General features: G+C 50.1%; 7 protein-coding genes across 10 annotated transcripts in view; 5 read left to right on the top strand and 2 right to left on the bottom strand.

Annotated features, from left to right (window-relative positions):
• LOC105700783 (5-hydroxytryptamine receptor 2A) overlaps positions 1-21,145 on the top strand; it is a 21,159-nt gene extending 14 nt beyond the window's left edge. The window contains exons 1-7 of the mRNA XM_012426939.1: positions 1-137; positions 5,437-5,781; positions 6,126-6,259; positions 16,383-16,526; positions 18,210-18,365; positions 19,400-19,560; positions 19,711-21,145. The exon at positions 1-137 is cut by the window's left edge and continues 14 nt beyond it. Of these exons, the coding sequence (XP_012282362.1) occupies positions 5,661-5,781; positions 6,126-6,259; positions 16,383-16,526; positions 18,210-18,365; positions 19,400-19,560; positions 19,711-20,191 (1,197 nt within the window). The 5' untranslated portion in view covers positions 1-137; positions 5,437-5,660 and the 3' untranslated portion in view covers positions 20,192-21,145. The remainder of the gene's footprint in view (positions 138-5,436; positions 5,782-6,125; positions 6,260-16,382; positions 16,527-18,209; positions 18,366-19,399; positions 19,561-19,710) is intronic.
• Positions 21,146-52,082: 30,937 nt separating this feature from the next.
• Positions 52,083-100,338, top strand: LOC105700766 (5-hydroxytryptamine receptor). The gene is made up of 8 exons (XM_023434338.1): positions 52,083-52,323; positions 84,216-84,335; positions 84,549-84,672; positions 95,077-95,269; positions 96,771-96,894; positions 97,333-97,470; positions 99,762-100,053; positions 100,206-100,338. The coding sequence occupies exons 1-8, from the start codon at positions 52,083-52,085 to the stop codon at positions 100,336-100,338; spliced, it is 1,365 nt and encodes a 454-aa protein (XP_023290106.1).
• A 7,034-nt stretch (positions 100,339-107,372) lies between these two features.
• On the bottom strand, positions 107,373-109,573 carry LOC105701032 (26S proteasome non-ATPase regulatory subunit 11). Of its 2 annotated transcripts, XM_012427429.2 has the most exons (5): positions 109,010-109,573; positions 108,334-108,728; positions 107,935-108,259; positions 107,597-107,854; positions 107,373-107,527 (listed from the first exon to the last, which is right to left on the bottom strand). In XM_012427429.2, the coding sequence occupies exons 1-4, from the start codon at positions 109,328-109,330 to the stop codon at positions 107,624-107,626; spliced, it is 1,272 nt and encodes a 423-aa protein (XP_012282852.1). In that variant the 5' UTR covers positions 109,331-109,573; the 3' UTR covers positions 107,373-107,527; positions 107,597-107,623. The 2 variants fall into 2 exon arrangements, with proteins under 2 accessions (XP_012282852.1, XP_012282850.1); XM_012427427.2 differs by having other exon boundaries at positions 107,373-107,854.
• Positions 109,574-110,024: 451 nt separating this feature from the next.
• LOC105700859 (dihydrolipoyllysine-residue acetyltransferase component of pyruvate dehydrogenase complex, mitochondrial) lies at positions 110,025-113,368 on the top strand. Of its 2 annotated transcripts, XR_001104156.2 has the most exons (7): positions 110,025-110,400; positions 110,867-111,021; positions 111,086-111,516; positions 111,604-111,977; positions 112,056-112,355; positions 112,473-112,665; positions 112,912-113,368. XR_001104156.2 is itself a non-coding variant. In XM_012427085.2 (6 exons), exons 1-6 carry the CDS (start codon positions 110,279-110,281, stop codon positions 112,600-112,602), a joined length of 1,512 nt encoding a protein of 503 aa, XP_012282508.1. In that variant the 5' UTR covers positions 110,026-110,278; the 3' UTR covers positions 112,603-113,368. The 2 variants fall into 2 exon arrangements, 1 of the variants encoding a protein (XP_012282508.1); XM_012427085.2 differs by having other exon boundaries at positions 110,026-110,400; positions 112,473-113,368.
• A 53-nt stretch (positions 113,369-113,421) lies between these two features.
• On the top strand, positions 113,422-115,129 carry LOC105700860 (U5 small nuclear ribonucleoprotein 40 kDa protein). The gene is made up of 6 exons (XM_012427087.1): positions 113,422-113,691; positions 113,798-113,927; positions 114,021-114,334; positions 114,417-114,689; positions 114,759-114,924; positions 115,016-115,129. Exons 1-6 carry the CDS (start codon positions 113,578-113,580, stop codon positions 115,063-115,065), a joined length of 1,047 nt encoding a protein of 348 aa, XP_012282510.1. The 5' UTR covers positions 113,422-113,577; the 3' UTR covers positions 115,066-115,129.
• Positions 115,130-115,619: 490 nt separating this feature from the next.
• On the top strand, positions 115,620-118,495 carry LOC105700765 (heparan sulfate 2-O-sulfotransferase 1). The gene is made up of 6 exons (XM_012426919.1): positions 115,620-115,745; positions 116,125-116,334; positions 116,560-116,720; positions 116,935-117,009; positions 117,611-117,771; positions 118,005-118,495. The coding sequence occupies exons 1-6, from the start codon at positions 115,620-115,622 to the stop codon at positions 118,151-118,153; spliced, it is 882 nt and encodes a 293-aa protein (XP_012282342.1). The 3' UTR covers positions 118,154-118,495.
• A 419-nt stretch (positions 118,496-118,914) lies between these two features.
• Positions 118,915-137,986, bottom strand: LOC105700858 (obg-like ATPase 1). Of its 2 annotated transcripts, none has more exons than XM_012427084.1 (11): positions 137,879-137,986; positions 135,288-135,476; positions 128,838-128,898; positions 126,611-126,738; positions 124,045-124,220; positions 122,002-122,079; positions 121,847-121,944; positions 121,411-121,551; positions 119,907-120,003; positions 119,716-119,838; positions 118,915-119,458 (listed from the first exon to the last, which is right to left on the bottom strand). In XM_012427084.1, the coding sequence occupies exons 2-11, from the start codon at positions 135,466-135,468 to the stop codon at positions 119,348-119,350; spliced, it is 1,194 nt and encodes a 397-aa protein (XP_012282507.1). In that variant the 5' UTR covers positions 135,469-135,476; positions 137,879-137,986; the 3' UTR covers positions 118,915-119,347. The 2 variants fall into 2 exon arrangements, with proteins under 2 accessions (XP_012282507.1, XP_023290127.1); XM_023434359.1 differs by having other exon boundaries at positions 135,288-135,469.
• Positions 137,987-140,072: the final 2,086 nt, after the last annotated feature.

Here is a 140,072-nt window from a genome sequence, read left to right as displayed (position 1 = left end):
GGTCTGCCTCTCGACCGCGCCGAATCGCTCGCGAGCGGGATCGTTCGATCGATCGATCGATCCTGGACAATCCGCTCCCGAAGTTTCTCGACTAGCCGACTGTGGGACCCGCTCTCGTTGACATGATCCCCGCCTAGGTACTGACGCTCTGATAATGACTCTCTTATCACTCGTATCGCGAATCTCCACCTCGTAACGGAATTTCAAAAGTTGAAAATTCAGTACTTTGACGTCCCTTAAAGAACTTCATTTTTTAATATTTTTTTTATTTAGTATAGACAGTGCTGGGGAAAGGGTTGGTTCCTTTGGGGGGTTGGAAAATCCCGGATTTTTTAATTTCTTTCGGGTGGGGGCGCGATTGCGACGATACTTTCGAATTCTTCGGGGTAGATTATCCTACTTGAAGATTTCCTCGATTGAGTGGTAATATCGGACGGTATGGTGATAACAGGGAGCGCCGGGACTGGCGTGCGTGATTTCCGAGACATCGCATGGAAATAAATCCCGCGGAGGATTGCCAATCCTGGTACCACCCTTTGGATATTTATTTCTTATTGCCTTATTTCTTTCGTCCTTGCTCAGGCATACCGGGGAGTCGGTAATAACTTAATAATCGATATAACCCGAAGCTAAAAATAAAAGAGAGAAAGAGAGAAATGAAAATCATAGAAAATGCAACCTGCAGGGAAATTGCCCTCGGGGAACTCGGGGGAGCGTAGAATCGTTGAGAATAATTGTTCATAATCGTAAATATAACAATCGACGTGATTCCTAACGTGGAATCAGATTTGAGATAATCTGGTCGAGGGGATTTAATTTTCTCATCGTTTTTCTTTCTCTCAAGAATTTTGAGGAACGCTCGATCACTTGGTTGTTTTATTACGCAAATCGCGGCTGGTTAATCTCTCGTTTGGAGTTAAAAATCTCGTTAACTCTGTCCGATTCATTTGTCAGCCAATTTCGGGAGCCTCGTTCTAATCCTTTGGGGACGAGCCGCCCAGCTCGGCCCATGAAACCGATTGAAAATGCAAAGTGCAGTTCGGATGCAAATCGGGCCGGTGTAATTGCGGTCGGTGAAATAATTGGCAGAAGGAGATTTTCCATCCGGGTAGAAATAAATTCGAAATTTCGGATAATCGAAAGCCGCGTCCCAATCGCTCCCACGTAGAACTTGATCGCTGATCCGAATCCGCAATGGGAGAGATTTAGCGAGTGCGACATTGTTTTTTATTTTTTTTTTAATTTTTTGATTATTTTTTTAATCCCGGTTCCGCTTAAATTATTGCAATCCGCGGCGACAAGTTGTCGACTGAGAATCAATGAAATCGAGAGGCATTGGTGTAAAAAGAATTCTATACACGGAATTAAATGAAACATTTGTTATGTGGGGATTTTCAAAGTGCAGCTAATTTCGATGTCGTTAATATTCCCGGGTGGCGGAGAACCGTGTGGCCGCAAAGTGGACGGATTTCGGGGGAGTGCTCCATCCCGTCCGATTTCCCGTAGATTTTCCGTGTTCCCCGAAGCGGCGAAGTCCTAATGGCTGAAGAAAGGGGCATAGACAAAAAGTTCGACGGAGAGCTCTCGGTCGAATTCACTTTTCCGAGTGAGAAAATGCCCGAACTTCCTCCTACGGGATCCCCGGACATTTATTCCCCCTCCGTTTCGTCACTCCTTCGAGTCGGGGGTTAAAAGCCTCCGACCCTCGGCTTTCCGCCTTCGCCTTTAATTCTACTAAAGTTCGGCTCTTTCTTATTCCCTTAACAAGATCCAGGAATTATTCCCCCCAGTGGGCGGCGCTAGGAAAGGCGAGGGAATGCCGCGGCCAATTTTTCCGACAGTTTTCCGACCACCGCGTCCCCCTGGAATGTCTTAATGCTGGATTAACGACTCCCGGTTTCTTATTCGATTTTCTTCATCGAGTCGTTACGTTTTCTCGCGGGGGCGAAAATTCCCGGATTCACCCGCCGGGAAACTGAGGAAAACCCCCCAGGGTGGCTTCCTCGTGGGAAGTCGTCGCTGAAGAAAATCCCCGATGCTCTCCTCCCGGGTCCTCCGGTTCTCGTTTTCTTTACCCTGGAGCCCAGTCGTTAAAGTGTAATTTGGCGACGATAAGCGCGGCCGCGCTTCCCCGCGCCGTTTGTACGTTCTTGCGGAGCCTCGATAAGGGCCGCGTGCCGCCATTCCGCGGCGGAAAGCCCGTCTCCTCGAGACCAGGGAGAGACCTTCCTCCGGAGATTTTCCAGGTTTTCGGAAGGTTCATCAGCCCCGAGCGGTGCTCTCTTCCCTCCCCGGGAAAGCTCGTTAAAGAGTTAGAACATTTTTCGTTACATCCTCCGGATAAAGAGATTACGCTAAATTATATGCCGGGTAAAAGTGTTATCTACAAAGTCTTCGGCGGGATAATATCCCGGGTAATATTCATGGAATAAAATGAGGTGATAAAAGTTCATCGGATCATGGGGCTGATAAGGAGGATATGTGAACCGTGGACCTTGACAGAGCTTCGAGTGATATCATTCGAGGAATGACATCGTCTGATAAATATTAATCCTGCCCTGTGTCTCATTTTATCGTTTAATCGTTCGATGGTCCAGGGGACCCGGTAAGTGAACAGGTGACGTACCGGGACCATTTTTAACGAGTACCGATTCGTGGGACGCGGACATGGTTCGTGACGTAACCATGGACGCCATGGTGCTACTCCTCGGACCAGACGTACATTTCAAGACCCAACGAGTGACGGGCTCATGGAATGAACGTCCATCGTCGCCCTGACCGCGACGTCCGATGGACATCCGGATGGTTCCCCGAAGACATCCGACCAGCACGCGAATTAGAGTAGTCGTCGGTCCGAATGTGGGTTACGCTAACGAGGGCCGTTAATTGGACACTCGCTAGGAATAAATGGACGCTAATGGGATTTCCGGTTAGCGGTGGCCGCGCCGATAATTCGGATTAAAGTCGGATAAAACCGCTGTAACGAAACCGCGAGATCGGGTGGCGGGGACCTCCACGAGGCCTGGAGATGAGCATGGAGCAAGTCGCTCGCGAGGTGACGATAAGAGCCCTCGTTATCGATAAAGACACCCTGGGGGGGATGGAATTAAGATACAAATAAAGATATTAATTAATGAACCCGCGTTCAGCTGCACTTCCGATTCGTATCCGGCGGTCGCCGTAGGGACGGAATATCCGAAATATCTTTTCATCGACTTTCGATAGACGAGAGGCTCGTTCACTCGTTCTAATTAGATACCAGGTTAGGTGCTCGGTCACCGTGTTACTCCTTTGTGGTGTTCACCCGACGCCGGCGTCGGCGTCGTTCGACGGAGCTCGAAAACCCTAAGTGACGTCACTCGTCGCCTCGTCCTTTTTCACGTTTCCCGCCCTCTTTTCCCCCCTTTTTTTACTTCTTTCCGGGGCCGGCTCAACACGGAAACGCAATTAATTCCTGCTGTTCGGCCGCTCGGCCGTTGCGCCGCGGCCATTTCCCCTGTACGTACCTCTTGTTAATACCGGAAAAAGGGTTATCGAGACGGTACGTCGTACCTTTAACTCGGGGAAAATTTGGAAAAGGGGAGAACCCGCTTTCCGGAGCCCAAGGCAGAGCTTTCAAGTTCCCTCCCCTCTCTTGGTGAAACAACAAGCGGGATGGGAAAGCAAAGTGCAAAGCGAATCGCTCGGAAAAGAAACTCTGCAGTTCCTTCCTTTTCCTTACGTTTCCCTCCCGCTTCGATTTTTCCTTAGGAATATTTTCCGCGTTATTTCCTTTCGGCGTAAAGAAAGGCCCGGAAACGCGGCGGCCCTGTTGGGTTATCGCTCCTCCTTTGCGATATTTCCTCCCACCCCGCCCTACCGAGATTCTCTTTTTATGTTTTTTTCTCTCTCTCGCGCTTCTTTTTTTTTCTCCCCTCCCCCCTTTATCGCCCCCTGCCCGTCACTGTACTCGGGTTCCCTTCGCGCTTGTTATCCAGGATTTTACGACTTCGGAAATACGTTTCTGGCGAGTACTCGCTTGTCGTTCGTACAATGTGTGACATGGGGCCACTTCGACCCTCGCACTTTCTTTTTTTTTTCCACCCTTTTTTTACCACCCACCTCTTTCTTTGGCTTTGCTTTTCCCCTGCCCACTCTCACCACTGCACCCTCGTTCCTGACCTACTCCAAGAAATATCGCGCATTCTCCTTAAACCAGACCGAATTAAATTTCATTAGGCTACCTTACTCGATTCCCTATGATTACAATAAACCTAGGTAACCCTCCCAGGATTTTCCCCCGGTATACCCTCAGATGAGAGATTACTCGGCCGAAATAAATATACATTATCGCCCGAGTCTTACATAATGACAAGAAATAATTTTTTTTTTTCTCCGTCAATCAAATCTTCTACCCTCAATCCGATATTTCTCCGGAGGTATTCCAACAGGATTTTCTTCTTGCAGAGTCGATCCATTTTCTTTTTCTCCTTAGAAATTATAATTAGAAATCTCTCTCGTTAGAAATCGGTGAAACGAAAGTCTTATATGAGTGACGACGTTTCGTTCGAAATTTTAATCATTTGCCAAATCCATTGGAATAAATTCCGGAAAAATGTCATATGTTAATAATTGACTCGTCGAAACGGGGGAGGGAATTCGGAATTTCGGCCAGAGGGGTTGGACTTTCCGCACCCCCCGAGGATCGCCTCGACTGGGTGAGACGGGTTGAAATTCGCCGGCGATTTGTCGGAGTTTCGCCAGAAAGAGGCCGGCTGCAGGTTAGGGGGTGCTCGAGGGCGGTTCGGGGCTTGCGGAAGGGTTTGGAATTCCCTGGAAGCGCGCCAAAGCCAACAAGTGTTTCAACCCCTCTGCGGCCGCGCCACCCCCTCCTCGTCGGCGGGATCGAAGCGACCGATTTTCCTCGTTAGGGGATGGAAATCTAATGCCGCCGACGCGCGACCCCGTCGATGCACTCGGCATAAATAATTCCCCCTATTTAGGCTATCTTTTCCACCCCCCAACCTTTCGGGTTAACCTAACGCCATCCCGCAGTGCGGATGCGTACCCAATCCGAAGCCCCTGATTATGATATCATAAAGAGGGCCGATGAGTGGCGGAATCGAAAGGGGATGAAATCGATAAGGTCAGGTTCGTTAACGTGCGAGAGGGGAGACCCTCGACCTTTGCAGCTTAACGGAGTCCCTAATCTCGATTCCTTTTCGCGAGGAGATCCAGGCCGCCCTCCTGGATTGTCCCTCGATCTAGAAAGCGTGATAAGGCGATTTGATAACAAGAAGACGAGAAGATCGGTCCTTCCCACCCCCGGGAGTTTCGCTCTGGAAATCATGCAATCCCTTGGAAATATTTCGAAATGCGAATATATATGTATATATGTGTGTGTGTGTGTTTTAGAAATGGGCAGACGTTTTTACAGGTACTTCTCTTTTTTTTCAGATTTTTTAAAGCCCATGCAGGGTGGAGGGTGGAGGGCTTCGCGGATCGGACGATCGGTCGCCGGTGATCGATCGATCGATTGGCGTTCGATTATGCAAAGGGCGCGGTGAGGGGCCGGCCGATCGCGGCGTGTCGATTGGTCCAGGCTCGGGTGTCAAGATGACTTTTCTGGCCAGGGCGATCAGCTGATGAAGAGGGCCGCCTAAGTCCTCCACGTGGCGGCCATGTTGGAGAACGCCACCCTTCTTGGCAATGACTCGTCTATGGACGATGTCTCGTTCGGGGGTGTCACGGCTATCGCCACCGCCGTCACCCTCGGATTGCTCATCCTCGCCACCGTCATAGGTACGTGGTGATATTAAAAATACTTCCCAATTGCTCGTTTAATTCTAATCCCTCTGAAAAGTACGAGCGAAGTGAAGGCGTCGAGCCACGCGGCGGCCATGTTGGATGCCTAGTAAAAAATTAATTCCTCCGCCGTCGGTATTTATTACACTACGGTTTTTATTTTATTCTGGAAGAAGACTCTCTTGGGCTGGTTTTAAAAATAGTCTTGACGCCGGTTGTTGGTACTTAGGGGTGAAATGAATTTTTTCTTCCGCGCTGGTTTATGCTTCCGGGGTTAACGCTCGAATCGGGAAGCTTGGGAACCTCTTGAGATGACTTAGCTTATGGTTCTCTGATTTCAGGCAACGTGTTCGTGATAGCGGCGATATTGCTCGAGAGAAATCTCCAATCAGTGGCGAATTACTTGATCGTGAGCCTGGCTGTAGCCGACCTTATGGTCGCGTGTCTCGTGATGCCTCTGGGTGCTGTTTACGAGGTTCGTAATTTGCTATGTTTATTAAACAGCGCCGGTTACGAGGGCAATCAGGATTTCGTAGGTGCATAGGTTAAAACGTTCATCAAGTGTCAACGTACGAGAGGAACCTCCCGAGCTCGTAAAGTCTGGGGGTTCATCCCCTAAAACGCGACCTCCACCCGACACCTGAAATTACAAACCACCCCGTTGTTCTCACAATTCCACGATCTTTCTTTATTTTTTTTTCATTTTTCCCCTCCACTCGTAACGGCTGAAAAATTAAAATCGAGTTACTATTCACCGTCCCGAAAACAGCCCCTTCGAAATTCATCGCAAATTCGGGGGATTTCATTCGGAAGGTGGACGGGTAAAATTCAGAGGGTGGATAAACGTTGGGATTTTTGCACTTCGTGTTTCGCCACAGAATCTCCTGTCCAGAGGGTATGGTTGGCACTTTTTACGGAATTTTAACAATGTGCCACTGACACCCGGAATACTCCCCTGCAACGATGGGAATTTCGCGCCCTCGGCAATAGTCACTTCCGGAGATAAACTCGGCCGATTTAAGCAGGGAGTGGTTACTTTTCGCAAAATAGAGCCGCAGTCCTCGCGAGGGCCGGCTAAAAGGATTGAATTGCGGGGAATAGAAATAAACCGGCGATCCGAGCCGACGAAAACTGGGGCGGTCTCGACTGGTGAGCGAAACCCACCCCCGCATTAATGCAGCCCCGGCGGGCTGTTAAAAGGGAAGAAATAAATAAATAAACAAGTGGGAAAGGACCCTGGCGAGGGAAAATTTCCCGAAACCACGAACCCCGATTCGCGTTCAGCGCGAAGCCAAGGGGAGAAAATTTTCCCTCCCCTCGACAGGCTCCCGATTTTTCCGAATTACCACGGAGCGTTCGAACATCCTCGAAAGGGATGAGAAAGGTAAAAGGAAAGGCCTGAGAAAAAAATCGACGTTAATTTCGGGGGTTACATGACCGTGATGCGGATGTCGCTCGTCGAAGCGAAGGGTTGGTCCTTTCTTTCCTTTTCCACCCCCGAAAAGCAAGGGTTGTGTAACGCGGCGTGTAATGCGCACGCTGGGGTATGTACCCAGGTACATAAGTGCGTGGTTAAATAGGTACATGTAAGTACATTTCGTCCTTGTATCCCCGAAGGGTGTGTGCCCAGGTCGGGGGTGAGTCGGACCACGTAGCGTTAATTATTCAACGACTGCACCCCATAGGGGGAATATCCGAGTACAGGCGTTAATTCCGCTTAGGCCAGGGAAACATGTTAACTGAGCGTCCAGGAATTTCGGAAAACTGCGGAAATACTTGGATGGAATTTTTCGGGATATTAGTCTCCGGGTACAAGGGCGACATCGCGGGGGAAGGGGGTGGTATTTTCAGGGGGCAGGAAGTTGAAAAGGCCTAATACCGATCGGCTTCGATCGCACTTGACTAGGTAGCAATTTCCGAATTTCGGGAGCGCAGCTCTTTTCGAGTAAAGGAATGCCGGGGATTTCTGCCCGGGGACGTAAAAGCGGCACCGACATCAAAGGGGATTTTTCTCCCGTGGGAACCGATCGGAGGGGATCGATAATCGATAAGGGGGTGCCTATCGAAGTACTCGGGGCGCCGACTCCAAAGTGGCGAGGTGAAACCCAAAATGTGTTACGAAAATAGAGAAGGAGAAGGAAAAAGGAAAAAGGGAAGAAATTCTGCCACCTCGTCGACCCGACCGATTTTCCGCGTTCCCTTTTATCGCGCGAGCTTATCCGCGTAATTGGGGTAAAACGGGCGTAACGAGACGAGATGGGGTCGAAAGTCTCGATATAAGTCGGACAGCGGAATATATCCGCCCTTTCGATTCGAACGGGCTCGTTCACTTCCGGAATGTCGGTTTAATGCTTCCGTGACCGTTTAATGGGCAAATCGATCCTCCCTTTAATCGATGTCCCCTTAATTGGGCCGTATCACCCCCGCCGAGGGGGTGCCCCCTTTCGCGCGCTGAATCGGCCGGCAGTTCGATGATTATCGATCGGATATCGATCCCCGGGATTTCCTTCGATTTCCTTTTTCCCTCGTAAAACCTGAGCGAGAAACTATAAATCGAGACGTTAAACCGGGCAGAGTTCCGCGCCAAGAGCACGCCACCTCCCGCGTTTTCCGGATTTTCATTTTCATTTGTCCGGTAACGAGGGTGGGATCGGTTTTCAGAAAAAGTCGGAATTCACACCCCGACGCATCTTATTAATGCAAAGAATAATTCTCAACCCGATTCATATATATATCTCCGCCGAATCGATTTATTCCAATTTATTGGGCGCCTCGTTACGACGACATTATCCAGCTTTTCCGGAAGAGTGTCCAGGAGGACAAGAAATGAGAAATCGCCAATCTCGGCGGAATTCCAGGATTATCCGAGCCTTGGAAAGAGACGAGGCAAAAAGAGCCGATGAAATAATCGCTCGATACCTCGGGATTAATTAATTGGTTATCGAACTGCACGTAAGTATCGGTGTGTCGACTTTCGCGCTGGATTTCGGCTGCTCATTTTTTTTTTCGCTTTTCCTAACTTTTTCGGACCATGTCAGGATGAAGCAACGGGAGGCAGAGAATGGGGAGGTAAAACCAATTGGAAAGAGATCAAGTGGCATCGAGAAGTGATGAGGCGTTGGATTCGCAGACCAAGACCGTAAGGGAAGAGTCCCAATTAGAAGGCCATCGATTGGTGGGGGAGGGGATCGATTAAACTACTGAACCTTAGAGGAGGGATTGACTCGTAGTCCTCGCCCGTCCACAATTACACCTCACATAGAAACCTAAACAATATTTTCTTCCGACCCTCTGTATCAATAAATTGTACCGAGATATTTTCCCGAAGAAGGGCTTAGCGAGTCGAAAGAGGTCGTAATAACTGAACAAGACAGCCAGTTAGGCAATTTTTAACTACGATCCTTTCCATCCTCCTTTAACGACGAACCAAGGAGAAGGAGGAAAATGGCGTACGGCAAATAATTGGGCTACTTCTTAGCGGGTAAGTCCCGAGCCCAGCCCCCGTTGTTTACAATAAATGCGAGTTTCTCGTTTAACAAGTCGCGACAGCGAAAAGTGTCCCGGACAAAACTTGTAGCGCCGACTCCCCGGGAGAACTTTTGTATAAAGTAATTCTTCGGATCGCGCACCGCTGAGCCAGAAAATTGAAGTCACCCAGTCCAGACGAGAAGAGGTCCGTCCGTCTAGACGCGGCGAGGTCCCACCGGCGTCGAAGAATTTCCCTGGGCTTCCCAGCCCCCGGATTTCGCCGCGACGCTCAACGTCGGATTTATCGAGCCTACAATCCCTTATCAACGTCCCTAGCGCCCAGGAAGCGACCCTCGCAATCTCTACAAATTCTTATTTCCGAAAAGCCGCGTCGCCTCGGACTGGTCCATCGAGTCACGCGCGGCCATCTTGGAAGGCGCTTAAGCAACCAGCTCGGCTTTCCAAAACGAGGTAAATCGCGGATCGCTGGTCGAGCCTGAGGTCGGTTTTAATAAAACATAAGTTCCCCAGGGATCGACCTCGTTCATCCCGGAAAGCCGGGCATAGAAAGGGGGCTCTGAGGGGAGGGCCTCGAAAAGAAAGCGACGTCCCCGGCAGAGCGGCCATTGTGATAACTAAATTGATCCGTTCTCCATATCTGCCGAGGCTCGGATAAAACACGCTGGTAATATGGCCGGAGTTATATTTCACGTTAATCGATCTCCGATAGGGCCCACTATCCGGCTTATCCGTTATTTACGGCTTCGATTCTCTTTTTTTCTCGTGCCTTCCCCCACCGCGCCGACCCCCTCCGATGTACCCGCTTCAATTATCAACCGACGCCGCTTTTAATCCCAGCCTCGATTCCGATAAACCGCCGAGCGATACTTCCCCCCCTTCAACTTCCACCCTTCTACTTGTCGCGCATACTAATTGCAGCGAAATTATCGATGGAGCGTCCGACGAAATAACCTCTCCGGCGATTACCGCGTCGCGCTTCGATTTGTACTCGTCGGCGACGCCCCTGATAAGATCGAGCTCGCCCTGGGGGTGATAAATCGATCTGGTTCTCTGGCACAGTAATCGCGTACACTGTTTTATAAACAAATGGATCCTTTGTCTCGAAACGGCATGCTCGATAAGGGGGTGGAGGTGTTATCAGCGGGAGTCCCGAGATAGGTGCAATCCCACCCCTTGGCCTCCCCCTTCTTCCCCCTTTCTGGCGTACCCACCACCTTCTATTTCTTCCCTCGCCTGTAAAAAGAGGTGCGGGGTGGTATCCGTTTTATACGGATCGCGGTAATTATTTAACAAAGCCCCCAGGAGCCGTCCAATCGGGCCCCCGGTGGGGAGCCACCCCATTGGCCGTTCACCAGCCGGGAAATGGCGGCGATGAAAGCCCACGCACAATGGGGCGACTTCATTGCCCCTGGCCGGCGAAGCGTTAACGGCTTCGCCAATTGGCGCACGCGTCCGCGAAGTGCAAGCAACGCCCTGGCTAATTGCGCCTCGCGAGGATGTGCATACGGCTTAAACGGGGACGGGGATGTCCAGGGTGGGGCGTGGGGCTTATCGGGACTTCCGGGACCTCTAGGCATGCGAGCCTTAAGTCATTGTTGGATCCAACGCGCAATTAGACCGGAGCAAAATGATCCAAGGGGTAAAAAACAGAAATGAGTGGACCGCAGGGCGACATGCACCACTTGATAATTCATTTTGATCGAATTGCTCGATCTAACCTAGGATAATGTATAGGGTCAGGTTAATTTACCCGTGATGATTTACGGGAAAAAAATTCGGGATACGGGGGGGAACAAGGGAAACTGAAAAAAAGAAATGAGGGAAGGGGGAGGAAAAAAACGGAGGACCCCCGAGCGGCGGTACTTAGGTCACGTATTACCATTATAAATGGTACTCGTATAAACGGCGACAAGATACCCCGTGAAAAATGGAGGACCCTCGGGATGCTGCGAGGCCTCTCGAATTCGGCCTCCCCAGGGGCCCCCTTCGGGGGTGGGTGGAGGCGCCGAAAAAGGGAGCGAGAGACAGGGCCTCCCTCGGTTTCTTTGTCTCTCCTTCATTGTTTTTCCGACCGACGACTCTCGTAAGGCTTTTCCTTAAGTTCTCCCTTAAATGCCCCACGGGCCTGGGGGATGGAACCCCGGCGGGGTTTCCACCCCCTGTCGACCTTACGTTCCTGGCGTTACCCTCTCGCCCGGGGGCGGCGAAAAGATGAACGATCGCCTGCTTTCTCCTTTTCCCCGGTTCTTCGGCGTATAACGCGGGTTTCCCTCCACCTGACACCTTTTCCATACATCGCCGGAGATCGGGACGGACCGGAAGAGGAATCTCTCGTCGGAGTATCGGCCTCCCTTAATCTTCTGGATTTTCCCGCGGTTGGGAAATTTGGTAACTCGAAAATGGAGCCCCACTTTATTATCGGCGATCGAACGGAAGTATATACAATGTAGATTGGAAAATCGGGAGAGACGCGGGGGGAGGGGGCGGTCAGCCGGGGGTGGAAAGAGAGAGAAAGATGGACGAAGTAGGTTGATATATGCCTGCTTGAAAGTCCATCCACGGTATTGAAGTCTCCCTTTCTCCCTTTCCCACCTTTCCACCACCCCTTCGGCCGCTACCCCTGCGTCCTAACTACCCCCTTTCTTCGCCAATCCCGACTTCAATTTTGTTTCCGTTTCGTGCCGGAAATATCCGGGGACGCAGTCGATGAAAATGCAACGCAGGGGGCGGGAAATTGAACGGGGGAATTGAAAAAGGCCAGATACAGGGTGGCTTCGTTTTTTGATTCCCCCGATTTGTCGGGAGGAACGTCATTATTTCCCTCCTGCCTCGGTGGTCCTCCATCCCTCTCGGCGGGAGAGCGATCCGGTCGAATAAATCCCGAGAAAGACACCCCATTATTTTGGACCACTCCTCTTTTTTCGATTCCGGGATTTCCGTGAATTACAGCCCCCCCGACATATCTCCGACGATTCTTCCTATGATCGCGATGGAAAATTATGTCGCGCTGGGAATTAAAAAAATGACCTTGCGGAGGATGGAAAATCGACGCCCGGAGGGTCTCTCCGTCATGTCGGGATTTTCCTTTCGAATTACCAGGAGGACGTCGAATCCATTCGGCTCGATCGCTTCTCCCTATCCAGGAAGAGAGAGAGAAACGAGTAATCCAGTCAATCGAGCCTTAGGCGGATATCTAGGGATTTTCTAGATCCGCGACGTCTGGGGAAAACTCCGAGCGGGAGGTCAACGTATCTCCCTCGAATTTCCCCGTTTCTCCCCGAGTCTGGGCAGTAATCGAATCAAGTAACCCCGAGGGTTGATACATCCCCTGTTAGCGTGAGGAAATTTCCCGGTAACTCCTCGGCCCACCCCGTCTAATGTTAGCAGACTCCTCGCAAGTTCGGGCGCCGCCGCCATCTTGGAGAACGCGGCCGGAAGTGGAGTTGTCGGCACTTCTTGGGAATCCTCCTAAAGGGACGCGTCTTTTTTTCCCCCGAAAAATGGGGTAAACCTCCATTCTATTTATTCTTCTACTTCTTGCTCTTCAATTTCTACGGTTTTACTTTCACGGGGTGGCATGCATATAAATTGATATTCCGCATTACGTGACCCAAAGTGCGTGCAATCGTGCGAAATGTTTGACGGCGGATATGCCAAGTTTCACGGAGGCAATTCCCTGATAACTAGTAAGCAACCCCCGTCTAGCTTTCCCACCCCTTCGGCCACTTCGAGGTGCATCCGAGCGGAAGCGCCCGCTCGCCTTCGCCGCCATTTTGGAGAACCCAACCGGAAGTCGAGTTCTCCTCTATTCAGTTCGAGTCTAGGCCAAAGTAGCAAGTAGTTTCCCTCCCCCGACGCGTCCGCATCCCTCGCCCCTTATCCGGGGTTTCCTCCGGAATTTAGCCGCCCCCAACCCCCACGTTGCGGAAATAATGGACTGCGACTTAACCCCTCCTCTTTCGAATTTTCCGCGCGAGTGCAACTGGTCTCCGTGAATTTTCAGCGTCTTCAACACTTCCCGTATTCTGGGGAGAAAATTCGGAAAAAACAAAAGAAAGTAATATTTCATCGAAACGCGTCGACAATTATTATTTCTTATTCGCTAATTACGGGGACACGATTTGGGGTGCGGAAAATTAGGGATCCTATTTTACATGATTTTGGGAAACTTGGAACGTACGGGGGAGAAATTCGAATTCGGGGGGATTATTCGTTGGGGATTATTTAGGGATATCTAAGGGAGAGAGATTTTCAGTTGTTACTACCGGGGGCTTGTTAATTAATCCCAGCTCGGTTAAATGATTAAGCAATATCCGCCGAAAGGCTGGGCGAGGCAGTTTCGGGCCGGAAGTCGTAGTCCGAAAACCGAGGGACAGAGCCACCCTCATTCGAATACACGCGGCACGTTCCACGAGGAAATGACATTTCCCTTCGAATATTCTCTCTATTTCCGAGGTTATGTTTCTACGCGCCCTCCGTGCGGGGGTTAACCCCGTTCTCGCCGGCCGACACACCCCCGCCACGTCCGTTCTCATTTACCCTTCTCGTTTCATCCGCCATTCCTAAACAACCGTATCAGAGGGTCGATTCTACTCCGATTATCAGCTGCAGGTCTTATACAAATTCCCGTCGACCACCCTTTCCCCAAAATGTGGATATTCCACCCCAGAGGCTTTTTTTTCCCGAGCCGAACCACCCCAAACGTGACAAGATGCAACAATATCCCCTCTCAAAAATTCATTTCCATTTCCAACCCCTTTCCCGAAATATAGATTTTTCATACCGGGGTATTTTCGTCATACCTGGACCACCCTAAAAATGAGAAGAATCATCCCCCTCGGACATTCGACCTCACCGAAAACGGGAAGAACAACCCCTACGAGAGGTCCGGCACTTCAGTCGGGACGTGTCTGAAACGGAAACGCGACGGCGGGAATCCGTTTAACGGGAGGGGGTGAGACCCACCCCCGACTGCCTCTCGTTGTCACATAGCTCCCCTTTTCGGGGGTTGCAGGCACCGGGCTGGACGCGATTACTCTCTCGGTTTCGCACCCTGAGAGCGAGCCTGCTTCAGGAGGACTCCGGAGGTATTATCCCGGGTTTCATCCCTCTTTGCCGGGGGTGCACCCACCCCGCGACCTCGGAGATTTATCGCGCGATCGGCCCGAAGGAGACGGAGAAGAAGGAGGATTTCCCGAGCAGGGGTTGCAATTTCGTTCCCCGGTATCTCTTTCTCCACCCCCTTGATCAATTAATCGCTAGGTACAATCGTTATGCGACAGCCGATCGCGGAATGTCGGGTGGTGAGATTTCGAAGGCCACCCCCTGGAAGGAACGCACCCCGGGGGTGGGATCGCGATCTTCCAGCTGTTTCAATTATTCCCGTTCTCGGCCCTAAGCCTGCTCCGCAAATACCATCGGCAACGTTCCGAGCTCTGGGGAAGATTCATCACGCGATCATCCCCTCCCAACCCCCCGAGGGGGTGGCTCGTTCCTTCGTTCTTTCTCTCGGAATTGTTCGTTCATCCCCTGAGAAGGTCCCGCCTGGAAGAGGCCTTTTTAGGGCGGTCCGGCTCCGGACCTGCGTTTATGGGGCTGCAAGGGGGGTGGTCCACCCACCCACCCCCAATCATTAATTCATCTCCTCTCGGGGTGCTTCCTTCGGATCGCCGCGGGGATTTTCCAGCTGGTCACGGCCGGAATTCGCCCGTTTCTTTTTTCAAGACTCCATTTTGCTTCTTATTAAATTCCTGCCCCTCGTCCGCTTTGCTTTCGATCGTAAAGCTGAATTATTGCGAGGATACGCAGCCCGGATATCGAATCGTATTCCTTCGGCAGTTAGGACCACCCCCCGGCCGTTTTTATCGCCGCTGATTTCTCGGAGAATACTGCCGAGGGGGATGGTTTATACAGCAATCATACCTTATGGGAAAATGAGGGAACTTCCCTTGCTCGTCTCCCTGTTTCCCTCTTTGTGAGAGCCCGGCCATTTTCCTGAGGATCCCAACTCGCAACATCCGTCTCGAATCGAAAATTAAGAAAACGGACGCCATTTGCAATGGAATCCATCAACGTGCTTTTTCAAATTATTTTATATATACGAATGTTATAATATGAATTTTATTAGGTCGCTTTGGTTTCCCACAAAGTATGGCGACTCAAGGGGTTTTCTTATCGGGCAGTCGGCTGGGCAAGTTTGGATAAGCTCAAATTTAAGATTGCTTTGGACCACCGGCAGGGCCGCCATTTCCGGCCCTTGGTGACATTATTACAAAGTTTTATACTTTCCCAAACAAGTTTCGTCCCTCTGCCATTTTGCAGCTGCAACCTCCCATCGACCGGCCGAACTTGCGCCAACTTTATGTACAGGAAACTAACCGGGGACTAACGTTAATATTTAAATTCATAATAGGCGGTGCAGCACCTTCGCCGGGCCGGCGTCATGTATAACTTGGTGATTTCGAGTAAACGTAATTAGACTTACAATATTCGACTCCGGGGGGCGCCTCCGTCAGCGGGGATTACCCTCGGATTACCAATTCAGATGACCTTAATCATACTTCAATTAAGTTATTTCCAAGTTTCTTAATTTCCTCAAATCGCGAGAAGTTAAGCGGCCGCACTTCACAGTAGCAACTTTAATTGACCCCTGGGATTACTAGCCCCCTGGCCCTGGCGTTATTAGAATATCTGCGAATTAGGTACTGAAGCTGATATCACGTAACGAGAATGATCGAAATCGAACCATAAGACGGATCATTAAATACCACGGCGAAAAGTCTCGAACGACTTTTCGAAATGATCAGCTGTTCTCGAGCTATCGGCGATCGAAAGCGACCAATCAGAAGCGCGGATTCCCCGCGATGCGCGCGCATCTGGCTCGTCACTTTCACTCTCGATAACTCGAGAACTAATCATCGTATAAAAAAATCGAAAAGGAGTGTTCGTCGGCGTTTTGTCTCGTCTATCCATTGGTGTAGCGGGAACCATGATATTTAATTATCCCGTGTACTTACAACGGAAGATTCCATGATAGTCCGTAGAGTAGCGGTAAGTCCTTGTCGAAAGGCGGATTTTTGACGTAGTTTCCCATATTCTGGTGGTTGCAGATTAACTCGGGATGGTCCCTGGGGCCAGAGCTCTGCGACATGTGGACCAGCAGTGACGTCCTCTGCTGTACAGCCTCCATATTGCATCTGGTGGCCATCGCGGTCGACAGATTCTGGGCCGTCACCGATCTCAACTACATACAGGTTAATCAGAGGTGCCAACCGTATGCACAGACGGGAAAAATTGCTCCATCAGAAAGAGATTAAACTGCACTTCCATCGCGGCCGGCTGCGACCGCTCTCTGGGGGAAAACGGAGGCCATCCGAGTCAATTTCAAATTTCGATTCGAACTCTCGTTCGACGAAACGCGTACACGTGGCCCGCCTGTATGTAACCACATAGGGAATTTTTCTAAACGAAACAGTTAAATCCCTGTCACGCGGAAACACGATTTCGAGGCGATTCCATTCCCGAGCGAAGTGCCGACTCCGAAGTCGGGGAACTGGAGCTTTTCCAATTCGAAGTTCGGCGCGATAAAAACGTCCCGCGGAATTTCGGCCACATTTGAGGGTTAATCAGACCTGCCAACTGTACACGCGGAGGGGAAAAACTACTCGATCAAAAAGAGATTAAACTGCACTTTCGGCTCGAGTGGCCGCGACCACTCCCGGGGGAAACGGAGTCAATTTCAAATTTTAAACCAATTCCGACTGATTGAAACATTTGGCGGGACAGATATGCAGAATTAATAGGGGATTTCATCAAGTGGACCGGGTCGGTCCTAGTTCCTTTTTAAAATGAACCCCGATAAATACCTCCACCCGTTGGGCGATGTCAACCGGTGGGATTAAAATCATGAAAAATCATTACTCTTCCCGTGGAAAATCCCAGTTTAATGTCCCTAGAGCCTTTAAACGTACTCGATGTCATAGTTCGCCCGCGAAATATGAATCTTGGGATTTCTGATAAACATTGGACTTAAAAATTGAAAATAATTCCCTTCCTTGAGAAAATCCCTCCTTACGGCGTCGCTGATATCTCAGACGTCTCCTGCTCGTGATTGTCGATATTTATGGGGAGGTATGCTCGGTGTATATTGTTATTAACACATCTAGGATTACTCCTACGCCGAACCGGTCTAACATTCCAATTGAAGGGCGCATTCTCTTCGGCTTGGAATATCCGGCGCTATGCCGCGAATGTAATTCCGATCCGGCTTTATTGCGCACCATCGCGATGTAGTAATACCTGTCCATTATACGTTCCTTCCCTTTTCCCCTCTTTCAGCCGGTTTATTTATAACGCGGCCATCCCCATAACGCGATTTTATGCCGAGGCCGGTCCTCCGGCGATCCGACCACGGGGCTTTATCACGGTCCGGCCACTTCGGCTGATAATTAAGATCCATCCCGAAGTTTCATATTTAACGTCCCCCCACTGTCGAGACGACTAAAAAATGCCAACTAATATCTCACGGTAGCAAAAAAGTAATTAATAACCGGCCACTAAAACCCGGAATTTTCATGAATTCTCCAGAGACTGCGTCGATGTAGCTCGAGAATTCCCCCCGGAGAAATAGATCCTGGACGAAGGATAATTTCATCATGACCGAGAATTAAATAATTAAATAATTTAAAACATACAGCCAGTGCTTCTGCCTTTTTTTATTTTTATTTTTATTTTTTTTTAAGGCTTGGTCACTCTCAATGATTTCTGAATGAGGATCAACCGTGGGGAGGGGCTTTCGATGGTTTCGAAATGACTTTAACCGACTCGAAAATGACTCTGGAGTGGTTGGGGCTTTCGATTTGTCATTTCGGTCGATGCATCGACGTCATTTCGTCGAGGTCGTCGACGAGGATGTACAGTAACGTTTCTGCTTTTAGGCAAGAAATCCGAGACGGATCGGCATCCTGGTGGTGGCGGTGTGGGTGGTGTCCCTAGGGGTGTCCCTAGCGCCCCAGCTGGGGTGGAAGGACCCCGGATATTTGGATCGCATCGCCGAGGGAAAGTGTCTGGTGTCCCAGGACCCGACTTACCAGGTCGGCCATTTTCCTGCGCAATGTTTCCACCTCCACCCCCCTAAAAATTCCCTCCACCCCCGCAACCCTCACCGCCGTCTTCCCCATACAAATCCGCAATTTTCTGCCTCCCCGGTTCCGCCGAATGATTCTCGCGATCTCTCGGCTTTTATTTTTACAATACCTCCGGTTTCTCGCCGGGGGTGGAGTCAATTTGGCGTAATTCTGTCGGGGGCTGATCGCGCGGGAAAGCGAGGATGAATAATACAGGCCTGGTGACAATTTCCAGGGGGATGAATCCAATATCACCCCCGAGTGGTTTAAACGCCCGGCGTCGTTTCCAAAGACGTCAATTTAGGTTCCGGGTGTACGCCCGGGGGTGGAAGTGCCATTTTACCCACTTCCGTCGGGGGAAGTTTCGCGCAATCAAGACAAAGAGTTTCAACTTCTTGGCACTCCGGGCCGAGGCTTTCCCTTTCCCGGGGGTTTCCTCGACGCGGTTCGAGTTTAGTGGATTAGCACGACGTCGGGTCTGATAATCCAAAGTATTGAATGTTAGCAGAGACCGATCGAATTATCGCCACCCTCCGTCTGCTTCCATCTTCTCTTCCGGTCCCTTTATTCCTCCACCCGTGTGTGCTCAAACCCCTCCCGAGTGGGTAAACCCCCCCTCGGACTGAAATTTGCATTTCTAGGTATACGTGTTTGTATGCGCATGTATAGGTATATACACAGGCATATGTACATATATTTATACACAACGCCGCGTATGGTGTGCATCCCCCATATACGCGAACGCGAATTCGTCCCCGTCTACACAGTTTGGAGATCTCCCTAGGAAATTCAATTCTTCCCCGACTTCCGGGGAATTGACTTCGAATTGACTGATTGTAAAGTGGCTTTTAGGGGAATTCCGTCCGAGGAGCCACTATTTACCCTGACGAGGGGAAAAGATTTCATTCCGAGATGAGACCAGGTCGACCGGGAACTTGGGCTAGGTCAGGCTCGCCGATTCTCCCCAGACGAGTTTACCCTAGGAATTGTCTGTTTGCCAGATATTCGCGACGTGCGCGACGTTTTACGTCCCCCTCCTGGCGATCCTGTTCCTCTACTGGAGGATATTCCAGGCAGCCAGGAGACGCATCAGGAAGAGGCCCGGCACCATCGTGCAGCCTCCACGGGAGAGGAGGAGGATCCTCAGGCTGGTCACCAGAAGGTTGCCATTTTCATTTTCTTGGTTGCCCCAAGAAAAAATTATTTCTAGTCATTTTATAGGGTATTTGTTTGAAAAAAAAAAAAGAAAAGAAACGAAGAAGTGGAAGATTCGAACCCGACCTTGAATGCCTTGTCGAATGTGTGTAACCAGGCCAAGGGAGGAGTCCACGGCGTTCACCATAACCAGATCAACCCCAGACCACTCATCCGTGTCACCAGAGAAGTCCTCGTCCTACAATGGCGCAAACGCCCCGTCGACGACCTCGGTCCTGTCGACGACGACGACGACGACGACCACCACCACCACGACGACGACCATCAGCAGCGCGACTACAACGACGGTGACGAAGAAAACGCGCGAGACGATCGAGGCGAAGCGGGAACGGAAGGCCAGGAAAACATTGGCCATCATCACCGGTGCCTTCGTGGTCTGTTGGCTGCCCTTCTTCCTGGCGGCCCTTCTTCAGGCCCTGTATCCACCCCTCGAGCCTCCCGACTTCGTGGCCAGCCTGTTCCTGTGGCTGGGGTATTTCAACAGCACCCTGAACCCGGTCATCTACACGATCTTCTCCCCAGAGTTCAGGCAGGCCTTCAAGAGGATGCTCTGTGGAGGTGGACGCGCCGCCCGCTGACGATGGGTTTAAAAGACGTCTAGGTCCAGGGGATTTCCCTCAGGGAGGTCATAGGCGGGGATTCCCCCACCAGGGACTGGGGAAAACGAGATCGTGCCGATGGATCTCGGGAAAAGTGGAGGAAAGTCGAAGATTCTCCCGGTGGTCGAAGGAGAGAGGCAATAGGGATTCTTGGGGTGGAGCTAGGGATTTTTGGTTTTCACAGGGATTTCCCATCGCCTGGTTTTCGAGTGGATTTCCAGGTTCGGCGTGGCCGGAAATGGAGACTAGGGAATCTAGGAAAGGGTTTCAACTGATTTTCGGACTTCTCGTGTGTCGTCGGCGACGGTGGCTAGGGACCCTAGGGCTGTTCAAGGGGCCCGGGCAAATTGAAGCCCGACGCGTTCCTTAGCGGAATAAAATTTTATTAAGTAATATTGCTTCGGGGCGGTAAAGCCGGGGTATTAAAAAGCGAGGTACGCCGAGTTACGGGCCTTTTTACGGGCCCATTATGGACCTCCGCTGGACGTATGCAGAGGGTCTGGGGGAAACGGTGACGCGCCACGTCCCACGGTAAAATAAAACTTTATTAACAAGTGCCATTTTAGTACCGAAGATGAATACGAAGGGGAGAATTCTGCGACGACTTAATGTCCCCTCACGGACGTCTTATGGGCCTCTAATGGACGCGAGAAGACACCCCACGGACTCCTAGGGGGCCTAGGGGAAATTCGAATACTGTGTTCCACCGTGAAGTAACCTTTTAATGACTACACCCCATCCCGGGGAGAATGACGAATTCCAGCCTACTCCGTTCCCACGGGCGTCCACTTCGCGTCCACTCTAGGGATATCGAAGGACCTAGGGGAAACGAGCCAGGGATGCCAATCGCGGCGCTGCCTTACGAGACACCGTAACCTCTCGCGCGTCGCGAAAGGAGCGGTTTCGAAAAGCCTAGGGGAAATTGGCATACGATATTCCGCCGTAAAACGACGCCCCATCTCGCGCCTCATCTTCGGGACCGTAAAAATCGAAAACTCTAGGGAATTACGCTCCTTCGGGTGGGCCTTCACGATGCCTCTCCCTCGCATTCTAGGGACATTCGGGGAGGTCGAACTTTACGCGTTACCGGGACATCCTTTCACATCCCTGCTCGTGGACGTCCTGCGGACCTAGGGGAATTTCGGCTCTGGCGCTGCATCCACAATAGGCTCCCCGGTTCACACACAACAGAAATTACTTGCCATAAGTTGCTTTACACCGCGTTTCCGAAATTACATAGGGACGTACAGACGTCCTAGAGGCATCCGAAGTTCTGGGGGAAATTGAGACTCCCCGGCGCCTTGTAATTGGGACTTGAGCCGCAGCCAGGGTGGCCAAACATTGGGGGATGCTTGCGATATTACTAGGGGCTGCATTCCGAGGATAGGATGTGCAAATATGTGCACTAGGCCACTCACTTCGGAGCGATAGAGCATTAAGGTTTATTTTCCCTTAAACATCCCTTCTGGTACCACGTCCTGACGTCGTAGGACCATCCTAACCTCCACCCGATTTGACCCTCGGCCGATTTTTCCTGTTTTTCCTCGATTTTACAAAAAATCACCCTCGAATTCGGATCGCGTCCGACAGGTTCTGGATGAAAATTCACTAGGGCGTCGAAAAGCCAGATTAGGTGCCGCTCGAAATGTTTCCTCGCACCTTTTGGACGTCGTTTTGGGTCCTCGGGCCGAGGTCCAGCTAACAGCTCGCCGAAAGGCCCGTTTCGAGGACTCGAAACGCGGGGAATCAAAAGATATGCAAATTGGCGGACTAAAAGGGCCCCTCGAATCCGAAATTCGTTTTTTTACCCCGTGTTTCGAGTCTCGCGACGAGCTTCGCAATCGCGGAAGTATAGTCAACGCTAGTCGGCACCGTAACCAATGTGATAAGTGATCCTGTGACGTCACGGCTCCTGCGAGCGGCCATTTTGAATCCCGTGGCCCTTTCCGCGGGTCCGAAGAAAAAATGAAAGAAACTCGAATAAAAAATCCCGAACGGGGCCACACAAACTTCCAACGCGCTTAAAAAATGCCCTCTCGCCGGCGTGACGTCACGTTGATTTATTATAACTTCGTATCCGGGGTGCGCGTATTAAATGTACGGATGAGGAATTGCGAGAAACGTGGCACGCGGTATGCCGAGACGGTGGAAGGGAAAAAGAAAAAATCGAAATGGCGGCCCGCACGCGCGTTTTAATTATACATATGAATATATTTATATATGGACTTAGGTAGAATCAAGGGACTTTGTAAATAAACAATTGCGCGCGCTCATCTCACAGGTTCGGCTAGCGACTTTTCCGGGCGACTTTAAGGCGTCTCGGATTTTCATTTTCGGCGCAATTTCCCCGCGACTTCCTCGCGGGGCGAGCAGTGCTTTACTTGCGGACATATATATATATACATAGGCATATATCCACATACATATAAACGCATATAAACGTTAATAAAAATCCTTCCCGGGGGTACTGTGTGTAATCCCGGCAAGACTCCGCGGGATTTTTGCAAAAGTCTATCTCTCGTTGAATAAGTATTTTGCTAAGGCTTGGAATTCGGATTTCGCGTATTGAGACATTACAGAAACGTTGCATATCTTGGTGGAATGATTAGAAAGAAACGGGCGCACTGTTATCATTTCTGTAATTCGTGTGGTAATACGCCTCCACTCGGCGGCCAAAAATTCCCATCCTCTCGGGAGGAACTTTTATTTTTTTTTCCCCGGTTTTTCGAAATTTCCCCTCACAGGGTTGTTATTATTCCTCTGGTTTTCAATACGCCAGCGGTAATTATTATAATTACGGCGAGGTGTGGTTTTCCCGTTGGGAGTGCATATCTTCCGCTAAAGACTCGAGAGAAGAAAAAACGAAAAAAGGAAGAGAAAAAATATAGTAGTGCTCTCGGTTCGACTTTCATTGTTTGTAAAAAGGAAAAGGACCTTCGAAGGATTACCCGCGACTTTTGCAAGGAAAGTCTCGACACTCCACGTCCTCGTTGTAACTTCTACGTAATATGCCTAATATTTTGGAAATATTAAGCGATCATGCAATATATCACATACGTCGGTCGTACCGACTTGCGATTGTAATCGATCCGCCGTTGAATTTGAACGAATAATAAAGAAGAAATAAAAAAAAAAACCGAACGAAAAAGAAGAAAGCAGTGGAAAGTTGCGCCACCCTCCTGGAGACCCCAGAAAATCCCTAATTTCCACTAAACAACGACGACCGGGAGGAAACCCGCGGCATTCCCACCTCTTCCCGTTTCTCTTTTTCTTTCCTCCTCCTTTTCATAACTTTCCCTCTACACTTCGACTTGAATAATAAATATCCAACTCCGTGCGTTTCCTCGGGGGCGATTAGCCTCACTTTTCGAGAGCACGTCGACGTTATGAAACTAGGGGGGCAACTTCTCGATCGTTTCCAACTTTTCAAGTTTTAAGGACCCCCCACGACCACCATTCCGTGACCGCCATTTTCCGATACCCTCGATATATATACGTACATCTTTTTTCCTACATACCACATACGCTTTAAGCGCTAGGAACATGCGTAGAATAATTCCCTTTCTTCCCGACTTCGAACAAAATTCGTGGGAAAAAAAAAAGGAATTGATCCAAACCGCGGATAAAAAATATAAAAATCCCGGTCGACTATTTCCGTGGGCCCCGAAAAAATAGGACGGGCGTGTCGAGCCATGAGCACTAACGAATCGACCGGTGTACACGTTTTTTGAAACTGCCGGTCGCGAGAAAAAATGGGAAAAAAGGGGGGAAAAAAGAGAAGGATAAATCCGAAAGCCGGGTTTCTGTCGTGTTATCAAAAATGAGAGGGACACGTCGAGCGATAAACATTAATGAACCGGCCTGTAGAGTACAGGCGTGTATACGGCCGTATATCGAGGACTAACCGAGCCGGATGGAAAGCCATAAAGGCCATGAAAGCCGAAAATAATTGGTCGACATGGCCGCCAAACGACGCGTCGTAGAATCCGCGATTAACCGCGAAACACACAGCTACTCGGCTATGCGGTTGACATAAAAATGGGACACTGGCTATTCGTTATCAATCGACTCGAGGCCAGGTCCCCTTTCGAAAAACACCGTGCTGGATTTTCGAATCGCCGCCACTTGTCACCAATCGGCATATTGGGGGGCGATCGATCGGCTCTCATCACCGCCAGCCGGCGCGTCCACCGAAAGCGCTAAAAAACGCAAACGCGACATCTTCCGAATAGCTTTTTTTTATATATATATTTTTTTTACTCCTCTTCCCCCTATCGGGGGAGATTACGCGAAATGGATTGTTAAACAATTGCAAGAGGTGGCGCCGAGAAGTCGAGGCTGTAGGTGGAAGGAAAAAGATAATTCCAGGGGATGAAGAATCGAGGGAAGGCCGCGACGAGGGGTTGGGGTGGAAGCCGGGGGATGAATGAAATTTCCCTGACAAGTGGGATTCCCGAAGTTCGGGGGTAAAAATCCCACCCTTCCCTATCCGCGGGTAAACTCGTGTTTTACCATGAAGAGCCCTCCTCCAGGGGGACTTGCAGGGTGCCCGAAAGTTCCCAGGGGGTAAGTTTCGCGGCCGAATGAGAAATAGAGGGAGGGTGCCTCGAGGGTTGGGGTAGGTCGTGGGAGTCGGGGGTGGTACCGAGAGCAAAGGTGAAGCTGTCGGTGGCATTAAACCGGGATGAGCTCGTCCGCCAACTTTCCTTCTTCCTCCTCCACTTCTGGCAGACCAGTTCGCTTTAACTTTCCAGTTCTCGGGGCTTTACTTTCAATTACCTGTATCAAACGAGGCCGGGCTAAAAGCGAGATGGCCGAGACCGCGCGAGACTTCCTCGGCGTATTTTTATTTCTCTGCCCTCTCTTCCTCCCCAAAAAGAGGACCTCGGGACCCGGGATAAGATCCGAAGTGACAAACTTGGGACAAGCCTGACACAATTTCCCGAAAAAGTGGAGCTTCGCCGAGAGCCGCTTGGATCCCTCCACCCCTGTCGGGAAAATTCGAGGTTATCGGTAATTTGATAAGATTCCTGAATTCGCCCAGTGATTTAATGAAGATCTCGCGATAGTTAGCTGAAGGGTCCAAATGGAGCCCCTCGGAGAGAAGTTCGGAGGGGTAGTTCACCCCTGGAAACGTATATCTCGGCCGGCAAGGCAGGATACCGCCTCGCGGACGGTCCCTCCCTTACCGACTTCATCCCTCTAGGTGGAGGGCGAAAGCTGGAAGCTCTCAGCGATTGGTCTGCTGGTTGGTAAGTAACTGCAAACGACTCAACCCCCGAAATGTCGACGCAGCCCTCTAAATCTCGCTTCAAAAGTCACCGGGTACTATTAAACCCCACCACACAATTAATTAACAATCCACCCCCTATCCCCGAATTAACGTCATTACATTTACACTTACTAATCATTCCGACAGATTTGAAAATCACTTCTCGAGAGTTACTTGCCCCTCCAATGGACTTCCGGGCCGTCGAGGAGACTTCGATTAAATCTGCAGTTTATATCGGAGGACTATCCGACGTTATGGGGGATGAAGAAGAGCCGCCATTGTTCCGAATTTCGATAAGGACGAGGAGAGGAAATTAATGAGTGGTCATTGTGCGCTTCGCAGATCCCGGAAAACCACCCCATTGTGCAACTCTCGTCCTCGACTAAACGAGCCACCCTGTATATCCACGTGATTTTCTCCTCCCCCAAAAAACCCACCCTAAGAAATCCCCGTTTAATAAATCCTTACCGCTAATCCATTAAAATAATGTTTAAAAATCAATTCCACCGTCCTCTCTCGATAGTCCGCCGTTAAGAATTGCGACGTTCCCTGGAAATGGTAGGGAAGGTACGAAAAATGGGCAAATCGGTATAAAGGAGCTGTCAGGAGGGGTGGGAAAGGGTTAATTAATTAACGTCGGCCTGTGCGGCGATTTCCACGGGAGGCGTCCTCCCCGTCATTAGCAGGGCGTCTCGTATCGTTATTAAACCACGGTTGTACCACTGATATCGTATATCACCGTTACGACCTCGTAAAATTAGCGAGATAGTTCATTATACCGGGAGAACACTCGCGCGAGGACACTCGCCTAATTCCCCATGACACCGGCAGGACCTCCAGAGGACACGATTAGAGCCTCCAGGACCTTTTTTCCAATTAAATCCACCGTTCCAAATTTTACCAAAAAATTCATTAAGTACCGAACGCGTTCGAAATTAACATCGGCTAGCCAGAAAATAATAAAAATTCAGGCGTTGTGTCGAAAAAAGGAGAAAAATATAGGAGGGCGCCATAATCGGCTCTTTTATCGGGTCCAAGGATCTGTCAGAGCCTCGAAGTTCGCTCCTTCGGATCGGTTTCCGGTGTTCCATTATTTATTCCTGGGGGGAGAAGCAACCCTTAAAAGTCCGGGCCGATCCGATCAGAATTCCGTCTCCCTCGGCGGGTCCGGATGCTGGAGCCCAGCCAAGGCGCAGCATCCTGGGGAAAGATACACCACCGGGTCGATCTTTCCCCGTCACCAGGAACGCGAGAATTCGCTCGTTGGACGGAGGCCAGAGAGTTCCGGTTTTCCCGAGGAAATTAGCAATTTCCCGGGGTGGAAAATGAGGTACAGGGTGTCCATGGCGAGGCGCGGATCGATCTCGCGCTATCGATCTCGGGATATCGGCGGCCATCGATAGCGTCCCTGATTGGGGGAGAAGGGGAACTCGAGGAAGAGATCCGAGGCGAAGAATACCGAAGTTAGGACCTGGAGAAAGGGGTGAAAGAGGGTCCCCTAGGTCCGAACCCCCTGGCACCCCCTAGAGGAACTTCCGTCTTACTAATGGGATTTTTACAAACAGAGGAAAGATCTAGATTGAACTCCCCGATAAGGGAGGAAGACTTTCGACCTCGAGCTTAAGGTTCAACTTAGATTGGAAGCCTAAGAACGAATTAGTCCTTTTCGGCCGAGTTTCCCACCGTCGGTGTGCACGTCCCGAGGGACTCGATATCCGCCCCCTGAAAATCATTATTTCCCGAGGGTTAATTATTAAAACGACCAGCGTAGTCCCAAAAAAATTCTGGACGAGCGTTTCCCGTTTTCGGCGGGAATACTCGGCCCTTCGGGAATTTAAACGAGGAACGGGCTCGCTCCCTCGGGACACGCCATTATTCAATTTCCCGGCCGTCCAGGAGCCATTGTCTTTCGCGTCCCGGGACGCGGATCGAGGGAAGCGACGCTGTCGCCGCCTCTCGGCGGCCCTGCCAACTGCGACATCCCAACGAAGGACGATAATTCCGAACAAATTACGAGTTACTCCACCTGCCCGTCTCCCAATCGAACGCTCGTTAAACGCAACTTGCAGCGCCCCGATATTCCATTTTCCTCCCCCTCGGAGGAAGGCGAAGTTCCGAAAAGAGCGTGAAACATTTAAAAAAGATCCACCCTTAAACATCGGGATTTAAAATGAAGGAAAAAAGGATCATCCTTTAAAGTCCCGCGTCCTGAGCTTAAAAAATCCTGCCCGGAGACATTTTTCAATGAAAGGAAGGAGGTAGATAATTATCGGCGAATTGTCTGTCGGTCGCGATTGATAAAAATGCAACGATGCAACCGTGCGGCAAGGTAGTCGACGCTTCCACCGCCGACCGGGCGCATCGGGCTGCACCTGGTGACGTCGGCTAGGTGCATCGCATTGTCCGCTGCAACGCGATGCAACTCGATATCGTTGCAGCGCACTGCAGCGAGGTGCGGAGCGGTGCGGAGCGGTGCAGCGCGATGCAGCGCGATGCAGCGCGATGCAACGCGCTCGGGGCGCGCACTGCACCGCGTAAGAGCGTCCGTCACTGCCAGGTTGCAGTTTGAAATTAATCCGGCGTTTGCTGGAAACCTCGGCCGGGAAACCAGGAGACGGTGGGAGAGGGAAAGCGCGGCTTTTCATCGGACGTATTCGGGCCCGAGGTTTGGAGTCCCTCGGGAGAGAGTCAGGGATTCCCGACGGAGCGAAAGGACGCGACTTGCGATAATCCCATTTTTAGCGCGTTCCCTGGAGAAGGGGAGAAAGAGAGAAAAAAAAGTAGAAAAATGCAACGGGTGCGTTTAAATAGATTTCACGTTTTAATTTCGGGAGGAAATCCTCCCGCGAGAGGGAATCGCGACGTCCCGCCCGTGATTTCCGGGAGTTTCAACTTTTCCGAGGTTTTCCCAGAGAAGAGGTGGACTCCCTTTCAGCGGGAATTTTCCACAGGTGTCCCGCGGCCGCGGCTTATCAATTCCCGGATTTACGGCAGCGAGTACTCGCACGGTGCCCTCCCTCGGGATGATATCTCGATCCTCCAGACAGGACCAGGCTTTACGATGCTTCGAGCCAGGACCCCCGAGCAAATTTTGCCTTTTATCGCGTTTACGTGACGCGAATCGTCGGATTCAGTATAAGAAACGGCGTCGAGGTCCTGCTTACGAAACGTCCCAGGACCTCTATCTGCATCCCAGATCCTGCTCCAGGTCCTGATGAAAAATCCTCCGATATTCGGCAATAAACCCGCGTACAACAGGGGTCCACCCGTGTCCGGCATGGATCCTCCCAGTGTCCTGAAAAAGTCCTCGCCATGTCCGACAGAAATCCTCCCCGTGTCCTGGAAAAATCCCAAATTTCAGGAATTTTCTTTGGTGATAGAGAAGAGTCCTTTCCGCGTTAAAAAAAAAGTCCTTGGGGCCAGGACCTCCATTTGCAGCTCTAGACCGACTCTCTATCTCGAGAAGATGGCCTAAATATCTTCGGGGGAACTCCTCCCCCGAGTCCAAAAAAATCATCCCCTTATCCGGAAAGTATAATCCCTTCATCCCCCACCCACGTGACCGCCGCCAAGTAACTCAATCCTCCGAAAAATAATCAGATCGGAAAAATATCCTCCCACCGGACGACAGATATGGGATCTTGATTCCCTCCCCCTAATCCCGGTATCGAGTTCCCGGGGGTGGAAAAGTCGACCGGGGACACATCGATGCATTATTAATTCTAATCCAGATTCCAACGAAGCGGAGGTAAATGTAGCAGGACAAGTCGGGAAGGGAGGACATTTCGGGAGACGTGACCCCACGAGAAGGGATGATATATACTTAAAGTCCCTCGGAAAAATCCTTCGACCTTTTAATTTTCACCACTTCTCCCCATCTCACCCCAAAATCCGGAAAAACTGAATTTTAATTTCCTTCTCCGCCGGAAACCACCCCCAAATATCGAGGAGTCCTCGAAAACGCATCTACTAGGAATCGAAGAAAAATGCGGGAAAATGGCTGAGGGAAATGAAGAATTCGAGGAAAATTCCCGGCGTCGCTTTCCGGCGATTCTGAAAAATCCCAGGGGATTCTGACACATTTCCCGACAAATTCGACCGTGCACTCGCGAGCTCAGAAATTCAAGGGCTAAGCCGTTCATCCCTGATGTTAGCATCCATTGCGTTTGTTCAATGCACCGCAAATGAACCTCGTTTTGCGCGGCCCTCGTTGCCTTCGGGATATTTTCCCCCGGCTGGAGCGACGGCTTCGAGTCCTTGTTCATTTCGGGCCGAAAGCTAACTGCCTTGTAATTTACAGCCATCTCTCGGCTAACCCGAAGATCGTTAATATCGCGGGCACCCGTTGCGATTGTTCAAAGCAGCGCAAACGAACCTCGTTTGCAGTTACGAGACGCCTCGGGGATATTCCGACTAGCGATGGGTTCGAGCGCTTCTTTGCCCTCGTTCGAAAGAGGTCGAATTCCCCTGCAATTCTAACCACTGCAGGTAAAATCTCAAAAATCGACATAACAATTGCAATTACCTTCCAAGGTACCTTCAAAGTAGTGACGGATTCGAGCGCTTGTTCGTTCGCGTTGCGCGCAAAAGAAGACAAAGAAAATCGGCAAATAATTGTACGGCCCAGTTCTTTGTTTGATAGCACGTTGATTCGTTATCGGGCGACGGGGAGGCTTGGCAAGAAGTGGGATTAATTTCGAGAGGGGGATTAAAAATGATTATGCTAATTTCTCGCCGGATGCTGGGCTCGTCTTAGAGTCGGGAAGGGCCGCGCGTGTACGCGCGATTGTCATGTAAACGAAGACATCTACCAATCCGGGGCAGAATGGAATTACAGAAGCACCAGTCCCGGAGCGAGGGACCAAGAATTGCGCTTCTCATTTGCATACGTAGAGACGCAATGGACCGCCCAGTTTGCAACTCGGGGGAGTCGGATTAATGGCTCTTATGGGCGAGCTGAAACGGTAGACAGGTGTTTCTCATCTTTAAGGGGTATCTCTCGGTGCTCCCCGACGTGTAATTACGGCAACTACCCTAAAGTCGGTACCGTTTCTGATACTCGCCGAGGATTAAATCCTCCCCCGGTGGCCCTAATAATTAAAGATTTCCATCTAACCGCGAGAACGGGGCGCCCACGTTGAAATCAATTCCGATCCTCAAGAAGGATTAAATCCTTCCTTGGCGGCGCTAATAATTAAGGATTAGCATTTGACCGGGAAAGAAAAATGAGGTTAGGTAACGTCGGTTCGGCTTCCTGAAATTAAATCGCGAATTAAATCCCCCCCTCGCGACTGACAATTGAACATTTGCAGATAACCTCCATAAAGTCCCCCAGAAGCTCGGTTAATTTTTTCCCGAAGCTCCCCTTGATTCACTCCACCCTTAAGACACGATCAATAATTCCCAAATAATTCTGGAAAAATTCCCGTTCTGTGCAATTGTCGAAAGTCTCCCGTCAAAGAGGAGGGATAAAAATTCCAGAAGCCAGGGGTATGATCGGTACACCTGTTAATTAACAATTACACGGTCATGGCGCACATGCCGTAAATTCGTTCCCCGCAACAATAACCGAATCGATTAACGGCGCCGAGTCGAACCCGTAGAAGGGAATATTCGAATTAGCCGGCGAAACCTCCTCGGTGAATTAATATTACAAATTAATACGCGAACCCGGGAGCCAAGCAGCCAATAAACCCACCTAGATGCAACAATTACGCGACTCGCGCTCCGCGATTTTATACAGGTAAACAAGCCACGTAATAACGGATTTACACGGCCGAGTTAAGCCGAGATCCCTCCCTCCCCGCCTTTCCGAAAAAGTCCGCGAAAAGTCCAGCGTGAAAATACTTCCGGCACCCCCTTATCCTTTTTTCCCATTTTTTTTTTCCCCTCCATCCTTTCCCATTTATCCATTTCTTTTTTACGCCGCGCATCTTTCACTGCGGGCAGTAAAAGTCCCCTAAGCGGCCCGGGGAGATTTCATCTTGCATTACAGTTAAAGTTATAAAGTTAGTGGGCAGCCGGCATAAAATTAACCCCCGGCGCCCTTACGTCCGGCATTTTCGTTCCAGCGGTGGAATAAAAAATTCAGGGGTTCCAGTAAAACCGCTCGCCCCCCGGCGTCCACCTAGAGTCCCGGAGAATCTGCGGAGATCGACTCGGTCCGGCCAATTTGTTAATGATAATATTGACGGTATCGAGGAGGCGTCGATCGCTGATAGGGTGGAGGCGAAACAAGGGAGGGGGTGGAGAGATACCAGAGAATCGATGCCCCCTCGATTTTTCATTGTTTTTCATTTTTGCCCATTTTCGACGTATTTCTTTTCTTTTTTCCCTTTTCCATCGCTAGGTAAAGAGCGAGGCCGAGGTAAGGAGGGCAATTTCCTCCCCTCTCGTTACCCGATAACGAGGGAATTTTCGAGGGGATCGAACGGCTCGACTAGCCATCAATCGTCGGTTCGAAAATCAATTAACCGACCGGCGGGACCTTTTTTATATCACTTGGAAGACTTCGAGCCGGAAAGGGGCGATTTTCCACCCCCTCGTTACCGGCTAACGAGGGCCCGAATTTTCGGGCGGATTCGGGGATCCCCCAAACCGTGATCGGGTGATTCGACGAGCCGACGATCGGCCGATTTCTCGGCCGTGGGATCAGCTATCGGACGGTTCAATTAGTCGGCCGTAAGGACGGCTAAATTGCAGCCCCACTTGCAGTCCCGGCGCAATTCGGTCGCCCTCGCAGCAAGTCGGTCCAAAGAGAAGTACGTGCCGAGGAGACCGGAAATCCGCCCCCAAGAGGGAGGAATTCTGCAACGAGACACACAAAATGGCCCCCGAGCCCCCTCGACCCCCGCGAGTCAATAAAGCCGCGGAGGAGGACTCACAAATCGCGCCCCCCGAGGAGACCGAACCCCCTCGATCCAAAGGGATCGAATCCCGAGCCTTGTCGAACCTACCCCCGCAGGCCTCCACATATGAATAATACTAAAAAAAAAATTTTAACAAAACCTCTTCCCAGAAATTCTCTTTTTATTTTTCCAATGAAATTCCAATTATTTATCTCACACATTTCCGGGAGGGAAATGTGTAGAGGGAGAATTCTTCGGGGGGCGAGGGGGAAATCGACTTTTTAATCACCCAAGCTCTAAAAATTGACATGAATCTTGGAACGCGGAATTTCTTTTTCGATTTAACTTGGATTATTTCACTCATTTCTTGGAGGGGGATGAGGTATAGGGGTGGATATTCCGATACGGTCGATTTCAAGGGGACGATTCACTTTCCAAGGAATTGAACTGCGCCCGAAGTGTATCTCTTCCCGTGAAACGGGACTCGGAGGGTAACTTTTGCATCGGTCCGCATGCTAATTAATTGCAAATCTGGCGTCGCAAATTAAACGTTGCCAGGCTCTGGATGGAAATTCGGCCGCGCTTTTAATCGGCCCCGGATGTGCGGCCGTTCATTAAATTCCTTTCCGAGCCGAGCGACAGGTTTGATGGAATGATTAAACTTCTCCCGAGGGATGCTAATGTCGGGCGAGAGCGCGAATCGAGGGGTGAGTTATCGATAATCGCCGGCGAGACTCACCCCGAAATTCCGTGGCCTACATTATTTTCTTAATTTTTTTTTTCTTATCCCCCTCCCCAAACGGCGCAAAAATCCGAAGACTCCCCTTTTCCTCGGGGGTAACTCCCCCAAGAGAAATTCCCTCCTGCCGGGAAAAATTCCCTGAGAATATCCCCCCCCAGGCAGATTAAAAAACGCGGGTCCAGCGGTTATAGTTAACGGGGTAAACCCGCGTTTAACTATACACGCGAGGAGGCCATACGCGCGTACGGTAATTTATGAGAAGTGGAGACTGTAAACTTTTACGTCCAGGAGGAGATAACTGCATCGACTTAACCCCTCACCTTTAGAAATTAACGACCACCCCCGACGGATTCCCGCCAGGATAGGGGAAGAAAGATTCCCCCTCGAGGAGAAGAATCCCCCAAAAATGCAAATCCTCGGATTCCTAAAATCCAATCTCGATCGATTGCCACAAATATCGCCCTCCCTCGTTAAACCGCCCCCCGAAAAAAAATGTACTCCCACCCTCGCGCATTTTCCAAAAAATTTCCCTAACTCCGGATGAATTTTCTCCCACAATTTTCAAGCTCCTGCAACAACGGTGAAAACCCAGTAAATTCGCAGAACACCGAAGTACTACCACGTCGAGCGATCGACCAGCAGGTGGAGGCGCGTCCCGCATGCGGCGGTCCATGGGGTGCGTTTTCCGCAGGCCGCGTTGCAGATATATGCAGCCGCACATGCACCATACAAGCAGGTGGAGATGCATCGTCACACGGATGCGAGTATCCCGGCGTATCGCGACGCGGTGATAAAGGGACACCGGGAGGGGGGCGGATGCGCCGACGAGGTGGAGGGTGTTCGTCGATACGACCCCCGTACTGATACGTGACATCGGATTCCCATCAACCCCAGTTCCAGGGAGTAACCTAATTTTTGAGACGGCCGGTAGAAAAGAGCCGACTACGAAAATTGAAATCTGATTCCATTAGAGGGATGGGGGGGATGAAAAATCTCCAGAAGGTGAAGTACCGCCAAGCCGGCCACCCTCTCGGCCGAGGTGAGGGGTGAGTCCTACCCCTTCGGAAGCTCGGCATACGCGTCAGCGCGACGTCCTTTCAGCCCCGGGGGTGTAGGGGTGGACAGGGTGGGTGGATGGGTGGAAAGGGTCTAGCTGGGGCGAGGGGGAAGCACCCCGTCAGGTGCGGGACCAGGGGACGCGGCCCAAACCAAAGACTTCCGTCACCCGGGGGGTGGCAGGGGGTGACCGCCCTCCTGGACCCCCTGAGGGCAGCGGGCATCGAGGGGGGCGGTGACGTAAGGATCCATAGTGGAGTTCGGAAAATCCGTGGAAAGCCGCCGGCCCTCTCGTCCCCCCGGGGGGTGGTGGGTGGCGCGTGTAGAGGCGCGGGCGGCGGGGGGTGCGCCGGCGCGGAGGCGTCCCGACGCCGCGCGGTGCGCTCAGTTCACCGCGATACACCGTGAAACGCGCGCCCCCGTGTCCGGTCCGCACGCGATTTCCGCAGGTCCCTGGTCTCGGAAGGCATAGAGGAAGGCTGTGCGGGTGATGGCGCCGCAAGTAGTCGCCTAGGCGCGGATCCGGGAGCGGAACTCGAGACCCTCTTGCCGCCGCGACTGCCGCGGGCCTACTGACCTACCCCTCTACCGGCGCGAGTCCATGCCGGGGCCTGCGGGCCCGCGGGCTTCCCCCACCAGCTGCCGCCTCGGCGTCCCAGCATCGCCCTCGGCCCACGGGGGGCCCCCCCTGCGAGGGGCCCCTGGGCCCCTGGGCCCAGGTGCGGGAAGGATCCACCGGAAAGATCGCGGAGAAATCGTCCCCGGCGAGCCTGTGGACTCCTCCTAAGGGTGCGTTCCCCCTTATTTAAGGCTATCGCAATCCTTCCGCGTCCGTTAATCAATTCCGCGGATGCCATTTCCTGCTCCCACTCGAGAGGCCTTGGGCTTGGAGGTTAGGAGGTCACGGGGTTCGCCAGCGAGCCCGCGTTTTCACGCATGCTTTTGCGGGGACGCAGGTGACGTCCTCCGTGACGTCACGCCCAGCGGAATCCTGGACGCCGATTGGCCGACGCCTTCGCTTTTCCGGCAGCCGGGCCACGCGTGCGCGGGACGCTTCTCGATGTTTTCGTTTATTTCGGAGGAGACCGCGTATTGGCGTTATTTCAGGCTCTCCTGGAAGGGGGGCACCCCCGGGGGCCGATGCACCCCGAAGAGCCTCTCCTGCATTGTTGCATTTTGCCTTTCATTTATTCCCTTGAACCCATCGGCTCGAGGGAACTCAAGAGGGTCGCGAGTTCCTCCGGTTTTGCATCCGCAGGGTGGAGGAGGAACGATGCCCCGGATCGTTAGCTGGAAATTCTGGAAAATCTCCGTTTCTCCTTTTTTCTTCCAGCTTTTCGATTGCCCCTCCTGCACCCCACATGGCGGAGTATTTTCCTAGGTGGCTCCAGAGGGACGCATGTGCAATGCACGTGTACTCCCTCGCACATGCGGCTATTTTCGGATCCCAGGAAACGTGGGCACAATTCGGCGAACCTTGTGGCGAACCGGAAGCAACCGAAAATGAAATAAATCCGTCCCTTAGCATCCAAATTAAAATTAAAGCCTCCGTACGTTGAATCGATTCGGGGGGTGCCGCCCCATCCCCCGTCAGGATCCGCCGAACTTTTTGAATCAAATTAAATCGAGCGAAATTCTCGTGAAAAATTCCTTTGAACTCGCCGACTTCGACGTCCACGCTCGAACCATCCACCTCGCCGATAGGCGCCGCTCTCACCCCGAAACTTGATAAACCCGGTCATAAAATAACGATGCAACCCCCGGGGTTATTCCACAAGTTGCTGCGGGATATTCCCCAGTCGGTCCCGACGCACTTCCCGGGGGCTAATAAAGCGAGCGAAAATCGTCTGCAAATTAAAGGGCGGCCTCTTCTCAGGAAACGAAAACCACGAGAAAGGAACCAGAGGGCTGGAAAATGGGAAAACGGTACCACGGGGTTTCCCACGAGAGTACATGTCGCGTATTACCTCGTTTCACCGACCCGGAGCGAGCGAAACCGGAGAGAAATGAGTTTTTACGACGGTACCAAAATGGCGGCCAACGAAGAGACACACGCGAGCGTGACCTAAACGCACCCTTTCTCGCCCCGAATCGCGAGAGCCCATTAATCCGATTGATCCCCATAATTTCATTAACCCCCTTAGCGTCCTTTCCCTCGGGGGGTGTCTCGTGATTTTCCGAAATCTTTCCGAAGGGTCGCCAACGCCCCCGCCGTAATCTCGTCCATTATCATCACGTCGTCCTCGTGGAGGGACTCGAAGCTTTCCCGAATTTGCCGAAGAATTACATTTTTACGGCTAGTAATAATTATACGGGAATACTAGGGAGGTGTTTCGATACGATCTTGAGTCTTAGAAGTTGGTTCAGGGTGGTCTTAGATAGTCTCGAATAGTTTTAGTCGGTTTTATCATCTCTTCTGCCATTTACAACCCCCGGGGTCGAACTCCAGATTGGAATTCATCGGATTCGAAGCAACGTTAAACGAAACGTTTGCGTATACAGTCGCCCTCGGTTTAGCTAAACCGTAAAAGCTTTTACCTTGAGGCCGTTCAGTTTGCCGGATGCGAAACGTCGAGAGGTGAGGGGGTGGAATCGCATTAACGGGGGCATGTGCCCCCCGCGAGCAAACTTTTCCTCCGTCTGATGTGTTTACGCCGTCCGGGGGAATTATACAGATATTTAATTTCTTCCGGGCGGAATTAAAATGATTTCCAAATTCGAGGTGCAACCACTCGGCTCCACTTTTAAGCGCCGCCGGAAGCTCGTAATTAAGCACTTCCGGAGCCGCGGAAGAAGTGCGACGAGGGACTCTGGGGTGTAGAAAAAAAAGAAAAAACAGGAAAAAAGGAGAACTAAAAATGGTAAACCGCGGCTTTCACTCGAGAACCGAGGAAAAAGAAAAATGTCGAGCGAGCTGTCCGAGAGTCCCGATCAGGGGGGCGATCCGATCTCGAAGTTGGAAGCTCGAAGCTTAAAGTTCGAGGGGTGTATCGACACGCCCGATCGGCAGGTCTTCTCCGGAAATAAACAGGAGATCCGAAGCACCCCTTTGAGCGGGGCTTAATGTGTCTTCGTAAAGGCAAGTTCTAAAAGAACGAATCTCCGGAGACAGCTCGGGGGGTGGAAGAGCAGGCCGAGAGCTTTCGAGCTCGGAGCTTCGTCCCTTGTCGGCCATTAAATTGGCGGAGGGGAAAAACAGCGACAGGAATTTTCCCTCCGCCCCGGGACGCATCGACCGGTTTTACGTCCCCCCTGAGAAAAGTGAGAAAATTGGAAAAATCACCAAAAATTCGACCCCTGATTTAGTTACCCTCCCCGCGATAATAAGGGGACCGTCCCGAGCGGCCGATAACAGATAAGAAACGGGCCGGCCATTACTTTAATCATTTCCGGGGGGTCCTTCGACCCCCCTCGAATTTCTGGACGCCTGAAAGGATCCCCCATCTGGGGCAAAACGAAAAATATACATCCGCCGGGGTCTGAAAGGGTTGAAAGGGGTTTAGGAAGATATATCCTGGAGGGCGGAGACGCAACAGGCCCCCTGTGGAGCAACCCCCGACGGGCCGAACGTCGCTCCCCCGCCGGCAATGAGTGCGAGAGAGACCGAGCCATGCCGAACCGCGCGGGTGCGAGAGAGACGGAACGCGCCGACCGAAGAATCCCGTCAGTCCGCCTCTGGGCTCGCGAACTCGAGAAAGGACTTTTTTACTCTTTCGAGCGCCGATAGGGAAAGAAAAACTCCCGATCCCCACCTCTCCCCCCCCCCCCCCGGCAGGGAGTGTTCGTAAATTTCTTTTAAACTGCTGCACTTAACCCGTGGAGATTTTTAAACGCTCGTTCCTTCCATCCTTGCGATTGTTCGACACGGCTCCTCCCGTTAGAGGGATTGATTTTTGCGCGTCTCGAAATAGGAAAAGATATTGTACAGGAGTTTTTCCTGCAATTTTTCTACGGGGAATTTCTTGAATTTTTCCCGGATTTTCGCCGCGTCGGTTTCACCCTCCATTTACCCCTTGTAATCCCTCGGGACATAACGTTCGCAAGTCCTTCAGGATTAATTATCCCTGTCACGCGGAACCGAGCACCCTCGACATTACTCAACATGGCGGATAACATCCTGCCGAGTTCTCGAGTTATTTACTCGTTTCTACCCTCTCCCTCCGGAGCTCGTGTAATGCAGATTCGTATAAGTCATGTAACCGCGCGTGCCTCGTCACTTATTGTTAGCTCCGGTAGCCGTGACTCATATTTTTCCGCCATTTCAGGCCGGAAATATAAAGTTTATTGAAATCCCGCCACCCCTTTCACGGAGTGGTACCTGCGCCCTCGTAAACGTCGACCCTGTAACCATTGATAGCAATGAAGAAGGTTGATCTGCTTATTCCTGGTTTTTAAAGAGGAACGACGGATTCAATTTCATTACCTTCAATTTCAATGAGATCGGGTAACTTCCCGCCAGATTTTCCAATTTACGGGGACCTTCTTGAATGTATGATAACGGAAATGGACGTCAATTCTGGTGCGTCCCCTTTAAAGAAAAAAAAAGCGATAAATCGAAACACCCCTTCCTCTTTAAGGGCGGTCCCTTTTCCGACCGAGGTTTTAAACTTTCAAAAGTGCCGGGTAATTTCGAACGTACACCTCGGGTTACTTGGATTTTTTAATTTTTAGCAAGAAATTGCTCCGCTCCATTTGCTCCCCTTCCCTTTAAGCGGTCCCTTAAGCCGAAACTCCCTTTCCTCTTTAAAGGGCGATATCCCCTCCGAGGGTCTTCAGGAATTAAAAAAGAAGTGACGGATAATCTTGTCCACGGCCTTAAGAATCCCTCGAATCGCGTTTCTACCCCCTTAATTCGAGATGAGAAACGACTCCCATCGACTCGCCCCCGTCCCCTTTAAGGGATTACCTTAAACCGAAACTCTTTTTCCTCTTTAAAGGGCGGCATCTCTTTCGCCCTGGCACCTAAACCTTTAAAAAAACTGCAGACAGCCGCGTGCCGGGTCCTGGGGGTTATTTAGTCGTTTCCACCCTCGTTCGCATAACGAACAACCCTGGGACGCGTTTCGTGACTTAACCCTGGCCCTCGTGACCGTGACTGTATTTCCTCCCCCAGCCCTCTAGGAAAAATAAACCGCCCTAAGCGTGACCCGCTTTTTCTCGATGCCTTCCCTCCGCAACAAGGTTGCAATACCGGAAGTTACCGGAACATGCACTTTCGCGCTTAACGACGTTCTCCTCCATAAACATTTCTTATCTACCCCTAACGTCGAATCCTGGAAATCGAATCGGTTAATGAAGCGCCCTCCACCTTATGGGGTGCACTTTCGAGTGCACGACTTCCAGGTGGAAATTAATTCCCAGGGGATGTTTCCCGATGCGCTTTCCGCCGTGTAATTATCAGGGGAAAGAAAAATAATCCCCGAGGAATTTCCCCGGGAAACGAGGGAAAAGCCAAGGGGTGGAAAAAGGTAGCTCGTTAAAGGGAGCTTACGTAGTTAAATTATACGACCAACGTCTTCGGCGACGTCGGATCGTCCATCGGGGTGTGTGCACGTCTTCCTCCCCAAACACCTGCACCCGCAACCCCCCCTGCACTCGAATTCCTGCGTGCACTTCATCCCGAGTGCATGTGCGCACCCTGCTCCTCCCTTCCGAGGCTCTGCCTCTATCGATTGCGCCTCCCTATATTGTTGCACTCGCAACGAGATATTCCGGGGTAATTTGTGTGCAATAAACCTCCCCCCCCCCGTGTTGGTGCAAGTACTTGTAAGTGCCGGCGTTTACTGCGAGTCACGTGCAGAATTGCACACGTGGGACATGCACCGCGTTACCCTTTGCGAGACTTCCTCCCCATAGTCGAAGACACCCCCCGTGAAAAAGTGCCCCATAAAATCGCACCCCATCGCCCGACCTACCCCAAGAGTCCCCGGATTCCCATGAGACCCCCCTGGAAATCATTCTTTTTCCCCCACCTAAATTCCCACCTCCTCTTCTCGTCCCCGAATTTCCCCAACATCAATCCCCGAAGTCGCCAAAAATCGGGTCATCGAATTTTTCTTTTCCCAAATTTAAGAATGAAAATTATGAAAGCTCCGATTTTCTTTTTTCCGGGTTATTGCAGAGTTAAGGGCTCGCCGTGGAAGCATCCCTTTCATCGCCACTCTTGGCCCAGATTATCCGCTGAATTTTCAAGCAACCCCCACTTGGGAGGGGGGTCTGATCGATCCTTCGCGCTTCCCTATTTTTTCTTTCCCTTCTTTCTCTCTTTTTCCTTTCCACTCCCCACTTCTCCATTTCTCCTTTCCCCGGTGAAAGCATTCCGCATTCCGTGCCGGGGCGCCTAATTGGATGATTCACGGAGGGGTTTTAACCCGCAGGTGCGGCGTTCCCGAAGCACCTGACAATTTTCCTGGTTCCTTTTTCCCTGCCAAGGAGAACACCCCCTGTCTCCCGTGTCGAAGGTCAGGGAAAATTGCCGGGGTTTAAGGGAAATTGAAAACTACCCTTCCTCTCCCCTTGCACCTCCCACGTGCACCTGGGGCACACGCAACGCGGTAATATCCTCGTAATACCCCGATAATAATTTTTAGAGGATCCCGGAAGTCACCCCCCGAAGGGTCGCACCCCTCCACCTGAAGGGGTGTTCACCGCAGGGAGGCGCAGGTACACCTCGGGGAAGCAAGTCGGCAATCTTGCAGCCGATAATGCAAGTCGACACGACGCGTCCTGCATTTCTAGGATGCACCTCCACCCCTGCCTCCCCCTGCGAGCTTCGACCCCTCACCTCCGCCCTACTTTGCCATAGACCTACAACCTCCCAACGGACTTTAATTCTAACAGAACCCCCAAAAACGAGTACCTAAATAAAAATAAACACTCCCGCTAGAAAATAAATTAATGTGTCGTATTCAATTATTCTTAATAATAAATAAATACTTCCCTCGTTCGGACGAGGGCGATCGTTCTAAATAATGCTTCCGCGTTTAGTTTCTCGATTTGGGGTATTTTGCCCCTCTTGTTAGACCGGGGAGGGATCCAGGATCCCTGGGGAATAATTCTAACCCTTTCTTCCGACCATTGTCGCGGCCATTGTCGGCCGGAGAGGTTAGGAAACGGAACCGATGGAGGGCGGCCGCAAGACCCGCGATTCGTCATGTCCGCGACAAGAAACGGGACGTTTGCGAGTGACGGATAACAGCGGTAATGGAAGACGACTCCACGGGGGAGAATTATGGCCTCGGTGCGCAATGGCGGTCGCATTAATTCTAATAATCGGCCGCAGGTGCGGCACAGCCGAGCCGGAAGGCGAGCTCGTCACGCGCGGCCGAAAATCCTCAGACTTACAGCCAGGGCTTAAAGTGTCGGACATTGTTACTTACTTTTCTCACCCCCGAGTCTCCTTCCGTACAAAATATCGCCCAAAATTAATTCCCACGCGTACCAACCCCTATATATCGAATTTCCCTACAGGAACCTCGATCGAGCACCAAGACGCGGTGGCGGCCATTTTGGTACCGCTCTTGGGCGCAGAGAAATCTTAAAAATGGATACTTAATTAAAATTTACGGACTTCAAAGAGATACCGCTGGTTGGTTATTATTCGGGGAAGAATCGATTCGAGGGTGGAATGGAAATGAAATGGAAATTAAACGGGGTAAGGGTGGAAAATCGAGAAAGGCGGTGTGGTCGCACGATTACCGAGCTCCGAATGTCCTCGCACACGTGTACCTACATCCGAATCCCGCGGTTATGCGGCGGGTTTTTGGGGGTAGATGGGGGGGTTGGTCGGGGGTGGATTCGGGGGTTGGTGGGGGTCGAAGGCCGCCTGTTGCTCTCCATCCCTCGGCAGCTCTCCCGGCCAATTTCCCTCGGCATCTTTCGCGAAGAGCCGGCCTCGGGGAGTCCGAAGAGGTGGGTCGGGGGTTGGGGATCCTGGGGGCCCAGGGTCGGCCCCGACGATCCGAGAACATCCTCGGGAGCGTCGTTCACCCTCGAGATAACGGGAGAATTACTCGGTCCCGGGAAACGCTCTGGAAGAGCCCTGGAAAGTGTCGGGGGGGAGGGGGTGAGCACCGAGAATCGGAAATCGCCTGATAAGGCGGGGTCGCACCCCCCTCGAGGAAAGCTGCACCCTCTTCTTCCGATACGCTATCAGTGGAGGAGAAAAATCGACCGCTATCAATCGAGCCGGGTTTCACGTCTCGGGGGATAATTAAAAAGAAATTCCCTTCTGAAGGGGTTCCCGGAAATTCCTGGAATTCCCGAACTTTTTGAGCGCTTTTCAAGCTTTGTACGCCGAACCTTGGATTTCTGCTTTCTCAGCCTGATTATAGGAAATTCTGGAACACGGGAAACCGGAGGTAACGACTTATCTTCCCCGGAAGGAAAAACTCGAAAACGCATCAAAGAGCGTTTTCCCTTGCGGAGACGTTTCTCTAATTCCTCGCTTATTGCTTCTGCGTATAATGCTTCGAGGATCGCGCAATAATGCGGCATTAAAGTCGGCGCTGTCGAGAAATTGCTTTCGCGGAATAACTGGGAACGGGAATTTCGTTTACCGGAAGTGACGTCGCCGATAACGAGGAAATCGCTACGGTGGTGGAAAAGTGCAACCCCTGAAATTTCACCGCAATACCTGCAATCTCGTTAAGAGCGATCCCGCAATTACAATAGGGGGAGAACCATCCGCAGGCTTTCTTCCTTCTTTCTTCTTATCAACGAGTAAAAAATGTAATTCTCATTAATTTAAAAGGAAAAACCCTGGAAATTAATTCTCGACCTGCAGCCCTCGAAAATTTAACCCCGAGACTCGCCCTTTAATCGGCCGGAAATTAAAATCGGTGTTGTCGAAGGTCAGTCCTCGGAATTCCGAAAATTCGACCGACCGAGCAATCAACTATTGACCAACCCCCAATTCGAGGGTGGAGGGATGAAGTGGCCCTCTTCCAATTTTCGAAAAACGCATCGACTCCCTCGTTAACTCGTCGAAAGGGGTCAGGAGGTTTTTGTTTCGAGTCGTTTCATCCCTCCCACCTGTTTCCACCCCCTTTCGAAGTGAGCAAATATTTCCCGAATTCTCGAACGCGAAGAAATTTCCCGAGATGAAAAGCGCCACCCCCCACCCTCCCAGGGGGACTTTCCAATTTTCCAATTCCTGGATAAGGGCGAAGAGGGTTTTCCTCTTTTCCGCGCGGCCCGTACATACGGTAGGAATTTTTGCCATCGCGCTTTTTATAGCTATTTGTCGGGGGGTATCTTTTTTTTTTCCTCTTCGCGAGATAAAAAACGACAATCTGCCCCGCCGTTTATTCGGGACTCGGGATTAATGCCGTCCAACACGGGGGTGCGTTTCCGTTCATCCGCACCCGCGATGCATCATCATTCCGCAGCTAACGCGTTAATCGGCCCGACTTCTGGCGCGCTCTTTATCACCTTTTATCACTAGGCGCGGTTATCGCCCAGCCGCATCTCCAGGCTGGAAGCGCAGCTGCATCTGCATCGGCGAGATCGATTGCACTTTCCATTACCCCGCTTTCCTCCGTGCCTCTCGATTATCGCACCCCTCTCCCTCTCTTTCCCTCCGCCGTTCGCGAATTACGCACGCGGAATTCGACCAGGAATTATTTATTCGGCTATTTCGCGTTTTCCCCGCTTATAGAGGTGCCGGAAGGTGGACTATTTCGGGGGAAAGGGGGAAAAATCGAGGAAATAGGAAGGGTCGAAATTTAACGACCGGCCTTGAAAACCCGCAGGACATTTTGCGGGAAGCCGTTTTTTCTCCCTTTTCCTCCCAAAATTCAGAGATAAAACGTCCTCCCAGCTTTTCCTCCCTCGTGCGCCTCGTAAAAAATGCTATCGATGTCCTCGAAGCCCCGCTAATCCGCGGGCGGCGGAAATATTTCCGCGACGTTTCATCCGCTTGCCACGTAATTCGTTGTTCTCGCCGAAGTAATGGTAATCGAATGGAATTAATATTGCGGAAAAATTGGAAAATATTTTCCGAAGTCTAACTAATCGAACGAGGGAATTATTTCCACCCACTCGCCGCGCACATGGGAATTCCAGGGAGTGAATTCGATGTTTCCCCGGAATTCCATCCGCTCTTGGAGTCCCGAATAAAAAATAATCGAATTGAATTAATATCACGAAAAAAAAAAGCGGCAAAATAAAACATCCTCATATTCCACCTAATCCGCAAACGATGGAATTATTTCCACCCACTCGCCGCGCACATGGGAATTCCAGGGAGTGAATTCGCTGTTTCCCTGGAATTCCATCCGCTCCTGGAGTCCCGAATCAAAGGGAACCGAGTGCAGTTAACATCTCGATTCCGAAATCTCCCACCCCGACGAATATTCGCGGAACAATTGGTGCGATCGATTGCGTCGGGTTAATCGTTCCCTCCCGATAAGTACGCGCGAGCAACTCGGGAATCGTTTCCCTCTGACTCCCCGTGGCATTTCGGCGACCCGAAGCCCGTGAAATAATCACGGGGAATAAAGAAAAAAAAGGAAGAGGAAAAAGAGGTATCGGAGGCCGCAGAAAAATCCGTCAACCCCCGGCCGGGAATTATTTGCGGAGTTCCTTCGAGCGGGGAATTCTCATTGATTTATTCCCGCCGTGGGGGGCGACGAGTCGATGCGCTTTCGCGTTTTGGGCCTCGGTGAAATTCCTTTTTTTTTTTCTTTTTTTTTTCTGCCTATCACGCGGATTCTATCAGGATGAGAAACCGGGGACAAAAAATCCGAGAGAAGCCCCGCCATAATCCCGACTAGCGGGAAATATTTTTCCGAGTTCCTAGGTCCCTTTCGAAAGGGTTTCCCGAGAGCAAATCGACGCTTTCGCAGAGGGCCGCGGTGCATTTCCGTTTTGCCTCGTCGGCCACGAAGCGAATGCATACGCGTTCGCCGCCACCGGGGACGTACAATGGGCACTCGTGTTTTGCATACGTCGTTGCGATCCCGCGATGCACGCCAAATGCAACAGGCGAGAGCCGGCGTTATACGATCCCGTTTTCGCGAGGCTGCGTCCTCTCCGGCCGAAAATGTCGGAATTTTGTCAGACGGCGTGTGTGGGGGAAAAAAGAATAATGAGAACGAAGGAAATCTCCCCTGCGAAAAAACCAAGCCCGCGTGTAAACACAAGGTATTAACATAAAATAGGAGCCGAATATGGGGAAAAAATAAAAAATAAAAAAAGAATTGGAAAGACATTCCGAATAGAGCAGGGGACTAATAAGGGAAGTGCCGGAATGGGGGCGGAAACATGGAAACTCCGGGAGAAATTCTGAAAATTCTCAAAAGTTCGGGTGAAGCTTCCCCGGAGAGATTCTCTAAGACGAGACAATATGCAGGGGGTGGTGGGGCAACCCACCCCCGGGCCAATCGGTTTTGCATCCCTAGTAACTGAGGAATCCGCGGGATGAATTCGATTCGACTGCATTTCGCGAGGTGGACACGAGGGGGTGGAAAAGTTGGAATTTTTGCAGAGGTGGAGCTCTTTTGTCACGAAGGGGCGTCCAGGTTTTCCGGGGGGAGGATATCGCCCCGGAGAAGCGCATTTCTTTTCCGGAGGCGTCAGAGGGTGCCTTCTCCGGGATCGCCGGGAAGGGGGTAGTATGGGGATTATCGAGATAGAAATTCCACCCCAAACCACCCCCGAGATCATCAAGGGTGGTTTCGCAGGACCTTTCGGCGTTTCCGGCCTATCAGGGGTGGCGAACGATCTCTCCTCATCCCTCAGGATGCCCCGGATATCCCGATCCAGGAGCGATTCTCCGAACTCACCCCTAGTAGGGGTGCATCGACCTTATATAGGACCCGGTGCCATCTTCCTCTCGTGTCGTATCTCTCTATTACCCACTTTCTTCGGGCATCCTGCAGGATAGATCCCCTGAATTTCCTGCCTTTTTCCCCCGGGTCACGGTTTCACCCTTAGGGTCGATTCCAAAACCAGAGGAAAATTCTGGTTTCCCTGTATCCGGGGGAGGAAAAGTGCCTTCCCGATCAGGGGTTTCGTGGGGAGCAAAGACGAAGCTTTTCGTCTCTTCCTAGCCTTCTTTTTCCCATTCTTCCCAGAAACGTGTCGACAAGGAACGACTAACGACAATGTACCTCCCCCTTGTCTCCCCTTTTTCCAGCATCCTCCCTCGGAGGAGAATCGCGAGTCGAGTTATCTCCCTTTCACCTCCTTTCTTCATTTCCGCCGGTTCTCCAGAAAGCGAGAGGTTTTCCAAAAAACGCAGCCGCGTGTTTTCCACCGGGGAGAAACTCACCCCTTGGAGAGCTTTCACCACTGGAGCAAAACTTGATACTGGGCGATCTTCTCTTGGCCACGGGGTACAATTACGGTCCCCTGTTCCACCCCCTGCACCCTCTTGCACCCCTCCCCTCTTTCATGGTACTCCGTCCCGTAGTTGGCGCACTTCGTAATAATGGCGTCGGCTCGGCCGTTTCATTAATACGCCCTCTTTTTAATTTTTAATTACATCTCGTTTCGTCTCGTTACACAATCTGGAAACGAGTGTCGTTACGCCCGCGCCATCCGATTTCGGAAATGGCCCCCGAGCTGTTCCGACCGAGAAATTCAATAAAAATGAAAAGATACAGGGAAAAGGGATGAGATAATTCTCTTAGCTCTGTCTCGATTATTCCACGTTAATTCTCCCTTCTTCCTCTGTTTCTCTTCTAAGAGACGTCGTCGCCGTTTCTAGCGTCCTTCGCCTCCACTTTTTGGTCCACCGGAGGAGATAAAGCATCCTCGGCTTTTATCAGCGTCCGGCCAGCTGCAACTTTTCATTTGTTTCTTACACCTTTCGCGATATTTCATCCTTCTCCTCCTCCTTACCTTCTTAGAGGAGGAGGAGGCGACACGTGTGCCAGTTTATCGGCGAGCCGGTCGAAGGGGATGAAAAAGGGAGGAAGAAGGGGCCACTCGGCCCGATTCCTCTATTTTCTCTATTTTCTTCTTTTTCTACATTTTCCCCATTTTTCTCTGCTTCCCCTACAGGACAGAAAGGGTCCACCGGGTGCAAAGTGGCCTCTCGAGTTAGGCTCGAGGTCCTCGAAATTCGGGAGATGAGGGAGGCGGGGAGGGCCAATCGTCGATTTTTTCGGTCCTCGAAACGTAAATGTAAACGTAACCGTAGAAATGTAAAAAGAGTAAACCAAGAAATAGAGACGTATCTCTAATAGATTTCAATATTCTCGCCACAAGGAAAGCGATCGTCCTTCCTTTCCTCCTTGTATCTTGGCAGTCGTCCTTCATCCCCCTGTATCCTGTCTCGAGGGGCTCCGATTTTCCTCACGTTCCTCACTTTTGTTTACCTTATTCTCTTCTTACTTTTGAAAGAGACGGAGCGAGGGACGTTACGTCGGCCCGGAGGGACGAAAGGGTGGAATGGAATAAAGCCGGAGGAACTTTTATGGAGGCCGATCCCTCGGGAGAGCTGCCGAAAGAGCTCGGTGTATACAGACAGGGATGTAAATAGCGGAGGGATCGATCGGAGGAGGAATAAAAGAGGGGCGATTTGTTAACTCCGGAGAGCCGATCGATCCTTAACAACAATGCGTAAACCTAAGATGAAACGGATCCCCTCCCTGCTCTTTCCCTCCCTCCTGGAGTCCTTTAAAAGAGGGAGGAATTCCTCCTCCCCCAGAGGGCCGAACTTTTCCTGCGTTAATTTTCCCGCTTTCCCAGGACGGATGGCATGTTCCTCGCGATTTTCGGATTGTTAATTAAGACGCGTCGGACGTGAATTCCGAGGAGGGAGGAAAAAGAAATATATAAATGGAATAAACGCCGGAGTTTCCGCTTCCTCGCCTCCACCTTTTGTCTCCGTTCTAAACCTTCCCCTCGGTTTTCCGGGAGGTGGGAAAAATCCTCCACCCTCTTCAAGAGATCCTTGATTAAGGGCAGTTAATTACTCCCTGCTCGACCAGAATTTCTGGAGAAAAGGGATGAGGTAATTTTTTCTTTCTCGAGGGGAAACTCGATTTTGGGGGTGTGGAAAATTTCGGAAAAATTCTTCCCCTCGCCCGGAGGAAGGGGGAGGGCCCCGACATTGGAAATTGTCAATAACCAAGGAGACGATCGATCGGCGGAATAAAAGACAGGCAACTCCTTCAGCAGGGGGAAGTCGGTCGTTTCTCGAGAACAATGGCCCTCGGCGACTCCTTAAAACCGCCCTCGAATAAAACTGCTCTAACAACCAATCGGAAGCAGTAGTTCCACCCCTCCCTCCCCTCACAAGCAAAGCGACTGAGAAACTTATTCCTTCTCCCCCTCCCTCGTACCCTCGTCACTCTTTCGCAAACCTCCCCTCAGACTAAAAAGAAAGGAAAGAATAAATCCCTCCCAAAAGAAATCCCCTCCCCCTCCGATTAATTCAACCCCCACTTTGCCACCCCCTGAATTCATGTTTGATAAGGGAAAAAAAAAATTGCAGAAAATTGCAAGAACGTCCCCCGATAAAGAGATTCAGGAAATACGAGGGAGGGTGTTTTTCCTTTTTGTCTCCACGTTTCCCGAATTCGGATGGAGTTTTCCTGCTTCCTGGTCCCCGGGGGAATCGGGAAGCCAGATGGTCCAGGAGAGCCTCGATGAGCGATGTCGAGGGGAGGCAGGGGATCCCGAAGGAAAGCCAGGACCCCGATCACGTGACCCGCCAACTAATAACCCCGTCACAACACACTTTTCGCTTTTTCCACGCCGACCCCCCGCGATCCTGGTCCCGGAAAAAAGTGGGCTTGGGGGGAGTCCCCCTACACGTGGATAATCCAGACGTGTTATGTTTTATCCCGGCCATACGTCGCGTACCGCTTTCCTGCATCGCCCTGGGAAATTTCCCTGAGACAGGTAAAATGCAGCTAATTTATCTGGAAGGATTTCCAGACCTCCCACGCGCGGCAGGAATTTTTGTATTCGAGGGAAAGCGCGAATTTCCCGGGGATCATTCGTCGTGGGGAGTGCTTTCTTCCTGGAGGAACCCCACCTGGATAATCCACATCGGGATAATATACCGAATTCCGATCCCGAAGGAAATTTGATTTCCCATCCGGTGTTCCTCGACGTCGACGCGTTGTTTCGCGGGATAGTTCGGGAAATTCGATTTCCCTCCGCGAATGGCGATGAGAATAATTTTTTTTTCCTCTTCCTTCTGCTCTCTATATGGATGTCTCTCTCCTGCTTCCCGGCGCCTAAAGTTCCGTCTCGTAATTTCCATCCCGGGGAGCATTCAGAAACTCCCGATCGAGCTCCCAGGCGTCACCGGCTCTCCCGGATATCCCAGCTTTCCTTCGCGCTTCCTTTCTTTACGATAATCGAATCGTGACGCGACGTGGATTCCCAATGGCATGTCACATCCGGGGCCATTGAAAAAAGTAATCCGGATATCGGGAGGATAAACGAAATTGGGAGCTTCTCGGCCGGCTCGGCAGGAGCGCTCCCGAGAATCCCCGAAATAATGGCTCGCCCTTCCCGAGGGCACGGATCGAAAATGGGAATAATTCGAGGATCCCTCACAATTTCGCTGCTTTTCCTCCCCCACTTCCTTCTTCCGGCAATTAAAAAGACGCCGCGCTTAATTAAAATCCCGCCGGGACGTCCCGAATCCCTAGGGACCCTCCATAATCCCGCAATATCGCGGGATTATTTGCGAAAAAATATTCCGGAGTCCTGCTAGTAAATCCTGCATATCCGCCATGTCATAGACTGTTATAAAATGAGATCGTTAACGACGGGCGAGGAATTTTTTTTTTTCCTGATCCTTTTTTGTAATTCCCTTTTTTTTCATCCCTAAGGACTCTAAGGGTAACTAGGGATTTTCGGCCGAGTTCGGTCCTTTTTCTCGGGACACCCTCGAAGCGACTTCTCGGGTCAGCCTAAATCAAGATGATCTTTTCCCGCTTTTCCCCGTTCTTCCCTCCTATGTTTATCTTTCGGGGTGGTCCTTTAAGTGAATCTTCCCAGGGAACGTCTAATAGAATTGGCACGTCCCTTTCTGTTGGGAGGGGGACATTTTTAAGGGGGTGACTTTTCTCCTTACATATCTATCCCGGTTTTCGGCTTTCCACCCCTGTCTGCGGTCTCGGGAATAAACAGGGAAATAAAAGGAACCCGAAAACGCGGAAGGGTTCGCGCCACCCCTGCCGACGAAATACCTACACCTCGTATAGGGGAGGTTTACTCTGAATAAAGTTCCCATTCGTAAGGGTCGTAAGTGCGAGGGGTGGTTCGCCTTTCGCGCGACGCAGCTCATAAAGCAGCCCCGGGAAACGGAACGATAGAATTTATGAGAAGGCGCGTAAAGCCACCCCCGACCGGGGGTGCGACTCTCGTGGTCGGAGAACCACGTCGAGACGAGAGCCAATCGCCCCTTCCCGAGGGACCCCCCAAGGAAGACTCCACCCTGCGTCCCCCGATCGAAGAATATCGACTCTCGAAACAAATTCCAAGTCTTCCCTCAAGGGACTCGATCCCACCCCTCTTGCCCCCTTGACAGGACCCACCCCTTCTTCTACAAATCTTTATTCTGAACTTCCTCCAAATTGATCTGGAATTTCGGGAATTTCATTTCAGCTTGCAATATTTCTTAAGGAGGCACTGACATTTATAGGGGATGATTTTCTGCGAAACTTCGGGGGTGGGATTTCTTTTTTTAGGGGCGAGCCGGAGGTACGTTTTGGTACTTCGAGGTATACCGTCGATCGGAGATCCAGGACTGCCCCCAGGACTAAGGGCACCATTTCGTGCGGAACTACCCCTACGTTCCCGGAACGCACCCCATTCTGGGCACGGCCGTGCTGGCGCTGCAATTTAATAGTTAGAATCCTTCCCCGGCTCGTCTTCGCCTCGCCAAGGGCGGGTCGGCGAGCTGCGTCAGACGTTTTCGATTTTCGAGCAGGGTGCTCGCTTTTATGCGCTTTTATGCGCCCCGTAACCGCAATAAATGCAAACGACACTCGCCCTGGGCCACCCCTGTGCGGAGGGTACTCGACCAGAAAGGCCATCTTTGCGTCCTTCCGCCCAGACGGCGCAGCTTCCGGGTCCAGGTGTCCCCGAAAATCCTGCTCTTCCCCACCATTTCAAAGAAACTAAGTACTTCCGATTGTCTTATCAGAATGGGTGATAAAAAAAATATACCGCGAGGAAATGACATCGCAATGATCATCCAAGATTTTACCCCACATACGTCATTTTTAATAAAATAAATACCCTTGAAAATATACCGCGAGGAAATAAATATAGAGATGTTCATCCCCAGTGAAGCGCTTCGAGGGTGGAAAGTTCTCGGGAAACCTAGTGTGTCCTACCGTCATTTTGTATTAAAATAAATATTATGGCAATTCTTTTTCTCGGCAGAGGTCGTAATAAAATAAACATCCTTGAAAATATACCGCGAGGAAATAAATATAGAGATGGCCGTTTCCAGTCGGGCGCTTCGATATTCCCTCTTCGGGGATGGAGAGGACCCTGAAGAGGCGTCTCTCTCTCGAGGGTCGGAATTTTCCGGGACGACACTAAAGCCCCGCCGTTTCCGATTTTCGAGAGGGCTCGCCAGATCGCTTTTATACCCCTCGCGGCCGCGATAAATGCAAACTACCCCCTGCGTGCGTTCGGTCTTCCGGTGAGCAGGGGGTGTGTCATGCGAGGGGACGTTCTTCCGTCTTGCAGATACGAGGCCGGGGCTTCCGGTTTCCCGGGGCTCGATCCAGGTCGAACGACCTCGCAACCTCGACCTGACCTTATAAATGCCCAGAGTGTCCTGCACATCCTGGCCGTCCAGGACTTCCGACCGCCCGATTCGAATCCCCAGGAAATTCCCCTATTCCGAAGTTCGGTTTATCGAATCGTCACGTGACTCCCGGTAAATTCTGAAAAATTGCCCCGAATTCCCCAATTTCACCCCGGTGACGAGTTCCCCTCTGTTCCAGGGATGAACGAGGACGAGCGATGGACATGGGATGGCCAATGGCGGAAACCTCGGCGAACTTTGGCCTCTCCTTCCACGGAGAGACGTGGAACGAGACCGCTGCGGAAACGTGGAACGGAACCGCGGAACGGTTCGCCTTCAACGCCACCGGAAACAACGGATCCTGGCCTCTCGACGGAAACGCAAGAATCGAGAGAGATTTCGTCCTCACCGTCGTCACGGCCGCGTCTCTGAGTCTCCTGATCCTCGTGACGGTCGTCGGTGAGTCCTGAACTTTTCTTCTTTAAATATTAAAAAATCATATAAGTAACATTCGATAACATAACGCTTAAGAAGCGATACTAAAACAACATTCAATGAAATTTTCAAGGGTGCGCAGGGGATGGCCAAAAATTATGGGAACGTCTTAGAGCTCCAAACCAAGATCCTGGGAAGTTCGGAAACGTCCCCAAGAAGGGGTTGCGGAGAGAATGGCCGGAAAAGGCACTTCCTGGCGCAAATATGGCTAAACCTGGCGCAATATCTCATTCTCCGACTCCACCCTCCGTTCCTGGGAAGGGGGCGGCAAGGATCAAAGGGGTGCGCCTTTGAAAGGACCGCGATACCGCGCGTGAATGCAATTTCGGGTTACGCCTCGGCGAATATTGCGGGCTTCCTTTTTCTCCCCGAAGATCGGGCTTCGGTCCCCTTCAGGACCACTTCCCGAATTCTCCATTTGAAATAGAAGAGAAATTAGAGCTCCGCCCCAGACTCCGATGTCGGGCCTGTGGTTTCGAGTTTTCTTTGTGGACTCCTCGCCGAGATGGCGCCAAATTCGAAATAAGCGTCGACACGGGAACTAGGATCAAGCTACTAGACGAGGATCGTCGAGTCCACTTGTGTCTATGTCCATTATCCGATTTGTTCCCCGCGATTCGGATGAAACACTGGATCTCATTTTTCTTTTTAAACTTCCACCGATGCATTCGAGTGCGCGAAGCTCTCGTCTAGTTTCCCCGGGAATCGAGACTCGCGTTTAACGCTCGCTTTGGCTCAAAATTCCGGCTCGTCTGAAATCCGAAAACGGCATCGGCCACAACTTCCCCCGATATTCCGGCTCGCCGGGGATCCGGAATGATTGCAACTTCCGAATTTCGAAATGTCCGACCGAACGACCCCTCATCGCGCTTCCGGGCTCCAATTTGAATCGGCCAATTTTCTTTCTCCGGCCCGATTCACGGTATACCCAAGCGAGAAAAATCCCTCTATTTCGATTTCCCGCTCGGCGGTTCGAGAGACGAGGTACGGAACTTAATAAAGTGCGGAACGAGTTGCGGAGAGATCCTTCGAGCGTTGCAGGTGGACGAGGAAGAAGTCCCAGGGGGGTTAGGAATTTTTCACGAGGGACTTCCGGATGCCCTTTGAGGGAGGAAAACATCCTGGAAGTTTCATGCCGTTTTCGGACTCTGCCCGATTTCCAAATCCCACAGGTGTCTCAAAGGATGTCCTCGGAAAGTTCCAAAATGTCGACCTTGCACCACTGGGGGTGGAATTTCTCCCCTTTTACGGATTTCCGGACGGAATAACTGACGGAGGATCGTTCTTGGGAAATTACGATATCACCCCCCCGGAAGGGTGGCCACCCCTTTTTTTTACGACATTAGTCGGAGTTACGCGTCCATCCCTGGTGCTTAAAGGTGTCGCTCAGAAGTCTCCGGGGTGTGCTCCTACCCGATTGAATATCCGCTCGGGTAAGTGCTCGTAAGCTTACCCCTGGCCAGGGGGGTGGTGGGGCGGTTTTTCGAATTCAACCCCTCTAACTTCCGGTCCGCCGACGTTTACTTCCCCTTCATTCGGATGCACGACTCGTAAATCCGTTTACCCCCGGATCAAAAATACCTGCCGAAAAGTGGAGGGAAGGGAGGAGTGAGAGCTCACGTTTCCACCCCATTTCGGGGTGGGACTCTTAATTCTATTTTCTTCTTTGAGGGTGAAGCGAGAAAAAATTTGCCCTGAAGAGCTGGAAATTCGGGATCGCCGAAAAGGGAGGAAATGGGAAAAACGAGACGTCACGTTTCCACCCCATTTCGGGGTGAGACTCTTAATTCTATTTTTTTTTTTTTTTAGGGTAAAGCGAGAAAAGATTTTCCCTAAGAAACCGGATATTCCGAGTCGAGGGAAAACCGAGGATCGGGATTACTCGATTAGGTAATCACTCGAGCGGGTGTTCATTATCCGCAACGCCGGCGGAGCGGCCGAGGGGTAACTTAGGAACTTCAACCCCCCCGAACTTCCGGCCCGACGACATCTATTTTCCCCCTTGGAGGCGCACTTCCACCCCCTGTCCGCGAGACGCACCTGGAATTAACTCGCCCCCGGAAGTCCTCGGGCAAGTTAAAGGTGATCGAGTGCTCAGGTAAATCAGGGAGAATAAATAAGGAGGGTTGGCCACCCCCAAACGGAGAACCCCGACAAATCACCCCCCTATCACTCAGCCAGGCAGAAAACTTCACTCTACTCGAAGAAAAATCTGAAATTCCCCCCGAAGAAATAGAAAAGAAATTGAAATGAATTTTGAAATGAAATACAAGAAATGCCAGGAATGTCTGGAAAATTATCGAATATACGAGGGGAGTGAACGGACCGTCATTTTTCTTTGTTCTTTTTCCTTCTTTCTTGTCCGGCTCGTCTCTCCCCAGTTACGACTGATTGGGCAAATGAAATCCTACGATGGAGCTACAAATCGAGAGTCGAGCTCCCGGGGCGTTTTTAATTAGCACGCAGAGATAACGAAGGGGAAAGAGGGGGAGGAATTATCTTCCGGAATCGTGGGACCCGGGAGGGACCTTTATAAGGGGGATTCTCTCCGGGAAGTACGACATCCAATTAGGGCTCGTTGCAGTTGAAGCGAACTTCGCGAAGCGTCGAAGTATCGCGCCTAACCTACTTAAACAGCGACGCTCCTCCAAATAACAGGATATGCAATTACTGTCGGTCAGTAATTGCGTTTCGCCTCGGTTTCGGGTTAAATGCACTAGTTTACGTGGGTTACAGCCCTCGCTCGCACTTTCCGGAAGCCGGGAATTTTCGAAATCCGAAGATCCGATCGGATCTTCGGATTCCGTCGTCGAACTTCCCGAGTTGAGGAAAAAAATGTTTATGAATGAAGGAAAGAAAAAAAATCCTAAAAATTGTCATTGAATGAGAAAAAAGACGGAAAAAAAATGAGAAAAAAAAAGACATGTCCACGCACAAGAATGAAATTCACTGAGAAGTGCCACGTCGGCCAATCGGTTAGATAATCGATTTCCCATGGGCATTTTTCAAAACATCCCCATCGGAGATCCCATAACTCGTGGAACGACGTTTCCCTCCCGAAATCCGACATCGGTCCGAATTTCATCCGGCGATATTGACGGAGCCTTGCGACACAAGCCCAGTAGTAAATTATCGAAATTGCGGCGTATTTCAACGATCGCAATAACGACGGCCCTCGGAAATTTTCCGAGGAACGTTATTCAAACGAGAGCGGACGTTTCGAGTGACTTGCTTGGCCCTGGGCTAAAATTCCCCGGAAAAAGATGAAAGAGGATCCGCCACATTAATTATCCACAGTACGTAAAGATTTGTCAAATAGCATTTACTTCTCGAAGCAATCCTCCCTGGGCAAACTTCTAACCGAGGCCCGGTTGCATCTCTGCTTCCTCGAGGCCCTCCATTTCCTTTTTTCTGCATTTTCCCGATCGATAAAACTCGAGCCACGCTTGCTCAGCACCCTCCACCCCCGGCAGAGATACACAATGATCTCGGGGGAAGGAACCTTCTTAGGAAAGCGATAAAAAAATATTTTATGCCAGATTAGCAATTTCTCGGCCGACCCACCGGCAGTTTCCCCGGCCGCCATAAAATGGTTCCATTAACGCGTTAACGTCCCGAAAAAAATATGGAAACGGGGAGGAAAATCGGGAGATTTCCCCGGTTTTCGATGCCTCGTCAGTTTTTCCAACGGATGGAAATTTATTTTTCCCCGGTTGGTCTGTATATCAATATTCGATTTTTTTTTCACCCCCCTCTTTCTCCGGCTATTCCTTTTTCCTTTCCAGCTCCCAATCGATACCCCGGGACGTCCGGTCCTCTCGAATCCGTCGGATACAATATTCGCGGGGGGTCGGCCGTGCATCAGCTGATGTGACAAATGCACGCGTGACAGCTCGTCCACTCGACGATGCGGATGCATCTCGAGTGATGTCCCCGGGCGGTGCGCTGATTAAGCTTTAAGTGTCCCGATAACAGGGGGCCGAGATTTCTGAGTGTCCCGTTGGCAATATTCGTCAGAGAAAAATGTCGAGAATTTAATTTAATTTTTATTATTATTAAAATCGCGAAAATTAATTTTCATCCCCTCGCGATTATTCATTTTCGATTCATTTTCGAGCAAAACTCCATTTCCTGGGGGTGTTGGGAAGTACTTTAACCTAGTTACATTTTGGATCTGGTGGTTTGGTGATTTTTTCGGGGGAATCTTCAGACCTAATGGGAAGGTCCTATATCTTGGGCGTCGAGTAGATCGGCTTAAGCCGATCCCGGACGAGCCGCAATCTCCCCATTATCGCCTTTAATCCCGGTTTTAATCGCAGAATCGGCAGGATCCTTCGTTAAGGTACTTTCTATCGAGAGGCAATAAACCGACATCCCATCTCTTCCGATGGGTAATATCTCGGGTGGCAGAAGGGGGTATCCAGTCGCGAAGAGCGCAGCTCCGGAAATGAGAAAATCGAGATATACCTCGTTCGACTCGATTTTCGAGGTACTTTCTAAATCCGAGCCGGCCCGATAACGCGTCCGGGTCCTCGCGATCTCGAGGACCAATTTTCCCGCTTGTCGGCATTAAAAATCCCCCGTAAAATCAGGCCCTCGATGGCGCCCTCCTCAAACATCCTCAACATCCCCTACGAGGTCTAATTTCTCCGATAAATTCCCACGACGGCCGATTTCCATAATTTTTCATAACTAGCCCTTATCGCACCTGACTCTTATTTCACCCCCTCTACTTAAAAAGTCCCCGAATAATTGAAAGGTAAATTAATTCAGGGGAAATCGCTCGGTTACTCTTTATTCTTTCCGGGATACGAGGAGAATGGACGGCATTTTCCCCCTACTTTTTACTAACAGATTCGGATTTTTCCTTGGCGTTTAATTAAACGCGACAACGAGGCACGTTGCGGTGGGTCAGTACTCCCCCCGGGATAAACGGACGTGTAGCTGTGCATTGTTTCCCGAGGGAACAAGTGCCCCTCCCGTGTCGGTCCCGTAAATCAAGTCCCGGCTAATCCGAGGAGAGCGAGTCTAGATCTCGCGGGCCGCGATTAAAAATATCGGATCTATGCAAATTCGGGATATATTTTAACGAACCGGCCGGAAAGTAGGAGCATTAAATCTTCCCCGAGCTGCTTTCCGGCATTCTTTTTCCTCGTGGATGAGAATTCTGAGACTTTTCAAGGGGGCAACATGCCCTAAGAAGTCAATTTCCTATGACAAAACGGGCAATAAAATACGAGAGAATATAAATAAGGAGGAGAAAAGCCAAAGATAACGAGAGACGTCGATCGAAATTGCGGAATGAAAATTCCCTCACCCTTCAATTATTTTCACGGGGATTCATGAAGAAATCCCGTATACTCTTTCCAAGGCTCCTCGGATTTCCCACGGGTTCGTCAATTATTACCGACACGACCAGCCCTGATATCGCGGCAACGACTTTTTTCCTCCCCTTTACAATCTCCCCATGGACCCTTTGATTTCTATATATATTTTCACGGCGAACCGTTTAGTCGCAATTTCCCCGTAATCTGTTTTTTACGACTCGCACCGGGTTTACGTACAGCTCCCAGTTAATCCCGCCGGCCCTGGAAGTTTAATTGCTCGAAGCTCCAAGAAAGCGAGAAATGCCGCAGCCCGTTTAATTTGAAGGAACTGTATTATACTTCGAAGCCGGTGGGAGAGAGCACGAGGAAACAATAAGAGAAACCAGCCAAGGGGAGCGATAAAAGGCAGAGAGAAAGGAAATAATCGCGTAGGAAATGAAAGAGGACGAAAAACCTCGAGAAATGCCGAACAAAGTCGACTCGAAGAGGAGAGGAATTGCGAGAAAAAGAAGTTCTTGAAAATCCCCCTAATAAAAAGGAAAAAGAAAAGGGAGAGAGAGAGAGAAACAGGATTTTCTGCCCAAAACTCGCAGGACAGTTAGATTTGAAAGAAGCCAAAATTCCCTGCAAAGTGAAACAATTGCAACCCTGAAATTGGGATTTATAAAATATGTGAAAAATTGGAGATTAACGTGAAAACGCGGTTAAGAGAGAGAGAGATGAAATGTAAAATAAGTAGAGAGGACAGGAAGGTGACTGGCACTTAAGAGGGGTCGCTAATTGAAGAAGAAAGCGAGGGGAAAAAATAGAAGAAAGAAAAAAAACGATAAACGAGGGCAATGAAAAGGGGCACCGTTGCACCCCCAAACTGCACCGGTGCACCGGGCAAAGCCACCTGTTGATCCCGAGGACTTTTCCCATTTTGTCATGTCAATGCAACGGGTTGACAGCGAGACGAGATGCACATTTTCGCGCGTCCTCCTCGGAGGCCATGAAAAGGTGGCGAAGGAGAATCATTCCGAACGGATAAAAGTCCTGGTGAAGAAGTGCATCCATTATCCGGCCGCGGTGCATTATACCCCCGAGTTTCCTATTTCCCTCGCGGGGTTGCCCCGTGATTTAATCCTCCATTTTCCCATCGGTCCTTTTCGCCTCTCGTGCTCATTTCTCCCTCTTCCGGAGGATGCACTCGAGTGCATCGAGAGGGATCGACGTGGACGCATCGACTCCTTCACCGAACGAGGGAAAAAGTGCATCGTCCTAGAGAGAGAGGTTATATCGAAACCGAGCATACGGAATATAATCCTGTAACACTTTCAGGCGCATTTAGCAATTTCCCCCCGATTAGAGGGAAATAAGAAAGTAAGGAGGGAAGAAAACGCGAAAATGGGTACATCTTAACGACATCGCGCACGCGGTGCATTTCCAGAATATCGATTCCCCTCTTTTGCGAGCCTTCCCGCCCTGCGTTCCACTTTCCCACTGAAAGACTTTACCCCAACAATTAGTCAAAAGACGAGCGCAAGTATCGCATCGCGACAAAAGTACGGAAAAGGGGAAGAAAAGTGGAGCGAGCCTCGGAGTCGCGGAACGGCGGCCATCTTGCCGCGGTCGACGCTCCGCGGGTCACGTGACGGCAGTGACGTCACGCGTTTAATGGCGCGGATCCGCACTCGATACAGCGGCAATAACGTAAAAGCCAGCTGACGGACGGTTGGATTTACAGCAGGGACGAAAAAGAGAAACGCCGCCCTTTGAGGCCGGACGTCTTCCTCCGGGTCAATGGCGGCCACGCGAATTTAATATCCGGCGGGCCGGAGGTATCCGGAATCGATTTAAGAACGATAAAGCGGAGGCCAGCTGACACGTGTCGCCTCTCATATTAAAAAAATGGCCGGACACCTCCCTGCCGACGTGGTCACGAGCCAAGATGGCAGCCGAAAACTTCCCCGGCCTCTCCCTTAACCGGCGCACGTAGTCGCGATAAAGGCGGCCCGCCTTAAGGCTACTTTCCATAAAGAAAAGCGCGCGGCATTATCCTTCCGCCGGTTTAGTCCCGTTTACGGCCGCCGCGTGCGCCGCCACCATCTACGCGCCCACCTCGCAACTTTAGAACCCTTTAAAAGATTAACCCGACGTCGCCCACCCACCGCGCCTTTCCTATCGTCTAGAGAAACCGTGAACTTAGCGAAACCCCATAATCAAACAGGGTTAAGTAGAACAGGTGGGCCGAAAATCGGCTTTTCGTGGTCTCCGAGCTCGTCTCTCCCGCTTTACGGCTGTTTTCGAAAACGAGTCGCCTGGCCGTTTCGTCCGGCCATTATCGGCGATACGCTGGACGCCGTGCTCCGTCGAGGGGGCGCTGATTGATTTACAGACCTTATCTGTCCGATGCAGCTCACCTATTTCAGATTACACCGGGGTTGAGATATGATCCCTTAGCTCGTTCAACCAAGGGCCGGTGCGTTGCTGCCGGCAGCCATTATGCGGCCGCCCTGAAGCGCGCCCCGCTCTGGTAGGTGTTCCCAGCGATACAGGGAGAGGTTATGTTCGCGCGAGCCGAAGTGCCGCCATGAACGACGGATTTCATCTAGAGCGCGAACCACCAGATCCACTCGGATCCACTTCCCTCGAAATCATTCATTTCCCGTAGGAAAGCGAAATTCAGAAAAAAATCCCACCGCCCCCAAAAGTCAGCTCCTGGGAGCTGAAAATTGATACATGTCGTGAAATAACGAGCCAGAGACCAAGAAACCCGATCGGTTCCTTGCACATTCATCCAGGTTCGTTCGATCGAGGTATCGATGCTTAGCCCTCGACCAACCCCATACAAGCCGTCCATTCATGGAAGTCTAATTATTACAGCCATTGAAATTCTTGACAGGTTCCTGACCTACCCTATAACGCGGAGATTCGAGGAAAATACCGTCGTGAGATGGTGGAGAAAATTTCAGGTTTACCGTGGACCACCCTAATGGAGGTAGAAGGGGTCTCGGACCTCTAGGGGCTCTTTCTGGGGGATTTCTCGATTTTTTGGAGGAAACCCATCGATCCGCTCTCCGGATGTTGGCTCATCCTAGACGGGCTCCGGCTTTAACACTCGGTCGAGGGTGTCATTATCGTAATGGCGCCTCCTCTCCCAAAAACCCGCGCCTACGTACACAGACACGAATCCCCGGTAATGGCATCACGTCGTGCTCCCTTTTCCCCCCGAAACAGGTGACGAAAGCAAGCCCCGAGCCTTTTCTCCGGGACAAAGTTCCGCTTTTTTCCGGCCCCGGGAAACGGGCCATTTTCCGGGTAACGGGCGCACCCTTTCGGGGAAATGCACGAGACGTGCATGGCCGGCTTTCGCGAATTGCCGGCACTAAAAGGACGCCTACCGAGCGCGTCTTCTCCATGAAACTGGGGAAATGACCAAGGAGTAGTTACTTTTCCATTTTTGTTCATTTAAAGACCGGGCTGCGTATTTCAAATCCCCGGGCCACCTAGGAGTAGATGTCCTCGAGGTACCGGAGATCGATTTATACCGCGACATCCCCGAAACCGATTAATCGGTTAATCGGATCTAGTCGACTGGGGCGGCTTTATGCTTTCGAATAATCCACCCTGGTCACGGTCTCACCCCTTACCATGGGGTACAAAACCACTTCCCAAATCCCTGGCCGAACAAGTATACCGCATTATTATCTACCGCACGACCCTATAAACTCCAATTCGAAAATAAATCCTCGATGGACCGTAAACCCCTGAGCCGACAGGGCTCCTGTAAATCCCCGGCTGGCGTCGCGACGCTCCGAAGGTTTGTGGAAACCCTGAGATGGTCCAGGAGAATCCTGCGAGGCGATTGGTCGACCTTTGCTCGGAGGAAATCGAAAGGAATCTTGCTGGAAGTGGATCGCTAACTGTGGGTGGCGATGGGTGGTAGTGCTTGTGGGTGGTTTTGGGTGGTTTTAGGAGGTGATGGGTGGAGATGGGTGCCAGGACTCCCGTAAAGGCGAACAAATATCGCGATGAGAGGAGAGGTCAGGAGATAGGGGGAGAAAATGGGGTACCATCCAAAATAGGGTGGAGGGGCGCTCTGGATACCAGGAGCGAAACAATGGGTGGAGGAGTAGACGCTTATCGCCCGAAGAGGCTGGATCAACAAAACCGACTACTCATTATCGCAATGTATCCCCTCCGAAATGCCGACTGAAAAATTCCTCCGCCTTAGAAACAATTGTTATCAACGCTTTCCTCAAGATACTTGTTAATTTCACCTCTCGTTTTTGGAAGAGTGATAAGGGTAAGGGGAAAAGGGCGGAGAAAGGGGTAGGTGAGAAGTACCTCGAAATGTCCCTGCACCTGGAGGGGGTTTATGAAGATTAAGGTCACCGGCTCGGGAATACTCGTAAAAAGCGAAGGAGTGAAACATCGGAGAGAAACAAACGGCCGCGAAATGTCGTCTTTGAGGGAAACGCCGCCGGGGGGCAGCACCGCCGAGGGAAAATGGCGGACTGCCATTTGCCGCGGTACTTCCTTGCACTTTTCCGGGTTTAAGGGTACGCTTTTTATTTACCCTTTTCTCGGAGAACCCGGTCATCCCCTGCCCCTTGATGCAAATCGTCTTTTGAGTTACCCTAGCGGGACAAGAGGTGGTTAAAGGGCGAGGGCGTAAACGAAGCTTTATTAATCGAGCGTCGATAAGGGTGGGATTTTCCACCCTGTCCTTTCGGAAAATGAGGAAAAATGTTCTCCGGGAAAAATACTGGCCGACCTCGCGCGCCTCTGCGTGTAATCGCGAGTTACCCTGAATTAGCCATTAAACTCGGCCCGTGAAAAATCGGACATTACTATTCCGGATCCAGAGGTGGAAGGGAAATTCGGAAATTCAATCACGCCGACTCGATATTTCCATTTCGAAATCAGATTGGAATTCCGCTTAATCGGACGCCGGCCGTTTCGGCGATCGAAACCAGGACCTCGCTTAGACTTTTTTTTTCCCCTTTTTTTCCTCTTTTCGGGAAAACCAATCACTCCTGGTTTTCGCTTCTTGTACGACATTTTAGGGGCCGTGTTAAGACTCGTCAATGTAGTTTCCCTAAATTATGTCAATATCGGGGCATAAATTATGTCCCCGCGTGTTCCGCCAAGACCCGCAATGCCGCCTCGTTGCATTACTGCACGTCGCCGTTGCGCCAGTGATTTGCAATTACGCTCGCAATTACATTATGTAACCCGCTAAATATGCCGGGGAAAACGTCGATATCACGCTTCGCAACACCCATTGTGGTTTGACGGCATTTCGATAAATTCTAAGCCCCCCAACGGAGCAATGGCTGGACGTTTTGAAAATTCGACGAGGACTTCGAAAAAAGAAAGGAAAAAAAAAATGAAAATCGAACGAGCGGATTTAACTATAGGGCGCAGTCGAAACATCGCCTGCGGATGAATAAAATCGTTATGAGCGGGTGTCCGGTAACAATAAATTATTTGATCCGGCCCAAAGTATATCAGCGATGAATAAATTGAAATGGCTCCCCGAGTTTCCATATCAAGCTTGGAAATCATTTATTATCACCACTGCACCCCGGGCAGGTGTAATGGCGATTGCGCAGCATCCCCTGGACGATGAATAAATTAAAATACATTTCCTCTTCGATGTAAATACACGGGAGATAAATCCAATCGAAGGTCCACCCATGAACGTAAAAATGCTCATTTCCCGGAACCATGCATAAATTGAAACGCGCATTTCACCTCGCTAATCATTTTCCTGTTAATCACTTTTCGGTCAGTAATTCAATGAACGCGATTTACAGCCGCGGTGAAAAATTAATTTGAGAAGTTTGATAATCCTCGATTAGTCGGGAAATCATCCCAAGGGTCGAGCCGACTCGGAGAAATAAATTTAGTGTGATGTTCATTTAAGGGAGGGAAAATTTCTGGAAAAATCCCGAGTCTCTTTACGTGAGTCCTGCTCTCCTTCCCGTGTCTCTAAATATCTCAGCCCCGTTCAATCTCGAATTAAGTCCACTTCTTGGGAGAGGCAGAACAGTCGCGCGGTTGCAACTTTTAATCAGGGGGAAATTGATAAAGCTCTTTAAGTATTCCGAACTCAGAAACCGAGGAGCCGGCCGAAGTGGAAGTCTTAAGTAAAAATGAAGATCCTCGGCCATTGAAGTTTACGGTAACCAGGTAACTAGGGGCTGCCTTTTCTCCCTTAATTATCTAGTCCGAAGAGGGCCGAGCGATAAAGAAGAAATAAATGAATAAATTAAGGAACCCTCCATTTAGCCGTAATTCTGCTCAGGCTGCTGCCAACTAAAATTCTATTAGACAAGAGCGAGGAAAGAAAACCGAGAAAGGGAATTAATTCCTCCATTTTTTACCGCGAAATCTCCCGCCTGAGTCCCGCACCAAGTGCACACTGCGAGACTACAACACTTAATCTCGACTCGAAACACTCTACATTATCCAATTCGACGTCGAGGCGTTTCCTGACACGCGGGGCAATCTACCGAATTAACAACAAATTTCTCTAAATTCCTCAACATATTCGACGGTGCTTTAATTAAACCCCCGCGTACCCTGGCGAAGGTGGAGTACTCGCGGTAATGGACTTTAATTAGAGCGGAATTGGCGGAGCCCTCCTTTGAATATTCGAAAGTTTAAATTAGCATTTAAGGGCGCGAGATGGAGACGCCTCGTAAAAATTAAGGATGGGCCGAAGGACGATCCTGGAGGACTCTCCCACGGATTAAATCGGAGCCGGCCGGTATAAACGACGGCCGGCACTTTGTCGGGCTGCAAAGCGAATTTTGGTCAATTATGTAGTTTGCCAATTCCATTCCGCGACCAGAATCCAATCTATGGCGGAGTTTACCCAATGCAACCTAACCTGACATGGTGTAAGTAGACTTTTTAGGAGCCCTCCGTTCCGAATTTAATTCCCCAATTCACGGGATTCACTTTACCCCCTTTCGGCTTAATCCGACAACAAGGACTTAAAATAAATCCCATCGAGAATTGGAAATTGCCATTTCGCCCGCAAGCATGGTTACTTTAGAACAAGTACGCAAATTACATAATGGCGCGGAGATTCGACGATACGGGAGATCGAGCTTTCTTTTTGCCCCTTTATCCTTTTTTTTCACAAAAATCCGACAAATTCTCCTCTGAATCCCGTTCATTAGTCATCCGACGAGGTCCAGAGCAAATTGGCCAGCTGCGTAACGAGCGTTCAATGGCCAGTAAAGTTTAACAAGTGGCATTACACTGATTGGCGCCTGGCATTGGACGTCGGCGATAGGTGATTTGCGATTAATTGGGCCAATTCGATGAAATTTCCAGTTCCGATTTTCCCCCGCTCCCAAAGATCCTCCAGACCTCGAAAAGGAAAGAAAAAAAAAAACAAACAAACCAAAATGTTCGCAGCTTCCCAGGGCTCTGAGAAATTTTCCAACTCCTCACCTCCACCTTTCCGTGGGCTGAGTGTTCAAAAAAGGCGCAGAAATTATTTCCCCCAAAAAAATAAAAGAAACAAGTACCACCATGTTTCAGGGAGGACTTTAATCCTGGGATCGTTCCGCATAATTCCCGATTGTTCCCGCTTTTCTGGGGGCAAGGGGGGGAAAAAAGGAAAATTCTACCCTTTGCGAATGGCCTCGCTAAAATGGATTCCGCGAATGCGAAGCGAAATTGGATGGCAGCAAAAAACAATTTCGTCCGAGTTACGTGTTGCTGGAAATGGGGCGGAGAGGGGGGGGGGGACTGAAAATGAAAATCGGGAATATTGCTCCCGAAGTTCCTGGATGGAACGCCGGAACGGGAGTAGAATCGCGAGTAGACTCGGAGCGGGAATTTTTAAATTCTGAAACGAACTCCTAGGAATTAAGTTAATTAACTCGGGAATTCGAAGTCGGGGGAGTTTTCGGTACAACCCTTTTTGGCTTCCCTCGGATACGTTGCCGTTCGTGGGGCTGGAGTCCATATAAATTCCGAGGGCGGAAACTTCCTCTTCCTCCCCCTGAATCGGTCGATTTTTTAGTTCTTCCCGTTTTCCCCTTTTTTCTCCGATCGACCGATGCAAATTCGGGTCGGGGTGGCTTTTTAATAAGGGTGGGAGCGCTTTCGGGAATTTAATATCGAAGGCCAAAGTTCGGGAGGGGGTGGGCACCCCGAAGGAAAAGGACCCGTGATAAGGGAAGTTTTATCGCTCGGAAACAACGAACTAGTCCTGACATCGATCGATCGATGGACCGGAAGTGGTCGAGTGAACCGAAGAGGACAAAAGGATGGGATGCACTTCCGGTCACCATATTTCCTCGAGGACGGACCGGAAACGCAAAACCGTGGTCCCAGAAGAAAAAATTACCGACCCGAAATCTGCCTCTGTTATTTTTCGATTTTTTTTTCCTTTTTTCGAGAAGTGTTTGATATCTAATTGATTTCTCGATGAGCGAAGAGGAGGTGCGGAAAACTCGAGGTGGAAAAAGCCGGAAGTCAAGTTGACTTATCAGGCGATAAGAGCCCGCGTGCTTGTCAATAGGCCATCCAAAACTAGAGCAACCCCCTCGCGCGAGAACACGCGAAATCGTAATCTCGGCCGAGTGGGGGAGGATTTTCGAATCCGTTTTCTCGATTTTCCCTCTCGGTGGGTGAAAAGCGAGGCGTCGCATAAATTCGCGCCCCCTCCGAGGAGACCGCGAAAGGGCTGCGGAAAATTTCGCTGAGCTTGCCGAGCATTTCCCGCGGAATTTCCATACCGCAAATCCCCTGGAATATAAGAAGGAAAGAAAAAAAAAAAAAAGAGGCGCGGCAGGGAAATAATGAAATCCGAGGACTCAATAAACGAGGAAAACTGCGAAAAACCGAGATTTAAAGTGCCCGAGCTATTGGATTAATTTTTATTATTTATTAAATAGTGCTGGATTTTTCTACATCCCCCCAAAATGGCGATACCTTCCAGATATTCTATAATAAATCGGGCTCTAATATATTCCGCGTGTCGGAATATATTAAACCATAACTATTCTCACAACCTCGTGATTACGCGGAGAATGGCGGTGCATGTATGGCGTCTTTAGCTGCAATTAGGCTATAAAATGTAAACTATGCAAATGAGGTTTTTGCGGCCCAGGGTGTACATACGTTTATGTACGTGCCCATATACGCGTAAATATGTGCCGAAGAATACGTGCCCCTTACAAGCACCATGTGGACGTACCAACCCCCGTGTATGTAAATCGACATGTATGAATACATGTCCGTACACATTTTTCCCACTTGTCTTCGAGCATCCCTTGGACTGCTCCGGAATTCCGCCCCTGCCCGGCGTTTACCCAGAACTCCCCAAAGTCACCATGAATTATGCAACGCGATGGGGGGGGGGGAGGGGGGTAATAACCACCCCGACCTCTCCCGACCTCGCTACCGACGCTTCTTGATCGGTCCCCATCGATTTCCCAAATTTCCCGAGTTTAATCGAAATCCGAAATTTCTGGCCCAATTTTCGGGGGTGGGCCGTTTTTAAGGGTGGCACCCGCGACTCGTATAGCGCGATGATCAACGAGCTGGCTAACTATGCGATGGTTTCGAGGCCGAGGTTTACGGGCACCCATCCACCCCCTGCGGCCCCCTGCAACCCCTGGACCTCCCGCCACCCCCCGACCCCCAGTTAAAACCGGAGTTATCGCATTTCAGATCGCCGTTTACCCAATGTCCCGCGACCTACGGCTGTAAAGCCAATGTTAACGGCCGTTCTGTCACTGACGGCCATTACACCGGCCTGGATATCCAGACGCGATCGAACGTCGGATATCGGATGTGACGTCACGTCCGGAAACCACCCCCAGCCGCCCTAACCCTTCCTTAAACCCTCTGAAAGGGTTCCCGGGAGAGAATCACCGAGACGTCAAATGACAATATTTTCTTTTTAATTTCTTCGATAATCCACTCTCAGAATTTTCGCCTCGGCATTTGAATTTCTCGGGGGAGAGTTTATGGTGGATATCATAATTACAAGAAATCATAATCTTTTTCGGGTCAGGGTTCTTTTTGGGGAGGAAGGGTCCGCCTGAACCCTACCCATAATTAGGGGTGAAAATGGATGCCGCCAATTATTGATTGTTTATCAGTTCTTGTGTGGTTATGGGGGGTCCCGGGAAATATGTCATCGGGTGGATGTGTATTTCCACCACTGGGGGTGCGTCCTGGCCCCATCGATATCGTCGGGCGCAACAGCTGGTCCCGGGGGTGGCGATAAGTATAACCCCCTGTAAGATGGCCGCGATAAACCGGCGCCAGCCACGCTCGTAAAAACCATCCCCCGATTAACGGGGGCAGAGATTCAATTTTTGCCACCCCCGAGAGATTCGACGCGCATCAACCCTTGACGCGTCTACCCCGAATGAGCCACCCCTTGATCCCCTCCTCCGAATATTTCATCTTGTCTCGGGAATCCGTGCCTCACCACCCCTCTAATAAAGTGCTGGACTTTGTTCTTATAGCTGCAACTTTCTGAGCCATCCACCCCCCCCCCCCCCGAGTCTTCATCAACGAAGAAATTCTTCCCTCGCCCTTCGGACGTAAAACACGAAAAATTCCAGTAATCGAGAGGCAGCAAATTCGGTCTTGCCAGGAATCGAGACGGAAAGGGAGGTATTACGCTTCCTCTTTCCAGGACATTCAATTAACAGCCTCGAGTGCCATTTTGAAATTACAGGGCGTGGAAATCCTCTTCGGGGGAAATTATCAGTTGTCACGGGGAGGGGAATATCGAGTAATGGATTAGGGGACGCACTGAAACTAATGACTTTTGATAATGCACCGGGTACTTTTGCGGCTTCCAGGGATTGTGTCTTGCAATCGATGTGGAGATATTGCCGAGGGTTTAGACGGGGATCAACTGGAAATTGCATCGATCGGACCACCCCCTCTGGAAGGGGTTCCTCCTGGAAAGCAATGCTAAGGGATGTAGGCGCCTCCTAAATTCCTCCCCTAAATTGGCATTAAAGTCCCGCTTCGGCCGAAAATTTATTGAGACAAAAGAGAGAAAAGAGGATTTATTTCCGGAGGGGGTAAGCCACCCCGAGGGGCAGAATCACCCCGCAGAGCCGAAACCACCCCCGAGTCTCGCTCCGCGATTTCCGCGGCTGAAATTCGACCAGCCCTCGAAATTCAGGGGTATTAGGTATTCCATCAGCCCCAGCATCCCTCTGGAGCATCCCTCGGGTTCGAGTTCTGCGAGACCCGCGACATCCCCTTTTTCATGTTTATCGAATCACGATGTCGGAAGCGGTATACGGCACTCTGCGAAATTTCGGCTCAAAATATTCCTCGATACACAACGGGGTTTTGCGCTAAGCACCCTGCATACGATGTAACGATATTACATCCCCTTTGAGTTTGAGGGTGGGTTTCAGCTGAAACTATGCAGCGCATTTCTGACATCAAAGATGTCGGACGAAACCGCGGAATCAGCCCCAAAAGGATCGGCTCGGGGGTGAACTCTTCGTGTAGGAAACTACCCAAGATATGGAGAGCCACCCTTAGGATGCCCTCAGGCTCTAGGGGATGTTAAGGTGGCGCTTAACTAGAGCTTAATTTTGAAAGGCACATTTTTCGACGACGGGACATTTTGACAACAACCCTCTTCAAGTTCTGAGCTGTCTTCGTGTAAATTACGACGAAGTAAACCGCGAAATCAACCCCCGAAGGATCGGCATTGGGGGTAAACTCTTCAAGTATTTCGTCGCGTCGGAAACTACCCCAAGATGTGGCTCGCCACCCCAGAAACGCTCCCGGGTCCCGAGGGAAGTTTCCCGCGGCGAGCGGGAAATTCTTCCAGAAGTGCATCCACTTCCGGGCCGACAGACCGTCACTTCCGGCACTTCGATAAATCCGAGCAGCCCAGGACTCTCCTCGGGACTTTTCCCCGGGACTTTCTCACCGGGGGAGAAGGGTTTGATTTCCCGGGAAAATCATTTACCTCGTCCTTGCCCCTCGGGGAGGAAAAAAGGAGCAGGATCTCTCCGGGACTGGCCGAGAAGGAGGCAGGGCTTAATTTTCCCCAGGTTTTCGGGCTAATCCCGAAGGAGCCCCAGGACTTGGATAACCGCGAAGGTCGGATATCGACTTCCGGCCAATAAAACACGGCGCACTCATAACCCGGAATTTACGATGACACTTCCTCTACTTCTCTCGGCTCCATTTCGGTGAAGTGTAGGTGCTCCGATGTGTATCTCGGCTTGTCATCTCAGATGGCGAGGCCGAACGTGCCCGGAAAGGGAGAAAACCACCCCAAGAGCGCCGGAAGAAATTCCGAGTATTATTCCTCTATGAGAAATAATTAACCCCCCGGCACGGCAAGGAAGAGCCCACCCTTGGGCGCGATAAGGGATGTCAGGGATTAGAGACTGCAAAACTCACGGGAAGGTATTCAATTATCCCCTAAAATAATACCGGTTAATTATAACCCCCCATAATAATTCGACGATATGCGGTATCATGTCACATAATTCCTGGAACTCAAGATCCTCCTCATCCGTCGTTAATAATTACTAATTCCTGGGAATTCATTGTCACGGGGAATGGGAGGTTAGAATTCCCGTGTTGGTTTTTAATTTTCCGCAATTCTCCGCACCGTGGGGGGGGGCAAGAATTAATTTCCCGGGGACGTTTGCAGTTCGTTAGTCGGGAGAGCTTCGGGATGGCCGGAATCCCGTGGGATGCGTTAACCGGGCAACGTGTTCCCGAGTAAATATATTTCGGCGGCGAGGTCGGCTTTGAGGTTAGATCGCATCGGAGTTCCCGGAAAGCGATCCCCCTGGAAAATTACGGGAACGCCGGCTGTGAGAACATGTAAACCCGCTGGACCATTTCTCGGTGTCTACGAACTTCCCGAAAAGGCTTTTCCGACACTTGACCTGCGTCGCCCTGTACAGCCCCGTGCAACCCCAATCAGCCTCTGATATCCATAAACCCGGGAAAAACGCGGAATAAAATCCCCCGACGATTTATGGGGACCGCGGAAAGATAGAAGAAACGAGGAAAAATAATTTAAAATTCAGATACGATTTCAGGGAGATACGAGATTGAGGAAACGAGGGAAAGATTAAGGCCCTATATGAATCCGGAAGAGGAGAGATATGGCGTAGAAATCCCCCCGGAATAAATTCGAATAAATCGGGGGAAGTTATGAAAAAATTGGCATGATTTTCTAAATGTAAGGGGAGGGAAAGATTAAGGCCCACGAGGATATCGCCGGGAAATAAATCGAAACGGGCCGTGGGAAACTCGGGGCAAAAATTCCCATGATTTTTAAAATGTCCGGGGAAAGAAAAACGACGTAAACGAGGGAAAGATAAAGCCCTATATGAATCCGAAAGAAGAGATATAGCGTAGAAATCCCCCCGGAATAAATTCGAATAAATCGAGAGGGGAATTATGACAAAACTGGGATGATTTTTTAAATATAAGGAGAGGACAAGATTAAGGCCCACGACGATATCGCCCTGAAATAAATCGGGACGAGCCCTGGGAAACTCGCGGGAAAGTTCCCATGACGTTTCAAAATGTCCGGGAAAGAAAAACAGCGGAAACGAGGGAAAGATTAACCCCGCGTATGAATAAACGAGGAAAGATACGGCGTCGAAATCGCCGCGGAATAAATTGAAATAAATTGGAATAAATGAAGAGACAGCCGCGAGGAGGGGGTGGTGTGCCATTCTTCAAGTCGAAAGTTTTTGCGACTGACGGTAAAATTCAGATACGAGTACGGAGGGGAGGGAAACGTCAAAAAGGGAGGAAGGGAAACGCAGAGAAGATTAAGTCCCCGGTTTGCATATGGCGACGTCAAAATATTGCGGAGCTCGAGGAAGCTTCTCCGCAACCCGCCGGGGAAGATCCGAGTAAACTTCGATTCCGTGGGACTTTGGGAGGGAAAATAAGGGAATAAGTCGAAGAAACGGGAAGAAGATTAAGCTCTGTACACGCGGAAAAAAGAAGCGGAGTCGCAGAGGAGGTCAGAAGAGACTGCAGCTCGAGCGACGCCGTCCCAAATCTCGGCAGAATAAATCATGACGCTCTCATGAAGAGAGCCCGGCCGAAACAGAAGCTACCCAGGGTTTGGGAGGATTCTGAAGTTTATGCGACTTTGCCGAGTCTACGCCCCCCCACTTTTAGGGGTTGGAGATGTTTACGTAGCTCTCGGTACATCACCCGTGCACGTACGTGCCATTGTTTGCCGCGACATTACGTCCGGAGTACGGAGAGGAGGGGTGCTTCGAGGGATCCGAAAAATAACCAGCCCGATAAGCAGGATAAAAGGACATAAATTCAACCGACGTCCTCCAGAAGTCGGATATCCTGCGTGCCGAAGCCACCCCTCGTCAAAATTCATCGCCAAGGAAAAAGGGATGAAAACGGGAGAAACGATGATCGAGAGATGGAAATCCAGAGGACTGTCCGACCACTCGTCGACTTTTCCCCTTGATCCAGAACTCCCAGGTTTTCCCTCCCCCTGAACGATTATCCGGAATCTGACCTCTGGTATCGGGATCTGATAACGAAGCGTATGAAACATTCAGAGCAAACTGGGAGAAAAAAAAAAGGGGGTGGCGGGGGGCGTTCGCCCTGAAATGGAAATATCGATGTCGGTCAGACGCGGCTCCATAACTAGGTTTGAAGAAATTATAAAAAAAAAAAAAGAAAGAAAGGAATGAAAAAGAAGGGTAATGAAGGGAAGGGAAAATTGGAAAGGGTAAATACGCGGGATAGGGGAAAGGGATGAACTGGCTGAATCAATTTGACTTGTTCCACTAGGTGCCGGCTGCGTTAACGCAAATCGAACGCAATGCCGGTTTATCGGGGGTGCGTCGAAGGCAAATAAATATCCCTCGTATCGTTTCGGCTGACATGGCGGACGGGGAATTTCGCGGTGCATTTCCCGGGAATTCGGAAAACTGCGGAGAAACGGAAAGCTAGTGCATGACAGCTGCGGGGAGAGGGAGGGAAAGCGAATGCAAATGAGAACAAGCGACACGGCCGAATGTCTGCTTTCACCCCCGTCCACTGCTTTCGCTTTATATGTTAATATAAAATTAACGAAACCGTTAAAAGAAATATTAAAAATGAAGATACATCGATATACATATATAGTACAGTAGACTTCAAGATAGTCAATTGTTTAAATCATCGATCGATCTTCTCTGGGAAATTTGTCGAATAAATTCACTGCCGGTGGAAATTTCAACCTGAATTCTTTTCCTCCCCATTTCCCGCGTCGCGCCCAGTGATTGCTCCATTTTTCCCTCTTTTCTCGTCATTTGAACCAACAAATCAATGCCAATCCGGCGATTCCGGACAATCGCGAGACGCTCCTCGGCAAAAATGCGACGCAATGCGTCCGCCAGGGTGCAACGTTCCGCGATCGAGTTTTCCCCCGAAAACCTTTGTCCAACTCGGATGCGCTTAACTAACCATATCGCGGGAAATTGTCATCCCGGACAGCGCTAAATAGAAACTACCGAAAACGCATCGATACGCGAGGCCGAATGTGACCGGATTGAGCAACAAACAATCGAGAACAAAAAAGAGAGAAAAATAAAATCGAGGAGCATCCCTCGTCGAGGGGAAAGCGCCCCGAAAATTCGAAATGTCGAGCAGGGCCGAAAAGGGACGCTTTTAATTTTTAATAATTAATTCACTGCCGTAGATACTTTCCGACGATTTGAATTAACGACAAAAAGGCTGTCGAGGGAAGATGCTGCTCGGCCATTTCGAGATTTTCCAACCGAACTGGGAGAGGATATGTTCGATAATTCTACGTCAAAGGCAATCACAGTCGGTCCTACTCATCGACTTCCCTCTCGGACGTAGTATTATACCCCTAATTCCTACTTCGCTTTGAAGACCCTCCCCCGGGCCGGAAGCCCCGCAAATTACCCCGTGATCTCGAAATCTCGGACCGGGACTTCTCGAAAAGAGGAGGGATGAAAAAAAAAAACCTCGAGATCAAAGCCAATCACCGGCGATTGGTATTTTCTTGGGGAGTTACCCGGAGACTTTAATGCCGGGAGAGGCGATGTCGCCGCCTCCGAGATATCTCCAATCAGGGGATGATTATCACCGGAGCGAGGCCGCCATCTTGTCTCCTCAAAGGAAACTCAAACAGAAAGGCAACTCCACGGTAAATCCTTCAAGGGACTTCTTATTCGGGATTTTACAAGGATATTTAAATATTTCATTAAACCTCCGCCTTCTCCTTCTGGTACACTAGAAGTAATCCATGAAATTCTCTCTCGGTCGTTGGCACGAAGATCCGTGAAAATCGCGGGGAATTAGGAATTCCGAGGATTCTTTTACGAATTCAGGGTTTCGGGTGAGGAATTCCCTTGATTTTAAAGGATTTTGCGGAGTGGAGGCGCGTGAACCAAAATGGTCGCCGACAGTCGGGGGTTTCGAAGAAGCGGGGCGGAGGAGACCAAGATGTCGGCGCGAAATAAATCTTTCTCGGGTAGTGGGCGACATTTCGCGGACGCAAAGCAAGGGTAATCCAATTTACGGGATGCTGGGGAGCACAGAGAAGCGACCGCGTCATGCAGGACGATTCCCGGGAATTATCCTGGCGGCCTTGCAAACGGAATTCGAGAGCAGGTGCCCTTCCGTGCACTTTCGAGGGGCCATTTTTTCCTGTTCCCCATGGTTGCCCAGTTTCCCGCTCTCGGAGATTAGGTCTCCTATCTCCTCCCCTCCCCTTCCTTTTTCTCTCTTATCCGCCTTCCGGCGCTTTAATTTCCCGGGAACCTCCATTCCTTCCCAGAGACATCGAACGAAGCGCGGGAAAAATAGGAGGAAAATGGCGCGAGGTCGGAAATTAATTTGTCGATAAATATCTGAGGTCCCGGTAATTCTGAGAGCAAAAGATAAGGAGACGTGGCGGATGTAAGGACCGGAGAAAAATCTGTCCTTGTTGGAACCTCTCGAGAGCTCTTCTTCGGAAGAGCGTCCGACCGATCGGGCGTCTCTGGAAAATCGCGACCTGGAGGAAAGATCGAGGCTCCTCGTCTCGACAAAAAAAAAAGAAAGGAAAATGAACGAAGGAAGAGAGGATTACGAAGAGTGGAGAAAAGGACAAAAAGGACCCGAAGCGCTCATAGAGAGGAACATGCCGAGACTCGCGTGCCGCATCGGATTCCTGAGAAATTCTCAAAGATCTTCCCGAGGGAGAAGACAAAGGGGTTGCGAAACGTCGAAAACAAGAAATCTCTACATCCACCCCGTCGAATCGGCTCCCACTTTTTCCCGATTTTCTCAGTTTCCCTTGTTTGCGCCGTTCCGCTTTTCGACTCCGTCCGACCGACCGTCGAGCATTACTACTTGTTTCAACCCTTTTTCCGGATATTTCCCCCCCTCGAGGACCCGCCGAGTCGGAAATAAATTTCCCCTGAATTACTACCCCTTCTTCAAAGTGGAGGGCCGGAAAACCCGAATAAAAGAAATAATCTACACCGGTTCGTAATAAAATCCTTTACAAGGGAATGATTTTCTCATATCGGAGCAGAGGAGGGAATTCCGCAAGAGCCTCTCTCATTTCTCAAAAATCATACACCCTCGTAAATCGAGATTTCCAGCTGGTCGATTGCTCGAAGATGGAGGCGAAAGTGGTCGTAAAGAGCCAATGTTACGATTCGCGCGAACGTCGAACATTGAAATCGCGATTTTAAAAGACCATTCGAGGGTAAACAAAGGGCCCGTAAAAACCATGTGCGCCAGGGGGTTGAAAACGCGTCTTGCATCGCGCACTGCTAAAAATGTCTCCTTCGTCCTCGGTTTTTCCTCCACCTCGAAATTCTGCGGCAATCCATTTTGCAGATTAAACGAAACGGGACATAAATATATATATTTTTTTTTATTTCGAAAGTGGGGAATTCAAGGAGAAAAATAAGACGTGGTCTCTGATGCGATCCCCAAGTTTTCCGCCGTTCCATCGCACGGAGTGCCTGCGGCACTCGTAACTACCTCGAATGAAATATCGAGCAAAGCATTAGATGCGGCCCCGGGTGTAAGCAAAAAAAAGACGAGAGTTGCTGGATTTGCATGGAAGTGATACGTGAGCTGCCTGGCGGACGAGTTTGAAGTTCGCGCGCTCCCGGATAAAATATGGCGGCCGCGAGACTTCCGCGGCGCCGGCGATGCTTCACTCTAGACACGGAGTTTCGAAAAGTGCATCCGCAGTGCATTGCGCCGATTCGTCTTCCCTGTACCCCTCCATCTCGCATTTAATAAACAAAAGCCGAAGCAAACCTCACAAAAATCCAGATACAGAGAATGGAGAAGAAAATGCGGAAAACAAAGACCGGCAAGAAAAATATGGAAAGAAAATAAATGAATAAAGTCAAGTAAAAGTACACAGGGTATCGAATGGGATGAAAAATAAGGAATAAAGTGAATGGGAAAGTGATCTTTTTTTTCTTTTTTTTTTCGGCACCAATTGAAGTCGACTTTGCGTCTAGTCGCGAAGCCAGGATAAATATGGCGCGTCTTCGCGCTTTCGGACGCGTCTATTAAATGGTGGAGGACGGTGGGGACGGAGAGGAGGAAAAGAGGAAAAGAGGAATAAGGGAGAAGGACTGGAAATCCGGGAAACGTAGGAGGCAAGCCTGCCAACGGAGGAGCTTTCGAGTGGCAGACCCGAGCCGGAAGTATCGCTTTCGGATAGCGGAATACGGAGCGGAATTGCGAGCTGCCAAATCCAGGAAACGCGCATGAATCTCTTCGAGCACCCCCGATGGCCTCGACGGAAATATAGAAATAAGGCGAAGAATTATGGCCGCCAATAAACACCTCACAAATAAGTCGAATTAATCGAGGAATTATTCGTGCAAAAAATGTCGCAGCTTCCCTGACGTGAATAAAGAAACCCCAGAAAAATTTCAAAGCCTCACAAATCGCTGCCAGTAAATTTCATTGGAATTTTCGAGAATACGAGAGCGACGTCGCGAGTGGAAATAAAATATAGTAAAACGTCACGGGATATTATTGAATAAAAATAGGTACTATTAGAGAGAGACTGATCATGAGAGCCACTGGCGACGCTTCGGACTCGCATCTCGCTTCAGAGTGCAAAAACACGGTTTCCCTTTCAGCGTATCTTTTTTCCCGAACAGGCCGAACTTCTTGATGTAACTTAAACGAAGGAACTTAACTGATATTTATGGGAACACGGGGAAGAAAGGAGGTAAAAAGCTCCCTGAAGAAAAAAGGGGAGCCCTCCTTCTTTTTCCCTATTTTTTTTAATCTGCGGTTTCGGGTCGACCTTAAAAGCGAACGGTTGTTCTCCGACGCACCCTCACCCCCACCTGTGCGTGAAAAATCGTCCGAGGGTCATCCTGGCACCCTCGACCCCCTCGGAAAAATCACTTTCCCCGCCCCAAGTCAAGCGCGACGAGAAACAACCCCTAAAACCTGAGGAGCTTTCAGGGGCTCCGGTTTGAAGGGAGCTTCCATCTTTTTTTTTTAAGCAACCCCCATTTTTTAAAGGGGGACCGCGGTGAAGAATTGTCCTCGGGGGTTGTTTCGCGTTAATTTCCCCAGGAGTTTTTAGAAGGGAGCTCCGTGGGAGCGAAGGAACAGGGATGAGCTTCGACGAGGCTTCCACGGGCTTTCCTGGAGAAATTCACCCCCCCGGGCGGCGAACTCGGTGACAAACTGTTCTAAACACCCCGACACTCGACACGAGATTCCGCATCCCTTTGGGGAGGCTTTTTTGATCGATGAACCTCGGGCCCTGAGACGACTGCCATCAATTTCGATTATCGATCATCCCCCTTGAGCTGGGACCGATCGATTTGTCGAAGCTCCCCCAAACCAGAGCCCGGGGGGCTCAAAAGTGGAGCTTTTAATTAAAAACACACCCCCGGGAAGGAAACTTCCCCGAGGATATTAAAAGACCTTCGTCTAGATCAAGACTTGACAAATCCGGATTTCTCGGTAGGTCGATCGATTTCGATTGATAAAGAAATTCCTATTCGTCCCGATAACCTGTGTACATTTAATTCAAAGTACTTTCATCACTTTTTCTGTTGTTTTTTCTTTTCTTTTCTTTTCTGTTACCAACACTGGTTTCTAGGGTGCTGGTTCTTCCCGATAACGCACCACGCGTATTCTTCTGTACCGGAACTCCGGGATCCAGGGGAAAGACGTGTACAATCAGGAAATTGCGCGGTCGTCACAATGGCCCTCGGATAATAGTGAACTTTCCTCATTCCCCTAATATTCCCTAGTACTCGGTCCCCTAGGAATATTCCACGCGGGAGCTCTGGGGAATAGTGAAACTCTGCAATATCCACGCCCCTCGTTCCCCGGTGCCCCGATTCCCACCCCCGGGTTCTTGTCCCGAGATTTCTTACAATGAAGGGAATTCTCAAAATTGAAGGAGAAGGCGCCGGAATAGTAGAAACACCCCTAAACCACGCATATCGCGCCAGTATAAATAATTTCCCCATGAAAAATATCCCTATTTAAATTTTGACGAATAGAGGGGAACGAGACATGATTGGAAAACTTGGCGTTCCTCGACGAAAGGAATATTCCCCTCGCTCGGGGAATATTTTTATCGGAATGTTAACGGAAAAAAAGAGAAGAAGCGCCTTCGGGGAGCATTTCACCCCCGGGGTCCCCCGCCGGCGAGAAATCCGGGGGAGTAAATAAATGAAAAGGTTTTCCCTCGGAATGGAGTCGATGCACCGGATGAAAAGCATGCGCTCGTATTCCGAGGACAGTTTCGCGTTTCATGACGCCTACGGACACCCCTTCCGGGGGTGTCCACCCCAGGACGTTCTTCACCCCAGGAATGCGCATATATTTTTCACCCTCGTTCCATTTCGCCGCTCTTTCCTGCCGTTTTCCGCCGTTTGTCGTTTTTCTCTCGCTCCTCGTACCCCCCACTCCGCCTACTAAAGAAAGAGTGGGAGGTGGCTGGGGGTCAATCCCCACTGATGGCGCGCACTGTACATCGCTTGCGCGCAAATACGTTCCTTCCTCTGCCCTCCTTTCGGATAAGGACGGAAAATGGCCGGCACTTCTTCCGGAATTACCGGAGTCGTGAAACACGGAGGCGTACTTTACGCAAAGTGACGCTTAGACGTTTAAGAGAGAGGGACAAAATTCCCTGGGAAAAGGAAACGGGGAAAGTCATTCCCGTTTCCCCGTCCGATTATTTCGATTATTCGGGCCGAGAAAATGAAGAAATTTGGGAGGAACTCGAAATTCCCATGCCTCGCCTAGACATGCAAGACGGAAATATTTATTATGGGCGCCGCGACGCCCACTTAAACCGGGATAGCTTCCCGAAGGAGAGGATATCCCGGATCCCGAATAATGTACCCGGGCTTCGCGCGGGAAGTTTCGCACCACTCCCCGGGGGTGGTGCGAAACTTGGCGCGAAACTCGCGCGTGCCACCCCCCGGGGGGTGGAAAGCAAGCCGCCCTATCCGAGAATAAAAGTCGCCACCCTTTTCAGGCCCTATCTCTCACGCTATCCTCCCGAAGTCCGCGAAGTCGAGGTCGAAGTCGAAGTCGGGGAAGTTCGACTTAGAGTCTGAAGTCTCCAAAATGGCGTCCGAAGTACCTCCAGGGTACCAGCCCCATTCCGGGCTGACTTTCGAGTGGGTTTCCGGCTTATCTGAGGGATTTTCCCCCGGATCCCCCTTCTTCGAGGTGGAACCTTCAACGTCACCCACCCCCACCCTCGAATCACAGTTTTGCGGTCCTAAAGGGGTGGGATTCTCGTATTTAGGAGCATTTATACCACCCCCAGGCGATTCCAACCCGAAACGGGTGGTTAAAAGTGGATGTAAAAATCCCTTGGGCTTTTATATTATTTCGGGGGTGAGGCCCCTCCTCTCGGCTACCCCGGGGAAAAGGAACCCCCTTTGTTCGCGGATTTTTCCGCGCCGCGGTAAACGCGAGCGCGCTTTCGCGGATTTCGAAAACCGGGGAAATTCTGACGATTGTGCTCGGAGCTTTTGCAATGAACGTGTTTCGCGCACTTTGTGTACACGTGGGTACTCATTTCTACGGTACCTAGTTTCTTTTTATCGCGATATTCGTTTCGATTCTGCTCGTCGAGCGGAACAACTTCAAGGTGAGAGGACCCTCGAGCTACCGGAAGGCAGAAACATTTTCTGAAAAGGTTGCCACGATTTTTAGAGTATCTTCAAGGTCTAAGTATGTCTTGAAAAATTAAAAAGAAACTCCGAAGAAATTCCCGAAATTTTCTCCCATGGCAAGGACTCACCCTTGACTTGTTCTCAAATTTTCGTATATTTTTCTAAGAGATTAGAAAAGATCCTCGCAATGATTACAGTGGCCCCTTTCTATTTTAAATGACACGTCAAGGTGATTCTTTCCGAGGTTCGATGGGAATTCGAGATCTCTATATTTTTCTCAGGGTCGAGGAAAAAATCTTCGAAAAATTCCAGCAACCCCGGAGGCGCTCTTTTTTTATCGGGATTCAGATCCTCGCAGCATCCCCGGTAACCGAGATCCTCCCTCGAGGAAACGTCCCCGTTTGCGGGGAACATCTCCTCGGAGCATAATGCACTTGAAATGACGCATAAGGTTCCGCATTTCCGGCTAAGGATCCCCTCGCGGATTTTCCCGGAATTTTCCGCCTTTGAAATATATCCCCGCATTCTCGGTGAGAGTACACGTCAAAAGTTCAACTTACCCCGGCTTCTCTTCCTCGCCGAATACGGGAACTTCTTCGGGAAAGTCGCTAACGGGGAATCGATATCGCTCCCAAGACCGAAAACGTCATTTTCGAAAATCCCCCCGGAAAGGAAAGCGTCCTCCTGCGAAAGCTCTTTTCGACACGTGGGAAATTGCCCAGTCCAGGGGTTCAGGCTTTCGAAAAAGAGTCGTCTCGTGTACTCCCCCCTCGAAATGCGAATTTTCGTTCGAAATGCGAAAGTCGAATTTTGACCGTCGGAGTGCCCGGTGGATTTTCGAAAAGGCGGAATTCGAGTTTCGCGGAATTAAATTTCCCTACCGCGAGGATCTCCGCGCAAAGATGGCCATTCCTGCATTTCCGGGACGCCGAGACGCCGGGGGTCGACAACCCCCAGGGGGTTGGGAGGTGGGTGGGCGGAAGACGCTCTGCATCTCCTTGCAACCACTGACGTCACTCTCGTTTCTTCGTTTCCGGTTTTGCACTCGTCCACCTCGAGATGCGACCGCATTACTGTCTCCGCGTTATTGTCAACGTCGGAATGGGGGTGGGTGGGTGGAGGGTGGAATCTTTCTTTAATCTCGAAAAGTGACACCACCCGCTTCCCCACCTCGACCATCCACCCCAAAAAGTCAATGCGGCGAATTTAAAACCCTTTTTCGATTCTCCCTCTATTTTTCCATATCACCCTTCCAGGATAAGAGCGTGCATTTCCCGGGAAATGAAAAGAACTCTTCGTTTTGGGGGGTGGGGCGGAGAAACAACCCCGGTAATGTATGTAAACAATCCTCTACCCTATGATATGATAATAACTCGCACAAAGTGCCCGACCGATCCGTAAAACGCTTTATTACGCGAGGTGCTTTAAAAGGACACGAGGGGTGCGCACCCCCGAGGGCTAACCGAGTAAATCTGCGCAGTCGCCGTCGACTGCAACGACCTACCCCAACTTCCTCCCCTGCCGAGGGGGTGGAAGCGCGCTTTCTCGTTATCTAGATAAGAAACACGGAGGGGAGAAAGGGGGAAAAAAAGGAAGCCAAACCTTGCAACAAAGTACCCCTGTTCTACGACCCCTTTTCAACCCCTCGCTGCCCCGACGATGAGTTTCAACCCCTTGAATGAAACTCTTGCATCCACGGGAAATCGGGTCGGGAACATCCTAGCCAGTTACTCGGTAACTCGATCGTAATGCGGTTATTAATAAAATTAATGAATGGCGGAATTTGTTAAGGTCCGAATATATTTCTTTTCTTCATTATTTCTCCAGAGGGGTGGAATGTGTCGGGGGGGTGTATCGGCATTTGGGGTGCGTGTCGGACTGGAAGAATTAACACGACGCTGGGAATGTTTTAATGAACAGGTATGACGACTGGGAAGGGGGGGTGAGGGGTGGAAACTGCTTTGACAATGGCGGCCGTAAAAGGTAAGAGGCACTTGTAGGATTATACGAGAGGGCGGCATTTTTCAGGTGGGTCAGCCCGTAGACGGAAGACACGCGGGGTCGCCATGTTGGATCATTAAAGCGACCTACCCCAACATTCCTCGAGAAGGGGGCTTGCTTATTGCAATGCGAGAGACCGCATTTTACGCAATCCTTCCCATCCCCCCAGCCCTCGTTCCCTGAAACCGCTAAAAAAAAAAAAAGAATGGTATTTAAAATTCAGATGCACTGAAACAGAATATATATATATCCCATTTAGGTATCGTAGAATTTAATTTAAAAGTGGAATTAAAAAAGGGAGACCCTAGCGAAATAAAAAAGGGAAGCCCGCCCGAGAATTCGGGGTATTTGCTCGTAGGAAGAAAAAAAAAATGAAAAAGATGAAAAATAGCTTTCTAAAATGCTGGGAAGACGTCGGGCCGGCATATCGGACTGGCGGGACGACCTACCCCAAGATTCTTACCAAGCAAAGGGCTCACTCCCTTATATTACCGAGATAAGAAACCGCGTGTTGCACAATAACTAGGCGTCACTCGGTAAATCGGGCAGAGTTACGGTTATGGCCGCGTGCATACACACGGAGGGTGCAGCATTCCCAGATAAACGACGCCCAACCTAGGGCGGCGCCCATGGATGGTTTCTCCAACATGGCCGCGGCCCACGTGACCGGTAGACCGAACAAAACCTTCCGCCCCAATTAGCGAGACTCCACCGAGTAACCGGGGTTCGAAACGTGGTTCGGGGAAACCTTCACGGTAGTTCTTGCGAATCGCTCAGGAATTTGCAAAATAGGACGACGGGGCGCGGAGAAATCGCGGCGGGAAGTATCGAGGTGGAGCCGAAGCGGTCTCGCCGCAAGGGGTAATGGGATGTCTCGCGCAGACAGGAGCTGACAATCGGGGCTCGATCGGGCTTGAGGGAGAGAGGGAGAGGGGGCGATCGGGGGTGGGCGAGTGGGAGAGAGAGAGGGAGCTGCCCGGAGCAATACGAGCCTTCGCAGGGGGTCGTCTTTCCGTCAGGCTTCCGCAGTTTCCATGACGTACGATCCCGACGCGCCGCCATATTGAAAAGGGGGGGTTGTCGCATACGTCAAGCGGGCGGGCGCACGTGACGCGAAACAAATGCGAACACGGAATTCGTTTCAAAGATTAAACGGACTTTATCCGCCCAACCCTTTCCCCAGGGGGTGAATTCGTTTCTTTTTCGCTCTTAGCGCGATTTCGGAGAACCGAGAATTCCCGCCCCCAGGACTCAAAGAGCCACTCCAAGGGGGAGTTACCCCCGAAAATTTCGGAGTTTCTTATCTCCCTCAACAAAAATTACAGCGATATCAGCTTAAGTGTCTGTCGCGATTATCGGCCACGGCGAAAGAAGGGAGCGTAAAAAGTGCCCCATACCCCCCAATGGCCCCGCGAAATCGCGCAACCCTTTCGCGAGGAAACGAATCGCCTAATTGCGTGCGATACGCCCCCCTCGATCTACCCCTAGAAAATTTATCTCATCCCTCCCGCTATCGCTGGCACGTCCCTCGACGTCCGAGGGGGGTTATTGCCTCGCAACAAAGGGAGAAACAGAAAGGGTAGAAAGTGCAAAACCCAAAAAGACACTTACAAGGGGGATGGTGAAAATGCACTGCCCCTCGCCACGCTCCACCCCCATTTCTCGAGGAATTCGTGTAAAGCGTTCATTTCGAAAACTCTTCCCCGCCGATGGGGTGGAAAATTGCGGAACCTCGAGGGGTTTAACGAGAAAAGATCGGCGTTAATTATTAAAACCGTTAAAAGGGAGGAAAAACGTTGGCGGCCGTTTTTCGACGGGCCATCGGCGGGCGTTTTATCGGATTAACGGGTAGACGGGGGGAGGGGGGTGGTGGAAAGACACTTTCCCCGCAATTTCCCGACAGAAAGTGTCCATCTGAAAATTAACGCTTGCTCCGACAATGCCGAGAAGTCGGGGGGTGGGTGGGAGGAACGACGATGGTCCATAATCGCGGGAATAGCTTCCCTCACAATAGGGGGTTGTATGAAACCCCCCGACTCAGCCAAAGGCTCATCCCGGCCGACACAAAGAGCTGTTCACCCCCAGAAAATCCCTAAACAAAAACCCTTTGTTGGGCGCGCCAACTTTCACCCCCGCGGGGAGAGGGTGGGAGGGAAACCACCCCCAAGACGCTGATTTCTCGCTTTTTCGAGGCGATCGCCACCAATACCGCCGATTATTAATTTCTCTAGGCGACTTGGCCTCCGCGAAAGAGCGAAAAGAGGATGGAAAATCCTACCGTCTCTCGTATCCCAACTGAGAAACTTTTTATACGGAATACCTGACATCGGTAAAATGGTCATTAACTCCCCTCTTTCTTGATCCTTTCCAGGGAACGTCTTCGTGATCGCCGCCATCTTGCTGGAACGAAATTTGCAGAGCGTCGCGAATTACTTGATCCTGTCCTTGGCCGTCGCCGATTTGCTGGTCGCCTGCCTCGTCATGCCCTTGGGTAAGTGTAATTGCAAGTCAGGTTGCTTAATTTCATTAACTTGTCCTCCGGAGATTTCAACGACAATTCTGGGAGCTTGACGGTGAACGGATGCGGGAATTTTCCTGGTCGGCCTCGAGTTCGGGCTCGCCGTAAATGCTCCAATCGGCATTATCGGCCGGGTTAACGATAAGTGCGCAAATGGCGGATGCTTCAGTAGGGCATTGTTGGCAGGAGCCGTGTACGATGTGTCCCACGAATGGGCTCTTGGTCCGGAATTGTGCGACATGTGGACCAGCAGCGACGTCCTCTGCTGCACGGCGTCCATCTTGCATCTCGTGGCCATCGCCCTGGACAGGTGAGCGTTAATTTATTCGCTCCCCTCCCGGTCATCCTGGAAATCTCACCGCCAGATCCACCGGGCCAATTAATCCTAATATTCTTCCCATCCCCCCGAATGACCCGTCCCATTCCTTCTCGCCATTTTCCGCGACGCCCTTGCCGAGACGCCGCGCTTGCGGGACATCGAGAAGAGAGATCACCGGTAACCGTTCCTCCACAGGGAACGCGGGAAGCTCTGAATTTTGTCCCTGGCTAATGAGGACGTTTCCGGTGGGGAGCCCGATTTCCCCCGTTATTTATCTCCCCCTAAATATTAATAAGCCCGGACCGCGCCGCGAAAGAAATATGTGCCGGCGTGGCCGCGGAGATAGCGCCCGCTCTTCTCCCACTTTTTTCCCCCGGTTTCGCGGTAGTTACGAGGTAGCTTTTCCCACTTTCCGGACCTCCTCGTTTTGCCCGCTCGCCGGGAAATTAACGCTCCCGGACCGCCGTGCAAAGGCTTACAACTAATTAACGGAAGAGAGCCGGTTCGCGTCCCCGACGCTCGAGCGCGGAAAAAGTTTGAGGTTATGAAGCGGCCCCTCGAAGTGGACCCGTCTCGAAATTCATTTCCGATCTCGTCGGACTAATTTCGCGAAAATGCCGAGTCAACTCACCGCTCGTCGGGGAAAAAAAAAAACAGAACCGTGGAAGCGAAAAATAAAGAAATAAAGGGGAAAAAAAGGAGAAAAATAAAAAGATGCGAGAAGCCCGACCATTAATCATGCTCTTGCGCGAAGCCAGGTAGGATCGTTAAAGTTGAGAGCCCCTTTCGGGTCGAAAAATGGCGAGGGAGGAGCAAAATTGCACCGACAGCTAATTACCGAGTCGACCCGAGTTTGTCGGCCAGAACCGATTAATGACTCGCGGTTTGATTTCGTTTCCCGAATGCGCACTTGCTCGGAAGGTAAGGCCGAGGTAAAGCGTGCATTACCGCTGGAAATACACCCCCCGGTGGCCGGAAAAATCCTCCATTGTTTCCCAATTTTTCCTTTTCCTCGGCGAGTGTACTCGAGGCTCTTGGAGGGTGGAAAAAAGCTTTTTCGCGTCCGGCTTTTCCAAGTGCCCACCGCAGCTCCCCTCGAATTAATAATTCCCGAATACCACCCCCGCCGAGGAATTCCAAAATGGTCGCCCAACTTCAGGGCCTTCCTCAAGGTACTCGAAGTACTTAGCCCTGCGCCCGAGAACTCCGCAACTTGGGTTTCTCCCCTGTCCAAGTAGCGTGAGAGACGCTCCCCATGGGGGAATGTCGAGGGGGTTGAGGTTCGGAGTACCCAAAGGTCTCGATCCACCCCCGACCTTCGAACCACCATGGACTCGGAAACCATAAGAGCCCCATCGAACTCCTCCCAGAAACTCCAAGTTCGATTCCTCCCGATTATTCCCAGCATCCTGTAGGATGTGGGGTATCTGGGGTAGCATCCCTTAAATCGAAGACCAGGCTTCTCCAGTCCATAAAGGAAATACCGACGGAATACCGCGACCAGGTACCAGAAGGGGTGGAATTAACATTTTCGGGCATTAAGCGAAGGGGTTGGGATTAAAGACCCGGGATTAAGGGATATATCCTGCAATGGGGTGGAGGGTGGAAACCCTTGGTCTTATCGATCCCGCCTACTTCCGCCTATCGCGCTTTTCCTATCTGCCGGGGGTGTGATTAATCACCCCTTTTGGGCAAAACCTCCCCCATGGAAATTAACATTCGTTTTATTTCTCCGGGGGGTAGAGAACTCCGATAGGGGCACGCTCGATTATCACCCCCATGGAACGCTTCTCTGTGATCATGGATACGTTTCCAAGGGATGCACCTACCGGTCGGAAATCAGTTTCACGAGTGAGCGATAACACATCTGTGGGTCCTGATAACCAGCGGAATTTTCCCTGTGCTTAGGGGGTAGGAAAATTCCCTTCCGAGAGACTGTTCAATTTTTAGGGGCTTTCGGGGGTTTTCCTTTCCAATTTGGCGAGAGGAAATTCGGAAATAATTCACCGCTTTTATGGGGAGGTTCGTACAGTGCGTTCGTATTATCAGCGGTGGGAAAGTGATAAAGAAGCGGACGTCCACGTGGACTTTCATCGGCCAGATCCGAGAGCTTTAATCCCGCCCCCGGCTCGTGGAAAATCAACGGGGGTGTATTTTTCATCCCCCGGCGCAAATAAATGCGATATAAGGAATCCTGTTTGCCCGGACCGCAATAATTTCTGAACCGCCGCGGAACCCCCGCGACCCTTCCATCCCTTGCGGAGAATCAACAGCTTCTCGGGGGTGGCTCCGGGGAAGCAACCCCTACGGTCCCACCGAGGACAATTTCCCGGCCAGCAATTCCACTCGGCAAACCCCTAGAAATGTCCCACCACCCTCGGCTGATCGCATTTCCGTCACCGTAATCGCGGCTCGCGTTATCACCGGCAGAAAAGAGGGTGAAACACCCCTCAGGTGTCTCGGAGGTGGACGTATCTCCAGCCACACATTCCTCTAACAATAAGGAATAAAAAAAGTCACCCCGTTAAAATCTTCCCCGAATTTCTCCAAACAAATTAACCGACGCCACATTCGCGCGTCCTTATCATCCCTCCACCTTTATTTTCTCCTCTCGGCGAATTTCATTTATTCCCCGATTTATCCCCGCGCGAAAAAAAAATATCAATTTAATCCAGCAAACCACCTACCCCTCCGCCGGCTGAAAAATTCACTTTTAATTGAAACATCACGGCTGTCAAAACTCGAAATCGCAACTCCGTTCCCCTATTTAGGCGCTTATCCTTCGTGGGAATAATTTCTGGGAGAGCGAAATAAGCCGATTCATTTCTCCTCCTCGCGTGGGAGGCAAATTCTCAGACTTAATCTCAACTAGTACTACCAGCTCGGCTGACTTCAGCCCTTACTTCGGGTTGATACGAGCCCTTTAACCCTTTGTCTGGAGTGCCTCCTCGTTTTCTTTGGCGCGGCCGCTTCCCCACTTTGCAGATTTCCCGTTTTCCCCGCTTTATTTGCTCCTCAGGGCGATATTGTTCATTAAATTCCGCGGAATCAGATTTCATCAGGGAGAAGGACGAAGCGAGGTAGAGAATCGCAACGTGCCTTTGAAATTCCTGCCCCCCCGTCGCCCTCTCTCCACCCCCAGAACTAAGTGAATTAAAAAATATTTATTATTTGCCCCGGATGCGCATAAACCCTGTTAATGCCACCGTTTCGCGTTTTCTTCCACCCCCTCCGTCCAACTCGCTTTGTCCGCCCAAACCCCGAGTACCTCCACTCAGGCTTAATTTAATAAAATCTAATGATCTTAAAAATTACCCCCGGCTTCCCACCCCCTTCTCTTCTCTCTTCTCCGGCTGCTTCCTTAATGTTACAGAATTTAAAAAAAAATCGCACTCTTCCTTCTAAAAGGAAAAGCGGAGAGGAATTCACGGAAGTCGGTGCGACCCTTCAGGATCTCCATCTCCAGGCACTTGGCCCCCTCAGTTCCACCCTGTTTGTCGTGGGGCAAACAACCCCCGAGAAAGCGTCCGATTTTCACCAGGCCGTTTAAAGACGACGCGAGCTTAATTTCGCTTAAATATTCATTAGGCACCCCTGAGATGTCTGCGCAGGGGCTTTCACCCCCTTAGAAGGGGGGCACGAAATATAAGTTCCCGAGGGGTGGCATTTAGTAGATGCTTCGACCGTGTTATATATATATATTTAAGACCACGGCATAATGTCGCGCTTCGCCGTTGTTCCACGTGAGAAGGAACGATATGGTTGTTACCGCGGGAACTATGTAAAATTTCCATTATCTTATGCAAATTTCCCTTCCGCCTTGACGGCGAGCGCCCTTGTCGCTCCCCTTTTCGATACCCACCCCCTCGACGGGGGTGGAAACTTTACGTCTCCCGATTCCTAATGAAAAATCCATCCCCATGGTCGGAATTCATGACGAGTCGCGTGTTCCTCCTCCGCCGCCATTTTCTCCCTCGAAAATGGGAAAAAACCCTTGAAAGGGTGAATTTTCCAAAATCTCATTTCCAGGTGATAGGACAAAATGGATGCGCTTTTTCATATCAGGGACTTTTGGACCGGCCCCGAATTCCCAGAATGGAAGATCGCAGGGGATGTTTCCAGGGGTGGGATCGATTTTTTCCGAGATGCCCCAGCGAGGATCCACCCCCGTTTCTTCTTAACGGCGAAGCACACGTCTCATTCCTTTGAAAGCTTTCTCGCCCCCTTTCTTTCCCATGCCCCCTCGTGCTCCCCTCGGAACTTCATCGTCCCATCCATCAACCCCCGATGGCTCCACGAATATCCGATCGCCGAACTCGATCCGCGAAAATCGGTCCAAAGAGACCCCTTCGAGGGGTGCAAGCAACCCCTTCGACGTCCCAGCCGTGAATTACTGTTTTATGTATTTATCGGGTCGAGCAAAATTTCGGGAAATTCTTCGGCATGAGTTATGAATCGTATCATTAGTTGAGAGCCACCCTTGGGGGTGGAAAGGGGCGGTTTTTGAAACTTGGAATTTTTCCATCGAGGCGGAACGAATTTTCGTGATACCTCGAGACAGGACGGGGGTGGGATTTTCTAAAGTTGGAATCCTTTCCTCGGAAGCGTGCCAAATTTTCGGATGATTTTCGACCCCGGCGAAGATCCGTCCACCGGGGCTGCGTTTCCGGGGATTTCATTCGTTCGGGGGTGATAGTACAATCTGTCGCCTTTGGGATGGACTGACAGGAAATTCCACCCCCCTCGGGGCGAATCTCCCGGTATTTCGAATTTTCGTTCCCGATATTCATGAGAGTGTAACGAATGCTTCCACGCGGGGGAGTTCTGATAACCACCCCCTGATGCCCCCTGATAACAGATTCGCGACCCGCGAAATCGAACCTCCCCACTTTCCCTAATATCGAAATGGGGGGGTGGAAAAGTATCCCCTTCTACAGAATATACAGGAATTAAAATGAAAAATAAAAATCCTCTCCGAGGTTCAGAATTTCCAGACGCGGGGAATTTTGCATATTCAAGGGGAGTGTCACGTGGCATCTCCCTTGGCACACGACGAGGTAACGCCCTTAATGGAATTTCCCCCGGGGGGTGGTTTCCGCCGGTTTACTTTACAAGCCCGCAAAATAACCCCAAACCTGCCAGTAATTACGCGGCCACTTTTTGAAGTGTGAAAAGAAGCGTCGGAAAACCCGAATAAATAAAATGCGCTCAAAAGCGACCCCGTCTTATATTTGGTTAAGGGTTGAAGCGCCGGCAAGCTCGCGAGAAGTTCTCCCACCGCAACCCCAAACTTCCGGAGTTTCGAATTCCGGCGGAATTTCGGGACGTACGGAATCAGGAGTTTTCCGGAATACAGCTTTGCACCCCCTTAAATATGGACGGGGCGAGCTAATAACTCTGATAATGTTACAAATTTCCCGGAGGGGTAGTTTTCTTCCCATGGATTTCCGCCGTATTGCAAACGAGAGCCAACTTCAGGGATGCTGCAGAACCATCCCTTGCATAACCGCGATCCATGAATATAATAATAATTAGAACATCGTAATTAAAATTAATATTCCAATTTCCACCCCATCGGCATCGAGGTTAATAGGGGGGTGCCGCTCGTCTCTTCTCGGGTATTTCAACCCCGGAGCTCGGTACTTCTCGATTTTTTAAGCCTGGGGTGCGCAGTCTATCCGGTTATAAAAAGTCACCCCGGCATTCGAACTCGCCCCAGTTAAGATATCTTTAACGAGTCGAGGGGTTGGAAAGATTCGCCGGAGGAGCCCTAGAAGCTTCCGCCACATTATGTGAGGGCGGAGTTGCTCCCCGCGATATAGGGGATGATTAATGGACCGAGGGAATTTTTCAAATTAAAGACTCCGCTCGCGGTAGTTGCAAAAGTTTATTACCGAGTGGCGTGCAGGGAAGGGGTGCCCCTGGAGGGGATTGAAGAGTCGTGGAAGGCAACCCTTGTCAAGACCCCCTGGTGTCCTCTCTCTCCCTCTCAGTTGGGTTTACGGCCCCCTGTCTCGGTCCCTCCCCCTCCACCCCGTGACAAGCTTTCCCTTCCCGGCGAAAGCTCGAGCTTTCTCCCTCCCCTCCGGATCGGGAAAGAAAGAAACGCCATCTTGGGAGTACCGCGATTTCCACCCCCTTTGTTTCTCCCAACTTTTTACCCGACTTTTCCCTTGCCAGAGGAAAAGCTCGCTCGCGGGACATCCGACGTTATCAACGGCGATCCAGTTTTCGCGATAACTAAATCCAATCATATAGAGATCATCAGATAAAGATAAATTATTATCATATTATATCTCACTTGAAAACTAAATGGGGAAGCCCAAAGCTCTCCAGAGGTTACCCGATTTCGGGAAAGGAAGCGATCGCGGATAAGGAGCTCTTTTTCTTTTACAGCCGGCCTTTTTGACCAGCCGGCAGTCTCCGCCGTAAATCTCGCGATTTGCATGACAAAATACTTTCTACGTCGAGGAGCGCGTCATTTGCATGACAAAACACTTTGGGCGTAGTCGCAGTTAAAATCCGCGGAGTAAAAGGGGGACTTTTTGCATAATTCCACGTATCCCTAACGCCCTGATGATCCCCCTAATTTTTACGAGGGGCTCCTAAGTCATTTGTTAAACATTCATCTGGGAGATAAGTCAGATCGAAGTCCGGGAAATTTCCCCTGTAAAGGTAGGGAAATGAAAATCCCGAAGTTCCGGGATATCTGGAAGGTCTGATAAGCGGACGTCGAAGGAAGAGCTGAATTTTTATGGAAAAGAGGGCTTGAAAGGGGGTAAATCGCGCTTTCTTTTTCCCCGAGTCGAAAGAGGACGTTTCGAGGGTCTGTTCTCCAGACATTACACCCCATGACGATGATAAGCTTTCCCTCCTTCCCCCATAAAGCTCTCCGAGCTTCCCCCTACGTGTAGTTACGCCTTTACGCCCCTCTCGTATCGGAGGAGCGAAGGAGGGGAGGGGAAAAACGGAGGGAGGAAAAAAAGATAAAAAAACGACGAAGAAACGCCATCTTGGGGACACGACGATCCCTATGCTCGGTTTCCCCGGCGTTTCCCTCGTTTTCCCGTTTTCCCAGAGGGTGCACTCCTCCTGCCGTTGCAAAGTGCAACTGCAGCATAGTGCAGCGTTAAGGGTGAGCGCCCCATTGAAGCCTCCCCGGTTAAACAGCCTCGTAATTACGCCCGTGGAGTGGCGCATTTGTCCGCGAAACAAAAAAAGGAGAAACTGGGCGACGTTATTCCCCCATAATTGAAAAATGAAACCGAGAGGAACGAAGAAGGGGACGTAATTCGCCGAACAATGGGAGGGCCCGACCTTTTTCAGACGTTTTCAGACAGTTTCACCAGGAAGTCGGGGCGCCGGATGTCCGGGGGAACCGCGAAACTCAAAGTGAAGGAATAAGCGGAAGTCGAATTAGCCGGGTTGGCCAGTGATAAGGGACCGCCGGTGATAAGCTGCGACCAGTTCGGAGAGACGCACCCTCCCGGAATCCGCCAACCCTGGAGAAACTGGGTCGGCTTAATTCACTTACTTAATTAACCATTGCGCCGTCGACTCCGGTTCCCGCCCACCCACCACCCACCTTAGACTCGGGAGATATGACGAGGCCCAGCCCCGAACGAGAAAGTTTTCCCCTATGAATTGCACCTTCCCGACTCCGGAAAAATGCAGAAAAATTCAGGAAGTATCCAGGATCATCCCTCTAACGATCGACATAAGCGTGGGAGGTTTGAAACAATTATTGGCGGGGGTGAAAAATAATCTCCGAGCCCCCTGACATGAGGGATTCGAGCTAGTAGTAGAAGTCGGCGCATAGGTCAGACGGCTTGCTCTCCCCGTAGGGCGCTCGGAAAGTTTTTCCCCCCTTTCCTTCTCCCTTATAGGGGTCGCGGAAGGTGCACAGTCGGCCCGGAAGTTCGCCGAGATGCACAAAGGGCGGGAAGTGTACGGAACGACGGAAGTGCAGACTAGGCTCGCCGCAAGGGTTGCGGGTTGCAGAAGGGGCGCAACCCTCGCGAAGTTGGGGCCGAGGTCGCGGCGGGATTCACTTAAGTTGCCGAAAGTTACGCGGAAGAGTAATAAGTAGTCCCGCAGAGGCGCAAGAATAATGAATAAGTGGACGGGAGGGTGGAGAACCGAGGAGTCGGCTCGGAGGGCCGTCGCCGGGGGGTGGTTCTTTTTTTCGATTTTTACCGGCCAATCTCACCACCGCCGTCCTAATTAGTCGGATCCGAGGCTTTTCGCGGCATCCGGTGTAACTCCATGGGATTGGCCTGCACACATAAATCCCAGAACGGCCGTAAACACGGTCCAAGGGTCCCGAAGGGGATGGCGGTAACAAGGGGAGGGAACAAGGCGAAAAGGTCAATCGGAGGGGGTTTACCTACGGGGGTGATATTCTTACCCTGTACCCCGATTACCGGAATCGAGGGCTTAGGGCCTCCTAGAAAAGAAAATCCCCTCATCTCCCCCGCCTACCTCCTCCCCCCAAAAAAAGAAAAAGAAAACTAACCAAAAAACAGGGAACAAGAATTTAAAAAAAAAAAATGGAAAATAAACCACGTTTACGCTTGACTCTATCCCTGGTCGTAAAATCCCCTCAGGAAGTGGCTCCTCCGTGAATACGCTACGCTTCATCGGAAATCGATTTTTTAAAAATACTCGTAGCCGAGGAAAAAAATTAAAAATAATTACTAAAGGAAGGTGCACCCGTCGGGTTTACAAGGCCCTTTACGTCGAATCAAGAAGCGATGTCCTAGAGGTCCTGGAAATTCTTCCAGGTCGATTCCCGCGCCGCGGCCGCATCGCCTCTTCTCGCGGGTAAATGTTTCGAGCGGAAATTGCACGGCTGCCCGAGTGGCCCCGAATGGCGTGCTCGGGGCGAAAAACGGCCCTTCTTTCTACGCAAGGTTGGCGGTAAACGTTACCCTTACACTGTTATAAACTTTAGGCCCCGTCGTAGGGAAATAAAGATGTCGCCTGCCTTTGTCGCCCTCGCGACTCCGACTGCTCCGAGCAGCGCGTTCCGTAATGCAAACTCGCCCCCTCGTAACGAAGACACGCTCGCCGGGCTTCGAAATTACAATTTGCCCTCCATTACTCCCTATTTACACGTCCTTCCAGGCACACAATTCCGCAAATGCACTTCCCCAAATCCTAGAGCCGATCCCCCGCCCAGGGAATGCAATTCCCATTTCGCGTGGAATTATGGAAAGTCCCGTCGAGTCCTACGATCGAAATGAGCCGTCCGATCGGTCGCGAGATTTCATCCCCCAATTCGTAGGTTATGGACAAAAGAAAGGGTAAGAATGATATTCCCGAGGATTAAAGTGGCCTCTCGAGGGGGTAAGCGGCAAATCGAACGTCTCCGTCGCGGGGAGTTGAAACGCAGGGTCGGGGGCGTTTAATCAGCCCGAAACGGAAGAACAATGGGCCGAGTGGTCCAGAGTGGAGGATGCTGTTCGAGATCGAAAGATCGCCGAGGGGTTGAAGCCTCGAGCGAATGCAATCAAACGGCCTGGCCAGCCCTAAAAGCCGCCCCAAAGGCCTTCGCCCCTGGGGGGTGCTTTCTTCCAGACAGGTCCCTCCACCTTTTCCTTCTCCCTTCTTCTCCCCGACACGTCGAGGTCCTCCGCTACAAGTGACACGATAGCCCACCCCTAAAAAGCCACCCTTAAGAGAAATACCCCCGCGTCCTGGAAATTAAGTGAAAAGTTGGAAATGAAGAAATCGTCGGTCGGATTATCGGATAAAGTGGAGGCGCGCGGAATCGACCCTCCTTTTCCTTTCTTTTCTACCCCCGCGTAATTAATACGATTAGGGGAAGGAAAGCGGGAACCGGCGAGAGGGTACACGGGAGTTAATCCCGAGGGATTGTTTCGAGATTCCCCGGCCTCGCGGCAGCGAATCTCCCCCGGGAGAGTCCGCGGGATTTGCGGGGATTCCGGGAGGTGTTTTTCGGCGCTCCCTGTTTTTTCGGCTCTGTCCTTTTGTTTTGCCCCACCCTCGGGACCCCCTGTCGATCCGAGGCCTCGAATTAGTGCACTCCTGGATTATTCAAAGGCGAGGCAGCTCGCCTTCCCTCAGGAGCGCCGTCCGATCGTGCTCAATGGGGATCCACCTGGAAACGGATCGGCAGGACGCAATTAAGCCGACTGGGATGTCCCGTACCTGCCCCAAATTATACAAGGGGTGAAATTGCCGACATGGGGTGAGATGCCGGAAATTTGGGATCCCGGAAAATGGCGAGCGGAAGAAACCTGATTTTTCAGTCCCTTAATCACAATTTATACCCTAATATTAATTTATCGAAGATTTAAGTGGCGAAAATTGGGGTGAATTTTTAATCCGTTTCTTTTGTTGGAAAGGGGTAAACTGCGAATATGATTACAGGTACTGGGCCGTCACCAATATCGACTACATCCACCAGAGAACCGGAAGAAGAATCGGAGTGATGATAGCCGTGGTGTGGCTGGTCGCATTTCTGGTGTGTATCGCCCCCCTCCTGGGGTGGAAGGACCCCCACTGGGAAAGAAGAGTGATTCTAGAAAAGTCCTGCCGTGTCAGCCAGGACATCGGGTACCAGGTAAATCAAGAATCACCCCTGAGACCGCAGAAATACCGAAATCCCCCAAAAAGCCCCGAATTCCGAGGGTCAGTTCGACAATCACTTTCCACCCCTTTAAAGGCTCCCCAGGGTATCCGCTATTTAATCACTCGGCAAGGAGTGATAACGGAATTCAAAAATGTGATAACAATCCCGCGGGTGCGACATTGTTGGTTTGGTTCGATTGAGGTCGAGCCTCCCCCAAAACCCACCCCTGGGAGTGATCGACAAACCCGACTGCCCGAAAATCCCATAAAGCGATGAGACTCGACCAAACGCGTTATCACATTATCAGTGGGTCTTCGAATTAATTTTTCCACTGAGCGAGTCGGCAAATCGGGCCAACCACCCCCAAAATTAACCGACCCCCCGGACATGTCGTCGTGAAACCCGATTACCCGAAATTCGATAGGCCCGTTGAGACTCATCGAAATGCGTTATCACTTTATCAGCCGAAACCCAAGGGTTAATTTTTTCATAGAGAGAGAATTGCCGATTAATTCTCACACCCCCGAATTAAACCCCACCCCGTCCCGGGTCCCCGTTTATGTCATTAATTATGCGTTTCCACATCCTTGTCCGGGGAAATATTTACACAGCACGCCATCCCCTGCCTCGGTGCGCACACCCCTAGATTTACGCAATTACCCTCACAAACCCCGAAGCACCCCAGCTCCGTATGAAATTTCAATTTCAATTTCGCCACTCGAAAGTTACGTCGACCGAGGGAAGGGGTTGAAGTAGAATGGGAGCGAAAAAGTGGGACAGGGGAAAAGGGGGGTGGCAATTAGCAGGGGTAATTGATAGCACGTGGCATCCGGGTGTATCCCGATATGAATTGGCCCTAAATTATCATAATTGAGGGGTAATCGCCGACTAATAGCACCCCCACACCATAAATTAACTGTGGAGTTACCGTAAAAATTCCTGGATTTCCTTTTTCCTCCAATTTCCCCGTAACCACCCCTCCCCGATAAATCGAGGAGTAACACGAAGGGGTGGAAAATGCGGCGCGACCGGTGCATTATTTTTCCCTCCCCCCAGGAGCTTCTCAAAAATTTCCGAAAATGGCTCCTTCGAGACCCGCGATTTTTCCACCCCTTTTCCGGGGTTATCGCGGAAGGTCCCTCGTAATCCCGCGTAATCTGGCCGTAATCTGGCATAATCGGGCATAATCCACTGGCCAGCCTCGAAAGTCTCGACCAGGAGGTGGCTTAAGGGGGTGGCGTCGCTAAGGGATGTCGTGCTGACCACGCCCGGCATTTACATCCCCCGCGGTTGACTTACGACTTAATACCCTTATAAACAGGCGGGGATAATCGTGAATTATGAAGCCCCATAACTCGGCCCGAATTCTCCCGCGATAGCGATTTGTTACCACCGGAGGCTGCCCCGGAAAATCCATCCCCAGGGGTGGGCCTTATTATCAATTTCCAAGGGGAGACATTCTTTTATCAGACCGATCGGGGATCCTTTTCAGATATTCGCGACCGTGTCCTCCTTCTATCTGCCGCTCTTCGTCATCCTCGTCCTGTACTGGAGGATATTCCAGACAGCAAGGAAGCGCATCCGAAGGAGGGTTGGTCAGCCAGGGGGTGCGCCAGGTAAGGACTTACCTGGCCCTTCTTTTTTCCTCGTCAATTTCACCCCCTGCCACACGGTGTAAAGAACTTGGTCAACGGGGTGCCGGGGGGGTGACTACCCCTTGTAACTGCCCCTTGCAACTATCCCTTACTCAGGATCACGGAAACCTCCCCAAAGTGGCCGTCGGCCGTTTCCACCCCTAAAGCGGTCAAGTTGGGATTCATGGATCCGTCTTTCGACCTCCCTTGGGGGTAGTTTAGGCCCTGGCTGCTTCAACAGGTTACTTGTACCCCATGCTAGGGGTGGTTCGCAGGCAAATGACTCCGTAAAAAATTCAACCCGACCGCACTTTCCTCGTAACTTCCCTCGCCGGGGCACGAGAAGGGAGCACCGCGCGCATGTTTAATGCATTAATTAGGTTAAGAAAAAAAATATTTATTTATGCGTGCTTTCAGGAGCAACAAAGACCATGGGTTGCCCTAGGCCGATAGGAACCAGCCACGCTGTCGGCGGAGCTTTGGCGCAAGCCCAAGCTTCCGGCGGAATCGCCGCAGCGGTCGTCGCCGTCATCGGGAGGCCTTTACCTACGATTTCCGGTGAGCGGATTCGTATAAAGGAACAAAAAAAAATAGGAAACATTAAATGAAGATCTAAATAACGGTAGAAAAAATTCGGCAGCACCCTTTGTGCCCCCTGAAGCTCCCTAAAAAATGAAAACCGCTTGTCTTCGTGGATAAGTAGAAAATCCTCTCACCCTCAGACGGGAATTTTTCAGCGAAGGGCTACATTTGACAAGGATTTTAATCGCGATTATTCTCACTCGAGATGATAACTAAATCTCCATTAAACTCCAGACGATCGTTTCGGCCTCGAAATTCCCGGCTAAAGTTCCCGGAGTAACACGAGTTTCATGTCGTCCTCCGCATCTGCTCCTTGAATAAATCTTCCTCGACGTGGATATTCGAGTATTAAACATGGATCCCCGGGGAGAAGATTTATAATTGATAGAAAACAAAGGGGGCGGGTGAGAAAAGGGTGTCGCAAAATATCCCCCCCAAAAAAACTAGGGGAGTAAAAAAATAGAAAAAGAAAAGCAGGTTCTCCACTTTCGGGCCGCCGTTCTCCAGGGCGAGTGTTCCCCTAAAAAATAAGAAACCTCCGACCCGAAGGACCAGCTGTAGCGAATATCACCTGGCATCCAATTTTCCGGAATCCCCTCTTACACGGCGGGTTATATCTTATTATTTTTTTTCCTCCCCACCCCTTCCGAGCCCGTTCCAACCTTTCCCTCCATCCCCATTCTCGATCCCGGATAAGGACAAGTCGAGATAGGAATTTCCTGAAAATCCCGGGGATAAAACCAAATCCAGCTCCACTTATCCCTCCACGAATATGAGAGGAAATAATCGAAATGAAAATATTTTCATTGAAGGGAATTATTATCTATCTGCGTTGTGTTTTTTTATTATTTAAGCGATAAATCGATCAATGGGGACACCCTCCGACCGGGGTCGCAGGAGGGGTCGAAGTGGAATTAATCGGCGACGTCTCGATCAATGCTTCGATATCCCCCTACGTTCGATTAAAGCTTCGTCGCCCATTCAAGTCGGAGAACCGGAGGTGGCGAAATTATAATTAACGCGAATCCGCAGATCGAACTGGGTCCTGTCGAGAGGACCTCTTCGACCCGATGTGTACGTGTACACCCCTTCGCTAAATATACCGGAAATACATATGTAATGAATACACACACAGACATAGCTGTGCCCCCAGCCCCCGTCATTCCTTTGAACGACGCGCCCCGCATCGCGTTAATTAGATGAGGTGCACAACTTCGGCCAGGATGCGGAAATCCATCGATGAAGTACTTCCTAGAGGCTCTCAAACCGTCCGACCGGTCGATCCCTCCGAAATCCCAAAATCCAGGAATTTGTCCAGCCGCGGACGAAAGCCGTCCGATTCCTGGAAACCCGAAAATCGCCGATACCGACGCGATTTTCGTTTTCCCACGGCTCAAAGAACTTGACGCCATCATGAACAACCGCGAGACATACGAAAAATCATGATAAATGTTATTAAAAAAAATTGTTATCCTTATTTCTTCGGAGGATTTTTTTCTTTTTCTTCTAACTTCTGTACTTGGAATGTTTGAAGCGTTTATATAGGGCGGGTCTGAAAGGAGCAACGGAGTCTGATAAATGAGGCCTTCTCGGCATATCGGACGTGAAATGGAGTGCGGTTGACGCGTTTGACTGGCTCCTGGAGAACGCCGCCATCTTGCGCGACCCTTAGGTCCTAACGAGAGGGGCGCTTAATAAAGTTGGCGTCGTCGCCGAAACTCCGTTCAATTTCGCGGCCCGACTTTACTGCCATCGGCATTCGCGTCGAGCTCGCGAGTAATTAGGCCAAAACCGTGGGAAAACTCGGGAGAAGGACACGACGTCGGCGTCGGCGTCAGCCCAGAAGTGGCAGGGAAGAAATCTCCAAAAGAAGCCCCAGTAAATAAACTCCCCAAGTCCGGGTAAAAAAAATTCTATATACACGGATACAAAGCAACGAAACCTCCTAGAAGTCGTCCAAAGGACGTCGAAGCCCGATTCTTCAGGGTGGCGTCCATTTCGGCGAACCCGTCGTGGGGGGAGAATTTAAACGAGAGGCGAAGGCACGTCCCGGGACGTGACTCTAGTCGATTCCGACAAATTTCGAGTCCGGAGTCGGCGACTCTTCAGGGTGGTAGTCTCGTCGTCGCTCCACCCACCCCGAAGAAGAGACAACCGCTGACTGCAACTTCCGTCTGCAGCCGTGAAACGGAACCGCTCGTCCACCTCGGACGTTCATCATCGTCCCCTTAATCTTCATCGTCCTCTAAATTCCTCCGAATTTCCAGAGACGACGACGGCGTTCACCACGGTGAGCTCGACGAACACGTCTCCCGAGAAGACGTCCTACCACAACGGCCTGGACCCGGACCCGCCGACGTTGGAGGCGTCCCCAAGGCCCGCAGCATCCCGCAGGAAGAAGATCGCAGCCGACTCGAAGAGAGAGAGGAAGGCCGCGAAAACGTTGGCGATAATCACGGGGGCATTCGTGATCTGTTGGTTGCCCTTCTTCGTGGTGGCGGTTCTCCTTCCTGCCAGAGAGATCAACGAGTACGTGGTGGCCTTCTGCCAGTGGCTCGGGTAAAATTCTCAGCTTCCCCCTTGCTCCGATCTTGAGCCTCGAAGAGTACGGACACCCTGGTGTACCACTATTCCCAGGGCCGTTTCCCCTTCGAGGTCCTCCCAGGGCTCGTAAGTTCGAGACTCGTCCTCCATTCCCGTTTCCTGTCCAGGTACTTCAACTCCACCCTGAACCCGGCGATCTACACGGTCTTCTCCCCGGAGTTCCGGAACGCCTTCAAGAAGCTACTCTGCAGACGGCGAAGAAGCGTCGCCAGGAGGATGGGCGTCCGCCATTACATGTAGGGATGTGTGTACACGGAAGGATTAAGGGTATATCACGGAAGCATGTGGCCGATTGGTGTGTGTCCTGCATGCCGTAGTTGCCGGGTCCCTGGGGACCCCTCCGAGGACCCTCCTCCTCTTAACGCTCTCGTCCTCTTCTTTTTTTTTCTCTCTCTCTCTCTCCCGGGATCAAAAACCCAGTGCGCAAACTTCACGCAACGTCCTCGAGCTCTCCGTCGGCCACCGGGAAGTGCACAGGACCTCCGTGTGACGTCCTCCCACGGGGATGGGCGTCCTGCCAGGAGAGCCGAACGTCGTCCCCCAGTGAAACGCCTTTATTAATATTTTTTTAACGTTCACGTCGACGAAAGGACGACTCACTCTGGATATCCTGGACATCCTGCCAGGAGAGGCGGACGTCGTACGCCCATCAAACGCCTTTATTAATTTTTTTTTTTTAACGTTAACACCTACGCAAGGACGACTCATCTGGATACCGACAATTCACCGGCGAAGAGTCAGGAAGTCCTGATTTGATAAGCCTCGTGGAAAGGACGAGTCGATAACACCGCGGTTTAAAATCGACGTTTTTCTCCGTTTTACAAGCGAGCGAGAAAGAGGGAGGACATTTTCCCCTCCCTCTTCGGATTCCCTCTAAGAAGGCGGGCAAACGAAAAAATTCAAAACAACGCGCCTGGGCATCCCGGTTTTCCGGTTCCCTCTCAACTTCCGGGGATTAACGTTCCCCCAGGTCCCCTGGGCTCCGAGGAATCCCTAGGGTCCCTAAGAGCGCACTAATTAATGTCTTCACCCCCACAACGAGCAGTAATTCTTCCGTTTTGCATTTCCCCGGCGTCTTCCGGCCAAAGAATCGCGACTTCCCCCCCAAAGCAACACAAACCGGAAACGCGAGTTTCCCGTCCCATTTCCCGGACTTCCGGTCCCTCTCTCTCTCTCTCCTCTCTTTTTCCAACATTCGTCCCCCCCATCTTTCTCGGCCGCTCGAAAAGTCCCCATAACTCACGGGGAAATTTTCCGCCCTCCCCCGGGAGTCCCCAGGAATTAATCCCGAGGACATATCTCTTTTTTATATATTTTTTTTTTCATCCCCTTCGTTCGTTAATCGAGGCCAGGCCGAGTGATTCGTTCGCAAATATATCGAGGCCGACGTAAATTATCCCCCCCGAGATTTATTTTCCGGGTCTAGACAGGATTTCACGCCGCGGCTTTCTGTTTTTGACCCGACGAGCGAGAGGGGCGGGAGGGGAGGCGCGGGGAAAAATTCGAAAAAAAATGGGAAAAAACCCTAGGAAATATTATCCCGGGGAATATTCCCCTGCCCGATGGGGTTAAAAGGGGGTCCTTGGGGGCGGGGCTCGCCCCAGCGGAAATATGTGAAGGGGGAAAAAGAGCATCAGGGGAACACTCCGGGAAATTTCACGGATTTTTACGGTTTTCTTTTCTTTTCTTTTCCTTTTTTTACTTTCTTCTGGAACGCGAGAGAATTTAACAGGGGCCCTGGAGGTTCCTCGAGAAGGGGAGTTCCTCCCCCTCGGGGTAAATATATCGCATCGAGGTCACAATTTCCGGGGGGGAATAAATGCCCAGAGCGTCTGGCCACCAAAATGGCCGCCGGGGAGGAGCGCCGCCATCTTGGTTCCCGTTCTCCCGAAGAAAGGGCGTCTCGGGTAGTGCGAGGGGACGTTTAATATTAAAAGCGAGGTATTTCTTCCCCCTTCCAGAGGAAGGTGCTCCCAAAGCGACGGGTCTTATCATTACAAGGCTCGCGCCCTCCTCTTTTATCTTAATTCACTTATTTATTTAATTATTATCCGTTTCTTTCCAAAGGAGAGCCCGACACGACCAGTCCATAATTCCCACCTCCACCTCCCTCCTTTCCTCCCGTTATTTATTACATTCTTATCAGTTATCTACCGAAAGCGCTTCAGGATGGACCAAAGAGAAAAAGGAGGCGAAAAATCCCGACGCGAAGCGCCGGGTCGAACACCGACCAAGACTACTGAGTCGCGAAGAAATATATCAGAAAAAATCGGAAAACTTATAAATAATATCCTTGTATTGCAAGGAAGTTGTTCCGGTACGTTGGCAGCGATCGGTTAGTTAATACCGATTGATTAACTAATTAACTTCATCGGGGGTTGGAGTGAAGAAAGAAGGGGAGGACATTTCTCGGGTAGATTTCGGAGATTTAATCGACGATACTGGTCAAGGACCAAAGCGATTCCTGGGTCCGTCAAGAAGGACTCCATCTCCCGGGGGAGCGGAAAATCTTATTTTTTACTCACTCGAGGAAAAAAAAAAACGTCTCTAGTCCTATGTGCCTCTTCTCCATTGTTACGACTCGCGCGCGCGGCTCTTCTGTCCGCTCTGCCGGAATAAACGTGGAAGAGCCTCGGCCATGAAAGGAAAACGAAAGAGTGGGAAGCAGTTGTAAATAACGCGTGAGAACACTGTAAATATGTAGATATAAGAGGGGCGAATATATCGTGCACGAGAGAATGGCGGTAAAAAAAAATAAAAGAAAGAAGTAGAGGAAGAAATAAGAAACGAAAGACCAGCCGAGAGAACGCCCGCGTACTATTCGATGGCAATAAAGAGAATCGCGACTCTCTTTTCTAGACCTAGTTAGGACACGTTCGTGCATTTTGCACCCTGCAATTTTGCAGTTTTTAGACCCACAAACATGGCCCGTTTACTCTTACGACGTTTAATACCTTGAAAAGAAAAAAAAAAGAGAGAATATATACAACGCCTGACGATCAAGAGAGAGAGATTGATTGAGAGAGAGTGTCTGCGAATTTCGGTCCAATTAGAAAGATACCCCAAAAACGGGCCCGAAAATCATCGTCCCGAGATCCCCATCGACATCTAAACGAATATAAATCCACAAAAAAAAATGAGCGAAAAAATCCAAAACTCCGGAAGGGAAAAAAAAAATAAAATTCGAGAATACTATTCGAACGATCCCCTCGAGGCGGCGATTTTCTGCCAGATTAATAATTCCGCTAATTCGTAACGACAGTCGAGACTATCCAGAGGAGGTCCCTCGACTGACGTAGGAATTATTTCCGTTAATAATAAAAAAAAAATCAGGAACAAGCGGAAATGACATTGAAATGATTTTCCGGCGCGCCGGAGAAATTCGTCAGAGCTCGCTCGAAGTCTTTCCGAATTTGTTTTAACATTGTTTATAACGTGGGAGCCTCTGGCGCATTAAATTTAACGCCAATACCCGTAACGAGGTACAATGTGAATTATTGCCGCGGCCTGGCGGCGATATTTTCGAGAACCCCGAGAGTTAATATCGCGCCGACCACTCGCGGCCGTGAATTAATAATCGCGCTACTTCTAATAATGGGCAGGGCCGATAACGCGTCTCGCAACAGCGACCGCGAGAATATCCGGAAAAATCGGGCTGACTAATCCGAAATCCCGGATACCTTCCCAAAGCCGGAGGAATTCTCGAAAATCCCGCCGAACCATTGTTTCGACCCCCCGTTGATAATATAATTCGGCATTGCCGATTTTTGGCGGAGCCTTCAACCCCCTCCAACAAGGGAGGCAGGTCGATCTCTCCGATTTGATTTCTTTTATAACACGTTATAGTAGACTAAAAACTAAGCGACACGTATTTTTTTTTATCTGCCATTAAACACTTTAAGGGGGTGAAACCACCATCCAAAGTAAGGCACGTCAAGGGGCGATTTGGCAGTTTCACCCACGAGAACATAATATTTTTTTAACCAATCCACCTGGAAAAGCTTTCTCATAGCGAGAAATGAAAAATATAATTTTCTCAATTAAAAGAAAAAAGAAAATTAAGGGGTGAGCCACCCCTCACAGGCCTTACTTTGGATGGTGGCTTCACCCCCATAAAGTGTTTAATAAAAAAAAAACTAATAAAAAAAACATACGTGTCGCTTAGTTTTTAGTCCACTGTGACATATCACAAAAGAAATGAAATCGGAGAGAGATCGACCTGAAATACCTTCCTTGTGTCGGCTCCCCCGGAAATCTGGGCGTTCTCCAAAATCCGAATTTCAGGGCCCGAGTTGTTAATTATTAATCGTTAATCAACGCTAAGCGCGACGTTAGAATCTGTTTGAACTAACGGCGACGACGTTAAACCAACCTAACGATTAAAAAAACGGTTTACCGACCCATCAACATAACATTGTGACGTACAATCACACGAGTCGAGATATCGATTCGCAGGACCGACATAAAAAGAGAAAAGTGATAACAAGGGCGCGGGGAGGGGACCGAAAACTAATGAAAACCCCGAATGCCGAACGCTCTCGACATTAAGACCGGTAAGGACTTTATTACGCTTAATGGACTGCTTAAAAGGCAGCAAAGATCGTTGCATCAAGAGGACCGAATTTCTTGCACTTACAAAATACGTCCGAGCATCCGGGTAAGATAGTTTTACAAAAAGGAAGAAAAAGGGAACACACCGAAAACCACCCCCTCGAGTTTCTCCATCTTCAATTCCGATCGGCGAGCAATAAATGCTCTCGATAAAATTGATCTTCGCAATAATTAACGTAAAGCTATTTCACGTGGATACTAGGCAACATTTTGGGGAAAAAAAAAAGAAAAAGAAGAAATCTAAGGCTCAAAAGTGCGTAAAAAGAGGTCCGAGCATCTAACGAGAGATGTTCGAGGAATTTCGAAAAAGAGAAATTCCAAATTCGCAGATTTCAATCGGCTGCTTTGACAGGAATTTTTTCAAGTGATACAAAGAATTGAAATTTCGGGGATTAACGGGAGACCCTTAACAGGAAGGGAATGTTTTTTTTTTTTCCTTTTTCTTTTTTTTCCCCCCCGAAAAGTCCTCCCGGATGCTCGGATTCTCTAGGGTCCCTCAGAGGGTCGAAATTTCTATACATCTGTGTGTGTCATATTAAACACGATAATTATGTATGATACGAGATATTACTATATGTGACTGTATACCGTGTGTGTGTTTATATGTAAATAAATTAAGGGTCCAGTCCTCCTCGCGATGGCTGAACATTATCGGGGTCGAGTTTAACGACGACCGCTAGATAAATAAATGATTAACTGAATAAACGAGTAAATAAATAAATACGAGTAGCTAGGCAGGGATTTCGGATTTCGTTCGAGACTCATTCGACTGGTTTCAGAACGATCGGAATTTTAGGATTAACGATAATAAAACTAACGCGACTTTTAACCGAGAGGATCATAGGCTAAGTCGAGGAGGCGATTAAAGGCTGAGCAAAAGGTTGTAAAAAAAAAAGAAGAAAAAATAGAAAAGAAAGGACGAAGAAGAGGAACCGAGACAGATTCACGATATCCGTAAATATTTCCGACACTTTCGTATATTTCCCTTAAGTTTTTCTACCTAGAAAAATCATGTGTGAGAAAGATCTTAGTAGATTTCTTATCGAATTAATTTCACACAATGAAGGTTGTAGGTCGAGTGCGACCTCGATCCGTGATACGAAAATATATAATCGACCGAGCGAACGACCATAAGTTAATTGTTAACCATTAAACGAAACTAGTGCTTAGGGTGTAACTAGTTGATTAAAAGAAGAAAAAAAAAAAGGGAGAACTTACTAGACATAATTCACAGACTCTGCCGAGAATGACGTCACTCCCAGTTTGGTTACAGATTACGAGGGATTCTCAGCGTTTCTTGTCAAGGGAAAAAAAAAAGAAAGAAAGAAGTCCGAAATAAACAGTCAATACGCGGAATCGAGGCGACGACAGTCGTTAAACGATTTTCGATTAACGTATCCCCCGGATTTGATGTCAACTCCGTGTAACGGCAGGCCTCGAAAAGCGAAAGATCCCCATGGGAGAAGAAATAAAATCGAAGACACTATCACTACAATCACCCAGAGTTTCACTTCCCCCCTAGACATGCATGCACGATTTTCTTATCAGGCGGCGAAGAGGACTATTTTTTATTTCAAAAACCAGCGTAATTAAAAAGGAAACCGCTAAAAGAAAAAAAGAAAAATAAAATCCCATAAAACGAGAGCCTTCCCCGGTCTCATTTTCCCCCCGAGGGAAAATGCAACTAGAAAATGCCCTTTTATGCTCGCGACCCCCCGACGTACCTCGCTCACGTCGGGGAATATAAGACGTGGCATCGTCTCACTATTCAAACCGTGCATCGGCGTCGTAAAAAGTGCAATATTCGCCGGGAGGAAGGGAGGAGGAAAGAAGCGCAATATTCCGCGATTTTCGCCACGCCCGAGGTCGCGATCCAGGCTCGGGAGATCAGCAAGAAAACGCGATGCAAGAAAGGAAATTGGAGGAAATAAAAAAAATAGATGGAAAAAAAAATAGTTAAGGATCAACAATCGCCTAAATAAATCCCAATGATTCCCTGCAATTTTAATTAGAGGCGACCCCGCTGCGATTTCGCATCTCGCGAAGTGCGGCTCGTCGCAATCGGTGACGCATCTCGCTGCATTGCACCGCCACCGCGGATGGAGGCAGGTATTTTTAATTAATTTCGACACCCGAGGAGGGGAGCTAATTAACGATGAAGCCCGCAAGGTGCGCCCATTGCAACGACCGGAGGCCGTGGATGCACCGAAACGCATCTCCCCGCAAAATGCGCTTCCCTCGTCCAGGTAGTTTCTCTCCTCGCGATGTCGAATAATCAGACATTTCGTATTCGAGGGTCATGCCCGGAGGTAAAACCGCGGGGTTCGCATTAGCTGCAGTAATTACGGGACCGAATTAACGTAACTAGTCGCCAGGGAGTGATTGCCCGTTCCTCTGTAGTATTTAACATTTCTAATCTTCTCGATGGCAATCCACCTTTGTCATAAAAATGGGCATAGTTCTTCGGAAAACCCTGGACATCGTGTCGTAGCAATACCACGTAACGTCAGGTGGATAAATAATTTCTTAAGATTACGCTTCGATTATTCCGCCCCATCCTCCTGGGATTTACATTTGGAAACTGTTCCTCGGAACGTCGTTTAACACTCTCTCCTACTGTACGCATGTAAAACGCACCGATCTTACTAAATAAAGGTCCCTCCGAGATTGATGAATTCGCTTTATTGCTTACAAAATTATCGCCACTCCAGGTCAACTCCCTCCGCAACGGTCCAACAAGTTTGAGGGTGTATACTCGTCGCGGCCGGGCCATCCGAAAACCAGTAACCAACCCGAGTTAGTCATTAAGGAAGAGAGGCTGTTAATCGACGACATTTAATGACTGTAGCTAATCATTAATAATAGAATAATTATAATAGACTTTTACTTAGGTGAAAGTTCCTCCCGCACAGGGCTAAGTGAGTTTTTTCGCTTTCTGATAGAGGGTGTCGACGACCTTGCCCATGCTGTGTATCGTGTCCAGAGCTATCTCGTAGGTTTTATCTCGGGGAGTGTCTTCGAAGACTATTAAAACACCTTCTCCCTGATCGAGGACTCCCCGCAGCTTCTTGTCCAGAATCATCTGTGACAGTTTCTTCTCGACCTGAGCTATCGGCAGTGATATACTTGACGCTATATGTCCTACCTGGATAAACGAGCAAGTCTTAATACCGAACAACTCCACTGGAATGATTAAAATTCCAAAATTGCTTCGGAACTACTCACTTGTACGCGCGAATATGGTTCAACAAGGCGACAGAGATTTTGCTCCAGCATGGCGTCGTAAAGAGAGCCAAGGTGAGCCCTCACGATGACATCCTCCTCCAGTTCCTGTCGGAACTGCTTGACCGCCTTTTGAAAGTCAGCTAGAGATCGTCGATGACTGGCTTCTGCCACTGCACGCATGGCATCCAAGTCACGACCTGCATACTTCACTGCCAATTTTCCAGACAAGATAGATTGTACATCTTCGGGAGTGCGCAGCATGATTTTCGACAAGAGCATGTACTTGAGTGCAGTCAGTGCCTTTGGACTCTCCACACTGTCGTAACTGAGACAGGAAACATTATTCGAGTAAAATCCACCATTGGAGAATAAGCGTTAATTTTATGTGTACAAAAATACCCTTCGAAAGCTTCATAGAAGTAGGAATAGGCAGTCTTGAAGTCTCGTTCGTCGGCGGCATGCAGCACGCCAGATTGCAGGTCGAGGGCTGCCTGCATTTTAGGTGGACTATAAATGGCATTAGCAGTCGTCCTAGCACTCGTGAGCGCAGCCCTAGCCTTTGCCAGATTACTCAGCGCATGATAAGTCTTGCTCTCCAAAAGCTGCACCTCGACGAGCAACTGCTTATCGTCGAGCTTCTTTAGCTCTTTCAAAAGCGCCGAGCCAAGCTGCAAGGCCTCGCTGAACATGCCGGTGTCGAAGTACAGAGCTATCAGCCTGGCCTCCAGCGACTGCCTCAAGAACGTTCTGCGCTCCTCCTTGGCCCATTCTATACATTCTTTACAAAGTTGCACCTAACCAAAATGCAAGCCTCCATTATTCCCCACATCCAACATAACCAACAAAACTTGATAGAAATCCCTGACTCATCCATGTTTACACCTGCTCTTAAGAAATCCTAAGTGACACGGATTTCTATTTTTGGACTCTTTGTGCAAAAACGTTTCCAGAATTTTCTACAAAAAGTACCACTACAATCGTTGTGAAATCAAGCAAAATCTACCAAAACCGAAGGAGACTAACGTAAGCCCTTTAAAGTATCGACAAGAATCGTTCCAAAGGAGGGTGATCTCACCTCGATGCCGATGCCAGCCTCGAGGTCCAAAAAGAAGTCTACGAGGGAGCGAACCAGCTTCGCAGCCTTTGCCTTACTGATAAGACCCAGGAAGGGCCTGGTGGCCTTAATCAGATCCGCAAGCTCCTTAGCTTTACCCTCCTTTTTGTAGAGCTCGCCGAGGTGGAGGATGCCCTGCTCTTTGACGCGAATGCTATCCTCGTCATCCTCGGCGATACCGATGCTCGGATCCGAGACGATCTCGTTGAGGAGGTTAATCCCCTCGGTGCGGTTCGTCACGGACACCGCCTGGGCCCGCTCGAACAACATCGCGCCGGCCATTGCGCGATTTCTCTCCGCTCTCACCAGGTTTCCGTTCTCGTTATCGCCCGCGTCTCCTGGGCGCGGCGACGTGCAGGTTACCACAAAAATAAACCGCGATTCACTGGGTCAACGTGAACACGAGCTCCTTTATGCGTTCACACGCGTTAGTTGTTTCAGCATTTTCCGCTCTCTGCCCACTCTTTCGTGGAACACAAAACTCGTATCATGCTGCGACTACGCTAGTCGAGCGAACGTCCAGCACGAACAGGCACGAACATGAAATACGGGTAGAAAGGCGATTCGACTAGACTTGTCGCCCTCGAAGCGCGGAGGCTTCCTATTGGCTGACGGCGGACCAATCACAGCGCGCGACGTCCCCGTTTCTCCTCCGCTCCTCCTAAAGATATTACCAGAGATGAGTTGGGAGCAGATTATGGCAATCTCCCAACTCATCTCTGATATTAGCAGAGTGTATATTAAAACACACCGGACTTGGCACTGTATCCAGTGTTGCCAGAAAAGAGGGGGAAAATCCCGCGTGCAGAATTTTCCCCTCTATTCCCGATATTCCACTATGACGTCACCAGCTTCCTCTTCCCTCATTGCCAAACCCCCTTGCCGCACTTGCGGCCGTTAGTGTCCGAGAGGGGTAGTGGAAGGGGAAATATCCCTCGCGTGGGATTTTTTCCCCTCTATCGTGGGATTTCTGGCAACACTGACTGTAGCCGGTGTAACGGCTAACCTGCAAGCACGAGATCGAGCGAGACCTTGGGAACGACCTCTGGTTTCGCATTACGTTTCCATCGTCCGTCATTGACCTTTTCGTCCCGACAAGGAGCCGGAGTTTTTAGTGGTGTTCGAGGAGGCTCCTCCGCGAAGGTGGAAATATCTCGTCGGGCCCTGAAGAGAAGAGAACGCTCCCAAGGAATCAGTTCTCACTTACACCTCTTCTGAGGGAAACAAGAGATGTTGCGGACTACTGCGAGCCTGCGTAACGACTTGGCGCGTGTCACGCTGAGAAACACTCCGCGATTAAATGCCGCCAGATGCCTAACCACGCGATGTCTTCACAGAAAACACCTTCAAAGGTATTGTCCCATGAAGGAATGCTAACTCCAGAAGCTTGTCAGAGGTATCACGTGTTGAAACACGTACTCTGTAATCGAAAGAACCACCTCGTGCAAGGTTAACTTCACTTCGTTAACCATTAACTACACTGGGCCGAAGTTCTTTGCAGCAACGTCTCCATGCAGTCATCGACTATGACTTCTACCGATGTTTCAAAGTAGCGTCAATAATGGGAGGTCTAATAATCTTGAAGGTGTTTTAATTATTAGTAGCTAGAATTTGTTTTCTACGGAAATTCTGTATCGTTCAGTCTGAAGAGGTCTGCGGTGACGGTCAGATTTTATTTAAGTAATTTAGCCTTGACTTTGCGGTTAAATGGTGATGTTTAGGGGTTGTCGGGTGTAGAGCTTATGTATAAGTTGGTAGCACAGTTCTTCGGAGGTCCTGTTATCGATTGACAGGTGGTTCGTAACTTTTTTTTATAAGACTTCAGGTCCGGGATCCCCGTCATTCCACGGTAACCCCATGGACCCAGCAACTAAGGTTCTATGCAGATTACCCAAGCCATGTGAAAGTGAATCTTCCTGCGTTATCACCTACAATGGAAGTGGGGACTATCGTGACTTGGCAGAAGAAGGAAGGTGAATTATGTCGGTAGAGTTTGGAGCTTGTAGAATGTTCTAAGTGTATGTTGCATTTCACCAGGTGACCAATTGAACGAGGGAGATCTACTAGCCGAAATCGAAACCGACAAAGCCACTATGGCTTTTGAGACCCCCGAAGAGGGATACCTAGCAAAAATACTCGTACCTGCAGGGACTAAAAACGTTCCCATAGGCAAATTAGTCTGTATTATCGTGCCCGATAAGAACAGCGTAGATGCTTTTAAGGACTATAAAGATGATGGTGTTGCATCGGCATCTCCTGCACCGCCAGCCCCAGCTGCACCTGCACCAGCCCCACCTACACCAGCTCCATCTACACCAGCTCCACCTGCTCCACCTGCTCCACCTGTAGCTGCTGCGCCACCAAAACCTGCTACGGCACCTCCACCTGCGGTTTCTAAAACAGGGGACAGAGTTTATGCTAGTCCACTGGCAAAAAGATTAGCTGCAGAAAAAGGCCTCAATTTAGAGGTAACGAGATTCCCTTATCACTGAGTGATATATCTTATTGCTTTAAGTTGCTGATCGGTATAATAAGCTGAATTTCGTTATTGAAAGGGTTTGAAAGGTTCGGGGTTGTTCTCCTCGATCACGACGAAGGACTTGGAGGGTGCTCCAGCTGCTGCAGGTGTTGCAGCCGTTTCTGCTGCATCTCCAGCTTCCGTAGCTGCTGGGTCAGATATTCCGGTCTCCAACATAAGAGCGGTCATTGCCAAACGACTACAAGAAAGCAAATCGACGATTCCTCATTACTACCTTACAGTCGACGTGCAGATGGACGCCGCTCTCAGTATGCGAGAGCAGTTCAATAAGTTACTGGAGAAGGAGAAGTTGAAGTTGAGTGTAAACGACATCATCATCAAGGGCATTGCGATGGCGTCCAAAAAGGTGCCCGAAGGGAATTCCGCCTGGCTTGGGGATGTCATCAGACAGTAAGATGTTCTACTTCCATTTCAACTCTATGCTCCGGTGGAACAATGGAAGGTCTAACAGAATCCATTGACTTTCAGATACAATCACGTAGACGTTAGCGTAGCTGTAAGTACAGATAGTGGCTTGATAACGCCGATAGTCTTTGCGGCCGACACAAAGGGTATTGCCCAAATCAGCAAAGAAGTGAAGGCCCTGGCTGTAAAGGCGAGGGAGGGTAAGCTACAACCCCATGAGTTCCAAGGGGGCACCATCACCGTGTCCAACCTGGGGATGTTCGGGATAAAGAACTTCTCCGCCATCATAAACCCACCACAGTCGATAATTCTTGCGGTGGGAAACACAGAAAAGAGATTGATCCCTGCAGACAACGAGAAAGGGTCTGTATCAGATTACGGTGGTTATTCAAATGTTCCGTATGGAACCTTCTATTACAATTTGAAATTAATTTGACTAACCAAGCCAAGAGTGATAACGAAATTACTATGTTGACGCAGGTTCACCACTGCACAATACATGTCTGTAACGGCAAGTTGTGATCATCGCACTGTTGATGGAGCGGTGGGTGCTCTTTGGCTGGCGGCGTTCAAGAACTTAATGGAGAACCCAACAACGATGCTCTTGTAGAAAAGTCTTACGACAGATCAGAAGGGTTGATTTCGAAAATGTCGGGGAACGATGCAGATCAGTGTACGTTGTCGTTAAGAATACATCTTCCATTACGCCTCCACAATTTGTTAATATCTCCATCAGCAGGAGTTGCGTCATGATGTCTGAGGCTACCTCTTAACAGAAAAAACATGTCTGTGTCAGAGTGGATTTCATAGTTAATTGCATTCTAGTATACAACTCATCGGTGGATGATAAACTTTGCGAACCGATACGTAAGTCGATGTGAAGAGTGTCTATAGATAACAGTAGGCATTAACGTTGCAGAGTGATGCGTGCTGGTCATACATCGAGCCTAGGTGACGACAGGCGTAGAAATCGCTGAAATGTGCATGCCGATTGCGAACCACGTCTGGATAGGCAAGCTCGATCGTAATGTCCGTTTTGCGACTGCCTTCGAGTATTCAAAGGATTGTACAGTTGTTTCATATTAACTTTATCCAAGGCTAGGCTTACATCCTTACAGTACAAATCGAGTCGTGCTATTTTCCTTGGATATGCGAATGTATTTATATCGCGACTACTCCGGTTACGGTTACCTATGGTAATCGCTTGTACATATGCTAATTTAACCTGTTATGGAGGAACCTGTAATAAAATTAGAAATTCTTCCCTGCAAGGGAAATCGTGGAAAGATATATAATGTGTATAGTACCGATAGGCGAGTTATGTGTGTGTACAACGAGCGATTTATTTAATAAATTATGCCGTGAGGATAATTGTACTGGCTGGCTGTTCGCAATGTTACTTTCAAGCTACCGGATGTGACGACAGAGGCGGCTATTAGAAAACTTGTAGGGAATTTTAGTGGTCTCCTGGCGCTGCTGTGGAAAATAGGGAAAATTTTTCAGAGTTGGTAACATTGATTTTCAAAACAAACTTTGGCTTATACTTGACGAGCTTTGCTACGAGTGAGACAATTAATTAACGAAAATGCCGATCTTAGACAAACGGAAAGGCGACGATATTCTTTCTCTGGTACCGGCGTCTAAGAGGACGAAAAATGAAGTGGTTTTCAGCAGCAGAGAAAAAGCGGTCGTTCAAAGTGTAAGTCTAACCTTGCTTACCCTAACCTCGAATAGTTGTTAAAAAAGAAATTTTACGTAAAAATCGTTAATGAAATATTTTCTAAGTTTTATATTATTGGTTGAAGGGTCCTCCTAGAACGTCTTCACTAATGGCACCGATTATGTTACTTGAAGGACATCAAGGAGATATTTTCTCCGTCGAATTCCATCCCGAAGGACAGTATCTTGCTTCTACTGGGTTCGATCGGCAAATATGTAAGTTTTGATATATTGACTGTCAAAAAAGAGTGTTGCCCTCTTTTTTAAAATTAGAAGAAAGATGGAGCGATAGTAATGGATATCTTTCAGTTATCTGGAACATTTATGGCGAGTGCGAAAATGTCTCTGCCATGTCGGGTCATAGTGGCGCCGTAATGGAACTTCACTTTAGCCCCGATGGCAGTCATCTATACACCGCAAGTACGGATACCACATTAGGTCTCTGGGATTTTGCTGCAGGCACCAGGGTAAAGAAACTGAAAGGCCATACTTCGTTCGTAAACTCGGTATCCGGTGCTCGAAGAGGGCCTACGCAACTCTGCTCTGGTAGTGACGACAGTACTATCAGAGTTTGGGATCCTAGAAAAAGAGGACACTGCTACACTTTAAATAATACTTATCAGGTTAGTCATTGATACACGTTGACGCATGAAAATAAGATAAAATGCAACTTGTTTAATGCCAATATTCAATTCAATCGAACAGGTGACTGCAGTTTCTTTCAATGACACTGCGGAACAAGTAATCAGTGGCGGTATAGACAATGACGTCAAAGTTTGGGACTTAAGGAAGAATGCGGTTCTGTATAAACTCAAGGGTCACACCGATACCGTAACTGGTTTGAGTCTCAGCCCGGATGGTTCTTACATTCTATCCAACGCAATGGACAATACTCTGAGAATTTGGGACGTCAGGCCTTTCGCACCTTATGAAAGATGCGTGAAGATACTCTCTGGTCATCAGCATAATTTTGAGAAGGTTCGTAACGACATCAATTATAAAATTTAATCTAGCGTACTAGTTATAATCTATTCGTTTGTATTCTAGAATCTTTTGAGATGCGCCTGGTCTCCGGATGGAAGCAAAGTGTCCGCAGGCTCTTCGGATCGGTTCCATTATGTCTGGGACACGACAACTCGCAGGATACTGTATAAACTGCCAGGACACAACGGTTCAGTAAACGACGTCGACTTCCACCCGAAAGAGCCTATCGGTAAACAGAACCAATCTCCAGAAATTACCCATACACAGTTCTCTAATTTTTAAACAGGAAGAATACTTAAAAATTTTATTTCTTTCTTCAGTCTGTTCCGGGTCGAGCGACAAGCAGATATACATGGGAGAGATCGAGTAGCCCCTAATTTAAGAGCGAGTTATAAATTAATGACCAAATAAATTTAAGAGCAATTCTTGTATAATCCGTCGACTACCTGCACTTAAACACCGTGAAATTAATTTGAATTAGCATTTTTTAAAAATTAATATCAGCTGCGAAATCCACTTCACGCGTTGGATGTGTCATTCGCGCGTGCTCTCGCGCGATTATACAAGAGTTTTGCCCCACGGGAAAGTCACGTCTCGTGTGGCAGATCGGTAAGTCCCTGGAGGGGATCACCAAGTATGGAAGATGTGGATACTCAGTCGAAGCCTAGTCTCTCTGACCCACTGACATTCTCTTCTGGCCTGCTCGCCGCTTCTGTAGAAAAATCGAGGCATTGCTTCAAAGTTCACGGAGAGAGACAGTTCTTACTTTCCTCACGGGAGCATCGACCAGAACCGCGAGAGGAACCCACCGGGATCGGTTTATAATAGATTAAGAAATTCATGTAATAATTCTTTTCGCAAATCCTAGTCGCCATGCGTCGAGGTCGCGGCCTTTTGTCGGGAATACTCGTCTGTGCCACGGTAATGTACTTCTTTTTCGGTGCAAGATCAATTACCGAGTCCCAGGACTCTAATCGGGAGGACGAAGAATTTGTGGCACCCGACAGAGACAAGTCATTCCTATCGAAAAGTGGATTTCGCGAAGTGCAAGTGAGTTCTCAATGTTCCTACATGAAGGACGCGGCGAAAGGTAGAATTAAAAAACGTGACAATGGTCACGAAGGACTTCTGTTTTAAATCCTTGCGGAAGTCCCGTTAGCGGTGAAGGCGCTTTCCCACAACGCATAAACATATATATACCCAATTTAATATTTGTTTTTATAAATGTTTTTCATAAGAAGTCATTATATATATATGAAGATAATTGTCATTAATTATATCCTCGCATTCTTCTATTTGCAATTGAAAGTACGTGATATTTTTTTTTCTCGTTTTTTCTCGTGTAATAAAACAAGCGAAGGATACGAATTTAATATACATATCCTTTTCAATAAGTGAGAATTCTTTATGAAGGCTGATCTCGATTTAGACGCAGCGTCACGTTACTCCGTCACTAAGCGAGCCGGGTGGCCGAGCAAACTTGTTTGACAGGAGCGACCACGTGCTCATGTTGACAAGAGTGCCAGGAGCTGGCGGAGAGGTCCTGGTGCTGATCCTTCAGCGTCTCCAGGGACATAACGCGTTCAAGCACATCCGACTTCCTCCAGGAGACGAGGGACTCCTCTCGACGCTTCAACAGGTACCCGAAGGAGCTCGTTACACTTCTTGCACAATAATCGGTAATGGAGAACGTTGCGACATGTCTTCGTGGCTGACTTACACCGGAGTACCTTGGTCGCATTATTTATATTTCTTTCCTTTTTCCAAAAAACCGGTCCAACCGCGCTCGTAACGCCACGATTAACGCCACGTTCTGATAATGGGAGCGCGGATATGAGAGATAAGAGGAACTCGTTCTTTGCAGGAACTTCTCGTGGAGGAAATTACCAGCATCGTCAGGCAGGAAGCCATTCCTTTGACTTTCGACGGGGATCTCAGGTTCCTCAATTTCACCGCGTTTGGGAGACAGTCGCCGACCTTCCTTTCCCTGGTCAGGGACCCTTTGGATCCGAAGGTCTTCGCTAAGTAAGCCTAATTATACATTACTGAGGTATAAATATCAATTCTATATGATATATAAATATCAATGCTATTCTACCGTCGTTTGGCGTAAAGACCGTAGGGTAGACTATGTGGGTAATTGGTGCGGAACGCAACCATGCTACGGGGACTCTTTACGCAGGACTACGTAGTTTAACGTCCTTCTCTAATTCTTGACAAATTGTCCCCGTTCTTCCAGGTATCGCAGGAAGGATCTGACGATACCGTATTCAGGATCCATCTCCCATTTCTGTGGCCAGGACACTCGATGCACGTTAGTATGATTTCCCTTGATATAGGGAGGACTTTACTTTCCTCGTTTCTCGTAATAGCGATGTATAACATTTTCTCGTTACATCAAATGATTTGGAATGTTTAGAGTGAAGATACGCAGCGATCGGCCGAGGTCCATGAACTTGTTAGAGACTTTTAAGCTCCTTCCAGTATTTCTTGGATAGCTGGTATTACCTGTTAACTGGTACCATGTCGAAAAGAAACGCGGTTGCCCTCGATTCGAAGGAGTCGTCGGCGTTGTGCAACGCGGACCATCTCTCGTTAGAAAGTGCGTACGCAATACGCACTTCTGCATACATTCGCGAAAGTACGTAAGCACGGTGAATGACATGACTTTCATCGTCGTACTCGCTTGTGTCCGGCTCTATTGAGAAAGTCATACCGTGTAGTCGTGAGAGTGCATTGTACGTTCCATCGCTGTTGCGTTGCATAATGCTCTGCATATACGGATTTAAGGCCGGCGCATTCTTCCTCTCATGTTTTGCAGCTTGCGAAACGCTCGCTCGTCGTACCTTTTGCTTTTAAGCGGTTATTGTTTATATGTTATTATTGTATATATGCGTTCCTTTTATTTATTCTAGCCGTAGAAACAGTAGATGGGCGCTGGAAAGAGCCAAGGACAACGTGTCCAGGTGGTACCCCGTGGTCGGTCTTCTGGACCACATGGACGTCACCCTTAAGGCGCTCGAAAATACATTTCCATACTTCTTCGGCGGTGCTTCCGAGGTGTACAAGCGAATCCGTAAGGCCTAGTCGATACTTTATACCAAGTCCGGGTTTTTATACCGGAATGCCAGAAGCCACGTCAATGGCGGAGGCGAAAAACCTTGGCCCGAGCACGTGGTTGAATAATTAAACGTCCTTAACGCAGGCCTCGCTTAGTTTACTTTGCATTTCTGGAAGAGCAGGTTCCGGATGGACCTGTTAGAGGCTAACGTTTCGGATCCTTAATTCTAATTCCGCGTTATTTTCCAGAACCGACGAAGATCGGCGCTAACGATCGGCACGCTTCGATGAAGGTGACGGCGAAAAAGCGCCTCAGGGAGATTCTCGCTAAGGAAGTGGAATTCTACCAGTGGCTAAAGTCTCGGCTCTTCAATAAGACCGGCTTTGGAGTCGGATGAAAAATAATTCCTGGTCCACTCTAGGAATTATTCGGAAGAAGTCCGAAAGGCGCTTTATGGGGAGTCGTAGGGACCAGCTCCAAGAGTCATGGCAAGGTGTGGTCCCGTAGAATCCAGGATTCTTGTGGAATCGCTGATGCTAAGGCCAGATATAGAAACTAGGAACTAATCGCTGATGATTTCATCGGTCAGTTGTTCACGGAGATCTGCGTTTCTCAACCGGGATTGGATTTTGGAGTTGGACGAAGAAGCTTCTTCCACTCCAGGAATTATTTGGAAGGTCGAAAGGCACTTTATGGGGAGTCGTAGGGACCAGCTCCAAGAGTCATGGCTGATGCTAAGGCCAGATATAGAAACTAGGAACTAACCGCTGATGATTTCATCGGTCAGTTGTTCACGGAGATCCGCGTATCTCAACCAGGATCGGATTCGTGGCTATTGATGATAGATGACACGGTCGACCCTGCCTGGCTGGATCTGCATATCTTGACTCGTCAATTATCGATTGGCTGCGTACCTGTAATTGATGGTTAACGTTTCAGCATGCCGTTATATAGCTCCGCGAATCAAACGTTACCAGGCTGTAATTATTCAGTCGATATGTAAAGGAAGCGAAGCTAATTGATAGGAGATTCCGAACCCTGCGGTCGGAAAGGCGAAAAAGTGCCCGGCCCTTTACTTACCTTAAGGGAGGACTATTCAGGGGGAACATCCTCGAAAGGGATGGACAGCGCGCGGGAAGCTTTCGAAACTAGTCCACGTTGGTTCCTTGACAGTTTATAAAATAAATACAGAACGTTACAAAGAAATGGCCGAGTTACTTTAAAACTCGGCCGAGAGTATCACTCCGTCACACCGCCTTACATCTCTTTCAGAGAGACACCCACGCCGTCGTGCATTGCTCCTAAGATATCGCATTTATGTACACCGACAGAAGCTCCAAGATGATTTTGTAACCCGCCCACGGCGTCAACCAGTCTCGATGGCACAATGGTCCATGCGCGAGCCCTGTCCGTTTCTTTCCTTTCTTTTAGTTTTTTAATAAATCCTTTCCTTTAATTACAAGTCAGCGACGAGTTAGGGAGAATCGAGGAACATGTTCGTTCGGTTGATCCGTGAAGAGCGGGTACAGCAGGAGAGCAAAATCATGTTGATGTACAAATGAACGAGCAGCAACACCAGGAAGGCGTGCCATCACTTCTTCTTAGCATCCTTCAGACCGGCGCCGGCGTTAAACTTGAAGAAGATTATGTCGCCGTCCTCGACCACATAATTGCGCCCCTGTTGCCTGTACTTGCCGGCCGCCTGGAAGAAATTAAAAGGGAGATACTATCCGGGAAATTCACGAGGCTAGAGCCGGCGTTATAAAATCTAATAACTTAACTGTAAAATAATTGGCTGGAAATGGGGAGGAAGGGAAAAAGTTTAGAGCCGCGAGGACGGTGCGCCGGAGGAACGGGGTGCAAGAAAAGAGTCCGGATGTGGGTCCAGTTTGCGAGACAATGGAGGAGGATGATGGCCGAGGTCGTTTCTACGCGTATTAATAGAACAGCCTACTGCACCTTCACGGCACCTTCGGAGCCTTCGCTCTTGAAGTCGTCGAACTTCATGACTTCCGCCATGATGAAACCCTTCTCGAAGTCCGTGTGGATCTTGCCAGCAGCCTGAGGAGCCTTCGTCCCTTTCTAGACCGGGGCAAAAGGAGATATTAAAAAAGGAAGCTAATCCAATGTAAGAAATTTTTATTCCATACCTGGATGGTCCAAGCTTTGACTTCGTCATGGCCGGCGGTAAAGAAGTACTGCAGCTGAAGAGCTCTGTACCCCTGGACGATGATCTTGTCGAGGGCACTGGAAGAATCACGGGAAGACATTAACTAGAAAGGTTAAATAACGCAAAATGCCGTCTCCCCGGGAACGGGGTGGCGAAAGGGACTCTCGAGGCCCTCAATTAGAATTGTCAATTACTTCTCCATAGGACATTTAGGCGAGTTAGGACCGCGAAAATGGGGAGATCTCGAGATAGGAATTCCCTTGGACGTTCCGGAATAATCCTAATCGAGCCGGGCACCCGGCAATCAGAGGACTGCCGTGATTTTATTTCGAGACCGCAGATCGCCGGACTTAAAGTAGGGCCTCGGACAGAATGATAAAATTGCAGTATTAAGTCGTTCGCTTTATGTGTATTCCATGAAGTCCCGATGTCTGACCGTCCGGATGGCTCCTTGACCGTACCCTGTCATTAGAAAAGATCTTTGGTCCCGGGACAATCATATTCCACGATCCTGTGGTCCCAGCGGATATTCCGCCGCGGCGAATCCGCAGCTTCGCCGATACTCCCCCGGAGTTCTCCGCAAACCCCGTTCCCGTTTTCGGCTCGTTAAAGTCCCCACGATTTCGAGGAACCTCGAGACAGGGCTACCTCGGAGGAGGTCGCCCTCCATTTCTGGGCATCCCGGGGAATTTTCGACGCAGGTCCTCTCCTGGAACGTCCCCCGGGTGCAGAGGGCTTAGCCAGCTGCACATTTATTACCTATAATCTGCATGTTTAGACGCTCCTTTGCGCGACTTCCCCGCCGATTTGAATAGCTCGTGCAATCCGCCGGGAACGTTTATTAAAATCCACCACCGAGTCCGCCAGGGTCCGGGACAGAAGCCATTAAAGGTTTTACGACTTTTTCGGGAAATCCGAAAACCGGACCCAACTGCTCATTTTCTCTAGGGCCTCCACGGGTGCTCCTCGATCGTCCCTTACGAATCGAGAGGAGGGTAGCTATCGAAGAGACCGGTGGGTACGAATGACCCACTAGCCGACTGGCCGGTCCTCAGATTATAGCCTGCATCTTTAGGGGCTCTTTTACGCAATTTTGCAAGAATTTGAATAGCTCTCCGTAAAAATATAATGCTGCCAGGGAAGAGGGGGCCCGTAGTTTTATAGTTACTCCGGGGGAGTGGGAGCGCGAGTCTAGACGGCCCTCGGACCCCACCATTATTGCTAGCAGATATGGCGCATAGTTAAAAAAAAGCCCTGTGGGAACCGCGGCCCCCTCCCGAAAGTGGGGGTATTCCGTGGTTTTTGCTCGGGGACCCTGGCTTTTTGCTCCGGGACCAACAATGCCCGGCAAGACCTCTGATTAGGTCCCCAGAACTCGGCAGGAAATTTATCGGCAATAAGAGCAGCACTCCTGGGGTACGGTCACCCTAGGACGGCTAATTCTTCGACTTAGAGCCCTTTAAGACAATTACGCGGTGGAGTACCTCGTCACTTTCTGCTCCTCGAAGTACTTGGCACGCTCCGCCTCGTTTATCTCGATGATCTTGTTCTCGAAAGCGCCGCTGAAGGGAATCAGAACGGCGCCCGGGTCGTTCTTGTCGACCCATTCCTTGATTTTGATCAGCCTGGACAGAAGAGGTTCCAGTGAGGACTTCGGAGGACCTCTATAACGAGACCGCTCTTCCTGAGGTCTTGGTTTCGCACCGAGTCTTGGTCTCGCTCCATTGAGTACAGTGGACTTTTTGCAAGACCAAGACCGATTTTGCTCACCATTATCTATAATGAGATCCTTCTTACTTAGTAGTGATTAACAAATTCGGTCTGGGTTTCGCGTTATGTCTCGGTCGTGCTCCATCGAGTAGAATGCACTTTTTGTGAAGACGAAGACCAAGACCGATTTTGCTTGTCACCTGTACTCACCACTTGTTCTTCTTGCGTATGTAGTCCTTTTCCGAGAGGTTCACCAGGTAGATGACGGGCTTGGAGGTGAGGAACAGGTACTTGTTGAGCACCTCGATCTGGAAGCCGTCAAGATTTTATAAACCGACACCGAGACAAGACTCCGATCAACTTACGTCATTCGCGCTCCAGTCGGCGAACCTGATGTGCTTCCGCTCCTCGAGGAGGACTCCTTTGACTTTGAGAAGCGTGTCCTGCAACGTGAAAAAAGAGGATCCACTGATTGCCTTCTAATGGAACCCTGATGGAGCGCCTCGCGGTGCTCCGTAAAAAATACGAGTACTATTTAGGAAGCAGCGAAACCCACTCGGTCGAGGATTGGGGAATTCGATCAGGCAATTAAGCCCCATTTTAAGGCATTCTTTCCTTGTTACTTCCGACTCCAATTTCAGGTCTGCGGACTAGACCAACGTGCAAGGCTAGAAAGTGTGAGCGGAACGATCACGGAAACCCGATCATGGAATTAAGCTCGTAAGAACCAGGAAACTCCTTAGGATTAGTTCCTAGTACGTCGACCTGGTCGTGACTTTTATGAATCTGGTTCTCCGGTCCAATTCCGAAGTTCCCAGATCAATGCTTAATAGAGTTTATAGGCGCTAATAGCTCGATCATGGGAACCCGATCTCCGGATTAAGCTTTATTAATTAAACGACTTCGTTTTATGCCACTTCCAATAGACACCAACTTATCAAAGACTATTATCTACTGTTTGTAAATTATAACAAAAGGTTTCCTTAACGTAAGAAGGGAGATACCAGGACGAGCAGGGGTACCAGGAGTCTCTTCAGGGTCTTTATCTCGCGCAAGGAACATCGAGTCGCGGGATTCCTTGACCGGCCGCGAGGAGATGCCGGACCAGGACCCCCTGGGGACTTTCGACCAAATTGCGAGGCGAAGATCCAGCCAGGGGCCGATCCGCGGAAAGGAGGCGATCGGCCAGCGAGGATCCATTCGTTCCGGGAAGACGAGCAGGGCCAGGCCCGCCCACGCTCTTAATTCAACCCCGGCAATTTGGCGAGAGACCTCGCCGATATTCGCGGGATATCCCGCGAATGGCGGTACCGGCAGGGAACCAGCTAACTCTCGTGACGACCGACTCGCGTGTCCGTCGTGACGACTAGCAGGGGCTCCGTACGCAGCGAGTTGTCCCAGGTTAGGGACGCCCCTTGGCCCGGACCGCCATGCAGTCGTCCCAGGACGAAATTGCTCCGATTGACTCGTCCGGGTCGCGTGATCGAAATTAACGAACCGATCGGAGGGTTTCCCGGGTCCGGGCTGGGAGTTCTTCCCCTGGTTCCTGCCAACGGAGAGGGAGCCTAACGAGAGTCCCTCCCTTGGGGCAGGGCAGTACCGCGCGTGGTTCGTGTCTCCTGCACCTCGCAAAACGCTCCGTCGGTACGACTCTGCCAAATGACACGGTCTATTACCGTCATTCCACCGCAAAGTGGCAATAAGCATCCGGGGGACCTGTAGGGTGCTCCTCTCGTTCCTCCACCCGTCTCCAAGGATGAAGAGAACTTGCTTTCCGACTTCACGGGTCCTCTTTCGGGGTCCAGGGTAGGCTCGATCTCTTCAGGACTTCAACCCAGGGATGAAGTGCAGCTGGGAAGAAATGCGGTTTAATTTTGAGTCCTTGGAGTCTTCTTCTTCGGGGAGGGTTGACGTAGCTTCGCGATTTTGGTTTCATCGTAGGATGTGATGCAGTCCAACTTCACAGGTCCTCTTCAGAGCCCAGAGGGTCAATCTCTTCAGGATTTCATCCTGGGAATGATGTGCAGCCGGATGTGGATCGGGAAAAATCCGCTTTAATTCTGCGTCGTTGGAGTCTTCTTCGGGGGGGATCGATGGAGCCTCGCAATTTCGGTTTCATCGTTAGGATGCGGCCCCTCCGGCGAGTCTCGCTCGTAAATGGCCTCGAAAGATGTAATCGTATCGAACAATGCCCGTCGCAGGATGACACGTTCCCGTTGCTGGTCACGAGAGATCGGCTAAGCGGTTCGTCGCCTCCAGGCATGGGCTTGCTCCTCTGGGATGGGCCTTGGACTTTGCAAATGGCCGGGTAAACGTCTTCTGGAGGAACCACCGAAGAGCCTGTCTGCTTCCAGCTTCTCCACCAGCCCTCGTCTGGGTAGATTTAAGGTTTTAACCAGCTTACTTACGTATTCGGGCTTCAGTTTCTTGTCGTTGCCTCGGACGACGAGCTTCTCCAGCTTCTCGAGATGCGCGTTCAGGAACTCCACGTCCTTCAGGCGCAGCTCCTCGCTGATTATCTCCAGGTCCCTCGCCGGGTTCACGTCACCCTCCACGTGGGTCACGTCGTCGTCCTCGAAGGCTCCTGGAAAGAAAAAAGAAGAAAGTCCACCTCGTTATCTCCTGCTGCGATTCTACCTTTCCGGAGGAAACTACCACTCGTTCGGTATCTCAACCCTTGCTCCTCGGCGTTAACGGCGAGCACCTTTTCACGAGGGTTAGACTAACCGGCGGTAACGATTATCTTGAATGGGACTTTTGAAACAAGCTAGACCACTTCGAGCAAAGACCTTTGCACTAGTGCAAGAGTCACGGAAGCTCGAGGCCGGAATATAGCACCTCGACGAGAGCCGGAGGTGCAACGGGAAATTCAATACAGACGAGACTCCTTAGTTCGTTAAATATTACTATTAATATTTCGCACCGTTTTCTCCGTCCACCGCTGAGAAATAAATTTTCACGACCTGGGCGAGCCATCGTTTGCGTATAGAAACCATTTGACATCATCATCTCGTATTCGCTGTTCCTATACTCACGGCGTACATTTCAGGGAATAAGGAGCCTCGACCGCGTTCTCACCCATTTATTTATTTATCTCCTTTTGGCTAAGGATCCGTTTATCTCGCCGTCAGCGGCGAGGCCGCAACAAAGGCTTCAGAGTGCCGGGAATTGGCCTAAATGCAACATTTAAATAACGAGGTGCTCAAAGAAGAAGCACCTGTGTCGGAGTCACGGAATACCGGGAGTCGGAATAATGTAAGAACAATGGAAAGATAGAACAATTAAAGGAGCAAAGTCGCACGCGATGCTTCTCTGGATGATCATTTATTGAGGAGGCCCCACAGGCTTGCTCTCTATAAGCTCGCAATTATGGCAGCCGTCGGCCTCTTTTATTCATCGAAACGAGAGCGTTTCTTTCTCCTTTTCCACGGGGCGATCGAGTGTGTCTACTCGGGCTCGAGCAAGGGAAATTATTTCCCCGGTCCTGCTCGCTCTTTTTCCCAAATACAGCCCCCTAGTGTGGATTATTTAAATAAACGAGCTGGCGTGACGGCGCCATTTTCGGGGAAAATTAGAGGTCGGGTTAATTGCAAAAGTGACCGACCACTGTTAAACGACCGCTTCAAAAGGTGCTTCCTTTCTTTCTTTTTTATTTTTTTTTCTTCCTTCCCCCTTTTCATTCTAACGTCTTTCGGGGTTTCCGCTTCCCCGGGAAACGCACCCCCGTAAACGAGCGACGACAATAATCCCCCGGTGCGGAACTGCCGCGCGGATGTGTATGGTTTTCGAAAGCGAGGCAATGCCCACCTTTCGCCTCGGTGACAAGTAAAATTAAAAAAAGTGTGGATTATTTTAATTATTTTAATTGCAAAAGTGATCGGCCACTGTTAAACGACCGCTTCAAAAGGTGCTTCCTTTCTTTTTTATTTTTTTTTTCTTTCCTTCCCCCTTTTCATTCTAACGTCTTTCGGGGTTTCCGCTTCCCCGGGAAACGCACCCCCGTAAACGAGCGACGACAATAATCTCCCGGTGCGGAACTGCCGCGCGGATGTGTATGGTTTTCGAAAGCGAGGCAATGCCCACCTTTCGCCTCGGTGACAAATAAAATTCACGCGGCCGCGCGCGTATTACGGAGCGGTAAGGTTTCCGCGAAGCCGGTAACTCTAGGTGGCACCGACAATTTGACAAATTGCCCCGCCAGGCGGGAAAAAAAGAACCCCCAGACGAGCGGAAAGCGAGCGGACGTGTCGGCGTTAACGTATTCGGGCGATAAGTATTGCCGCGATAATGCGCCCTCCCCGCCATTCGTCGAAAGGCGTTTCGTCGTCGGGTCCTTTCTTCCTTGCCGGCAGGATCGTTTGCGTACCACTTATTCTATCCCGATTACCGGCCTGGAATAACTTCCTGAACGTTTACGATCGCCACCCGGGATCGCCTAATGCACTACCTCGCCCCTTCCTCTTTACGCCCTTCGTATTTATACCGGAGACCTCGCGGTTTCGAGAACTTCGAGTTATGCCAATTCCCGCGGTTCCGCGGCGGGATTCTTGCCTCGGTTTACGGGATTGCGGAATGGAATACCTGGACAGCTTGCCCTGGTCGAAATGCCGGGTAGAGATTTTTTTTTATATCAATGCCTGAAGACCTTTTACGGTACAGCTTGTTGAAATTCCCTTTGCGAGGGATCTTCGCGGACGGGAATAAGAATTTTATAAGGTACCCTGCATTTTTTATACCTACGCATATTTAATTACATGCATTAAGAGAAAAACGAGATTATTAATACTTCCGATTATCTTCAGAATGTTCAATACTCTCTTCCATTATTTTTAACAGGGTAAGCGTAGGCCAGCTCCCAAACCACTCGGACTGCTTTCGTAAGTTTCATGATATTTCATATTTATATTCAGATTTCCTGTATCCGGTAATGTGGGGTAGGGAGGTCGTTATCGCTGTTATCTCTAGGAAACCTACGACATAGGTGGAAGATTCCATCGCAGGCGCTGATATGAGAGAGGAACGAGTTGCCCAGGCCTTGTCCTTCGGCTGCACCCTTGACGAGTCCTGCGATGTCGACGACGTTGAGGAAGGCTGGCACCTTGCTGGAAATAAAATCATTTGTTGAATTAAAATACGAGAAGTCAATGTTTATAGGGCAGCGAAGTTATTCCCGAGGATGCATCCTGAAGTACGAGGAGAAATGGTATTAAGCATTACGTGCTGTGGAATACGCGTTATTCCCTGAAAAGGGACATATGTACGTTAATACAGTTTTAGTGGAGTTATAATTAAAATATCAATTTTTATTCTCCCTGGTTCTATGTTATATCCCTTTTAGAGAGTGGCGCCTGTTTCTTTTCCTCATCCTGGCGGACAGAATCTATGCCTTAGGTGATCGACACCGACTTGTGCGGTCCCGAACGCGGTAATGGCGGATCCGGAACGTCGTCCACGTTGTTTGCAGCGCTTCAGCCGTATATTTTGATGGGTGCTCCCAGTCAGAAGACGCCGGGTGATGACTTTTTCCCATTCTCTCTGAGACCCGTACTTAAGATGCCGTTAGGCAGTCGGCATGTTTTTCTCCCGACCACCTCGGACATTCCGAGATTTCTAATAACTTCCAGCAGGGAAAGATTCATCGATTTCATGCTGTAACGGTCCATCGTCCATGTCCATCCCAGGAACCCACCCAAGAAGCGAGTCCCTTAATATTCCTCGATTCTACCCCTGCACTTGCAACGTCCTAAGAGATTATTAAAATTCTCATTTTTCTGGCAAGAAATAAAAAGGACAAAATTCGAGAACAACATAATATACGTTAATAAATTTCATTTTGGAGGGAAAATATGAACATGCAAACCGCACGGTTCTTTTAATCCAAATTAATTTCCAGATCGCTATAAAAATTCTATCGGTTATTAGGAATTTTAGAGGCGGTAATACCGAATAAATAAATAATCCATCTTTGATCCGTAAATGTTGGACGGTCACCCATGATCTTTCGTCGCAGTGGGTGGATGAAAAGCGGGGTAGGTCGGGTTAGGTTAGGGAGAGGGTCCACCGTGACAATGAGGTGTATTTAAATGCTAATGCCGGGCCTCATTAAACAATTAGCCTTTGAAGAGGAGGCGCCTCGGCATCGGGGAAGAGGCGCATTAGCCGGCTTTCATGATGGCGCGGTGGATCGGATGACACGTGCCCGACTAACGTGGCGCCTCTACCGGCGACCCTCCGAGATGGGTTCTCCAGGACTCCTGGACTCTTTGATGCGCCCAAATGGGGCGCGTCAAAGCGGCCTTCCGAGTCGATCTGCATTTCCAATCACTTCCGATTAACCAACGGGAGCGCTCCACGGTTTTGTCAGAGGACGTTCGAGCTCTGCCAAGGGATTAGACTCGATGTTGCCGGCGAATCGATTGGGGCTCGACCGGGCGCCATTTGCATTCCGAATTCGGCCAAGACGAGGATTCGGTCCCTCCCCACAATAACCACTTCCTTAGGGCCGATCCCTACGACGATTCGTCACAGATACACTAAAAAAGGGCAGTGTGACCTAGGAATCAAGTTTAAGTCAGAAAAAAAATAAACGTAAAATATTAGCCCTCTCGCAGTGGCTTGCATTAATTCCCGCAAGTAAATCGCGGGTAGTACTTATACTGAGAATTTTTTGGGGCCGATAAGGGTTGGCCTTGGCAAAAGAAATGTAGTAGGAAAATGTTAGGATGACGTAGGAAAAGGGAAAATCGGGTTTCCGAGATTCGGTCGTATCTTGGGATGGCGAAGAACGAGCTCCGGAGAGGGGCAGAAAGAAGGGGTGAATAATTGGCGGGGAGATTTCTATGAGTCGAATCGTTCGACGCGGAGAGTAATAATTTCAAGTCGACACAGAGGACCGAGCGCGATGCAATTTACGGAGTCGCTCGGTGTGTTTGGTATGTCTCAGTATTTCAGAGGCGAATTCACGGTCTGATCTGCATTGCAGATCACGTCGCTCGAAATGTCTGGCCCTTGCTCGTCCTCTTGCCGAGCCGCTCCTTCGAGCAGGAATAAAGGCGAAGACGTATGGAAATGTCCCCGGTTATTCCGAATCGTTTCCCCCGCGAGATGGTTTATCCTGCCAGGAGGACTCCCCGATAACGCGATAACGTATTCAGGATGCATCCGCGTTTGACGATCGAACAATATTCCTGCGATTGCTCACCTGGCCGGCTTGAAGTACTCGCACAAGTAGTCGAACCTCGTATCGGGTACAGGGACGCGACGTGCCTGAAACAGAAAGGAATTTGTCAGACAACCTCGACAATGAACAATGAAATTCACCCTTACGGCTATAGCTCGGGAACGATCGACCCCTTGCAACGATTAATCGGACCAGTCACTGGTCGAAGTCAATTTCTGCAAATTCTCGCGACGAAGAGATCCGCCTGCACTTGCTGGAAAGTCGAGCAGAGAGCGTCGACGACGATGATAACGTCTCGTCTTCTACAGCTGGTCCCATGTCTTTCCTTATCCTGGGAATGGTCACACTTGGATTGATAATTTTTTTCATATTACGAGTCGCGGTTAGAATGATCCGGCATTTCGCTTCTAGACGTCTGGTGACTTCTTCGTACAGCCTGACTTCTTTCAGGTCGCAGGAGGTATGATGGACCTTGAGGAAAGCGCCGATGAAAACCGCGGCGGAGCCGCTGGCGGAAAGTCCTGGGAGTTTGGGCCTCAAGACCCCGACTCTCTTGACAGCCCTGACGATTATAGCGGCGATGGTCTGCTCCAAAAACCCCAAATTGGGGAGGTTCTTCACCTGAACAGGTGGCAAGTTGCGCCGGAAGTGCACCTGAACCTCCGAGTACCTCCAAGGGCGAGCCATGAATTTCCGTCTGCACTCTGCAGAGCAGAATAAATACAATCTGTTCTCTAACAAGACCTTCAGACTGGTTTTCCCAGGGACTAGTTTTCTAGCTGGGAGACCATCGACATAGGTAACTAGACAGAACCCATCGATCACCAAGCGTTGGGCCCAGCACGCATGTTCCACGTCGATGTCGCCATCGAGGACCCTCGGCAGCTCCTTGGGAAGCTGTACAGGGTTTAGAGGGGGAAGATAGTCCAGAGGATGTCTGCAAAAGTCACCAAAATGCCGCGAACAGAGCCAATAGAAGTGCTCCCGGAACTGCAGGACACCACTGCGATCTGGAGGTGGTCCAGAGAGAGTCAGGACGTTCCCATCTCGGAGACACCCAGGACAATAGGACTGGAACTCGCTGCATCTCTCCTTAAACTCGTACGGGGACACGCAGAGATGCTGAAGACTGAGCACTTTGTCATAATCAGCCACTCTGAAGTACCTCTTGATGGCGGCGAATCGCTTCTTAACAACTCCATCAGCTCTGCTCCACACGGCCCATTTGCTGAGGGAGGCGTCCAGCTCCACAACATTCTGCGAGTACTTCTTCAGCCAGTTTCGGAATTCAGCTTCGTTAGTCTTCCATTGCTCGTAGCGATGGGAGATGAAGCAGGGCGAGAAGCAAGGAGGCTTCTTCAGGTGCTTGGCTTCCGTGGATAAGTACTCTGTTACAAGTTGCAAGTCCGCTTTGAGGTCGATAACCACCATCGGCTTGATGGCTAGGAAGGCCAATTCTTCAGCTTCCGACTGAGACTCTGGAAAGCCGTCCAGGATGAGGCCCTGGGAAGCTGATCTGGGGTGTATGGAGAAGAGTTCCACGGCTCTGGCCACGGATTCTCGAAGAGCAACATGCCCACCTCGTAGATGAGCGTCCGTCAACCTGGCTAACTCTGTCCAGAGGTAGTTCTTCAAGGTATGGCGTAAAGCTTGGCCTCTGGTGACCACCTTCATCCCGTAAGTTTCAGCGAAACGTCCAGCCAGAGTGGTCTTCCCGCACTTTGGAGGGCCGATTATGGAAATGGTCATTGGAACCAAAGGATTAGAAGAGTCCTGACTTAGGTACCTGATGGGGACTTGCTTAAAGACGATGAGTCTTTCTCGCCCAGCGATGAAGTACACGTATCGTCTATGTAGTACCGCATAGATGTTGCGGGCTGCTTCCATGGGCAAGAACGTCTGGAAGGGCACTTCATTTTCATACATGGTTACTGGGCAGGAGCGACCGAAGGAGCTGAGGAAGTAGAAACCGCAGTCCAGCAATTTTTCCGCGACTTCCAGGTCCACCTGGTAAGTCCGTTCCAGGAGGGACTCGTTCCTGAAGATGTAGGGATCCAGCAGACGAAGGATGGAGAACAGTACCGTGCTTTTGCTCCTCTCGGTGTCTATCTCTACCCAGGGGATGAGCTCCCTCTTCAGCTCATCCTTGACTACCAGTAAACCGTCTTGGAAATTTGAGTAATGCTCTTCAAGGTTTTGAGAGAGTCGATCTCGGGCAGCTTCCGGGTCTTCCCAGGCATCAAAGGGGTCTGGTTCCTTAAAAGTGGACTGAAATAATTCTGCTAGCTGGGATCGGTCTATGGCAGCCTGCTCTTCGTCAGGGTCTCCTATGTCAGAGTCCTCTGAGTCTTCTAGGTCGAGATCCCTCGATTCTTCGGGTTCGGTCTCAGCTTCTTCTATAAAGTCTTCTAGTGATGGAGATGGAGGAGGCGGCTGGGAAAGAGACTCCTCTTCATCCTCCTTCTCGAATTCTTCGTTCATCATCCGTTGTCGTCTTCGTCTTCTCAGCTGCCTCAACCTCTTCCCTATCCATTTATCCCGTCTCTTTGAATATTCTAATACCGCGTATTTGTACTTCATCTCCTCCTTTGCTTTATGGTGCTCTTGCTTCCTCTTCCAAGCCTCGAAGAGTCTCGGCAGTAGTCTCCTCTTCATCTCTTCCATGCTACAACGTAGTTCCAACACAATTTCAGGTACGGCAAAATTGCTGATCATCGCGTTTGCGTCTGATGGAAACGACGGAAACCCGTCCAGGATGAGTCCGCATTGATCGTAGGGAGTCTCGAAGAAGTCCAGGAGACATTCTTTCAGCATCCTCTTAGGAAGGGTGCCCCCAGTTTTGAAATAGCTCTTTACAAACGCCTCGGAGACAGCTCTATCAGAATTATACCTAAGGTCTTCTAAGTCGTCCGGCAAGTCCCCATCATGGACCTGCAAGTCTTCATCCGCAGAACTTTCGACATTGCCCACGATGTCCTGCGGACGTTCCACCCTCTGAAAGTTGCGCTCTTCCAGGTACGAGTTCAGCCTAGCTTGGAAGTCAAGATGAACAAATCCATACTCTTTCGACAATGTCGAAGACAAGGAGGTCTTCCCACTTCCTGGCGGACCTAGGATGGAAATTCTGAAAGGAGGAACGGGACTGATGGGTCTCTTCAAGGCCGCGTACTCGAAGGGGTTGACCACAAATTTCTCCATCGCCTGGTGACTCGAAAGGAGGTACGTCTTGTCCAGGAATTTGACGCAGAATTCTTCTTTGCCTTTCCAGAGAACTTTTCGCTCCGAAAGAGCAACGGGGCAATAGGGTCCAGTATCGCCTAGAGGTCGATTGTGTTCTCCATTTGCTGGTCTCTGGAATTCTTCTTCTTCCTCTTCATCTACTTCTTCGGGATCAAGAGTTTCCACGGCATCAGCTTGCATTTCTTCCTCTTTCTCCTCTTCTGACAGCAGGCGAGCTTCTGGGAGATACTTCTTGTGCATTTCCTTCAGGATGTACCGACTAGGGTCTTGGTTATCCTTCAGATTACAGATGATGACTCCCTTCTCCAACTTTTCTTGCAAACTGCTCCATTCCCTTCCGAATCGGTCCACGTGCTTAATATATTTTCGCATCTCCTCCGCCTTTGAGGGTACTCTTTCAAATCCTTCTCCTTCGAATTCCTCGCCCTCTTCGCCTTTCACCTCGTAAAGGGGCGCAGCTTCGTATTCCACCTCTTCCATGTTCTCGTAATCATACGGCTCCTCGTAGTTATTGAAGTTACGCCAATTTTCAAGGAGAATCCTGTACGGTTTCTCATCTCTGATTAAGATAATCTCATCGACGGCGGTCCCGCTTTCTTTCAGCGATGTCCACACTTCAGGGTCAGTATACATGCCATCCAGGATCCAACCACCATCTCTGGTCAATCCATCTTCAGTCAAGGTGTCTGGAATACTTCTAACTTTATCCAATATTACTTGGACTTTCTCTGTATTATTCAAAGGAGCGTGTCTTCTGCGAATATATTCCACCCTGTTATCCAAGATGGCGGCTACTTCCGGGTGGTGTTCCGTTGGGTCCGGAAGAGGAGGCTCCTCCAACAACAACTCTTCCGGTGCATACGCAAGAAGAGCGTCGTTATCCCGAAGAATCAAGTCCTGCAACCCTACATCAGTCTCCAGCAGTTCCAGACTATGTTCCTTAAGTTTCTCCCGAATGTCCTCCATCTCCTTTGACTGGCCTTCATATCCGTCAGCATGCTCTTCCGGATCCATGGTCTTCCTCAACGTCACTAATCTTTCTACAACACGACTGATATCTTCTTTCCAGGTCTCCAAGGCGAGAATTTTAGCCTTCTCCCTTTCTCGTCTCTCAGCCTCCCAGTCTTCTTTCACCTGTTCAAGAACTTCATCCAGCATCTCCCGAATCGCCATGACGACCTTCTCCTGCGTCCGCTCTTCCATAATTTTTCGCTCCTCGTCACGAACGTCTATCACGGTTCCTTCTAGACATCTGGCCAGGTCTTGACAAATTTTGGACTTTCCGGAATACTTAGGACCGAGGACAGCGACTTTGCACGTCGGTCGCGGGTTTGGAGGCAGCAGGAACCTCCTGGGGTTCTCCAGGAAGGATTCAACGGCCTCGTCGGATGATAGGAAAAATATCTGGTCCAAGAAGCGGATGGCATTTTTTACGCGTCCTTCTGCGACCCTTCCTCTGGCTAGGGCTACTGGACAGGTGTATTTCCAAGGGGACAATTTCCAACGAAACCTGGAACCAACGATACCTTTCTCACATAGTGCTGGGAACACTTCTTGGATGGCTCTGTCCTCTTCAGGCTGGGCTTCAGGCTCCTGGGCTCCATCTTCACCTTCGAGCACTTCTTCTTCATCCGACATCCTTTTGGCCAGGATCACTCGAGGCAGGTTCAAAGTTCGCAGCCTTACTCTGACTATTTCGAACATCTTCGTTGCTGAAGTGCGCCCATCTACTCGAATCACTCGTTCTGGGTTGTGCATCAGGATCAGTTTGTCTATACAAGGTAACGCATACTGCTCGTATGCGTTGCATTGGTACTCAACGTTAGCATACATGTCGCAAGTCCTCTTTAACAAGTGCTTCTTAAAATCCTCGTCGATCAGGTTTTCTTCGTTCGTGAGTTCTCGAAGAAGCTGCAAGGGAACCTCAGTGTCCAGCTCTTCATCGGCGCCTGATAGGACCTTCAGGAGCTGATCCTTCATGTCCAGGAGTCCGGTGTCCAGGGTCCTTCCCGAGTGAGGGTCTAGTCTGAATTGGGCACGCCTTTGGACCACATCCAAGTCAGGACACATGATGTAGATGATCACGGTCGGCTTCAGGGGCCACTCCTCGAAGACCTCCTTGATCTGCTTGCCGATGTCCACTTCGAAACTCTCTCGCAAGATCGTTCCTTTCATGCCAATGAAAGGACTCGAGGCGATGTCGAACGTGTCGGAGTTGGAAGGACCATCGGACAAGGATCCCCTTTCCTCGTGGTCGCGGTTGCGGGTTTTAGGGTCCAGGGATCCTGTCTCATAATTTCTGGCCCCACAACAGGGATCAGACTCGACCAACTCTTTGGTCTCATCCTGTCTGCACGTGTCCGAGTCGCAAGGACTGGGCTTCTCTTTATGTTTATCGGGTCGATGCTGGGGATAAGAGGAGTAGTCCAGGTTGGGATCGTTCTGCATCAGCGGCAGTCCTTCCAGGACGTATCCTCTGTGCAAAACGTCCGTCCTAGCGACTCTGACTTCTATCAGGTTCATCACCACCTCTGGTCCCACGTTCCTCCCAGATTGCAGAACATGGGAGATCCATCTGCCCTTTTCGGTGTTCATCCGGACCTCCTCCTTCAGCAGGAAATCCGGAGACACCAGGACACAGCCCCAGGTGTCAGCTATCATTTTCGCCAGCTTCCTGCTGTTCAGCTCTGGCTTCCCAAAAATGACGAAGCAGGCTGGGGGTGTTCCTAGGAACTTCTGTCTCGCCGATCCCTCGCAATAGGGATCTCGTACCGTGAAAGGATCCAAGGGAGCCTCGAAGTGGGGATCTGATTCTTCCACGTGCTCGCATCCTCGAAGAGTTTTCGATAATTCTTGGACCCTGGTGAATGGATTCGTGTCCTCGGAGAAGGCGTGGTACAGGTTCACTTTAGGATACCAATATGGACGACCTGGTGGCCACTCAGGATCCGTTGGATACTTTGAACAACTCTTGATACATCTCAACATGCTTCTTCTTGCTATCACTGATGTGTTCATGAACACCTGCTCTTCAGACTCATCCTTACAGCGCTGTTTGATGCCTTGCAGCGCGGATTCGTACATTGTCTTCTGATAATCGACACGGCACCAGAAAACTTTAAATCCCCAGGTTGGAAATCGAAATTGGCAACGGTAGTCGCGAGGGACAGCCGACAACCGTCAGTTGTTTCGCAAATAAAGTACAGAGGACAGAAATAATAAGATACTTATTTTCATTAGGGTCGATCGTGCAGAAAGGGAAGTTCTCCGCAGCAGCTTGGCTCTTGGTGAGGACGTTGAAGAAGGTCGACTTCCCGACATTTGGGATGCCGACGATGCCGACTTTCAGGTTGGTCCCCACTCGACCGATCAGAGGCTTCCTTTCTGGCTCGTCTAACTTCTTAGGTGGCATTCTGAAATCTGAATAGAGTCAATAAAGGTTGATTTGTCATTTTCAGGGGAATGAAGAATACATCCGATCGGCTGGGTCCGTTTCGCGTCCCCGGTGAGAACCAGGCCGAAGAGCCGCACTCTTTGGCGTCCCCTTAAATTACGCACGCAACAAGGACCGCCGGAGGACCAGAAATTGGTGGCTTAACTAATTGCAGCCGTCCAGTCCGATTTAGAACTTTGTGCCTAAAATGAAATCGCGGACGACCCGACGTCCACTTTATTATTACCGCCAATTGGCGGAATCGTTTCTGCGCCGCTTTTACGTCTCGTCGAGGGCGAGGCCGACGGTAGTTACCACATATGCCTTCGGTCGAACCTAACTCGGCAAGGTCCCACAATTTCTACGCCGTAATAAAATAACGAGTATAGTTCAGGAAATTGTTTCGGCTCCGACTGCTTTGGCCCCATCTTTTTGCATTTTTACGACATGATGACGGGGATTCCTTATTCACTTGCAAATTGAATTCCCTTTAAGATACCGCGCTTCCCTCGCGTTGCCCAATGAACGACGACAAATTGCGACCGGTAGGATTGACGAAAAGAGAACTACGATTTGACTTCCGAATTCCCTTCCGAGTCGTCTCCAATTCCGCAAAACAAAGGAGAAATGGTCTGCTCCTCCTGAACCGTCATTTCCAAATAGTTCCGCACCTTCCGAAACGCCGCCATATTGGGAGGTGACGGCGGTTTCTCGAAATTAAAAGATCCCTGGATAAAATCATCACGAAATGTAATTCTCATACGCTGGGATATTTAACTCTCGTCTATTTACTTAAGGTTCATGTTTTTATCCTTTTTATTCATGGGTTAGCGAATAGTGACGATATAGGTGTGGACATGGTCGCTCAAAATGGCGGCCATCTCGCCCCGTTTCTTCTTGGACGTTTAGCGCGGCAGTTAATTCGGAATTAAATCCCAGGTGATATTTAATAAGTCCTATCGATTCCAGGAGGAAACGTAGAACACCTCGCTTCCGTTTCGCGACAAAACGAGCAGGGTGCGGAGTTTAGTCCCTGGATTTCTGCACATATGTACAGGGCGCGGTGCATGTAATACATAGATAGGCGCGTCCTGGCCGGCGGCTTAGGTCTTCGCGATCTTCGAGTGGAGTGCTCGGGGGTGACTAATTATATTAATGCGGACAGCATCAAGCGATTGCTGTGTTTACGGGAGATTGCCGTCGGTACCAACCGCGGCGCGGCCCTGGGTATCAAACGGCGAAACGAGAGAGAGGGGAAGACGTCTTCTCTGGAAGAGGGAGCGAGAGGAATATATCTATATAGAGATACATGTATAGGCGGCAAGGGTGGAGAGAAGGCCAGGAGAGGGTGAGCCATCCAGGAGACGACCGGGAAAGGAACCCGCCGGTCAGAGGGGTCCGATTACTGGGCGCTACGAGCGCGAATCACCGGCATCACGCCGAGAATCCGCAACCGCGCCGCAGGCCGCCAATCCGCCACCGTCCCGCCGGCCGGGCGGGCGGAAAGTGGACGGGCGGACTCGCGCCCTCGGGAATACTCGAGCGGCCCGCCGAGGCGAGACCTCCTCGTTTTTCCGCGATACGGGGGGAAATTTGCAAATTGCAATAATGGCCGACCGCCTCGGCCGCTACCACGATATCGACGGGCATTCCGGCCGCGGCTGTTCTCTACTTCGATTTTCATTTTCGAGACAACCTCGAAATAAGGAAACCCCAAGGCTCGTGCCATAACTCCTCGGGATTTCTGCCGTTCAATATTTCACACTTTGTTATCAAACTTAAACCACCGTCGTCAATTTATAAAGCGATGTCTGAAAGACTAGACACATTTCGTTCGAGCTAGTAGTTGAAGCTGTCCTGTTTATTAGCGAAATTCCACGTTCGCGAGATGTCGAACCCTCGAATTAATAGTAAAATTGGGAAAAAGTTGAGATAAAACGCGTTTGCACTCTCATTTTGTAAGTGTGAAGTTTCGTGCGCGCGGTTGGAATTTCAGGGGATTTGAAAAGTGCGGGGAGTAGACAAGGACAGAGCGACCCCGGGGCGTGGCGCCATCTGGCGGCTGGCGGAGGAACCGTGTCCTAGTTTCGGCTGCCGCGCCGCCCGGTGCAACCTAACCTCTACCACGCGGCGAGAGTCACAAGCGACGTCGGCTGGAGCCTCAACCTGGAGCGAGAGTCTTTGCACTTCGGCTGCGAGGAAACGCAAGATATTTATAAATCGGAGGCGGAAGAAACGCAGCTACGGGACGCAGAGGAAGACCCCATAGAGCGAGTGCCGAGGAAATCGCGACGACGATTCGCAGGATCGGAGCGTCTCGTTTCGATTTTTCGTATAGCTTAAAGTTTGCCGCAAGAGTCGTCCGGAGATAGAAAGGCTTGCGGAATACCTGATACAGGATGCTTCGCAGAGTAATCCGCCGAGTTGCGGTAAACACGGTCGTCTTTAACTTAAGGTCCGCGCACAACGTGTCGCGCAACTACGGGAGGCCACGGCGGCGTGACGTCACGGCCGACTGGCCTCCCACTTGGAAACAGGCAGCTGCCTTATCGACCGACCCATCTCGGGGAAGGAAGCCAGGAACTCCCTGGCAAAGGCCTACATCGAGGACGTTCCTTCTCCCTCGTTCGACGTGATCTCTTTTAAACGATATCTCCCAATATTTTTATTAAAATCTGCACCTTTTCGAGAGTAACGCAGCACTATTTTCCAGGAAATCCAGACGCGGTCGTCGACAATCGCCAGAGACCCGAAGGAAATCCAAGGAATTAATTCAACGGAAGTTTTAATATTTAAAATTTCAATTATTTTAAACTAGCGTTAGACTTTAATATAGACAAGTAGGAAGGATATCGCCGAAGTTAAATGTGTAACGTGTAAGTGCGGATAATTTAGGCTAAAGGGTACTTTTTTCGGTTATCCTAAGTTTGACCGGCGACCGCAGGATTGCTCATAGTTTCTTTAATGGCGTCCGCATTCGATCCGGTCAAATGATAGACTTAGATGATCGATGCCTAGGATAAGTTGCGATAGTAATGAGATCCGATGGCCGAATTCGGGTTAGTCTCGCCGTTTGTTGTGTCCATTTCCGCGGCGACTCCGACGTCTTGGTCAACGGGTCTCTAATGGCGCCTGAGTCGTCCTTGTAGCGTGTGATTATTTCAATTATTTTATTACGTCCCGTAACAATCTAGGCCCACATAATGCATATAATCAGAGGCCTATCATTCCTCGGCGAGAGGAGGCTCGCATCCATACGCTCTCTAGACTGGCTCGCTTTTAACGATATTGTAATTTGGAGACCGCAAACCCGCTGACGTCACCGGGTACCAAGCATCTTGCCAGCGCGGGCGCAAATCGCTCGGTTCCCGGTGATCCCGTTCGTTTCCATCCGAACGATATTAGCCTACGACGGATTATAGGGATCTCCCCGAATTAAATATACCCCCGAATTGCCGGATTGCGTTACTAATTCCGGCCGGTCGTTGCGCCGGGATTTCTAAGGGTCTCTTACCGGATGTGATTTCTTTATCGGTTACGTCCAGCCAATTTTTGCGGCCCTCCTGGTGCAACATCTTCGGTGAGCACATGTGCCCAATCTCAGGATGCAAAGAAGACGATCTATGCCACCCAACTGACCAACCACGGTACACTTCGAAAATCAAGCAAAATATACCGCTTAATATATTAATTAAAAGTATATACAATATAAATGCTACAGACAGCAATAATTCCTCATGGTGCCTACTAACGAACCGCTGATATGTTTCAGAATGGCGACATTTAAGAAGTTGCGGATAAGCCAAATGTAAGACACCTTTGTGCCCTATTTTTATTTCTTTTTATCAAAACGCCACCTTTGCTTGGATATGTAGTTCTTCGTTTCATTTTTTTTTTCTTTCTTCCTCAGGAACGGATCGAGAGGATTGCATACCCATTTGTCCAGGACTCCTGGATGGGAGGATCTTACCTCGGTGTCAGTCCCGATTCGAAAGAATCATCGTTCGAGAGGGCAGATGATGCGGCCATAAATATTTAATAGCCAGATATCCCGCGCCACTGCTCGGCCTCATGTAAATCCGAACGCGTTACATTGACACGGCCTAGAGGCGACGCTCCGTATTTGGTTTTGGGCATGTAACGTATTCATACATCGCGGAGGTATCGTGTCGTTTGTAGCTTGTAATGACAGTCCGCCGCCTGGCGCAGCCTCGTATCCGTGACGTGCGGCGACACTTCATAAACATAACTCTTGTCATGGTACACGAAGTGTGGGCCGCATCGATACGATCCGACACGATCCGTCCCGACCCTTTCCGTTGTCGCTGGTTATCGCCGGATAACAGCGCGCCCTGTCAAATTCTAAGTCATTACCGATCCTCCTTGTCATCCGGCGATATTCCATCCTCCATCCGAGCATGGGTCCATGGGTTGTCATCAAGTGGGGCAAACTCGTGGATTCATGGAGAAACGGACCTTGTCAAATGAGATTCTTTTAAGAGGGGAAAGAAGATGGGCGAGGGCCTCCCGGCGGCCATCTTGAATCGCCGAAATTGCAAGTCAAAGTCACGGGAAATCGTTGG

Source organism: Orussus abietinus, unplaced genomic scaffold (genome assembly GCF_000612105.2).
Source record: "Orussus abietinus isolate OABI.00-Male unplaced genomic scaffold, Oabi_2.0 scaffold9, whole genome shotgun sequence".
NCBI classification, from domain to species: domain Eukaryota; kingdom Metazoa; phylum Arthropoda; class Insecta; order Hymenoptera; family Orussidae; genus Orussus; species Orussus abietinus.
The sequence above is the reverse complement of the archived record's forward strand: the minus strand, read 5'-3'. Positions and strand labels throughout refer to the sequence as shown.

Excerpts from the sequence above, each read along its gene's own strand:
- LOC105700765 (XM_012426919.1), top strand. The coding sequence starts at position 115,620 with ATGTACTTCTTTTTCGGTGCAAGATCAATTACCGAGTCCCAGGACTCT. Across the intron at positions 116,335-116,559 it reads TCCTCTCGACGCTTCAACAG|GAACTTCTCGTGGAGGAAAT; the intron begins GTACCCGAAGGA and ends CGTTCTTTGCAG. Across the intron at positions 117,010-117,610 it reads GGCCAGGACACTCGATGCAC|CCGTAGAAACAGTAGATGGG; the intron begins GTTAGTATGATT and ends TATTTATTCTAG.
- LOC105700860 (XM_012427087.1), top strand. The coding sequence starts at position 113,578 with ATGCCGATCTTAGACAAACGGAAAGGCGACGATATTCTTTCTCTGGTA. Across the intron at positions 114,335-114,416 it reads CTTTAAATAATACTTATCAG|GTGACTGCAGTTTCTTTCAA; the intron begins GTTAGTCATTGA and ends TCAATCGAACAG. Across the intron at positions 114,925-115,015 it reads CCACCCGAAAGAGCCTATCG|TCTGTTCCGGGTCGAGCGAC; the intron begins GTAAACAGAACC and ends TTCTTTCTTCAG.
- LOC105700766 (XM_023434338.1), top strand. The coding sequence starts at position 52,083 with ATGGACATGGGATGGCCAATGGCGGAAACCTCGGCGAACTTTGGCCTC. Across the intron at positions 84,336-84,548 it reads CTGCCTCGTCATGCCCTTGG|GAGCCGTGTACGATGTGTCC; the intron begins GTAAGTGTAATT and ends CATTGTTGGCAG. Across the intron at positions 95,270-96,770 it reads GCCAGGACATCGGGTACCAG|ATATTCGCGACCGTGTCCTC; the intron begins GTAAATCAAGAA and ends GATCCTTTTCAG.
- LOC105701032 (XM_012427427.2), bottom strand. The coding sequence starts at position 109,330 with ATGGCCGGCGCGATGTTGTTCGAGCGGGCCCAGGCGGTGTCCGTGACG. Across the intron at positions 108,260-108,333 it reads TTCTATGAAGCTTTCGAAGG|TTACGACAGTGTGGAGAGTC; the intron begins GTATTTTTGTAC and ends TTCCTGTCTCAG. Across the intron at positions 107,855-107,934 it reads AACCATATTCGCGCGTACAA|GTAGGACATATAGCGTCAAG; the intron begins GTGAGTAGTTCC and ends TCGTTTATCCAG.
- LOC105700859 (XM_012427085.2), top strand. The coding sequence starts at position 110,279 with ATGTTGCGGACTACTGCGAGCCTGCGTAACGACTTGGCGCGTGTCACG. Across the intron at positions 111,978-112,055 it reads CTTGGGGATGTCATCAGACA|ATACAATCACGTAGACGTTA; the intron begins GTAAGATGTTCT and ends ATTGACTTTCAG. Across the intron at positions 112,356-112,472 it reads CCTGCAGACAACGAGAAAGG|GTTCACCACTGCACAATACA; the intron begins GTCTGTATCAGA and ends ATGTTGACGCAG.
- LOC105700858 (XM_012427084.1), bottom strand. The coding sequence starts at position 135,468 with ATGCCACCTAAGAAGTTAGACGAGCCAGAAAGGAAGCCTCTGATCGGT. Across the intron at positions 126,739-128,837 it reads GAGTACTTCAAGCCGGCCAG|CAAGGTGCCAGCCTTCCTCA; the intron begins GTGAGCAATCGC and ends TTTTATTTCCAG. Across the intron at positions 120,004-121,410 it reads GAGGAGCAGAAAGTGACGAG|TGCCCTCGACAAGATCATCG; the intron begins GTACTCCACCGC and ends TGATTCTTCCAG.